Source organism: Podarcis pityusensis, assembly GCF_964106645.2.
Source record: "Podarcis pityusensis genome assembly, chromosome: 1".
NCBI lineage: Eukaryota > Metazoa > Chordata > Lepidosauria > Squamata > Lacertidae > Podarcis > Podarcis pityusensis.
In genome coordinates, this window is record NC_138028.1 from 135,759,191 (window position 1) to 135,881,086 (window position 121,896).

Below are 121,896 nucleotides of genomic sequence, written 5' to 3' on the forward strand. Positions count from 1 at the left end.
AACTATAAAGCATTAAATGGCTTAGTACATTAAAGGACCGCCGCTCTTCATATGAGCTGACCCAGATCCTAAAATCCTCGTCTGAGGCCCTTCTTCATGTGCCTCCTCCATGAGAGGTCCGGAGGGGGGCAACATGAGAACAGGCCTTTTCTGCAGTGGCTCCCTAATTGTGGAATGCTCTCCCCAGGGAGGTTTGTCTGTGCCTTCATTATACATCTTTAGCTGGCAGGCAAAAACATTTCTCTATAACCAGCCTCTGGCTGATTAATATTCTATGGCATTTTAAATGTGTGGGTTTTTTGGGGGGGCGGTTGTTTTGTTTTGATTGGTTTTTGTTCTAACTTTATTTTCTTCTTTTATCCTGTATTTTTATCAAGCAAACTGCCCTGGGATCTTCAGATGAAGGGCAGTATATAAATTGAATGAATGAATAAATAAATAAATAAATAGATTAACTTCTGTGTATCTCCTGCACATAAACGGAAATGTTTTCAGATAGCTACAAGGAACGTAGAAAGCTAATAATGCTTTAGACATTTCTCCTTTTTTGGATTTCATTTTGCTGGGGTTTTTTCCCTCCCTGCTAAATGTTTCATATATATTTTAGGCTGTGTAGTGTTTTGGTACCTTTTCTTGTATTTCATCATTAAAACTTCTTCCTGGATTATTGACTCAGTGTTGCATTTCCGTCTTTTTTAAATGGTTGTCTGGTATCCTCTTTACTTGCTTCCCTGTAGGCTTCAGATGAAGATGAGCGCATGTCTGTGGGTAGCCGCGGAAGCCTAAGGGTTAGTACTAAGTGACTAAACATGCATAACTATACAGTTGCCAGAATTGTCTCCTGCATTTGCTTAAGATGGGTGGTTCTTTTCTTCCATTCCTAGATGTTTGATAATTGCCTTTTTCCCACTGTCTCCCAGCTTTCCTTATTCTAAGCTGTGAATTTTTTGTCTGCTTGAGCCAGTATTAAAGTAAGCATCAGTGAGAGTCACACAGGCCTGCTGGGCTCTCTTAAGTATGGCGGGGAATTATATTTCAATGTGATCTTATGCATGTGTAACAGCCTATATTTTGCACCATTTATATAATAATAATAATAATATTTTATTTATACCCCGCCCTCCCCAGCCAAGCCCGGGCTCAGAGCGGCTTACAAGCAATAATAAAAACAAGAAGAATGATTACAACTTAAAAACAAAAATAAAATACAACATTAAAATAATGGAACATTAAAATATTAAAATGTAGCCTCATTGCAGGAGGAGAAGGAAAAGAAAAAAGAAAGAGAGGGAGGGAGGGAATCAAATTGGCTCCAAGCCAAAGGCCAGGCGGAACAACTCTGTCTTACAGGCCCTGCGGAAAGAAATCAGATCCTGCAGGGCCCTGGTCTCATGAGGCAGAGCGTTCCACCAGGCCGGAGCCAGTGTTGAAAAGGCCCTGCCTCTGGTTGAAGCTAATCTAACTTCCTTAGGGACCGGGACCACTAGGGTGTTGTTATTTATGGACCTTGAGGCTCTCCGTGGGGCAGACCGGGAGAGGCAGTCCCATAGGTACGAGGGTCCTGGGCCGTGAAGGGCTTTAAAGGTCAAAAGCAGCACCTTAAATCTGACCCTGTACTCCACCGGGAGCCAGTGCAGCTGGAAAAGCACTGGGTGAATATGCTCCCATGGCAGAGACCCCGTGAGGAGCCTCGCTGCAGCATTCTGCACCCGCTGGAGTTTCTGGGACAGCTTCAAGGGCAGCCCCGCGTAGAGCGAATTACAGTAGTCAAGCCTGGAGATGACCGTCGCATGGATCACTGTGGCCAGGTCGGGGCGGGAAAGGTAAGGGACCAACTGCTTGATGCGGCGAAGGTGGAAAAATGTCGCCTTGGCCGTTGCTGTAACTTGCGCCTCCATGGAAAGGGAGGCGTCAAGGATTACACCCAAACCCTTAACGGAAGGCAATGGCACTAATTGGGCCCCCGCAAGAGAAGGGAGTTGGTCCCTCATCCCCATGCCATCCCGACCTAGCCATAGGACCTCTGTCTTCGAAGGATTTAGTTTCAATCGGCTCCCACGAAACCATCCAGCCACAGCTTCCAAGCATCTGGTCAGTGTGTTCGGGGCCGAGTCGGTGTGGCCATCCATCAGCAGATAGAGCTGAGTGTCATCAGCATATTGGTGACAACCCAGCCCAAAGCTCCGGATAATCTGGGCAAGGGGGCGCATAAAGATGTTAAAAAGCATCGGGGAGAGAATTGCGCCCTTATATAGCAACTCTTATTGTGCAATCAACCTTTTCCCTGGTTGATTACAGTGGTACCTCGGGTTACTTCCGGGTTTCGCTGCTTGCGCATGTGCAGAAGTGCTAAATTGTGTCACGCGCATGCACAGACACTGTGCTGCAGGTTACGAACACTGCGGGTTGCGGACGTGCCTCCATCATGGATTACGTCCGCAACCCAAGGTTCCGCTGTATAACATTATTAGGAAACCTGACACCTTTTCTATTATTATTTGTATCTGCCTGATGTTACAGTGAATAAAAATGCATAGCTTTTAATTTAAATTTCAAACGTTAGTGTTTATAGGGGGTGATTCCCCACTTGTATTTTAGCCTGGAACTTTTACATAGCAAGAGAGACTGTCAGCATTAAGTTGTTGGACTTTTTCATTTTCCTTACAAAATTATCCAAATAGCATGGCTTGTAATTAAATTAGATGAATGATGTTTCAACCCCCAAGTCTTCTCTGAAATTATTAATCTCAAACAGATGTTTGAATTTGAATCAAAACCTGATTTTGAGAGTCATCAGATGTGATGAGATTCTAATGGCTGGGATAATGACAGATTTCAAATTTTGCATTCAGCTGAGATTGAAGTAGCTCAGATCTTTGGAGCTTAAAGTTGCAATCATGCTGAAGTAGTGATTAGTAACTTGCAGTCAACTTGGCCACATATGTCACTCGGGGGTTCCTTTCCCCCTGTCTCCTGTTGTCAACCCAGACTTGATTCATTGTGCTGCTGCAGCCAGTGGCGGAGCTTCATCCTCCAGCACTGGGGTGGGGTGGGGGGTGGAGAGCAGGCGGGGGCAGGGCTGGCGCGCATCCCAGGGGCATGGTGTGCCGTCCGCAGGGGCATGGTACCCAGCGTGGGCGGGGGGGCAGCCATGATGGCACCCCACTGGGATCGCGCTGCCGGGGGCGGTGCGCTCCCTCTGCACTCCTCTTCCTCTGCCAGTGGTTGCAGCATGAGAACTGTGACATTGTGCTTACTTCCTAGCTGCAGTGGTTTGGTCAGATAGTTTGATTAACCTTGTAGGCAAGTATAATAGAACTCTTATCAGCTGGTTTTTGAGAGCATTCCTGTGTTTTGCAAAAGGGCAGATCTTCTCAGTGACATTGTTCCTGAATCCTTTGAGCATGTACATGCATTCATAAATGCTAAGATTTCACTAAGAGCCAAATTTCTATTTCATTTGTGGATATGAGAGAAGTGGGAATTGAAAGCCTTTTCATTCTGCATTCTTCCTCTTGCTTCAGACTGGATTAGAGACAGAGAGGACCAAAAGGATGAACTTCAAAACAGTATGTATTCAAAGGTTCTATCTTCCCCTGAGAACAGTAACATATGGAAGGTGAAAAGAGAGATTGAAAAACGACTGCATTTTACAAGTGATATTATCAGTATGTTTGTGCTATAGATATGTGAATAACATTGTGTTTCTGGGGAAATGCGTTATTTTCAAAACATGTATTTCCATAATAATCTGAGAGGAAAAATGTGGCGCCATATTGTTAGACGATGGGGAGAGAGAAGAGCAACTCATGTTATAATATATTATTGTCAGCTTGGAGGAAGAATAGGCTGTTGTCATACACCTGGGGGTAAGACCCCTTGAATTTAATAGGACGTATACCTGAGTAGAAGTGGTCGTCTATTGGTATTTTGCTTTGAAAGGTCCCCATGTTTCGCAGAATGGTAACACGAGTAACATGGGTGACTACTTACCCCTTAGTGCAACTGCTAGGGAATGGAGAAGTGAGCATAGCTTTTCACCCACTCCGCTGAGTAGTTTCTTCCCTTCTTGCAGCACAGCAGGGCCCTAGCTAGGTAATGATTATACGATTAGAAGTACTGTCACTTACATTCTTCTCTGATTAGCCACTGGGTGGGGGAGGCCTTGTGTGTTTGTGGTGATGCTCATTTCATCTTCTGATCGAAGGAGCAAGATTTGTAAGGCATTGCTCAAATGCTGGGTTTCCTTTGTGACACAGAGAAGAGTTGATGTGACACATTTTTCCTCTCTGTTCCAGGCCTCTGTAGGTTTTCTGAGTACAGTACTCTGGGTGCAAAGGCAGGTTGCTGTGAAAGGGCAGAAAAATCATTTACAATATTTTAGCCAGTGCAGGCTAACTGCAGAAAGTATTTTTCCATCTCTGCTATAGTTCTGTTCCACCCCCCGGAGCTCTGGGCAGTATACATAGATTTCCTCCCCACTGTATTTTATCATCACAACAGCACTGAGAAGAAGGCAAGGCGGACAGACTAACTGGCTCAAGGTCACCCCATGAATCTAATAGCTCTGTGGGGATTTGCATGTGGCCTTTCCTACTCCAGGAATGACACTTAACGCTTTACCACCCCGTCATGTTGGCTTTAGTTCTGCAAATAAAGCCTGGTCAATTCTCCATTTCATACACCAATTAAACTTATTTCTGTTTTATGCTTATAGCAGATTATCACTGTCTACTTAAAAGTGAATACATTTGCCAGAGTTCTGACATGGATAATCCCAGAAAATGGTCACGGCTCTATATGAAGCTGGTGAAAATAAAACTATACTAATAATCATTTTTTTAATGTCATGGAATTCTACTCAATATTGATCCAGAGCAGATTCCAACGTATAGTTAGCAGAGTAAAAACTTTAACATGTTGCAGGATTCCCAAAGAATAGACCAGAGGCAATTGAATTTCATCCAGCAGAGCGTTACTGCTGCTGAATGCAAATTAACATAATGGTCACAAATCCAATACATTCAGGATTGGCACTGTCCATAAGAAATCCAGTTGCAGCAGACTTAACTGAAACTTACAATAACTTATAATAAGTCTAAACCTTAACACTAAGCATATTGTATACAGAACACCAGAAGGAAGATACAGTAGTGCCTCGCAAGACGAAATTAATCCGTTCCGCGAGTCTCTTCGTCTTGCGGTTTTTTCGTCTTGCAAAGCACGGCTATTAGCGGTTTAGCGGCTATTAACGGCTTAGCGGCTTAGCGGCTTAAAGAAAAAGGAAACAAACTCGCAAGAACTCGCAAGACGTTTCGTCTTGCGAAGCAAGCCCATAGGGAAATTCGTCTTGCGGAATGACTCAAAAGACGCAAAACTCTTTCGTCTCGCGAGTTTTTCGTCTTGCGAGGCATTCGTCTTGCGGGGCACCACTGTAGCTAGAAAGAGAAAGTGAGGCCCAGGCTCCTTCTGGCCTTCCTTTTATAGTCAGCCTGACCTTGACAGAAAGAGATAAAAGACCCAGTTTAAACCAGTAATAACTATGATCAAATAAGAAGGGTTTACTACAATTGTGGTGGGCACATTGAATTATGGTCACACAATTTGTTTATTAAAGGGATACTGAATAGATGATGTCAAAGTCTGTAACAGTGAATAAAGATGCATGTGTTCTTCTTGCTTCAATCTTTCCAGGCAATCTATTCTCCCTAGTAAACAACAACATAAGATTAATAATTTTCTGTATTCTTTGATATTATATTGCCTTTGTTAAAATAGATGCATAACTAAAGAATTACCCAATTTACAGGAATTATGAGAATCTGTTGTTGTTTTTAGCATCTTCCTGTGAGGTGTGACTCTGAATTTCTGGTAGCCTAGGCTGGATCTTTCTTCCTTCTCAAGTTTGCTTTAGTGCTGTTATAGACAAATTCTATCATGCTACTTCTAAATGAATTTCATATGGCTGTTTTAGTTCTTTACTCCCCTTTCTCTCTGTCTCTCCCTCCCCTTCCCTCTTACGACAGACAAATGGTTACGAAGAAGATATGTATGGTTCATCCCAGAGTAGAAAATCTAGTAGGGTTAGTAGATTTTTTAATTCTTACATTTTGTTTGTTATGAAAGCAATAATTAGGCAGGCTTCTTAATGTACCATCCTTATTCTTTGGTGATAACTTGTACTAAGAATATACAAAAACAACGAAGTCTTGTTAGCTTGTAAGATGCAACAGATGTATGGTGGCAAAAGCTTCCATTTGTCAAACCCCACTTTGTCAGTTGCATGAAGCAGTCAACCAAGTTGGGTAGGTCTATATACCCCGAGGACAAAAAAGAATGAAAAAGTAAGATCAAACAAAGCAAAAAAATAGCTATGGGGGAATCATAATACTTCGAAGAGCGCAAATGAATTCAGAATCCAGCCAAACAAATGTAAGATGTGATTAATAGTAAGTAATAATCTTTGATGCTGGTTCAAAGAGGAGACAATTATAAATCTGTTTTACACACAACCAACAATATTTAAGGAAGCACTGAAATTGTTAATGTGATGACTCTGACTGTAAGAAGGTGTATACTTCAGCTGGAATGTGCAGTGTAGTTGGGCTGGTTTTGTAGAAGCAAAACAAGCTTTGACAATCTTGCGTCACTCATTGTTGGCCTGGTACCATGCAATATTGCATAAAAATTATTCTAGTTTAGGAGGAGCAATTCTACAATGTGGAAGAAAAGTACCATACAGAGAAGTCACACGTGAAGACTGGATGCCCCCCCCCCGTCCTTCATGAGAGCCTTCTTGCCAACACAGTATATTAAAAATACTTTAAGTTAGCCACTCATTGGGTGGAGTATAAATAATAAATTATTATTATTATTATTATTATTACTACTACTACTACTGCTGCTACTACTACTTATGGGCGAGAAAGCTGTTGGCATCAAGTGATCAGGTACACGCTCCTGGGGGAAAAGATAACATTTGTTTCATCTTTAAAGTTGAGATAAACGATGGTGGAATGTTTAATACTGTTCTCTGCCATAAAATCATCAAGCCTTTTAAGATGTGTGATGGATCACATCCAGTTTTGTCAACTAGCCCTACTAGAGTTACTGTAATATGATGTGGAAGAAGACTGTTTATTGAAGCTTCTCTAACTAGACCAAGTACACGTATACATGATACAGATAATAATAGTTGTAGCAATCTTAGAATTGCTGTATTTGATTCAAATATGGAATAATAATATAACCAAGAATCAGAAAAGGGAAACCAAGTTGCTATATGAATCACAGAATCAGAGAGTTGGAAGGGACCCTAAGGGCCTTCTAGTTCAAGCCCCTGCAATGCAGGAATCTCAAAATGAAATAGACCTAATTTGGGGGAAAGTTTAGTTTAAATAAATGAATTTTTACCCTTTCCACTCTCGGAAGATTGTTCTGAAGGAATGTATAGGAAATAGTATTTCAGGAAGTTAGTTCTGAACAATGACCCCTTAATTGACTTACACCTCTTGCACCAACCTTCCCCAACCTGGAGGTCTCCCACTCCAGTCATCCTTGACCGCTGGTTATGTTGACTGGGGCTGGTGGGAGCTTTAGTCCAAAACATCTGAAGGGCCCCAGTTTGGGGAAGACTGCCTTATATCAAGCAAGTATAAACTTTTCATATCAATGAATCCACCACTGGGTGTGAGCAGGGTATCCTTTCTATAAAACAGAAAGGGTTAATACCATTGTTTCTATGGAATGATTGGAGAAACAAGAATGCTTTGTAGTGAACATATTCTATCTTTGGAGGTTTACCAATTAATTCAGTGTTCATTCTGACAACTGAACCTTTTGAGATCCATTCTGCCATTGGCATATTGCTTCCCAAAATAAAACTAAGAAAAGATGGATGTGTACTCTTCGAACAAGGCTGGGATGACTTTTCTTCTCTCAGCTGCAATGGGTGTGTCACTCATCCTAATATTCTGGTTTGTCCTACCTACTTAAAGGAGTGTTCAGGTAGTGGAGGCAAGCCTCTTTTCTTACCAGTCTAGTTCTGTTTCATAGCTAGAAAGATAGGAGCGACTCAATGCCTGGAAAAGGCAAGACTATTTTTTAGAGGAAAGTTGGTGAGTACCCATAATGCCTATACTGTATTACTGAACTCATGGTTGCATGGTTTTTGTCTAAATAGAAATAACTTGATAATAAGCAATAGTTTATATATCTTCCTGCATTCTTTATGTTTCAGAATTGCATCTTGAAATGAACTAGATGCTCAAAGAGCTCAAAGAGAGAAGATAATAAAGTAAATTATAGGTGTTCCCTGTACTGAAAACTAGAGTAGATAAAAACTTTTGTTATTCTTTTACATGGAACAGCATTTAAAACACAGGCATCTTTCTTTTCTGAAATAGACACCGCCTTATCCAGCAGAATGATAGTTATTTACTCCACAAGAATATTGTTTTGGGCAACATGGTATTCAAAATGCTTTCTGATCCCACAGTCTGGGTACAGCAGATAGTATATTCACTGAGGACTCTGATTTGGAATAAATGACATCTTCTTCATTCTTGTTTTTAAAACTTTTTATATTTATTCAGGCTTCCTGCTACTCTGACCTTAGTCTTCCTTGCAGTGGTTTTCCTTCCAAATCCCAACCTTCTTCCCAAAATGGAAACCGGGTCTGTCAGTTTTCCTCCCTGCCATTTTTGTTGAACATTTGAGTTACCCCTGGGCAGTATAACCTCAGCCTGTTAATTTAAGAGGCTATAATAAATGAGTGATTCCATATACTTTTGTTTACCTCCAATATTCTCAAGGTTAGTTTTATTATTATTATATTTATACCCTGCCCATCTGGCTGGGTTTCCCTAGTCATTCTGGGTGGCTTACAGCATATCTAAAACATAATTAAAAAATCAAGCATTAAAAAGCTCCTGATACAGGACTGCCTTCGGATGCCTTCTAAAAGTTGTGTAATTCTTTATCTCATTGACATCTGACAAGAGGGCATTTCACAGGGGAGGGTGCCACTACCAATAAGGCCCTCTGCCGTTTTGGTTTTCCTTTTAAATCTTTATTTCCATTTCTGCTTGAAAAAGGTAAAATATAATGCTGGTTTCCAGACAGCATACGACTCTGTCCTCCTACCTCTGTCCTGAATCATTTATTCATTTTTAATCATTTAGTCATCCTTTTGATCTCATCATATTTGCCTTAGCAATTCTGAAAGCTACTGAGGGAAGTAAGAGATAAATGTTTTAATTGTAGAATTAAAAAGAAATCACTGATTTAAAAGCCTTACAGCCTTCACTGGGGTTGAATTTGCCTAATTTGCATGCGGAAACTAACATGTATTTTTCCTGGTCAGAGTTCTGGTTTTTTCCTTCCTGCATGTAGTGTGTGAGAGTGTGTGTGTCCCCGCCTCTACAATTTTGTATGTTCTATGAGATACTTCGACATGTTTGCCTTCTATGAAAATGTCTCCTCCAATTTTCTAATTAAGCTACTTTTGCATGGTGGTTTACAGCTAGTTTTATCAATCTACTTTCTTAATAGTTCAGTGTGTTTTTTGTGTGTTGTTTCCCCCCCAGAAATATAGATTTGCATTACTTACAAATGTTCCATTATTTTTTAAAGCTGCGTCCCAATAATTTGATGTGTTTACCTCTTATGTTTGTTGTCAAGGTAGCTTCCTTTGCCATTACAATATTGTAGCTGAGACGGAAGCCGGAGTATCGTAGCTGTTTTTGTCTCTTGTACCTAGATGTTTAAATTCATGCTCTGTGATTAATGTCTGCATCCCAATTATTGTGTTGTGCTTTTGCAATAGTATCCTCCCTTCCTGTATGTAATATGCATATGTTTGCTCACCTTGCCATCTAACTCTTACTTGGCTTTGACTTTTTGACCATTTAAGCAGAAATGGCAACCTCTGCCATATTCTGATTTACCTTGCACTACAGCATATATACTGTAGTAACTGACAGCAGCACAAGGAATTCCACAGCGAACAAGCAATAGATTTCCCTTCTCCCTTCATTTTCTAAGTGCGTTAAAAACAGATTGTGTTCCTTGTTGTTCTCAGCCCTCCTTGTTGTACAGTGAAGCCAGAAGCTACAGGGTTGGTTCTTGCTCTCCCTTTGTGTAGAATCTGTTTCATATGTCACATATGTTGACCATGTTCTGTTACATCTTAGAAACATCTTCTTGTTGCAGTTCATGTCACTTGTGCTGTGCATTGAGCATGTGATCTCTATGAATGGAATGCACATTTGCCTTTGGTGTGTCTGTCAGCTCTGTTCTGCTCATCTTCCCTTTCCCTCCCTCTAGAATCCTGCGGTTGCTGCTTGTGAAACTGCTAACAATACTTCTGTCTGCTAATTGTGCCTGTTTTCCAGCTGCTGGGTGGTACATTACAATGTAATGTTAAAAAAGAAAAAAGAGACATCATCATAGCTTTTGCATTTAAAGAAAAAAAAAGGCTGAAATTGTTGGGATGGGCGGGGGGTCATTCCATAGGCAAGCTGCAAAACCTTGAAGCACACCCCAGATTAGACCCTCTTCCTCCTGCTATATTTGTCCCTTCCATGCAGTGTCTCTGTGGCAGTTCAAATCATGTTTGACTGTAATGTTTTATGACCAGACCTTTTTTTGCAGTACTACACTCGGTGTAAATCGGTTAAATCCTAATGATAAGGAATCATGATGAGAGATTGGTGAGGCAAAAGTGGAAATAGTTTGGAGAATATTTAAAGAGGTACAACAGCCAGGAAAAAATATCCAAGTAGGGATAGATACGTGAGCAGCAGTAAATAACACTTAGGATAGAATCAAATGGATATGAAGTGTAACAAGGACCAAGCAGAAAGCCATAGAGGGATGGATAGGGAAGTCTGAAGAAATGAGATGAAGAGAGTTGAAAAATGTATGTATTAAATTTTGGAAAATGCATTGGGGAAAAATCCCCTAGTTCCTAACCAGGGGTGCCAAATACTAAAATTATGTAACCAAGCAGTCAAATTTAGCAAAATTTACTACAAACAGGCTGAAATATTCAAGCTATTTTAATAATTAAATGAAGTTGTTCTATTTAAATTACAAGTCACAAAAGAGAAATAATACTTAACTAGTACTATAAGGTCTAATTGATTAGGTTAAGTGACTAACTCCTCTTATTTACTAACAATACCTGCAACTCATGGAGCAGAAGATTGTGGCAGGTGTTATTTTGGGGTCATTCCCACCACACGCGTGCACCCACCCACCCACCCACCCACACACACACACACACCTCTTCTCAGGTAATGCCTGCTAGGACTCTCACACACTTTTTTTTTTAAAAGGCAGCATTCTTTGTTTGCTTCGGAACTATTGTTTTTATCCATATGGAATTGGCTGCCCTGTAACAACTCGCTACTTTCAATACTGCGGTGTCCAAAGTAGTTTAGGTCTTCTGCCCATTTGTGAAATAGAGCAGTCGTGGAAAAACTGTAGGCTGAAAATAGGATAATGGTTCTGAAAGCTGGCATTGAAATCAAACGGCTGCTATCTGTAAACTTTACAGATCTATGAGGCTTCTACAAAGTTTAATGTTTAAGCAGTGGGGGGGGGGGGGTTCAGCTGGAGCACAGTTCTGGCACCTCTCAGGTGTGCACCATTGTGGGTCAGCACTCCCCCGGCCCGCTTCTTGCATACTTCTGAGAAGCCCAAATGAACATTTCAAGTCAAGACAGAAACTGGCCAGCATATGCAAGTCTACACTTTATAAAAGACTATGACTCCACCTCGCTCCTAGCTGCTCCTAGCCGTGCTATGAGCTGGGGCCAGTTTGTATTTCCTTTTCTTCGATATGTCTTCCATGGAGTGGCAGTGGGCTTTAAGCTTTCCAAGCAGGCCTCTACCATTGCCCGTGCGCACACCCGTTTGCACAAGGGCTCTTCCAAGCTGGTCTAGCGGATGCCTGAACCTAAGAGAATGAGGGAGGTGAGGGCACATTTCTTTGACCTGCACCAGAACCAGCTAGGAAAACAGCTTCCCTTAGTTTTTAGCACCTTCGCGGGCAGTGAATGCAGCTGTTGCCAAACCAGCATCTGCCCCAGGTTACCCAGCAACTTACTGTGACAACTTCATGGTGAGTTCCAGCACTTATTTTTCTTTGGGGGGGGGGGAGCACTGTGTTTAAGGTTAATTCAGCGGCCATAACGTTTCTAGTAACTTGCTCCTGATGTTATTAAATAAGTTTGATAGGCACAGAAACTGATCACTGGGCACCCTGCAAGGAAAGCCAAACTCTCTAAGTTGTAGTGCAGTGTTGCTGCTCGTGGTACTGTGTTCATTCATTCATTCATTCATTCATTCCTGCATTATGCTTACCTGTCACTGTTTTTTTTTTAATGGATGGAGTTTGTAATTTCCACACTCTTAATTTATTCTCACCACAATTGGGAGCTGAGAAGGCAGTTACTTGAAGGAGAAGAGAGAGAGAGAGATAGAGAGAGAGAGAGAGTGTGTATGTGTATCCTTAAGTCTTTCGGTACAGAAGCCTATTTAAACATGTTGCTGCCCACACAAAGCCCTCAGGCTTTGAATCAGTAAAAATAAATAATCAACACTGACAATGATCCTGTTTTGAATATATGAGTTGAAAGGAGCCAGTCTGCAAATATTGCGGTAAGGCAACCTTAATAGCTACCACTCAGCTTAGGCTCCTCGGTTCAGGTTGTATTCAAGACCATAGTCCTGCTTCCATCCCCTCATGGCACCTTTCTTTGCTCTACATGCTGCCTCCAGCCTGACTTCTTCTGCCCTCTATTCACTTGTATGCAGGAATCTACCAGTGAGCCAAGCAATCTTTGTTTCTTTCCCTCTGAAACTGTTTCAAACTTGAAATTGTGTAAAAGGATTTCCATTCATTTAGGAATTGTTGTGCGATACCTACAGGGTACTGAGTTTAAAAGAGACGCAGCTGGAGCACAAGGTGCCCAGCAACATTCCTGATGTGAAGAGTGGGATCCCTCACTTTAATTCTGCATGCATTCGGACTAGTTTGCAGGGGGTTTTCCGCATCCTTCCCTTGCATGCAGCTTGCACTACACTGTAGGAGATATTGACATTTATTTTGTTTCTTCCTTTCCATTTCCTTTGTCTCTTTTATTTTGCACCTTGCTGTATTTTGAACCTCCCAAATCTACCAATACTGTTCTGACTCTGTTTTTTAATTGTAGGCATCTCTGTATGATGAGAACTTTAACAGTGGGAATCGTCGGTATAGTGCCTCTAGTTCACGTCCTGTAAGATGGTTTCCACATTTTTGTGCTGGCCTCGTTTGTTTTGTACTAAAACATGTTCTATTGTAGTAGCTTGTGTAGCACTGGTTGCCTGCAATGTTTTCTAAAAAGACCACTTTCTCTAACTACCTGAAATAATAGGTGCCTCCTGTTTAGATCTAAACGCTGTTCCTTGTGTGTCAAATGGTGCTCATAATGGTGCAATGAGCCCTTTCAGATATAACAGATATCAGATATAACACTTATATTCGGGCCAATACGGTACATAAGAACACAAATCATTCCCAAAATATATTGATAGTCCTTAAATCAGTGGGATTACCTAGGGGAGTGCTTAGAGGCAATTGGTTGGCAGGGAAGCACTGGAGGTGCAAATGAAAAGATTTTGAAAAGCTGGCATCAGGTCACATTCAACAGTTTTGTAGAATTAATTGAACTAAATGGTTTTAATTGAATTTTGATGGATTGCCATATTTTGAAAAGCAAAAAAGAGGACACATTTGATGACTTCTACTTTTAACTGGATCGCTATGACAACTCTACCCATGAAAAAGAGGATGTTTCCTGGAAAAAGAGGACATATTGCTCTTTAAAATATGGCAACCATAATTGAAGTGTGCAATTAATTGCTACTGTTTTGAATGCTGTTGTGTCATAACTTTCCTTGTGGATTATGCAAACCACTATTCTGAATAATACTTTTTATACGGTCAGATAGAGGGCACTGGGGTTGAGTTTATGGAACCAAGGGGGCAGTGCCCAAAACCGTTTGGGCACCACTGCTCCAAACTATGGTTTGCAACAAGGCTGTTAAACCTGTTTATTTGTACAGAGGGCTGTTGACCCACAGGAAAAAGAAGTCAGAGTGGTATCAGTCGGCAACGTTCAACAGTGTTCAGTTCCCCTTGGTATTCAGTTAGAAGAGTGCAGGAGAATGTACTGCAGCTTGCAGGTTGTATGAAAGTCGGCTGAACTGCTTTAGACACTCCTTGCTCCCCTCATATGTGGGGCTTTAATCATTGCTTCCTGTTTTACTCCATCTAGAGTGAATGAAGTTACGTTGCTGTTATGCCTAAACTAGAAACTGTGGCTTGAGCAAGTGCTCCAAACTAGAACCGCAAGCCAGGATCAAATTGTAGTTTGCAATATTGGTTTGAGGAACTTGCTTAAACCACAGTTCGCCAGCATGGATAGAACAAACTTTGGTTTAATGGAAGTAGGAATAGTTAACAATTGTGTGAGAGTATGTTTGGCGAATCACAGGAATACAGGCAATGTGAACTATTTTATTTAAATCTGAATTGCAATTTATCATCTTTAAATAAAAACAACAATATTTTAAATGTAGATCAAGGCCAGAGGTGGGATTCACCTAACAAACCCAGTCAGTGGAAACCCTGCACAGGGAATTCCATGTGTGCAGCTGGGCTTTCTTCCTTTCCCCTTCCCCTGTACGCCCCTTGAAATTGGCTCTCTGTGGGCTCAGGAAAACAGTGGGAGAAGAAGGGGGATCATTCCATAGGCAAGATGCAAAACCTTGAATCACACCCCAGATGAGAGCCTCTTCCTTGTACTATACTTCCCTTCCATGCAGTGTCTCTGGAAGTACAAATCATTTTTTATTGAAATACTTAAATGACCAGACGTATTTTGCAGTACTACACTTGGTGGAATGTTCAATCCTATTTTTCTCATGCTTTCTACTAATGATTAGCAGAAGATGTGGATTTTCCATTGCTAATTTTCACTTACCAGTTTGGTTTTTGTTTTAAAAATAATACTAATTAAAAATGAAATACTGTTGAAATTATCTCTCTCATGTTCTGAGTTAATTTGCTCATGGTATGCATAATTGTGGAATATTGTTCAATGAATGTCAGTATGGTCAACCAGCTTCTAGCTGAACGATATTGGACTTGCACCAATCAATGCTTAGGCAGTTTCTGATTGGATTATCATTGATTATCACTGGATCATATTAAATGCTTCTTAAAGATGAGCAAGGTTCTGGATTGGTTTCATCAATATGTCTTCTCTGTGTGTGTCTCATTCTGTGAAATGAAATTCATAGTGGATTTCATAAGGTGAGGGATATTTCACATTAAATGTCCTCTTAAATTACACAAGATACTTAGGGAATGTAATGTGTGTGTAGTGCATTAATGTTTTTGGCAACTGATCTTACGGCAAGTGATATTATGATCCCACAAAGTACCCCACTTTTAAAGTAACCTTGATTACCAATCTCTACTTAATGGAAAAATAGTGTTTTTATGGGAATATTATTTTAAAACTCCCATTTTTCAGTATAGTTTAATCAGCCATTAGACTAAATCCAGTCAGTGCTGCTAATGTTTATGCATTGAATTCAGACAAGCATAAACTTTAAGTGAATCTGCAAAGACCCCCATTCTTATTGTCCAGCTCATAAATTATTTTTGGGGTAGATTTACACAGTTCTGTTCTGCTGCCCACATTGTGGATACCACTTCTGTTGCACTGGTATTCATTATTGTGAATTCAGCCTACCCTACCTCACAGGGGTGCTGAGAGGATAAAGTAGGAGAACACGTATATTTTCCGGAGTTCTTTCAAGCAAGGGCAGGATAAAAATGTTAACAAATAAATATACCCCAGGTAACATTTCACTTACAATGTTAGCACAGATTCTGACTCCCCAGATGCCGGTTAGTAAATTATTTTTGAAAGTAGTTTCAGGAGCAGTTTGTAATAAGGTATGGGAGGGAGACTGTTTAGGTTGAGAAATCCCACTGGGCACATAGAAAGCCTTGAGTTTATGTGAAATAACTCTTGAATTTTGGAGCTAGTGGCAAAAGTGTTGATAAATTTCACACCCTAATTTGTATCATTATTGTCCACCTGAGAGGTAACAAGAGCATAATTTGGTTATTTGAAGCAGATTTAATATGAGCACGCAATCTTAAAGGTAGTTTCTGAAGTTCATGCTTCTCTAGGTAAAATATGCAAAATGTTCCAACGATTCTTGGACTAGACTGGAATCTAATCTTAACTCTGGTGTGAGTGCACCAACTGTCACATATCTACAAACTTACCTGCCACTAGACTACACGGGCAGTGACTCATAGATTTTGGCTGGTAGCATGTAATTCTACAGAAATATTTTGCTTCAATTTTTTTTAAATGAATCTATTTTAGGTTGGTTTATTAACGTCCAGCATGGGGACATCTACTCTGCCTTTCTGTAGCCATATGCTGTCCTGCTCTTAACTTATGAGAAATGCTAGCAAATCTGTCTGATTTCTACTATCCTAATGCTTCTTTTTTCTCATCTCTGTTTGATGCAATCTTTTGGGGTATTTGTGGGCAGCCTTCGGAGTACAGTTGCTACCTCGGCTCAGGATCTCGAGCTTCTTCGAGAGCTAGTTCTGCTCGTGCAAGTCCTGTGGTGAGCATGCTTTTCTGCTTCATCTTTCCCTGATTGAATTGCTTTATTTCTGTCTCTCAAGGCTATTTCTACTGAAGAAAGAACACTGCAATATATGGGCGATTAATGAGTTCTGATTCATTTACTGTTGAAAAGCGACTGGCCATCTTTTGAACTAGTCTAATAACCACCAGGTCATTTGTACTGTAACTGGGGCTCTTATTTCTAATTTCTTCTCCAAATGTTATTAGATGTTATGAAAATTCCGCTAAGATAGGTGTTTGCTGCCCTGTGCTTGTAACTCAGGTTGAAGATGTTTCCTTGATGGTTTTCTGGTTATAAGTAGCTGCTTTTCAGTTTAAGCAAAAGAACATCACAATGTAGGGAAGGACTGGTTTTCAGGTTGCTTAAGACAATAGAGCCACAGTTATGCTTTTGTATATTTTAAAAATGTATGCCCCATTTCCCACTAGCTGGGCTCCTCCTCTTTCCCCTTTTTTCTCCCCAACCTAATACGGCATGCAACACTAGTGTCTCACAACAAAGGAAACTGATCTTTAGAAAACATCTGAAAAGGATTAGGTTTAGCATTGCTTAAACTTAATTAGGTAAAGGTAAAGGGACCCCTGACTGTTAGGTCCAATCACGGACGACTCTGGGGTTGCGACGCTCATCTCGCTTTACTCGCTTTACAGCTTCCGGGTCATGTGGCCAGCATGACTAAGCCGCTTCTGGCGAACCAGAGCAGCGCACGGAAACGCCATTTACCTTCCTGCTGGAGCGGTACCTATTTATCTACTTGCACTTTGACGTGCTTTCGAACTGCTAGGTTGGCAGGAGCAGAGACCAAGCAACGGGAGCTCACCCCGTCGCGGGGATTCGAACCACCGACCTTCTGATTGGCAAGCCCTAGGCTCTGTGGTTTAGACCACAGCCCTATCTTGTAGACTTCAGTTGTCTCAGAAAATATTTTCCATATTCTAATATTATCAACAACAAGCAAATTCATGATTAAAGATACAGTAATGAGCCCTAGGGACGTGGGTGGCACTGTGCGTGCCAGTGTTGAGTCTTGTCTGATACATTAAGTCCATCAGACACTTTAGCCAAAGCCATAGACTGTCATTTGGTACAGTTTCATTTGAAACTATTCTGAGTGTCTTACATGTCACTTGATAAAATACTTCACAGTCCAAGCTTACATATCATAAAACAATGAAAGTTAAAATATACCTAGACAATTGAAATAGCAACAGTGTAGTAGTAAAGGCTTTTAAAAATCACAACTAAATATTTGTTATAAATTGAATATAATGCTGTCTTTATTTTTTGTGTCTGTAATGATGCTGGAATGTGTCTTGAAAACATTTTGCAATTTGCAATTAATATTTTCTGAAAGATCCTGAAATACTGGAATTGTAAAGATGGCCTCAGAGCTGTCTCTTACAGAATCAAGCAGATCCAGATGTTTTAAAAACGAAGCTGCTGCTCCATCCTAGCCTTATATATAACCTTCAGTCGGTGTAGTCACTGTTTTAGCAGTAAAAGTGATCAATACCCAGTGGCACTCTATACTAGGGCTGGGCAATATCTGGTTTTCAGCATTGTGACGTATCAGCAGCTAAACATGGTGATATACCGATTTATCACAATGTCTGAAATCAGAACTATGAAAAGGCAAAGCTACCTAGACAGAGGGACATGGAGAGGAACATGGAAGGCTGATGTTCTTCCCAGAATGGTACTGCCACTATGGTGAAAACCGTATCTGTTAATTTATACCCACTGTAAACTGTTTAGAAAAAGAAACAAATAAGTAATTAAAAGTTAAAATTTCAAAAAACTTTTTTAAAAAAACAACACTATTTTTCTCCCAAGAAGCTCAAGCTGATATACATGGTCCTTTCCCCAATTTTATCATCACAACAACCCTGTAAGGAAGGTGAAGCTGAGAGGAGTTCAAAGTGATGCATCTCATTGGCCCTGTTTTATCCTCACAGCAACCTTGAGATGTAGGTTAGGCTGAGAGTGTCCAGGTCTCTTCTGATCTCTGCTATTATTTCCCCATTGCATCGCACTCTAAATAATAATGATGATGATCATTATAAAAGCTTAAGCGGCCCAGATTCTCCTTGCATAGTTATGCAAGTAGTTCATGTTTATTCTTTGAAGTTTATGATACCCCTGCTATTCTTACTATCTAATTGTACTCTTAAAGGTTAATATAAAACGTCACCTTGCAGTGTAGCAAAGTGGATCATATTCTTTACTACAATGAAATCTAATTTAAAATGAACATTTCCTTTTATTTGTCACATTTACCGTATTTTTTGCACCATAACACTCACTTTTTTCCTCCTAGAAAGTAAGGGGAAATGTCTGTGCGTGTTATGGAGGGAATGCCTACGGGTGGCGGGGGGGGGGTGTCTGCTGCAGTCGTGAGCAGAGGATCCATGGTTCCCCTTGCTTCCCTCCTCCGTGGCTCGCTTTGAAACAGCAAAGCAGGAGAAGAGCCGCTGAGTGGGGAGGAGAGAGGGACAGAGAGCCTGCTTCTTTAAAGGAGCAAAGCGGGAGAGGAGAGGAGCTGCTTACACAAGTGTAAGCGGCTCCTGTCCGGTTGGCTCCTTTAAAGCAAGCAGGCTCTCTGTCCCTCTCTCCTCCCCACTCAGTTCGCTACATAGCAGCAAAGTTTTTCAGCTCGCTAAGCCGGGGATGAGCGGGGAGGAGGGAGAAAAGCAGAGCCTGCTTGCTTTAAAGGAGCAAAGTGGGAGAGGAGAAGAGCCTTCTCCCCTTAAACCCCTCTTCTGCATTATTAGCAGCATCCTTCTCCACACACCCCACACATGCTCCTTGTCCCTTGAGTGCTTTTCCCTCCCTCCCCACTTAAAACGTAGTTACAAAGCATGGATCCACATGGATCCTCAGGATTCTTGCATTGGGCTACTCCAAACTCACTGTCAGATCACATGTCTGTGGCCACAGCATGAACCACAATAATCATACATCCACTGTTTAGAATATTTTTTTTCTTGTTTTCCTCCTCTAAAAACTACGTGCGTGTTATGGTCGGGTGCGTGTTATAGAGCGAAAAATACGGTATATCTCCTTTCCTCCAAGGAGCTCAAGGTGTGCTCCCCATTTTATCCTAACAACCCTGCGTAGGCTGGGTGAGAGTCAGGGACTGGCCTGCGCTCAGCAGGGGAGCTCCATGCCTAAGGGGGGAGGGGTGTTGATTCCTGGACCTAGTCCAGCACTCTAATCATCAGACTGGCTTTTACTCATAAATAACTTCCATTGAGCTCAATGAGATTTCTTTCAAAGTAACGGCACAGGATAGCAGCCTGATTTGACTTAAATGTACCATATAATTCCACTGTTGAGCTGAATTAAATTACAAAGAGCTCCATCTGCTGGAAAGTGCTGTGTAAAACAGCTTCTCAAAAGTAGTATTTGGGTTTTGGGGGGCTCTGAAAAGAAAGAAAGAAAGAAAGAAAGAAAGAAAGAAAGAAAGAAAGAAAGAATAGGAAGCCTGAGGACAACCCATGAGGCAAAGGCAAGGAAGAGCAGAGATTGCCGTTTGTCTTCTTGCAATGCTAAAAATCACACCAAAAGTTATTTGGCTGGGAAAAGCATTGACAGCACAGCAATACACTAACGGAACAAGAAGACAGAAGCCTTCCCACAAGCACTCAGTTTACTCCATTTCAGTTTTATATGTTCAAGAAAATAACATTTCTGAAAGAAAATTTCATTTCCACATCAATTTATTTATTAAGAGTGGTATTCGGCTAAGTTCTCCTCAGAGTAGACTCACTGAAATTAATGAGGCTAAGTTAGTCATGTCCATTAACTTAGAATCATAGAATTCTTCAGCAGGTGTGCTCTGAATAGGACTAGCAGCAAATACCATCCTAAATTTGCATATATTCTGGTGGTGATAATAGGTTGGATGCAGTCTAAAGGATATCAGTGGGACTTGTTAGCTAACTTAAATCTTGTTATTTCAATTAGTCTAATCCAAGTAGCTTTGAATATGCTTTTATGGAAGACGACAGATATTCAGGTGTCTGACTCACAAGCTGCCCAGTAATTTAAAGGTTATCACCAACACTTTGAAGTGTGGCCAGAAGTGGAGAGTCAGCCAGTGCTGCTGTTTGAGAACTGGAGCCATGTGCTTTATTCAACTGGTCCCAATTAGCAGCTAGCACCTATACTGTCAAGTACAGTACAGTTTCTAATGACTCATCAGAGTGAGCCCCAGGTACAAGGGTGCCAACTTGAATAAAACATTGAGGGGGCCCAGGTAAATCCTGCCCCCCCATAATCAGTCACATGATGTGGTGCACACATGCCATTTGAATGGCAATGCCCATCAACTTTGCGGGGATGCAGTCCCCTCAAATATTTCATTGGAGGTGGCAAAGACCCCTCAGCCCCTAAGAGTTGGCTCCTATGCCCAGGTATAACACATTGTGTTAGTCCCATCTAAACAGCAAACAAAACAGCAACTAAAAAATAAGCTGAACATCACAATTACAGTAAAAATCGTATAACATGGTTAACAAATCAATACAGCATTTAGACTCTATAAAACAACATTATCAAAATAGCAAGTAAATAAAGTAAGATAAGTACTGTTAAGTTCACAACACACACCCATGATTCAAAATCTTTTGGTCTGTTCAGTTCATTAAAATACACATAAAAGACTGATCATGCCTGTTGTTAAGCCAGCTCAACCAGGTGCTGAGCCAACTGGGGTCCTCAGGCCATGGTGGTGTCATGGACTGGCTGGATGCAGAGGCGTGGGGGGGGCACCAGCTGGGGAACCCCCAGGGGAAGAAGGCTCAGGGCCAGGGGAGTGGTGGTGGGCGATGAGGAGTGGTCAAAGGGAAAAGAAGGATCAGACCAAGAGGAGGATGTGTCAGAAGCAAAAGAGGTAACAGGGTTTCATGAACAGGAAGAGGCTGTGGCAGAGAGCAGTCCAGCATCAGAGGCAGAATCAGAGGCTGGAGAGGAGGTTGGCCAAGAGGCAGAGTTCAGGTGGGCTGCTGAAGAATCCAGGGAGTCTTCCCCTCCTACTGTGACCAGCTCCTCTCCGCCCTGGCCACGTAGAATATGCCGAGAAATGAACAGAGCAGAGCAGGGATTGGTTGCACAGACACAGTTTGCAGCTGCTTGGGAAAGACCCTGGAGGGGAGGGGCCTGGGGGGAGGCAGGGGCCTTCAGTCTTTGCAGCTGCCTCGTTGGAGCAAGACCTATCGGGAAGAGCTGCTGGGATCACTAGGCCTGTACTGTTGGTTTCTTTGAATAAAGAACTAACTTCACTGACACCCATGTTTTTTGTTGCTGACCTATGCCTGACCCAACTCCGGCTCCTGACAGGTGGAGGGGATGGAGCTCTTGGGCCTACCACCAGCGATAAAGTGAATGTTTACTCCAGGTAGTCTTCCAAGGCACAATTGATAAGGAGCCCTCCCACATCACTCTCAATAGTCCATTCCCACGCGAGGAATTCAGAGGCAAACCTGTCCCTTTAGAGTAGCGAGTCGCAGTGGCCTCTGTGTTGAGGTTGACCAGGAGGTCCAGCAGTGCCTCCATGCTCAGGACATTCTTGATGCACTGAGGTCTGTCCACCAGCAGCTGCTCCAGCTTCTTAAGTCACCCCTTGGCCGACATGGGGGCAGCAGCGGTGGCAGCCGCTTCCACATTGTTTGCAGAAGGAACAATGACTTGCTTAGGAATTCCTTCAGTTATGTCCACAAACCTGCTACACACATGTTGGCTGGATTTGGTGGGTTTGCAGTGCCACACTGGCAACACAGGATATTTCCCGGCTGATAGTTGCAGGATCTTTCATGTATTTCACTTCTGACTTCATGTGTGTCTCCCAAGAGTGAGATGCACACTATTAGTTTCTTTCCCTTCAAAGTCACGTCTCAATCTCGGAGTCAGATGTCTGGGGTGCGTGCAGATTAGACCACACAGATCACTGAAAAGATGCAAAGAGAGCTTTGCAAGGTTTAATATATGCTAAGGAAAAAGAAACACTGTAATCACCTTATTCAGCTAATTAAAGAGACTTATCAGCACCTGCTACACAGCTGCAAAAACTATGTCAGGATATGAACCCTGGCTTTTAAAGTGGTACACATCCTGTGGAACAATAATGAACCCTAACATTTAAACAAGATATTCAGCAGGTGGCTGTGGAGGGAAACTGGCACTTTCATGAAATCTAAAGGAGAACATAGTGGTGTAAACACAGTCTTTTCTGTTCACATGTTAAGCTTTCAATACTTTCGTCACTTAAAGCATTTGAACACTATTCAAGTGCCTGACAGATGCAACAGGGCCTGTTTAAAACCAAATCAAACTTTTAAAAGAGGATGAATTTTAAGGGATATCTTTTAGTCTCTGAAGTAAACAAAACAAAACAAAAGTTCCATGCTTAGTTGCTTAGGAGTAAATAACCACCTTTACTCCAAGACTGTATACAGCCAGTGATGTCATGCTGAAAAGGTTTGAAGACACTCTCATGATGGGAAAATGGGTCCTTGTGGTTCAATTATGGTTTCTTTCTTCTCTCTCCTGTAGGTTGAAGAAAGGCCTGAAAAAGACTTTGAGAAGGTAAGAGTTAATGGGTAGCATGGTTGTGTGTGGGAGGAAAGGTATCTGTGCATAATATTAAATGACAGGCATAAATTGAGAAATGTCTCCTAATCATGAGGAACAGAAATACGATTCACTGGATTTTGGAGTTTCTATTGAAAATGTTTTGATGGTTTTCAGCTCTTAAATTTTCTGCCATTGACTCTTTTTTGACTTCATGTATGTGCCATGATATATTCATAGTTAGTTATTCTTGCTGTATTCAGAAATCCAGGTGTTATTATATTTCAGGATATATACCCACTTTTTGCTGTAAGAATAAGTTTGAATACTATAGTTTGGAGGTTGTGCTTTCAGAGTTAATCTCATTACATGTACTTGTTGCTTAGAGGGGCAGGTGTGATACATGGCCAGGAATAAAGAAGGAAGACATTCATGTGTTTGAAGTCGAACAGAATGGTAAACCAGGAACAGCTTGATTCTGATTTGTAGGAAATGTGTAAGCCACAGATTCTCAGTTAGGACATCCTAGGAAACAGTGATTCAAAAAACCAGGAAGTTTTCTCTCAAGTCAGGTGCTTGAAGGGAGGAAAGGGGAGTGTTGCGCCTCATTGCTTTTCCCCACTCTGATGAACCATGGTTTGCTGAAATGAAGTGTTACTTCTAAACCAGGTCACAGGTGCAATTAAATGAACTCATCAAAGCTTTTCTGTTTGCCTTTAAACATGAAGAACAGTTTTGTGATTAGTAAAATATCACTGAACAGAAGGCGATCAATCACTACAGTTCTTGCCAAAAGGTTGTGTTCAGCTTCCTCTGTCAGAGGCACTATTCACCTGAATACCAGTTGTTGGGAATCAGAGAACTGTAGATTTGGAAAGGGGTCCCAAATCATCCATGAGAGATGACCACCCAACCTCTGCTTAAAAACCTCCAATGAAGGAGAGTTCACCATGTTCCAAGGAAGTCTGTTCCACTCTCTAACAGCTCTTAATGTCAGAAAGTTCTCCCTGATACTTAGTTGGAATCTCCCTTCTTGTAACTTGAAGCCATTGGATCAGGTCCTCCCCTCCAGAGCAGGAGAAAACAAGCTTGCTCCATCCTCCTGGGACAGCCCTTTAGACTCATGAGTGGGTGGAATGTTGTTTTGCTCAGGGCCTGCTGTGGGGCTTCCTAGAGGCATCTGGTCGCTCACTGTGAGAACAGGATGCTCGGCTAGATGGGCCACTGGCCTGATCCAGCAGCAGGCTCTTCTTCTGTTGTTAACAAATTTTCCATAATGAAAGGTGGGAAACATTAAAGAATATCCTGAAATTAAGCAACAGTTTTTAAAATTTATAACTAAGACAGTATTTCCCATCTTCTCCCTTTCATACCCTTCACTTTTTTGATGGGATATTGGGTAATGAAAAAGACTCTAAATACAAATCATAGCCAGCGTGTTCTGAAATTAAAGTTGGAAACTAAAGCAGTTTGGATTATTTTTAATGTGCCGTTGAGTCTGTCTACCTTTTTGAACCAGGAGCGCAACTAGTTCAAGTTGTAAGAAAGGGATTTGAATATTAGGAGGAACACCCTGACAGTATGAGCTGTTTGACAGTGGAACAGACTGCTTCAGAAGCGGTGGGTTCTCCTTTGTGAGCAGAGCTTGAAGGGGTGATAGTGGAGGTCAGGGGGTTGGACTGAATCACCTTTTGGGGAACTTTCCAAATGTTAGATTCTATGACAAGGACTTACACTGCTTTTATTGTAAACACTCCTTGATTGTATTCCAGGGGGTTCGTACTGTGTCAAGCTTGTCAGCAGCTACGCTGGCCTCTCTAGGCGGAACTTCTTCCCGGCGAGGCAGTGGAGATACCTCCATCTCAGTTGATACTGAAGCATCTATTAGAGAAATTAAGGTAAGCTGCTTGTTGGAGGTGAAAGCTGGTAAAGGGACTTGCTTCTGTCCCTCATGTCTAACCATGCAAAAGTAATTGGTATAGGGATATATATTTCATCACAACAAATGACTTGTAAAAAGAATGACTAGGAAATTCTATTTTTGTAATGTCATTGGTTACCCAGTGGTTTTCAGTGATTACTCAGTGGGGGTTTTTGACACCATGCTTTGCGATTTTCTTCAGGATATCAATGAGTTAAAGGACCAGATTCAGGATGTAGAAGGAAAATACATGCAGGGACTGAAGGAAATGAAGGTACAAGTTTATGTTGGAGTGAACTTGTGGGACTAACCTTGGATAAATATCCAGAGAGGGAACAAGAATGGAGTGTAATTTAACAAGCATGTTTTCTTTCAGAGTTGTGAAATTGCATCCTGAACTTACGAAGTTCTAGTTCTAATTATTCAGCTCATAGCAGCGTAGGTACTTAAAGCACATTAACAGACTGAGCAAACAGCACACTCACTTAAAATAGCTTTTGCATGCTTTATACTACTACTTCAAGAGTATACACTTTCACATAAATCATGCATTTCTGAAGAGCTGTACAGTTTGAAGTTGGCCAGTTTCAGTGAAAAGGGGGTCAATATGAACTAGAGAATCATTTTAAAATCAGACCCAAGCATGTATGCTGATGTTGAAATTCTGTGCCACAGAATTTCAAGGGAGCGGTTTTTTAAAAATAGTTTTTATTAAATATTTTATTGGGTTAAAAAAGTACGAGCATTGTCTCGGTTTTCAGGTTGTAGAGTCTTTTCTACAGATCAGTTACATGTGATGTGAGCCATTAATGTTGTATACAGTTTAAGGTTGGGGGAGAAGATAGTGGGGGAGGGGTGTGTAGTAAACTTACATTATTTTACATTCTTAGTAAGGCTGGGTTCTTTTAAGGTTCAGCATAGTCTTTCTGTGGCACAGGCATTCTTTATGAAATGCTGTTCAACTTTCCACTTTTATTTCCCCCACAGTCATTAAAGGACAGCATAAAAATTTGCAACAAGACCCAGAAATCTGAATAATGATACAGTGTAGTGGCTAAGGCAGTGCTTTCCAAACTTTTCATGTTGGTGACATGCTTTTTAGACATGCATCGTTTCACGACACAGTAATTCAGGTTTACTAGCAAACCGGAGACACTCTCCAGCAGCAGAGAGTGTCTGCCAGCTGTCTGGGATGTGCGTGTGTGTGCCCAGGCCCTAGCGCCACGACACCAGCCCTGAGCAGCATTGCTCTTGCGCTCTCCTCGCCCCAGCATCCCAGCATCCCATCCCTTACAAGGCTGCTCGGGGAGGACAGTGTGGGGACGCGACAGCCATGCACCTCGATTGAAGGGTGCATGGTTGCTGCATCCTCACAACACCCTCCCCAAGCGGTCTTGCAAGGCTCGGATCGGGGAGGGTGGCGCGAGAAGGCGTAACCATGTGCCACTCAGTTGCGGCCTGGGATTACATGGCTGCCACATTCCCATACCGCTGCCCCTTGCAACTTGGATTGCAGCCTCAGTGCCTGCTTTTGTGCTGGAAGGATAAAGCACAGGGTTGTGTGTTTTGTTTGGTTTTACTTGCTGCAAACCTAGAAGCAGGTTGTGTCCCCCCCCAGTGAGGCGCTCCAAGGGTTAAACTCTATTGCCTAGAGAGGCCCAGGATTCATTGAGAGAGGTGGGGGGGGGATTTAAATACGACACACACCTTCCTATTCTGTTCTAGCAACCCTGGGGAGAAAGAAAAAATTGGCTTTGGGAGTTTCTAGTACTGTAGTATTTTTAGGGGAGGTTGGTGCATTTGGAGGAAAGGTGAGTAATTAATTGCAAAAAATTGGGAGGATTTGTTGCTGCTTTTCAGAGAGTATGGGGGGGGGATGGACTTTCCCACCTGTTGTAAGGATTCTGAAGCTTCAAAAAAATAAAAAAATAAAAACCTTCAAAGAACCAATCCCAGTCCTTTTGGCAGCTGATTGATTGCAGCCCATTGGCATACAGCATGTCAGTCCAGGAGTGCCTCTTGATTAACGCCAATATTCCAGATTAAGGAGGAACCAACCACAAATCATGCTGGAGACGGAGGCTCCTCCATGGCAGGGACACACTCCCAGGTCGCACCTGCTCCGCCTTTCAAGTTGGCACACATGGGCTTGAGCAGCACAGCAGGGAGCCCCCGAGACTCGACTGGGGAGCATTGCCGGGATTTGTGCCTCATAAATCCTGACTTTCCCCTTCCTGAACTTCCTCGCTGCCCACGGCTGCCATTGACTCGCTGCCATTGACTTGTGACGCAAGCCAGAAACCACAACCAACTAAATCCTCTCCCCTCCATTCTGCCCTCCCCCCGCAGGACCCCCACAAAAGCCCTCATACCACCAACCTCTCCCTTTTTATCAAAGGGAGGTAGGGCAGGCAGGCAAGCAAGCAAGCAAAAATAGTCTTCTTTTAAAAAAAAATATTAAACCCTTCCTTTTAGATATGGAGGAAAGCTATTTAGGGGGAACTAACAATGTAAACTCCACCAGAAAATAAAAATAAGAACTCTTCTCTCTCTTTTTTCCACAGGTGGGGGTGAGTGTGAGGGAAGAAAGAAGTGCTTTCCAGTTCTTTCTGGTTAGCAGACTCTGCATAATTAGCTGAGCTCTAAGTGGAAAGATACCTGGGAAGCCCAGGAGGAGGGAGGAGGGAGAGAGCAAACAAAGGTGCCTGCAAATTATCTGCCAAGTATCTGTAAAGTATCTGTTCAGCTGAGCTAACCTCGGGAAGCTTCATGTCTCCACCTTTTGTTCACTGGTATATTGCCTTGTTGAAACACTTATCATGGGTTATTGTGGCGATTTATCGCACAGCCCTATTTGGGGTGTATGGGAATTCCTGAAACAATAACTCAATAGTTCTTCAATGCGACCTTTCCCAACTGCCACCCTATTCCCTTAGAATGCTTTTTAAACCTCCTAGTATCTTTTTATAGTAGGCTTAGGCAGGAGACTGTGACACCAAGGGAAATGAGTGCTAAACTTAGAATCATTTGAAGAGTTGGAAGGGATCCTGAGGGTCATCTAGTCCAACCCTCTGCAATGTAGGAATCTCAACTAGATCATACATCACAGTTGGCCATCCAACCTCTGCTTAAAAACCTCCAAGGAATGAGAGTCCACCACCATCTGAGGGAATTTACAATAGATGCCCTTAGATTTCCAGAAGTAGTTTTTAAGTTGCATGAAATATCACATAAAGTGCAAAAATTAACAGGTAAGAAAATGTTGGGGAAATAGAATAAAGTGCTTGTCAATGCAGTCATTGACAAGGTCGTCTTCCTAGCATTTTGACTTGGTTGGTAAACTAAAAGTATTTATTAATCACTGTGCTTTTTTCATTTCTTTAGGACTCTCTAGCTGAAGTGGAAGAGAAATATAAGAAGGCTATGGTATCAAATGCTCAGTTAGATAATGAGAAAACCAATTTCATGTATCAAGTAGACACCTTGAAGGATGCATTGTTGGAATTGGAAGAACAGCTTGCAGAATCTAAGAGACAATATGAAGAGAAAAACAAAGTAAGTAGTGATACATCAGCAGTCTTAAGAAGGAGTCTTAGGCTATAAACCTAGCCCTACTTACCTGGAAGAAAGCCCCATTGACTTCACTAGAACTTACTTAATTGTTGTTGGCCTCCGTCTGTCTCAAGAGACAATGGAGTTCAGCTCTGGAGGAAGTAAAATCACTAGAGAATCACAGCGCCTGCTGTGACTGCAGAGACTCCTGGCTGCTGCCTCCCGTGTTGCATTTGCTGCATTGGCAGCATCAAAGTGACCTCCCCAAGGCCCTTACTTCTGAGTCAGCATATTTAGGATTGTGCTGTTTGTCCCTATGATGGCTCTAGTTTTTCTGAGGCGCCTTTTAAAGGTGCCTTTTTCTGAGCAGATACAGTGGTGCCTCGCAAGACGAAATTAATCCGTTCCGTGAGTGTCTTTGTCTAGCGGTTTTTTCGTCTTGCGAAGCAACCCTATTAGCGGCTTAGCGGATTAGCGCTATTAGCGGTTTAGCGGCTATTAAAGGCTTATCGGCTTAGTGCCTTAGCTGCTAAAAGGCTATTAGCGGCTTAGAAAAAAGGGGGGGAGCGGAAAAAAAATCTCAAGACTCACAAGACATTTTCGTCTTGCGAAGCAAGCCCATAGGGAAATTCGTCCTGCGAAGCAACTCAAAAACGGAAAACCCTTTTGTCTAGCGGGTTTTCCGTCTTGCGAGGCATTTGTCTTGCGGGGCACCACTGTACTAAATTAATGATGGGTTTACACATGGCATGTACCGTATTTTTTGCACCATAACACTCACTTTTTTCCTCCTAAAAAGTAAGGGGAAATGTCTGCGTGTTATGGAGGGAATGCCTACGGGTGGCATGCCTACGGATTTTCCTCCTCTAAAAACTACGTGCGTGTTATGGTCGGGTGCGTGTTATAGAGCGAAAAATACGGTATATTAAATATGTGTCATGCTGCGGAAGTGAGCCTTAGCTTTGTATGCAATCCCCCAATTGGCAGCAAATCTTGTGCATATATCAGAGCCAGTGTGAGTAAATGACTGAATTAGTAGATCCCTCTTTTCCCCTCAATAGTGGGTGAGTCACATGGGTGGAGCCTTCTCACATAAGCATTTATGCACATAGGTCTTGGTTAGAATTTATGGGTTTTATGCATGGTGAAAGACAGGCCTTAAGCCCAAAGCTTTCTCCATGATTTACCACTTGCCTAATGTACAGGCTGGGCTAATAGAACTGGTATCTAATTTAGAATTTATATATAATAACTACCAAAGACAGGAAGATGCCCATCAGCAAGCAGGAACATCTGGAATGTTGAGACAGGTATAATGCTGCAATATCCTTTGCAAAAAATAGCTCTCTTTTCCTAAACAGGTTCACATAATAAATATATAATGTGTTTTCGTTGTAGGATTTTGAGAGGGAAAAACACGCCCATACTATATTGCAGTTTCAGTTCATGGAAGTCAAAGAGACTTTGAAACAAAGAGAAGAACTACTTGCAGTAAGTGAATTCTTCGGTTAAACATTACTTTCATTAATATCTTGTATGCTAGCAAATGGACCACAAAATATTCCTTTCTCTAGCTTCAGATTTTCCACAAAAAGTGATTCTTTAGGAATTATCAAGAACATCTCATCACACTGTTCTAGGTTAAATTCTCATTAGATGCTGTCTAGACAAAACACCAACTATGTACAGTTTATCTAAGCAAGTGATCTTGCTTTATATCCCTTTTTAAAACATTGTAAATTACTGTTGGATGAGTAAAGCATCTGAAGGGAAACTTGTAATTGTATTCAAGTGTGAATGGTTTTGAATTAAAGAGCTACTTGCTTACCAAATCACAGGAAACAAGGTGCCTACTGTCTAATATGGCTCACTTCTTCTTGGAATGCTGGTGTTGACTTCCGGGATGTGGGACAGGAGTCAGGGAGGACACTGCTTCCCTGCTACTGGGATGAAAAACATGGCTTGAGGAGATGCCATCTGGAGATACCAGATTCTTTTGTGGGTGAACTGGGAGTGTTTGAAGAGAATTGTGGCAATAGCTATGCAAAGAAAGCATTTGCGCCTGTAATCAAATGGTTGCACACTGGTACCTTCAGTTTGAGAAACTGTATCTGATCTGATTGTATCTTCTGTGCTGGCTTTTCTGGCTCCATGTGGGATTACCACTGCTTAGTGCTTGAAGGCAGGAACTTTAATTGCTTCACGGGAGCTTTTAGCCTATATGGTGTTCCCAGAAGCTGCATCAGTTTAAGTTCCTGCCTTGAACTTCGAAGCATTAGCATCATATATATAGCACTTTTCTGTCCTAAGACCTGTATTGGTAACATTATTTATATTTGTCTTTTACTCAGCTCCTTCTTTATAATGCTCCCAGGACCTCTCACACTCCCTTATGTTACTCATTTATGGCTTGCTGTGAATGAGATTAATCATAGAATGACAGAACTGTAGTGTTGGAGGGGACCTCACAGGTCATCTAGCCCAGCGCCCTGCAATGAAGTGCGTTGCCTCAAGCCTTGCCCTTGCTCCTCTGCTCCTCCCCTTCCTCGTGGAGGAGGTGGTGTCCAGGGGTCCGAGTTGCATCCATCCGCTTAGATCACTGCCCAGGCTGAATCTACCACTTATTGCCTCTTCCTTCCTTCCTTCCGCCTTACTTTTATGTTCAAAGTGGGATGGTGGCGACTAACTTCTTAAGCGACTGTGTCACATACTAAGTCCTAAGAACAATGTGGCCCCTCTCATCAAGTGTTGACATATTTGATGAATGCCAACTAGAATGTGTATACTAATCTCTTCCTCTGCCGACCTGCATGCACACAGCTTGGCTGGGGTGGTTTAGCTTATATGGAGTAAGCAGCTGCACCGTCCTGGTAAGACAAGGAGGAGCGTAGCCCTGGCTCCAGCTCCTGTCCATACTGTGAGGTGGCCACTATTTTCTCTGTTAGAACGTAGCACAAAGAGGTATTTTATCTTAAGGAGAAAAGTTCCTGGGATTTCAAGGCAGAGCCATAAAATTGGTGTAAATGGTAGGTTTCTTGGATTTAGTTGATTTAACTTTTTTTCATGGTACTTTTAAAATGCTGTAGCCTTGGGTTTTTCTTCTGATTAACTCTCTTGTCTGCCTTCTGTCTTCTTGTTTGCTCCTGCCCTTTAGGAAATCCGACAACTACAGCAGAAACAGGAGGGCTATGTCAGGGAAATGTCTGATCTTCAGGAGACAATAGAATGGAAAGAAAAAAAGATAGGGGTAGGAGTCACAACTTTGACCAGATTGTCAGTGCTGTCTTTTAAGCAAGAGTATTAAACTCCACACAGAGTTATAAAATGCTCCTTTCTGCGAAAAAGACTTGTGTCCTTTATAAACAGAGTAGTAGCTACCAAAGCAATTTTGGAGCTGGGGGTTATGTGTGCACCAAGGATAGAATTTGGACAGAACAGAATTCAGAACCCATGACCATTTGAATATTGCAGAAATGGAGCAAATTTATATTAATTAATTAAATTTTAATTCTTAGCCTCATAACATAAAATTCAAAGCCTTATATTTCCGTATACGTTTAGTGATGATTGTTGAATGTGGCCAATATTTAGACACAGTAACGTTTTTCATAACTACTACAGTACATTGCTCTATTTGCTGATCAGCAATTTTGCCTGCATGACACTGTTAATCAAAGAGAAACCTACCATAAAGTCATTAGCATAAAAAAGAGAAGACCAAGGAACTTGGACAAAACCATAATGTGTGGTGATCAGCTAATGACTTAGAGCAAAGCTTTCCAAACTGTGTCTCAACACATTAGTGTGTCGGCTGCAGTGCGTAGGTGTGTTGCGCAAATGCTCCCACACTCCTCCCATGGCTGGAAAGGGGTTAGTTTACCCTCTGGTTTGCTAGTAAAACTGAATTACTGTGTCGTAAAATGATACATGTCTAAAAATTGTGTCACCAACATGAAAAGTTTGGAAAGCTCTGACTTAAAGCATTTATGAAACCAACGTTTGTAAGGGCCAACCTCAATTTTACAAAACAAACATGTTTGCATTAGATATCTTACATCCATCTGCAGTAGTGACATTTTAAAGTACAACTCAGGGTTGTTGAAGCATGGCACATTCTTGCAAATAGGAGCTACTGATATCTATCAAGGAAGTTTTCATAACTCCCACAAATACTAAAATAAAATTCCTTTTTCTGCTTGCATGGAAATTTAATAATTCTCTGCATATCTGAAACTTGCTTATTCTTATTGCTAATTTCCCTTACCTTTTTATTTCTACATTTTCCCTCTTTCCTGTTCTCCTCTTGTCATTTCCTTATCCTCTGCTTGTTCTTTGGCAACTCAGGCATTAGAGAGGCAGAAAGAGTTCTTTGATTCCATAAGAAGTGAGCGAGATGATCTTAGAGAGGAGGTGATTGTGCTGAAGGAACAATTGAAGGTATGCAGAAACAACAAAAGAAGTGTAAAAAGATTAAGTAATCATTTCTGTGTGCCAAGAAAATAAATGGATTGGGCTTTGAAGCAGTGGTGAGCTAACTGTTTAAATAAGGGTTGGCTAAGTGTGTGAATCTTTCTTACTCTGTTTTATACTCATGGCTGTCTTAAGTATATGTGGCACTGGGGTGCAAAGATCCACCTGGTGCACCCCCCCCAGGTTGCCCAGTGTTTTGGGGGGGCAGAACATCAAAGTGGCCACAGAGTTGTCAACCTTTTTTTAGGGAGCTGGCACCACACTTATCTCTGCTCAGGAAAAGAAAACAGGGAACATAAGGAGCCCAGTGCAACAAACCAGCCCGAGGCGTTGGCATCTGCAACTGAGCAAATCCGGGCGCTTCATGCTGTAAGCAGCATGCGCTGGGCGGGCCTCTCCATGGCCTTATACCAATCCCAGGCACGCAGGAGGGCGGAGCCGGATGGCCGCTTCAGCACCTCGCTGGCTCGCTTGCCCCTGAACTCACAGCGCAGAACTGCCCGCAGTAGACGAGCCCGCCACGGCGCTGCAACTGACGGGCAGGCTCTTCCCCAGACTCCAACACTTGGGCCCTGGAGTCTCTGCCTGGCACCCCTGGGAGCCCCACACCCGGGTGCCCCGCACCTCTGGCGCCTATGGTTAAGATGGCCCTGTTTATATGCTAATTCAGAGCAGTCCAACTTTTCATACAAAGTGGGCTGCAAGAGTACTTTGACACAGAACCCATGAACCAAACACTGCCTGGTCATGTGGGGAGCGAGGCTAAAATTTGACAAACGCACACAGCCCTCACACTGCCTTCTCAAAGCCAGCTAAGTGACGCACGAGGTTCTGGCAGTGCCCTACAGCCCTCTCAACCCATTCACAGGGCTGGGAGAGTGCCAACCAGGTTTTGAGAAGGAGGCAGGAAGGCTCTCGGACCCTGTCAAAGTTCAGCGCCTTGCTTAACCCACTTTGGAAAGACAGTGCAGGGGCTGGGGGGTGCCAAATGTTGCTGAGGGCCACCTAAAAAGGCATTGAGGGCCTGTGCACTGTACTATTCTGTCCAATGCTTGCTGTTACATTTTGGCACTTAGTAAACATTAACATTGGATCAAAGCATGTACTTAGTGCTGTTTTGACAGAAGCCAGAGACCATGCTGCCTCTATAAAGCAAAACAGTATTGTAAACTTATATTGGTAGCACAATTTGTTAGGAACATCTCCCACTCGAACCATATTAAACCAGATTAAAGTCGTGAAGAAATAGACATAGTAGGCTGAGTTACAGTTGCCTTTTAAGCTAGTGTGATAGAATTGTTGATGTACTGGGTTTGGAAACAATCTTGACTATTTAAGTACAGTTTGTAGAGAGCTTTGGTCAGCTCTGGCAAATTGTTTTCATGGGATTGCTAGAATGATAAACTGCTGCTCTGAACTTCTTGGAGAAGGATTTATTTTAATTTTTTTATACAAATCAAGACATCGGTTAATCTAAATACCATATAGCTTTGTTTATCAAGACATTTCTTATATGTTCCAGATGTTCATTATACCCTCATACAATGTACACACATGCTTTATACCATGTATGAATTGTGACTTTGTAAGCAAATTTCATGTGCATGGTATTGTAATGTTGTTCTAATGTTTGTTTATTATTTCACTCACAGCGACATGGAATAATACCCAACTCAGAAGTAGCTACCAATGGAGAAACCTCTGGTGATCTAGATAATGATGGACTACAAAGTTCTTCCAATATTGCTCCAGGGTCAACTCATGCCCCGAAGGTAGCTGGGGATGATACATTAGGTAATTTCCTTTTATCAAGATTTTTGATCACCACCTTTGCTAGAATCTTTACAACTAACTAATCACCAGCATGCTGCTTATAAAATCACTTCTATACATTTTATTTTATGCTTAATGCCAACAATCACTTCAACATATTATATTTCTTTTATTTATCTTTAACAGGAGATGTTAAAATAATTCCCCAAGTCCAGGGAAACAAATGCTTTAAAAACATCTAAGCTCTATATGTATGTCTACAAGGTGTGCAGCCACTTTTATTAAGACAGATGTTGAACATGCAATCCGAAGTGTCCTGAGTGACTCTGAAGGTGCTTTGGTTCCCTGCAGTACATGGGGGAAACTTGAAGATTAAAATAGGATTAGGAGCATGTGAAGAGACTGGGGAAGCTACATAGAGTTACTCTTTTTTGCATTGACTTGTGAATGAGAGAGCAAAAAAAAATATTTTTAGTACTGTAGTGACAGTTTTTAAAAGATGATATTTATGAGGGGTGTATTTTGGTCCCTAATATTTCCCAGGGTAATAGAACACAATTTTAGGTCAGAAATAATGGATAGCTGTCAGACAAATCCAAAGGTATTTTCCTTTGTAAACCTTCAGACTTCAATGGCATTTACAAAGGCAGTGCAGTTGATACCAGGGAAGAAGACACTTTCTGCTGATCAGGCCACTAACTAATTCAATTGCTGCTTTGCCTTCACATAATTGGCAAAAGCTGATCTTTCTTAACCAGTTCTTCTGATTCATTCTCTCTTCTGGGTTTTAAGTGGGGAGGTAAGTGTTTAACGTAACACAGTTAAGTAGTCTCCCTATTTTGGTCCCTTCAACTTTCTTAATGATCTTTTAGGCAGAGCCAAGGAAGTGGAGATGAAAAATGAGATTTTGGAGAATGTGGGGAAAAAAGAAATCTTGCAGAATACTGAGCATGAGGAACACACAGAGGAGACTAAGGAACAGGAAATTGTACAGGAATGTTCAGAGATAAAGACGTTGCATGCTGATGAAAAGGCGGAGGCAGAGAAAATCACTGAAGGCAAAGTGGCTTCAACATTGTTATTAAATAGTGGACCTGAGGAACCAGCTAAGAGTCATTCAGAGCATGTTCCAGGAATGGTTTGTTCCCTTGAAAACAGTGGTATAGTTGAATTAAGGGGTGAGGGGGGGTTCCCTGATGATGCCATAGAAGTGAAAGAGTCTGATGGAAATGTTGTAAATAAAATTGATACTGCAGTAGCATGTTCAGGTATGGAGGCTAATGAGCAGATACAGACAGATATAGAAATACTTCCCCAACAGCAAGATAAAGATAAGCAAACACATATTGTAGGTGATGAGGCAGAAGGCGATAATAATGAAGTATTTCAGGAAGCTTTGGATTTTGTGAATAACAGCCATGTGGCAACTTCCAGTCAATCAGAATCGCCAGAATTGGCAGAAGATTTGCTTCTCAAAGTGCCAAGTATTGATCCTTATATTGAACAGCCGGAAAGCAAAGCTGTTGAGGGAGATCTTCTTGAAGGTGGACGCATCAAACTAATTGATAAAGCAGATGGAGATAAAAATGAAACTGGTGGAATTAATGAAGAGAATGAGACGGAACATGCCGTGCAGCGGCAGGCGTGTGAAGTAGCAGCAGAACAAACTGAAATATCTTATGCATCAGATGAGTCTGAAGAACAAAAACAAGTTGGAATGGAAAAATCTCAGCCCTTATCTTCAAAAGATGATACATTTGTTGAAGAGGAACAAACTATGCAAGTGATTGGAGCCAGTGAAAAGAATGAAGAAAACCCTGCTATGGAGACTGATCAGAGAGCAGCTTTAGCAGAAGCACTGGATGTACATTTAGATTTTACCATGAAAGAGGTTCATACAGAAGAAACTGCTGCAGATGGTGTGAGTCACAGTGAATGCCAGATCCCTGAGGAAAGGAACTTAGACCATGAGGATGATTCTAAGAAATGTGGGGACATTAAATCAGAATTCATAGATGATGGCAAAACTCTGGCAGACATCCGGATAGCACCTGAAGAAGTTGCTGGTGACAATAATGAAGAAGACCGTAAGCCAGCACAAGTTACAGGCTGGCCTACAGAAGAGCAAAGTGAAAATATACAAGGTGAAACTTTTCAGGAATCTGCTAGAACTGCATGTGTAAATATGCAGGGCACTGAAGTAAACAAAGGAAACGAAGAGGACAAGAATCACGAAAAAACAGAAGAAAAGATTATTGACATTGTGCCAGATATTGAGAAGGCTCCTTGCCTCACCTCACAGAAGACTGAATTGAGTGATCAAGAGAGAAAACTTGACAATGATGAAGAAGAAGGAGAAGTTGTGGAAGAATATCATGAAGCATTTGATTTTGCAGAGTCTCCATTTGGACAACAGGAAACTACTGAAAGGAATGATAATCTTAATAATGAGCTTGAGACAAATAATCACCAAACGCAAGAGAAAGTTGAGATTACAGAACAGGCAGCACAGAATATAATCAAAAAGGACACTGAAATGGAATATAGAGATGCTGAAGAAAATGAAAAAGGTAAAACCTACGCAGATGAGGTCACAAATGAATCCACTGTGATTGAAAGTGAAAATACCCAGCAGCAGAAAGGGAAAGAATTGGAAGAAGCTGCATTCTTTCAGACAGATTCTTCTGCTTCCGTGGCCTCAAAGGCACAGTGTGAAATTTTGGAAGACCCAAGCAAAAAGATGTCAGATGAAATCAATATAGATCACATTGCTGAATATACTGCAGAGCAGTTGGAAAAACTAAAAAATGATGCGGATGAAAGTGAAGAGGAAGTCCAGGTGGGTAGAAAGGGTAAAGGTAAATCTCGGGAAGATTGTGTCATATCATAACCTCAGAAGCTAGGTCATTATTGCATGTTACAAACCTGCCATCTGGTGATTTCAGAGTAAATATGCTGTTTTAAACAAAAGACGAAAGGAAAAGTTTAAAAGTGAAACTAGATCCACGCTCTAAATACATTTTATACAACTTGTTATCTATATCAATAATGAATGACTATGAACATTTTCTTACCTCTCAGGTTTTAATTACTGTTTATCATAGTAAAACAAAGCTATTAATCATACTAAATCTGAATTAAGTGCTTTTAATATTTTCACCTACAGTATAATATAGCACTTGATTCCCCCCCCCCAATATTTTAATGAAAGCTAAGATTTGAAGGTTCTTAGAAGCTGTCCACCTTTTGAATATATGCTAACAGTTACCATCACCTTTATTTTAGAAGCAAGTTGTTACAAAGCACATCAGCTTCAACATGCTTTCAAATGCTGGTATTTTGCCAGAGGGTAATAAAATGGCACTTCATACAGGCTGCATATTGACACATTCCAAATTAAGGTCACTGCTATTGCCAAAATATAGTTAGGTCAATAACATAGAATTAATGAACAGAAGTTGCAAGTGAAGAATCATTGGTTTGCTAATAGGAATAAGTGTACACTTTAGTCATTTCATATCAAATCAAGCCTTCACTAGACTGGATTCAGAGCAAGTTAGTCACACTTAGATTCCATTAAAATCATTGGTGTTTGAGTTACATTTATTTCAGTAGAACCAAATAAAGTTGACTGATTCTGAATTCAAACCACTTTGTTTAACATGATCTATATATATTATTTTAAAGAAAGTTTTGTTTCTTTTGTGCTTCATTTATATTGTGCTTAGCTTTTTTATCAAGTAACATTTTCTTCAAGTTATATCATATGTTCTATCCTCCCTCCCACCCCAAATTAACATTTTCTTAAATCTAAATCTTAAAGTCTTTCCCCTTCTTCTTTGCTGAAATGTAGGCAAATTTGGATGACTTTGTGAATGCCTTAATAAATGTTATTTAAAACCACAGAACCAAAGGCAACTGTTGTTTTATGCATAAAACTCTATCAAACTGCTTTAGAAAAAAATAAATATTTTTTAAAATGATGGCTAAAATGAAAATGGATAATTTCTAATTTTTCAGTATGTATCTTATTTCCAACTTGGACTATTTTTAATGCAGAAATAAACAAATATTTTTGTATTAGACTGTTACAAATAAGATAGGATCAAAGTCTGAATGTTTGCAGCACTGCAGCGCTCAAAATAGATAATAAATGTATTCAGCTACTAAAGCACAAAAGGAAAAACAAAACATATATCACACACTGAGTTGTATATAGATTGAAATAAACTTTTTATACTCTAAGGTGTTTCTTGTCTCCTGTTTATAAAGTGCTTACAAGTCAACTGATACTGCTCATAATTTTTGTTATATAAATTTATTTTTTTAATTATCTAGATGGTACCTAGCTGCTTTTATCTATTTTGTTGCTTTTATTTTAGATGTGGCAGTTCTTAGCAAAAGCAGTGAGTTGTATCCAACAGCGTTGTGCAGCTGCTGGTAAAGTGGATCAGGGTAATAAGCAATTTTTGGCAGTTCCCCCATTCCCTGTGCGGCCCTCACGCCTGTGCACACCCTGAATCTACTTTGGAAGGTTGGAGACCCTCAAGACCAGTTTTAGGAAGGGGAATAAGGGACATTGTTTCTCTCCCCCTTCTTCTGGCAACACCATTGGCTACAACCATGTAACTTCAAACTTTCAATATTAGATATGTTCCTCTGAGATAAGGCTTCCAATGAAACACTACAGTGGTCCCTCTGGTTATGAACTTAATTCGTTCCGGAGGTCCGTTCTTAACCCGAAACCGTTCTTAGCCTGAGGTGCGCTTTTGCTAATGGGGTTGCCCGCAGGTAATTTCCGTTCTCATCCTGGGGCAAAGTTCTCAACCCCTGAGGTACTACTTCCGGGTTAGCGGAGTTTCTAACCCGAAGTGTTTGTAACCCGAGGTACTACTGTATTAGAAAACATAGTGGACCACAGATTTGGGTGCCTAGGACGAGTTCAAAATCAATATGCACAATGGACACCATTGTGCATTGGTAGCCTCATTTCCAGATGATATCCTTTCCTGCTATGTTTAGCAGTGAAGCTTCTCTGTTCTTCCCATTGCTCCCCAGGGCATGCGCTGAGAAGATGCCTGACTTCCGGGGTAAAGAGTGATGACTACTTGGGCACCAAGCAAAGCCAGAGCTATTAATCAAAGGTGCAAAACTGCTATTAGCCAGTGAGCAAGATCTAACATGTATGGAATCCAAACCACTGCCTCTCCAGAACGACAAATGTCTGTTTGGAGGAAGAGAGTTGAGTCCACTTCCTCCAAACAGAGAAAACCCACAGTTTTCAACAAGGAAGTCCCTAGTTAGCTGATCCCGGTGGGGTTCCCTGTCAGTGCCAGTCAGCTAACTGGTGCTGACAGCGAGCCCCACTCACAAACGAAAGCTCACTTTAGTTTCCCAGTGGTTCCTTTGTAGCTTCATCCATCCCTGACATCACCTATGGGCCTAGTTTGTGAGGTGCATCCTCACTGGACAAATTGGAGATCTGGACTGGGTTTGAATAGGCCTTCAGGCTGAAGGTCCCCCACCGCTCCTGTTCAAGTTTCATATGGACAAATGGCTCTAAAATTGCAATCATTTATTACGTAATTAGAGTTGAGGCATATTGACAATTGAATTGCAACTGTTAATATGAGAATTTGCTTTGGAGTGCCAGTTGATAAGCTCAGTGCTGTTTTATCCCCCAATATACCTCATTCTATACCTCATAGAATCGTAGAGTTGGAAGGGAACCCAAGGGTCATCTAGTCCAACCCCCGCAATGCAGGAATCTCAGCTAAAGCATCCATGGCTGGATCTAGACACATCAAAGAAGCGTTTCAGTTAAATGCAATGTAAATTTAAACATAGAAAACAGGTAGATAAAAGTGGGACTTTGCAGCGCCATCTGGTGACACAATGTTATATCGCATATACAACGCATATAAATTGCTTTTTCTTTACCAATTTAGCTGAGTCCCATGACAGATGGCTTTCCAACCTCTGCTTACAAACCTCCAAGGAAGGAGAGTCCACCACTTCCAAAGGGAGTCCATTCCACTGTCGAACAGCTCTTACTATCATGTTTATTTAGAATCTCCTTTCTTGTAACTTGAAGCCACTGGCACAAGTCCTCTCCTCCAGAGCAGGAGAAAACAAGTCTGTTCCCTCTTCCATGTCACAGTCCTTGAGATATTTGACAGTGGCTATCATATCTTCTATCATTCTCCTCTTTTCCAGGCTAAACATACCCAGCTCCTTCAATTCTTCCTCATAAGGCTTGGTTTCCAGACCCTTGATCATCTTGGTTGCCCTCCCCTGCACACATTCCAGCTTGTCAACATCCTTCTGAGATTGTGGTGCCCAGAATCGGACACCATATTCCAGGTGTAGTCTGACCAAATCAGAATAGAGTTGAGACTATTACTTCCCTTGATCTGGACACTAGACTTCTGTTGATGCAGCCTAGAATAGCATTAGCGTTTTTGTTGCTGCATCACACTGTTGGCTCATGTTACTGCTAGTAAGCCAGGTGTCCCCCATCTTATATTTGTGCATTTGATTCTTCCTGCCTAAGTGCAGAACCTTACATTTGTCCCTATGAACTAAAATGTGCTTATTAACAATATTCAAGAAATTGTTTTGTGAAATATTCTTTATTGCTACTGTTGCTCTGAGATCGTTTTCTGTAAAATAGCCCCCTTATGTCTTGATTTATCTTCTCTAAACAATTGTAAATGGGGTCTATATGGGCAGGAGTAGAGGGAGGTGAAAGGTGGTAGTATTCCTACTGTTTACTTAAGATGTGCCATACAGTAGCATAATGTAGGGTTGCCATATGTCCGGTTTTCCCCAGACATGTATTTAATTCAAAGGGTGAAATCACCATCTGGGGGAATTTTTAAAAAATGAGCAAAATGTCTGAGGTTTTGCAAACAGAACCAGGAAGAGTGTGTGTGTGTGTGTGTGTGTGTGTGTGTGTGTGTATCACTCTTTCCTTTTCCCCATATCTATGGATGCACCTGCTCTGTGCAAAGACTTGCTTTGCAAGCAGAGCCAGGAAGTGTGCATGCAAGGATCCCTCTTCACCCTTTCCTGTCTCTAGGGTGTGCCCCCATGGTGCCTGCTGGGATGGGGCAAATCAGCTGATGAATGGCTCTCCTGCCAGGTTGGGGAAAGCCCCCCCCCCTCCTGGTTTCATTTCACTACTTTTGGCCATTGCATGATTTTAAGGTAGAGGAAAGGCAGGAGGTCTGGCTGGTGACTTGCATCTGGGGCAGGAAAAGATTCTGCAGCTGTTTTGGAAGCGGCGCCTCAGGATGAGTGGTGGGAAATCCTCCCCACCCCCTGTTTAGAACAAGTCTCTCTCTCCCCCCTGAATTAACCCCCCCTACAGTGAAGTTCTGCAGAGTCTGCCTGCTCTTCACCTTTCACCCCTCTTCCCAAGGTGTGAAGGTGGCTTCTACACCCTGTTGCTTCTGCGGGGAGAGCTCATGCCTCCCTCAGCGGCTGGATTTGACAGGTCCTACAGTTTGCAAAAACTCCTCCTGCTGTGATCAGCTCCCCTCCCCCAGCCTCTCAGAACCAAGAAGGTCATGAAAGGGGCGGAGGAGAGACTGGCTGCACACAGGCTCAGTCTCCAATTGCTTGGGGAAAGCCCTAGAGAGGAGGAAACACAGAGACAGCTGTGGGGAGACCTTTAGTCTTGGCAACTGATTTCATGGAGTAAGACCCACAGGGGATGAGCTCCCGTGCTCATTATGCCTGACACTCAGCCAAGTCTGTGGAAATCATGTTTTTGCTAATAAAGAGTTAGCTCCAACTTTGAACTGTGTGATTTACTGACCGGCATGCTCTGTGGCAACCAAGTGGGTGGGACTCGGAACATGCTTGGTACTTAAAAGAGCATCAGCCATGACACAAATTTGAAGGCAATTTAAGTTATCTGAGCAAACTACGATAATCGGTGCCTGGAAACTCACCAGCACTATACTCTGCAGCAAACCCAGCAGCCTTATAAGCAAAGTTTTAAAAAATCTAAAACAAAATAAGAAAGCTGGGGAGAAAGGGCAGGAAACCAGGGGCCTAGTACAAAAGACTCAGGGCTCAGACCTATTGAGGCACCCAAAGCGGCGACAGATTTCATGGGAAAACGCCACACCACTGACCTTGTCCAGGGAGTTCAGACAAAGTGTCCAACTGCAATGGATCACATCACAGAAAAGTGACTCCCACGTGGTTCTAGCTGTGTTGTATTCAATAAATATCTAATTGAAATTATGCTATTGGTTGTGGCTAATCGCTTTTCAGTTCGTATAGATGTTCCACCATTATATGCCTGGGTCAGCAAAGCAGCCTGAAGTCCTACAGCAATGCTTTAGTACTGAAATGACCTTCTTTGCAATGTTTCCCATTTATAAAATTGACATTTACCTGAAGCTACAGTCATTCAAGCTGTAGTTTTCTGTGCTACAAATTTTATTCTATACTCCACACCTACTAATGAAATTTGTCCTGAATGAAAATGATAGGGCTCAGGCCTTCAGTCTTCAAAGCTTGTATACGTAACATAATAAGAATGCTCTGTATTTGTTCAGATGTACAGAGTGAACCACATAAATATGCAGACTGAGTTGCTCTGCTAAAGTGAAATTCCTTGTACTATGGAGCTTTTAACTACATCCCTTTGGTGCTGAGTGTAATCACTGATTTCTAGGAAAATGTATTGGAAGATCTCTGCACCCAGAACCTCTTATTTTATGAAGAGCAACCTTCCCATGCAATGCCCAATAAATTGAAAGTTCTCAAAAGTAACTAGAAGTGTGGTGCAAAGTGGCATGGGAAAGGTAATCTTACATTTTATCTTACTGTATATATTCAGGTTTCAAAGACAGAAAGTATAAAGATTCTTGGAGCACTTCAGTTATTTTTGAGAATGTTACAGTTTTATATGGAGAATAAAACACATGCTTGTGTCAGCATCTTCAACTGTTAATCATTTTTGCAAGAATACACTACATAGCCTTCCCCAACCTGGTGCTCTCTAGATGTTCCCCATGAGCCCCAGCCAGCAGGGCACCAAGAGGGTGAATGTGGCAGAAGCAAAATGTTTGGGGTGAATGGCTCTTCTCCTGGATTTGAGAGATGCGCACGGAAATAGTTCTCAGTCTGGAAACATCCAAAGCCACCCCATTCAACACCCCCACCCCCACACACACCACCAATGACAAATTATAAAGAGGAGTGCTTTAATAAAAGAAAAGATGTATATCTCATTGTGCTAGTGTGTTGCTGTCTTCCTAATGCTGCTGCACTGTAAAGATTTGTGAGATTTTTGTATTCCAGGGTTTGACCCTAGAATCCTTGCATGCTAACCTACAGTAGAAGATTAGCTGCTTTGCATGCACCTGGCTGCTTCTACTGAAGTGACAAGCATGCTTTGTGAGACTGGCATAACCTCCCTTGGCTGAAACCCCTTCCCAGTCCTGTTTGTGACCTCATTTACCGTGGTACGTGCATAACTATCTTTTATCATTAGTTCCACTAACCTTCATCACCATTCTTTCTTTTTCAAATTTAATACATACTTTGCATCTTTCACTTAACAATATCAACAGAGTGCTTCACTTCTCTTTTTTTCTTGTAGACATTAGATTGAAAAAACTTGTTGATGAGCGAGAATATTTACTTGAACAGGTAATCAAAAGTTTAATACTTCCTCTGTATTAGTCTCTTCAGGTGTTGCCAGATGTTTCCCTACAGGTCAGAGCTGATTGACAAGGTCAAAGTTTTCATGTGATAATTTGCATTGCCTGAGCCAAATTAGAACAAGACTTTGGGCCACTTCACAGAAAAGAATTTTGCACTTGAGTGTGATCGAGTGCAAATGCATATACATTAAGTGTGCACGTGTGTGCGTGCGTGCGCGTGTGTGCGTTGAGAGAGAGGGGGTGCTTGTTGATTTTTAAAAGAAATGCAATTGGATATTGAGGAGGGGTTGGGCTCCCTATAAGGGGAAAAACCCTTCAAAACGTGTGTGTGCTTCACATCTCGTATAGTGCTTGGGTATTCTGTGTACTCACACCTGAGCACAAAAATATCTAAATGAACCCGCCCTATCTTACCACTTGGTATTTTCACTTTTCATTGCGTTCTTTAGCTCCAGGGCAGAACAGTACAGTGGTACCTCGGTTTAAGAACAGTCCTGTTTAAGATTGATTCGGTTTATGTACTCCGCAAAACTGGAAGTAGTGTCCTGGTTTGCAAACTTTACCTTGATCTACGAACGGAATCCGAACGGTGGAAGGGCATCAGCGGTGGGAGGCCTCATTAGGGAAAGCACGCCTCGGTTTAAGAACGGTTTTGGTTTAAGAATGGACTTCTGAAACGGATTAAGTTTGTAAACCGAGGTACCACTGTAATGTTAAATAAAAAAAGGTAAAGGCAAAGGACCCCTGACAGTTAAGTCCAGTCCCGGACAACTCTGGGGTTGCGCGCTCATCTTGCTTTACTGGCCGAGGGAGCCAACATTTGTCCGCAGGCAGTTTTTCCAGGTCATGTGGCCAGCATGACTAAGCAGCGCACGGAAACGCCGTTTACCTTCCCGCCAGAGCGGTACCTATTTATCTACTTGCACTTTGACGTGCTTTTGAACTGCTAGGTTGGCAGGAGCAGGGACCGAGCAACAGGAACTCACCCCATCATGGGGATTCGAACCGCCGACCTTCTGATCGGCAAGTCCTAGGCTCTGTGGTTTAGACCACAGCACCACCCGCGTCCCTCGTAATGTTAAGTACATTAGTACAAAGCTGTGTCCTCACTGGCACGCTGTTTGGAAGAAGCGGGGCGGGGGGTGATTTGCAGCTATGCACCCTCCCCTATCTGGCCCCTTGTACAGAGTCGTCTGCCATATCGAGTTGTACATTTTTTTAAAAAGTGTTCTGTGTAATCATAATAATACAATCCAGGTAGCTAATGTGATAATATTTTGGCTTCTCCAAAATTTTCATTTCAATTTTTAAAAAGAGCAAGATTTTTAGTTGTTATGGTTGTTTGAGAAAACGCTGGCAGTGTCTGCAGCTTCTGTTTCCTGCATGACTTCTAAGCCTCTTCTGTCCCTGACTTTGTCTGTAACGTCTCCTCTTTCTGTCACATCATTCCTTACAAAAGTAATTTCAGATGCTACGGAACACAAATATCAGTTCAAATAATGCAATCCGAGTCCACTTGTTGGGAAATGCAGGATATTTGTAATTCTAATTATTCTGTTCACATACTGTTCGTGTGCCAGTAAGTTGATTAAATTATTTGTGGTTTTCAGGTTAAAAAATTAAAAGTACAACTGGAAGAAAAGCAGAACAGTAACGTGGAGAATTTACATTTAGAAGATGGAGTCATAGAAAATGGCACAGAGATGCATGCGATTGAGCTCCAAAGTAAGATTTATTCCCACATTGTAGATTCTGTATTCAGCTCTTCAGTGACAAAACTAATTTTATCCATTTACATCATACAAAATATAATTGAATAGGTTTCATTATTAAGGTTGGTGGTCGCTTGCCCACCTCCTTTCTGTTAAGTTGTGGGCGAACATATCAGACGACACAGCGATTCTTCCAAGCAGCTCTTTATTTGTAAGCTGGAACAGAACTGAACTGAGGAGCTCAGTCAGCCTGCTTATATAGAGCTCCAGAACAATGTAACTGTTGCAACTTTCTAAAACTATCCAATCACTGAACGTCACTTTCGATCCTTCATTTGCATACAAACTATCCAATCACTGAACGTCACTTTTCGATCCTTCATTTGCATAACTATCTACAGTATCCCCCTGCTGGCCCAGGGTGAGAACTTCAGTACATAACACTTTCCCTGCATGTTTACCCACTTTGCTTCATGCAGAGGTGCAGCTGCTTCTCCCCTGAATGCTTATTTCCTGAGAAAACCAGTTGGAAGCTGTGCCAAGTGATGGGGCCCCGACTGTAGTGTGGAACTGAATGCATTCAACAGATGTGGGCAAGAGTAGGTTCTGTAGACTAATAGGTTCACACATTGTATGGTCAAAGGTGGTCAATATGTGCTTTCCAACTTGGAAGGATCATAGAAATTAGGAAGGAGTTTTTGTTTAGTTGCCAGCAATGAGTAGTCACTGTACTGCACTGAACTGCAACCCCATCCCCCCCCAAAAAACTTTTGGGGTGGCTTACAGATGTCATTAGGAAGTGGCGAGGAACAAAACCTAGCCACTGTTTCTTAGTTAAGGAGTTCTTCTAATGGCCAGCTGAGATTTAAAGGAATAAAAAATGTATTGCCTGCTAACAGAGCTGGCAGAGATGCCCTACAGTCCATTTCTCTCCCCTATTGCTTGATCAAATGGTTGCTGTAGATGACAGTTGAGAGGTTTTTGCTTCTAGGATAATGAGTGGACATTACCAGAGATCCCGTGGACATAAAGGTAGTTTGGTGCATTTTTCATGAGGTTATCATTGTAAAAGTGGCATCTGAACAGCCCTATACAACACTCTAAATAAATTGCAGTATATTTTAATGCCCCTAGATACTGTGGGAATATTTTTCAGAGTTGTTTTAATGGGTGACACATTTTTTAAAAATGTCTTTAGGAGATGCAAATAGACAAATCAGTGACCTCAAATTTAAGCTTGCAAAGTCTGAACAAGAGATTACAGCACTGGAACAAAATGTAAGTTTGTGATATGTTTATATCTCTCTTGAGGTGTACTTTCTTATCTAAAAATGTTGGGAAGGGATACCCAGGCAGTGATGCCAAGTGTATGTGCTTCAATGCAAATTCCTGTGAAATAAGTGGAAGTTGTTTATATTTCAGTTCTAAACATATTGGAATGTAAATGAGTAATTGTTTGTGGGGGGTTGCCATGTTGCTGGCGATGACTATGTGGAGCATAAAGAACTAAGAGGGCAAGAAGGCATTTGAGTCAGAAGGCTTTTCGATAGCATAATGGTCTTGAGTTGCTTACAAAAATAGCACTGTAGAAATAATTGGTTCAGAGTATCAGTCATGCAGATACATAGCTGGTATTGAACAGTTTGTTTTAAGTAGCGCTGTCATGTAATTTTCTTTTCAGAAATTTCCATCCCCAGCCAGTTTATAAGCTAATGCATACATATCCAGTTCTGTAAAGAAGTCGCAATCTGTGAGCCTTCTTAGTCAATTCCTCTAAACAGCTTGTACCTGGGGCACCTGCCTCTGTGCCTGTGTGTACTTCGAGATAATCATCTGATGCTCTTCGCTGGGTTCCCACACCATCTGAAATAGAGCAGATGGTGACTGGGGAATGGGCCTTTTCCGTGGCAGTGCTCCCCTTCCCCCCAAAGTACTTGGGGCATACTCCGATTTGTTTTTCTGGCCACAGGCAAATGCTATCTTATTTTAGTGATTATTTATATTCGTTTATCAAAATATTTATATACCACTGTATCAGAAAAATGCATCACAGTTGTTTTCAACAGTATAAGACATAAAGCCAAACAGTAAAATCATAAAAAGTTAAAAGCAAGTAGAAATTAAAAACAAACACCAATACAGTGGTACCTCGGGTTACATACGCTTCATGTTACAGACTCTGCTAACCCAGAAATAGTGCTTCAGGTTAGGAACTTTGCTTCAGGATGAGAACAGAAATCATGCAGCGGCGGCGCAGCGGCAGCAGGAGGCCCAATTAGCTAAAGTGGTGCTTCAGGTTAAGAACAGTTTCACGTTAAGAACAGACCTCCAGACTGAATTAAGTTCTTAACCCGAGGTACCACCGTAGACTGTTGTGGGGGTGTCCTGTTAATTACCTGCATCAGCCTGGTGGAATAAAAAAGTTTTCAGTAGGCGTTTAAAAGTTAGCACTGAAGGCACCCACTGAATTGGTAGGGTGTGTCAAGGACATTAAAGGCTTGGTTTCCCGTTGTTGCCAAATGAGCCACACCCAACTCCCTTTTAACTTTTAAACTTAAAAAGAAACCCAACATGGCTTGAATACAGGGGCGCTGACTTGCCCCCCATATTAGGGGGGGCACATCATATCCTGCCCTGTCCGGGTGGCACAAGCCACTGGCATGGAGGGCGATCTTTGCTCTTGCTCGTCCCAGCCGCCTCCCGGCTCCCGGGTGGGGTCTGGGGTATGTGGAGGGCACCCGGCGATGCCGGCCCCCTCAATAGTGGGAGGGCTGGGCCCCCTGATTCAATATATTCAGGGGACTGGAGCCCCTTGCGCCCCCCATTCCCACCACTGGTGCTGAAATACATTTATGCTTTTCCTATACATTTGCTGCTTTCAGCTTATTTTTATTTACTTTATTGTGGTTCTTAATATTATAGTGCCAGAAAACCCTGCATTTTGGAAGAGTGGGATATAAATCTTAACAGTGAATAAAAATGAAGACATTATGAACAAGCTGTGGAGCCAATATTTAATCTAATTGCTATAAATAAAAAAATATTTCCAGGCAAGCTAGACGGAACAACTGTAGTCGTTATGGCTGAGGAGCAGGTGGAATCCGTTTTTACCCATTCAGTCCCTGCTTGTTTAGGGCTTTCATTTTCATCACGGCTGTAATCTTAGTTACCATCTTGCTGCACTGCACTTTGATTGACAGAAATATTTTGTTTGACATATATCTTAATAGTGGGATTCTGTCATATTAGGTAATACGGCTGGAAGGTCAAGTTGTTCGCTATAAAACAGCTGCAGAAAATGCTGAAAAAACAGAGGACGAATTGAAAGCGGAGAAACGTAAACTCCAAAGAGAGGTAATCCATGCTACTAAATCACTTCAAGTAAGATATTCGGCACCAAAAGTTTGTAATGGGAATTTTTATTGAAGTGTCCCTGACTAGAATGAAAGCAAGTTTATAAATTTTAAAGGTAGGGATAAAATCTCCAAACTTCATGTATTCTAAGCTAAAAAATAAATGCAAATAATCTTCAGTAATCAAATGCTTAAGACTGATTTGAGTTGTGCAGCACTATGCGATGGTACTGCTCTACTCAAATCATTCTTAACCATTTGATTACTGAAGATTATTTGCACCTGCAGGGCGAATTTTAAAGCAGTGATAAACTTATAAAAGACCTCTCCCTTACAGCAGGTGCTTCTAATCTAAGCTCATTACATACAGTGAAGATACCAGGTAGCCTGACATCTGGCTGGTTGATAGGGGATCAAATACTTATTTCACTCATTATAATGCACATCAATCTCTGACTTTTGTCTTCTGGGTTTCTGGGGGTTTTCCTGTTGTTATTCTGTCTCTCACAGCTACAATAAACCTACCATTAAAATTATGGACTGGTCATTTCTTTGTCAGAGGGCAAACGGGCAAATTTAGCAGGGGATCAAATACTTCCCCCCCTTATTGTATATGGGGGGGAATCATAGGTCAGTGTCAGAGCCCCTGTTTTACATGAAGGTAGTCCCAAATGCAATCCCTGGCATCTCCAGTTTAAAAGCAAGGGTCAAGTTGTAGTTGATGGGAAAGCTGCTGGCTGCCAGAGTAGGGAATGCTGAGCAAGTTGCATCCATGGTAACCAAAGAAGGGAGCTTCATGTGTTCATGTATGTTCAGTTATTGTTTACTTCCTGTTTCTTTTTGTGATGAGATTAGCGTAGGTCACTAGACAACCCATTGAACTAGGATCTAGAATACATTGGCTTCACCATGGATTTACCAAAGAGGCTGAGTAAATCCACTGTGTCTTCAGCCTTAGTGGTTGTTTCTCGTCTCTGTGGTCACACATACAGGATCTGTGCCTGTGCAAAGCAAGCTGTCAAAAAGTAAGAGCTTTAAAAGACATCTCCAGAAGTTTCCAAGATGTTCCTCTTGCAGGCATAGATCCCATGTGTGTGACGGCAGAGAAGACCCCATGAAGCACATCAGTTTACAGGCAAGGAATCTGTCTTTACTGATCTTTAAAATCTGAATAAATAATGGTTAGTGAATGATTGAGAGAAAGATACTACTTCTTGTTACCTGGCTTTCAGTCTGGTTTCTTTTTTATTTCAGCTTCGTTCAGCATTAGACAAAATGGAAGAACTTGAAGTAAGCAATGGTCATCTAGTTAAACGGTTAGAGAAGATGAAAGCCAATCGAAGTGCTTTACTTTCCCAGCAATAGATGCCAGCTTTTGTTGGAGACTCCTTGACTGACGACAGTGCTGCAAAGGCTTGTGTCTATAACTGTTTGGGATGCTTTGTTTCATGCCTTCTGAAAGCAACAAAAATCCAAACACATGAACCCATTTGCTATGTGCCACCATACTGAGGTTCCGCCTACGCAGATTCAAACCTGATGCATTATATGCATAAAATTAGCTGCTCCAAATGCCTGTCTTTGTAGGTGCCCTTCTACACTATATTCTTGAAGTGCATGCAGTACAGTACCTGTATGCCATCCAACAAGCACACTGGGCATCCTGCCAGCAGTTCAGCCTGAAAGGCATAGCAGCTGGCTGTTGGCATCTTGAAAATGATATGGAACGTGAGAAAGATTAAGTGGCAACTTGAATTTTCTTTATTTCTGAAAATCAATGGGGAAGATGACAGACTTTCGCACAGACGATCACACTTCCCTTTGTGGCAGTGTCTGCAACTACAGCAACAGCGATAGTGTTTTCATAGCAGTCTTCATTTACAAAACACTGTGGAACCACAAGCCATTACAAAGCAAAACTCCTTCAATGGAAATCATGAAAGAAGATGGTCTTGGAAGCAAAAGTGACCTTAAATGACTTTGCCAATAAAAATAGAGGTTATGGAGGGATTTTTGCACCTGTTCAAATCATAAGACTATTTTATTTCAGGGTCAATAGGCAATAGCTTCACTTTAAAAAAGCTACAGCTTTTATTTGTATTTAATCTCAGTATTTGGAATCTAAGTGAATTACTTCTTTTAAAGGATGTAATCTTGCAAAAAAAATAAAACTGCAAACCCGTGTTTTAAAAAGCAGCATCTCCTTTTGTTGTATGCACTAGTCACTCAATACTAAATATAAATCAACTGTGTGTTACGCATTGTCAGCCTGTCTGCAAAGGCCTGAACTGTCGGCCATTTTCTGAACAGAATTTCATTCTCCTTGGAAGTAGAATAGCAAAAGCTATGTATTTCAGGGTCTAATAATCAGCAGCTAATGAGGCAAGGAAATGGCTCCAGTAACAGGCTGAGACTCCAAAAAAAGTAACATCCATAAGCGGTTCCAGAAACTTCCTCTCACACTGCTGTTTTTTTCTTAACTTCTTAACTTAACTAGAACCTGTCTAAATTCAGAGATAGGTTGTGGAATCTTTCTTTTCAATATTATTGATTGACTACTGCTGGTTAGGGGGCAGGAGGAAGTTTTAAGGAGAGGTTAATGTATTCAGTTAGGTAATAAATACAGTACAGGTTCTGTATACAAGAATTTGATTCCACATCAGTGAAGAAAGTGTAAGAAATCTAGGCTTTTTGAAGGAAATTACTCCCCTGGTATAAAAGAATTTCGTGAATTGCATTTTTGTCCATCACCAAATAGGGAGCCTGTGGGTTTTTTCTTTTAATGATTTCGAGACTTTAAAACCTTGTTTTTAATTCAAATGTTAAATGACTTTTGTGCTAAAATATATAAGCCTGAATTGTATAGATGTGTTTCCTGAAAGATTATTTTTATATACACACTTGAGATTGACTGAATTGGTAGAACTGGCTACAGAATTGTCCTTGCAGAACATTCAGCTGCGTGGCGAGTGAGCTGATCTGCATGTATGTCGGTGTATTAATCACACTCCACTTTATTTGGCCTTGACATTCCATTCTCTGGCTACAGTAGACAATACAAGCTATAAATGGACCCAGTATCTGGAATGAGGTAATTTTCTATGTTGGAGCAAGAATCTACGTTAGACAATGTATTCCCCAGAACGGGTAATATGGGAGGAGGCGGGAGACCGATTTTCTGTTCATAAACAACAGACCAAATTCAGTAACATTTCCCCCCAATTTTATTGAAATAAACTTTAAAACAGTTTTCAGCACTACGTATGTTTAATACACTATGTAGTGTATTAAATTTTAAGGAGCAAATGACATGATAAGTGCAAATGAGGTAGCATGAACCCAGGGCAGCTGTTTACCAGCTCCATCTGGTACGCAGGCTGAGAGCCTATCTGCCTGCAGACTGCCTCGCCAGAGTGGCGCATGCTCTAGTTATCTCCCGCTTGGACTACTGCAATGCGCTTTATGTGGGGCTACTTTTGAAGGTGACCCAGAAACTACAACTAATCCAGAACACGGCAGCCAGACTGGTGACTGGGAGCAGCCGCCGAAACCATATAACACCAGTCTTGAAAGACCCACATTGGCTCCCAGTATGTTTCTGAGCACAATTCAAAGTGTTGGTGCTGACAATTAAAGCCCTAAACGGCCTTGGTCCAGTATACCTGAAGGAGCGTCTCCACCACCATCGTTCTACCCGGACACTGAGGTCCAACGCTGAGGGCCTTCTGGCGGTTCCCTCATTGCGAGAAGCAAAGCTACAGGGAACCAGGCAGAGGGCCTTTTCGGTGGTGGCTCCCGCCCTGTGGAACACCCTCACACCAGATGTCAAAGAGAACAACAACTACCAGACTTTTAGAAGACATCTGAAGGCAGCCCTGTTTAGGGAAGCTTTTAATGTTTGATGTATTACAGTATTTTAATATTTTTTTGGAAGCCGCCCAGAGTGGCTGGGGAGGCCCAGCCAGATGGGCAGGGTATAAATTATTATTATTATTATTATTATTATTATTATTATTATTATTATTATTATCTCACTTCTGGTGAGACCAGCAGAGATGGAGGAGCACCATGGGATAGCGATTAACTTGTTAATTGCACACCCATTTCCCTGCTCCCAATTCCCACAGTGCCTTCCCTTTCCTTACAGTATTTCAAATGCATTCCCAACCTGATGCCCTCTAGATTTTTTGGACAACAACTAACTCCCATCAGTCCTAACCAGCATAAAAGAAAACCAAGCTGGGGAAGGTATGAATCACAGAATTGTAGAATCGTAGAGTTGGAAGGGAACCCAAAAGTCATTTAGACCAACCGCTTGCAATGTAGGAATCTCAACTAAAGCATCCCTGACAGATGGCCATCCAACTTCTCCTTAAAAACCCCCAAGGAAGCAAAGTCCAGCACCTCTTGTGGGAGTCTGTTCCACTGTCAAACAGCTCTTCCCATCAGAAAGTTATTACTAATGTTTAGCTGGAATCTCCTTTCTTGCAACTTGAAGCCATTGGCACAAGTCCTACCCTCTGGAGCAGGAGAAAGCAAGCTTGCTCCCTCTTCCATGTGACAGCCCTTTAGATATTTGAAGATGGCTATGAAATACACCTTCAATAAAAAAGCAGGAAATGAGCAAAATTCTTGTAATAGTGGAATCAACAACAGAAAACTTGTAAGTATACTGGTTTGTTTTAAATATGAAAAAGATCGATGGTATAAGTTTGTGGAATCTATAATCTCCAGGGGCAAAATCCAGTGTCATGAACCTATGTAGGTTATTGCACCGGTGCATAGCTTCTCCCATAATTATGGTTATTTCTTAAATCTGAACTTAAATGCAGTATCCTGATTTCTCACCATATTATGCCCCAAACTAAAGTTGATACAAAAGAGACTCGTCAGTATTTTTATTGCAGAACCATCGTTATAGAGCTGGAATAATATATAATAGCAATAGATTCAGTGTTTGCTACCGTTCATTCCGCATCTATTGGAGCCACCTTTGAGCTGGAGACTCTGAGGCCCAGTATTTATTGCATTTTAAATCACAGCTGGGTATCTGGTTATCTGCCTGATGTCCACTAGATTAACATTTTTGTGTCTTCAAAGTTTAATTTCACTTTTGAATTTGCATATCGCCTTTCTATATCGCTATGCACAAGGTTTACAAGCTGAAGAAACAACAAAATATGCAACAAAAATCCAGCACCTCTTACAACAATCTGTGCCAATAAATTACGTTAAAATAGGCTTCTCTAAATGGGAATATTTTTAGTAGGCAAACAAAAGGGTGCCTTAAACGTGTTTTATTATTTCATAAAAACAGAATTAGTTTCCCCCCTCATTCTTTATTGTAAACTATTTGTACAGATTAGATAGGCAGACAAATGGGTGCGTGTTTCAATTCTACTGTTCCTTTTTAAACGATCCCTTCTATTTTCCTTTCTATCTCGCGCGTGTTTTTAGCCGTTTTTCCGTCCTGTCAGGAGGAAAAGGCCGGGTAAGGAGAAATGTCCTAATACCGCTTCGAATATAGGGAGAAGCGGAGTCGGGCTGGGACAGAGCTCAAGGATAGCTCAGAGCTCAAAGCGCTTTTGGCACACTCCGCGGACCGCGCGGCGCCTGCGCAGCCAGAATCGCGACTGAGGCGAAGAAGAAGACCGGGGCGGAGGGGGCGGGGCCAGGGGGCGCGAGGCCCCGACCCGCGCACGAGCCCCGCCTCTGCGCCAATCCGCTGGCCACCAGCGTCCCGCGATCAGCCAATGGCGGTTTGCGGTTTGCGGAGGGGCGGGCGGGCGCGCGGGAGGAACGGGCGCTTCAGTTGGCCGAGGGGGCGGCACCGGGCGGCGGCGGCGGCGGCGGCGGCGGGGCTTCTGCTGCTGCTGCTGCTGCTGCTGCTTCAGCTTCTTCTTCCTCCTCCCGGTTCGTGAGTCCCGCGCCTTCTCCCCGCAGGCCGGGCCGGGGCGCGGAGGGCGGGGGGGTCTTCCCGGGGGTTGCGTGCCGCCCTCCAACCCAGCAGCGCCGGGGGCTTCCGCTAGAGAAGGACGTGGAGGGCGGGGAAGCGAAATGCGGAAAGGCGGGCGGGGGGAGAACAGCCGAACTGCCTTCCTCTTGGGGCTGGGAGCTCGGAAACGGGGGGCCGGTCCAGCGTCCCTCAGACCTTGTGGGGGGCCGCACTATATTGGGGGGGGGGGAATAATGAGCGAATTCCTCTGCCCCACAAGTAACCCAGAGGTGCATTTTCAATAGAAGCACACATTCTACTCATGTGAAAACACCAGAAGGCGATTGGGCTGGATCCGGCCCCCGCTCTTAAGGCTGCAGAACTGAACTGCTGCCTGAGGTCTTAGTCGACCCTGTCATGAATTCCCCATCAGTTGCAGCAGTTGTAATACCCTGCAAGTGTAAACATCAGGAAGAACTTTCTCCCTCGGGAAATGGAGGGCTCTCCTCCTCTGGAGGTTTTTAAGCAGAGGCTGGTCGGTCATCGGCCATGGATGCTTTGGCTGAGATTCCTGCATTGCAGGGGGTTGGACTAGATGACCCTAAGGGTCCCTTCCACTCTATGCTGTATACTTTTTAATGGCACATTTATTGCTTCTTTTCTTACCTAGTGCTTCACTGTATTACAACACGAGTCCCATAGAAGGCAAATTGAAATTCAATGAAAGGCAATATGATAAATAAAAAAGTAATAAAAAACAGTTAATCATCAATATGAATATTTAACGTGGGCATACCAAGGGCCCACCTGATTGACACTTGTAGACCTGCTGGTGATCCAGGGTCCATAGGTTGGGAACGGCTGCCCTAAGATGTAGTAGGAACTTTTAAGATACTAGTGTATGAAAGCAACCATGTTCCAGGTTGTACTGCAAAGGCCTGGACTTACACACTGCCTGTAGCATGGCAGGCACCTCTTAAGATTGAACTTTACAACCCAAGGTTTAAAGCCATACTATTTAAAGCCAACAAAATTACTAGTCTGTCTAATTGGCCACTACAGTTGAGCAAGCCCTCCTCTTTCTCTCTACAGTGGTACCTCAGGTTACAGACGCTTTGGGTTACAAACTCCGCTAACCAGGAAGTGGTTGCTCCAGGTTAAGAAGTTTGCTCCAGGATAAGAACGGAAATCGCGGCAGCAGGAGCCCCATTAGCGAAGGAGCACCTCAGGTTAAGAACCGTTTCAGATTAAGAACGAACCTCTGGAACGAATTAAGTTCTTAACCCAAGGTACCACTGTACAGTGGTACCTCAGGTTACATACGCTTCAGGTTACATATGCTTCAGGTTACAGACTCCGCTAACCCAGAAACAGTGCTTCAGTTTAAGAACTTTGCTTCAGGATGAGAACAGATATCGTGCTCTGGCGGCGCGATATATGGCGGCGTGGTGGCAGCTGGAGGCCCCATTAGCTAAAGTGGTTCTTCAGGTTAAGAACAGTTTCAGGTTAAGTATGGACCACCAGAACGAATTAAGTACTTAACCTGAGGTACCACTGTATAGCAGATGTGGGGAAGCTTTGGTATTCCACAACTATAACTATAACTCACACCAGTGAGCATGCCTAAAGGCCAAAGATGATGGGAGTTGTAGTGCAGCAATATCTGGAGAGCTAAAGGGTCCCCACATTTGCCCCAAAATGTGCAGCCACACCAATGTTGGTTGCATGCTAAGTTTGTACAGGCCAGTGGGCCTGAATGAATTCTTATGTGAAATGGTAATGCTCATTGCTTCTGCAGCACACCATTTCAGTGGCAGATGTGCAGGAGTTTCTTAACAGAAAGGATGGGATATGTATGGAGTATGCTGAAATTGCTTGAGAACGTAGCTACAAAGCCTTCAGTATAACTATCTCTGGCAGAGAATGCAACTTGCACAATTATGTTGAGTTCCCATGGAAAATCTATGATGATAGTAATAATAATAATAATAATAATAATGAAATTGTTACAGAATTAACTTTATAGGGTTGTGATATATGAAAATGCTCACTAAAAATAGGTCTCAGTGATGTCTGGTTTTCAGCATTGTGATATATCACCAGCTATTACAGATATATCATGATGTCTGAAATAAGGATGAAACTCTGTAGAGGTGAATGGGGTAATGTCCTAGCAACTGCTGTTACTTAGGGATGTAAAACATCTTGTAAATGTTTTTTTTACATATCTTTAACATACTGTTACAACTTATTTTCTAGTACAGATAATATTCAAGTTAGCACATTTTCTAAGCTATTTAGGGGGAACACAACAATGTAAACACCATAAAATAAACAGGAAGCGGAGGATTGCTGAGGTGGCAGAGCAAGCAATGGTGTGGCAGAAATCATGAGAGAAGCGAGGGGCTTCGCGGTTTTTCCCACATAGTGATTTTTTTTTTTTTACATAGCACACATACACATCGTGATTTGTGATACATATTGCCCCATCAAATGTTATGAAACCATTGCTGTGCTGTCGTCTTCAAACGGGTTTTGGAAGATGTATCAATACATCAAGGGACGCGGGTGGCGCTGGGGGTTTAACCACAGAGCCTAAGACTTGCCGATCAGAAGGTTGGCAGTTCAAATCCCCTCGACGGGGTGAGCTCCCGTTGCTCGGTCCCTGCTCCTGCCAATCTAGCAGTTCAAAAGCACGTCAAAGTTCAAGTAGATAAATAGGTACCTCTCAGTGTGGTGTAGTGGTTAAGAGCGATAGACTCGTAATCTGGGGAACCGGGTTTGTGTCTCCGCTCCTCCACATGCAGCTGCTGGGTGACCTTGGGCCAGTCACACTTCTCTGAAGTCTCTCAGCCCCACTCACCTCACAGAGTGTTTGTTGTGGGGGAGGAAGGGAAAGGAGAATGTTAGCCGCTTTGAGACTCCTTAAAGGGAGTGAAAGTCTTAGAAGATTAGCTGCTGGCTTCTTTTTTAGGACTGCCCAAAGAAGAACAAAGGGACGCAGGTGGCGCTGTGTCTAAACCACAGAGCCTAGGGCTTGCCGATCAGAAGGTCGGTGGTTCGAATCCCCGCGACGGGGTAAGCTCCCGTTGCTCGGTCCCTGCTCCTGCCAACCTAGCAGTTCGAAAGCACGTCAAGTGCAAGTAGATAAATAGGTACCGCTCTGGCGGGAAGGAAAACGGTGTTTCTGTGCGCTGCTCTGCTTCGCCAGAAGCGGCTTAGTCATGCTGGCCACATGACCCAGAAGCTGTACACCGGCTCCCTCGGCCAATAAAGCGAGATGAGCGCCACAACCCCAGAGTCGGTCACGACTGGACCTAATGGTCAGGGGTCCCTTTACCTTTATCAATACGTCACCCGGCCCTGCTAAAGAACTGCGAGCATTCTCTGCTACCAAGAATTAAAAGAAATTTGCCTTAGACATTAAAGTATTTTTATGTTGATTGACAGTAGTCAAGACCTAAATAGCTGCCCACCATCTACCTGCCCAAGAGAATTTTAGGTGGGATTTCCCAAAGAGCCACTTCACATGTCATTAGCAAGCCAGTTCTGGAACTGAGGCTTGCTGTTTAAAGAGGGGAAACTCAACATTCTGCTAGGGAGTTAGTCCCATTGAACTGAGTAGATATGCATCCCTTTCACTGTTGTTGCTTTAGTTAAGAGGTTCAGTTGACTGACCACCAGGATTTAGTTAACCCATGAGGACGTAGTTGGAATGTGTAAGAGATGTCTTGTACTACTTTGGATTATTTAACCATTCCTTTTTATATTCATGTCTATTTTGCTTGCTTTCCAGGAATTATACGCTCGCCCTGTCATACACATGTCTAAAATATGTCATGGCACCCTCCTTTTAATGAAAAAGCATACATTCAACCTCTGTTTGGTACAAGGCCATGCTTCCCAAGAGATTGTTCACTTTATGGTCAAGTCCCATATTCAGTGGCGCCTTTCTGGTTTCACCCAAGAGTGTATGTGCCTATGCCTGTGGCTGTAGATGCACCATATCCACATATGGTAGTGCCTTCTTCCGCATCTGTCACCTTTAAATATGGACAATTGGAAAACAGTTACTACAGATATGCTACTGCTGAAATGAATGGCTGGGGAATTCAGGTTTTAGAAAAGCCAAATACTATTCATAGCTTTTCTGGTGAGTTAATTTTACTTTTCAATAGTTAGTGACTTTTTTCTTAGGGTTTTGCGACTATACCATAATTTGTACTGTGAGCAATCTTAATAAGAAAATAGAGCTTACAGTGAGCGAAAAAAGTATTGGTATTTGATCCCCTGCTAAATTTGCCTGTTTGCCCTCTGATGAAGAAATGACCAGTCCATAATTTTAATGGTAGGTTTATTGTAGCTGTGAGAGACAGAATAACAACGGGAAAACCCCCAGAAACCCAGAAGACAAAAGTCAGAGATGGATGTGCATTATAATGAGTGAAATAAGTATTTGATCCCCTATCAACCAGCCAGATGTCAGGCTACCTGGTATCGTCACTGTATGTAACAAGCTGAGATTAGAAGCACCTGCTTTAAGGGAGAGGTTTTACCTGTAATCGCAGCTCGTTACAGTACCTGTACAAAAGACACCTGTCGATGGAAGCGATCAATCCAGCAGATTCTGAAGTAGCCAATAGTAGACAAAGGATGAATGGTAAGAGCTTTTTGACAGTGGAATGGTCTCCCTCGGAAGGTGGTGGACTCCTTCCTTGGAGGTTTTAAAGTAGAGGTTGGGTGGTCATCTGCCATGGATACTTTAGCTGAGATTCTTGCATTGCAGAGGATTGGATGAGATGACCCTCAGATCCCTTCCAACTCTACAATTATATGATTCTAATTTGTTTGCACACAAGTTTTAAAAACCCATTTTGTTACATTTGTGTCACTTAGTTGACTTACGAAGAGAAGTAGTTTTGGATTTTGGGAAGATCCACTGGAATTCATTTTTGCTGTGCTTAACATATTTACCATGCTTATTGGGTGTTGATAGGGTAGGACAACTTTGATTTGTCTGTGATATTGGTTAACCAAATGCAGTTTTTTAGCGAATTTCTGGGATGTGTGTTACATGATGATTTTATATTTCTGTGGTTCACCAACTGGGTATGGTACTACTTTTTTGAGACAGGCAGGGCCTTCTTCCTCTTTTCTTATATGATATAAACATGGGGTAAGTGCTCTTTAAAGGTGTTGAGTATCATCTGACTCCTCCCCCACTTCCCCAGCATTCCAGTTTAATTTGGGTAGAAATGCTGCTTGCTCCCGTAGTATTTTTCTGTGTGTGCCTTTAGAAAGTGACTTACTCAGTTTCCATTCCTGGTATCAAGCTGTGTGGGATGATTCATGTATACAGTTGTGAATTGGTAGATGCCAGGCTTGGAGTTAAGCAGAAGGTGGAAAACATTAAGAAATGGAGTGGGTGGGACGAGCAAGAAAGATGCAGTATTTCAGCTTCAGTTTTATATGATAAGAGCATATGATAAATTTGCTTACTACAGTGTAGGTAGCCTGTATTTGCTTTGTTAGTGCAAAAAAAAATGCTTCACCACATCAGAGGCCCTGCAGCTTCAGGTCTGGCAAATCAGAGAGGGACTGGGCCCTGCAAGGGATCCAGGGTGCTCTGGATCCCATGAAGACAAACAGTGTTCAAAATTTCCTGGGTACCAGGTGCATTTTGCCACTGGCAAAATTATCTTTATCTGGTACACTGTCTAATAACAAATAGTCTGGTGGATTTTAACATTTTGCTAAAAAAATTCTAAAAGTAGAAGCGATAACTATTAAAAGCTAACAATTTTTTCCTAATCAGTACCAATCAATGTACCCTTTGTCCTAGTTCACTGCCTTTCTTCTGTTTCCTATGTACCTGTTTCTTCTTTCCAAATTGAGCAGTCACTGCCAGCACTCCTTTTTTTCACTATGTAGGATAAATTTCGGTTAGAGAAAGAATATTGAAATATGCATTTGGTATTTTGTCCAAACAGGTGAAAAAGCTGTTAAACCCCATCAGCTACCATCAGATGGTTCTGAGAAAAGTAAGCTCCGTGAAGCAATGCTTGTTGCTTCTGGAAACCATTCTGACGTGGGAGCCATGGAGCAGAGAGAGAGTGACTTTGAGAACAATTCTCATAAATCAACAGTCCTGAGTGCACTCCATGGATCAGAACATTCTGAAAAAAATACAGTTAATGCTATCTCTGACTTTTGCTTGAATCTTGCTAATTGCTCCTCTCCATGCCAGTCATGTTACATAAGTGCCTCAGAATTAAGCGTATCAAAAGGAAGCTTGCCTTATTTTAGTGCATTGCCTGATGAGGAACTGGAATCTGCACATAAGGAAGGTGAGGGAATGTCCATTGCACTGCCTAATGTAAGTGAGACAGATATGAACTTGGATACTGCTGCAGACTCTTCCTACTTAAGTAGCAATCAAAATGAGGAGTACAGATGCAGAGGCTTAGATGATTCCACACTAGACTGCATTGGACTACAAGATTGCATTGGTCATCGGCCAGAAGCTTTTCAGGACAAGGAACTGTCAAATGAAAATCAGCTTGCAGATGCCCAGTGTCCCATGAACAAACAAAAAGATGAGTCTCCTACTTCAGGTTGTAGTATTGATTGTGACTGCTACAAATACAGCAAAATACCAGAATTCCCCCAGACTTCGCAAGATAGCAAATGTGACACTCAAGGCAAAGGTTTGAATTTTGATGATCAACCAGGAGATGAGACTATTAGTTTGCTCAGTAGTATTGTCAATAAACATTCAGTTAGTGCTAAGGCTAATAATCCAAAATTATTCTCAGGGAGCAACTCTAAAATTGATAAAAATATGAAAACAGATTATCTTTCAGGTAGAACCCTGAAAACTGGAAATACACATGTATTGCAGCAGGAAAGAAAATGTTCCCATGCACACACCTCTAGCGGTGATACAGAAATTTCAAATTTCTCTGATTATGAAGCTGTAGTTGATTCTAAGAAGCCAAATCACACCTATAAAGCATTTAATAATCAGAGTACAATTAACCAAGCTGTTGATGCAAGTTCTGATTTTAGAGCTTGTTTTACAACAAGCAGAGCAACTAATGTCAAGGCTTCAGTAGTGTCCAGAGGACAAAATACAGTTATAACAATGATGAACAAAGAAAGGCCCAAGCAGTGGCTGAGGGATTCCGTCAGAAGTGTTGCCTGCAATACAGATTGGTCATGCATATCTGACAACGTGGAGATGACTACCGCACAAGCAGCAATGGATGATATGTTGGAAAACTGTATCACTAGTGACAAGGTAAAACATGGATTCAAATCAAAAGGAGGTAACTTTGAAAAACATGGGGAAGCTTGTGGAATTAGTTATTATTTGAGGCAGACCATAATTGTATCTGCTTCCTACTTCAAGGCCATGCGCCCACCATTATCAAGTTAGGGGGCATAGGTATGCGGAAACATGTTGCCAGGCATGTGTTGTCTTCCTATCTGGGTAGGCAGTTGCATGTACAAGTGGACAGCCAAAGCTCTGAATCCTTAGGCTTTGAGTTTAACTCACGTTTTCTGAGAAACCTGTTGGCTAGAGCCCCAGAAATCTTTACCAGTCAGGCACACTCTTAATCATGCTTCTAGACTCTGAGACAGACAAAATGTGAATAGCTGGTTCACAACATTGGTAGCATTGGATGTTCATAAGGTGCAGTCATAAGGCACCTTTGGAATTTCTCCATAAGGATTAGTGTGCAGCCCACATCTGTTACCTATTTGTTTACAGCATTTGTAATGCCAAAAAAGCAGCTTACAAAAATAGTCCCTGCCCTCAGGCTCACAGTGTAAAGAGATAATGAGGCAGAAGGGAAAGGGAGGCAAAGAAATTAGGCAAAAGTGAGCTGAAGCACAAGTTCTTACTGGTTCCAGTTCTTAAAGCGGTTCTGGCTGCCTTGCCCTTGATAAAGATCAGCACTCTTTCCTTCCCAGATCAGATCCAGGAGCATCGTATGCAGGGCATACATGCTGGTGTTCAGAGTGCAAATGCTGAAGAGCTGCAGCCCAAGTACAGCTCGTATATGTTTCTGATTCCTGCAGGACAGTCGTCCTTGTATTTGTATTCGTAACTTAGGAAGCCCATATAATATGGCTAGACATGCAAAATTCTGGATTCTCTTGTTGAAACAAGGAGCGTTCTCAGTGTGTGTTACGTAAGGTTTAGGGACTTGCTAGTTAAATCTGATTTACAACTTTAGTTTGTCAATAAAACTTACTAAAATTGCTATTTCTAGGATCTTTTGGAATGGAAAAATAGCACTAGCAGAGACTTAAATGAAATTCCAAACAGGTATGATACACCTTTTAAGTGATTTTTACTACTTCTTAAAACTTAATTTCCTTTGAGGTTCTTAAAGCTCCACCCCAGCTGGAATCTGTGGTTACACGAGGGAGGAGGGAGGCAATGTTGCCAACTCCCCTTCAAAATATTTTTTATTAATTTTCAAAGAATGGTGATTCAAGATTCTACAAATAACAGTGTTAACAAACAGGAACTGATGACAAGATACATACCGTATTTTTCGCTCCATAAGATGCACTTTTTTCCTCCTAAAAAGTAAGGGAGAATGTGAGTGCATCTTATGGCGCGAATGGCGCTTCGCAGGAGAGGCGCTGTGCAGAGAGGGAGAGCTGCGCAGCGCCCCTTCAGCGAAGCACCCCTCCTGCGAAGCGAGAGGAGGAACGGAGCCCCTTCTGTTCCTGCTCCCGCTTCGCTGAAGGGGTGGCGCTGCGCAGAGACAGTGGCCAGCTTGATGCCTGTGGGAAGCCCACAAGCAGTACATGAGCATCATCGCACCTCTATAAACTAGGTGCGTCTTATAGAGCGAAAAAGTCCATATACAATTACAGATCAGTGTCAAACAAATAAAAACAAATAAAAATGGTCCTTGGCCATTTTTCTCCTCGCTTACAAATGAAGTAAGTCAAACCAAACAGGTCCAAAGTTGTCATTTTATCTTTGATCCCTAAGGACTCTCAGCTTAGTCAGTTTTTCCAGCAGGGCAGTTTCCCACCACCACCTATTCTGCTCCAGCAAACCCATGAAAATTGTCCTCCCCTCTTTCCATTGCAGTTTCTGGTTCGAATTGCCAGCCCTTCTAAGAAGGAGCACCCTGAATCCAGGCTGGTGAGAATTAGTATGACTAGAACTGGGCCATGAAAACAGAAGGCTAGCTGAGTAAGAATGTTACTCACATTGCTGGCTTATAAATCCCTTATGGGGGTGCAGGTGGCGCTGTGGTCTAAACCGCCAACCCTCTTGGGCTTGCCAATTGGAAGGTTGGCAGTTTAAATCTGCATGATGGGGTGAGCTTCCATCGCTTTGTCCCAGCTTCTGCCAACCTAGCAGTCCAAAAACATACCGGTGCAAGTAGCTCTGCAGTGGAAAGGTAAATGGTGTTTCCGTGCATTCTGGCTTCGGTCACAGTATCCTATTGTGCCAGAAGCGGTTTAGTCATTCTGGCCAGGTGACCCGGAAAGCTGTCAGCCTGAAAGCGGAGATGAGCACTGTACCCCAGAGTCGAATTCGACTGGACTTAACCGTCCAGGGGTCCTTTAACTTTACCTTTATAAATTCCTTATTTTTCTGGTTGGGAATGACTTTTCAATTGTTCTTTTTTGTTTTCTAAATGTACACTTAAGTAGAATCCCTTAATCACTTTTGTTTGTATTCAAACTTAATATTTCTTTTAAAAGGATAATGCAGCTTTCTCAAGAAATAAACAACCATTTACCAAGCTGCTGTAAGGAAATACTGGAGAGAGCTATAAAAGCGGAAGTGCAGCTTTTAAAAATTCGCTATCAGATGTATCAACAGCACTGCTGGCAGACTTGCATTAATTCCATGGACAAAAAGAAATCTGTAAATGGGTATGTATGAAATAGTTTCTGGTGTGGAAGGTGGACTGTTAACTGGTTTGGGCAGAACACCAAATATGATTACTAATACAAACATTTTCAGTATAATCCATGCATATTTACTCGTTGTATTCATAGCATTGTATTGTAAGGCTAAGAGCTGCTGTGTCTGTGGGACCTAGCTGAAAGTCAGGTAGGAGGGAAGAGTTGACTTAAAGGCATAAATATTCTGTCCAATGACTCCAAAGAAAGCAAACTACTCAAGGAAGTTAGCCTTTGTACAACAGTTTCAGAAAAGTATTTGGAATAACTGTTTAGTGAGTCAGTAAGTTTAGCCTGGAGATTTAGGCATGAGGCTGAATGCATCTATATTCCTGTTAGTATTTCCTTAGTTTTTTCTTTCAAATGCAACTCCTGCCATGTTAGAGTTTTCTCAAAAGCTCCCTACATTTTGGCAAAAAACTTCCTATTCCAGAGAAACAAAAGGATTCTGAGATGTCACTTTATAAGAGAAGTCACTAACTAAACAGCCCCTTCCCCTTATGTGGTTACCTGGAAAGAGAAAATGTGATGTGCAGTGCCTAGGCATCACCAAATAAAGGTTGCATCCCTTCTTTTGAACTGTAGGTGGGCACAAATGACAAGAGGAATTCCCTTGTCATCTAGGAGGTCTCTAGGCAACAAATAGGTGGCCTTGAACAAGTGGGGACATAGGACTAAGCTATTCAGACCGTTCATGGAGCTCCTCTTTTCCCTACCTCACCTAAGGCACATTTTGCCTGGGAGAAGTTACAGGAGTGTCCACAAACCTTTTGGATCTGAAACACGTCAAGCCTTTTATATGTTGCACATTCAATATGAAAATGTTGACTTCAGTAACAAAGGCAATGTGCATCAGTGACTATCTCTCATTCCTTGGTCTCACCAGTGTACATCTGCACAGCCCTTTAGCACCTCTACATGGAAGGTTTTTGAGATTTGCCGCTCACTTGATCTTTCAGAAATGGTCATAACTCATTATCGTACCTAAAGTATTTCCAAATTATATTAAAGGCAAGATTCTTTCTTCTGACACATGGAGAATTGAGGCTGTTTTGATAAAAATAGAAAGTGGCTAAAAGGTGCTTTCTATACCTCAGCAAATGCCAAATCAATGGATATACGTTTGATTATTTTTTCAGTTCTACCCTTGGGACAGGAAAATCTGTGTTTCAGGTGCCATTGCCACAGAATATGGAAGTTTCTTCACTCCCTTTAGTAAGTCTTCTGTATACTTCATTACAACACTACCTTAAGAATTCTTTGTGAACTTTCAAAATGGTTTATTTTGAAGGCTGATTCTACATTACAACTTCTCTATTAAACATAAATATAAACCTGTGCTAGCAATGGGGTATAATATAGTCAATATAAAGCAGAACCATTATATCAGCCTCAAAAATAAATACCACAGGGCAGATTGCTCATTGAAGTATCTTTTAAGTGAGTGTGTACCCTTTCACTGTTTTGGTTAAATTTCTGTTTCAAAAAGTGTAACTTTTGTATTTGGAAATTACAAGCTCTTGTTGCATCTCAGAGAAACCCTAAGAGAAAGGGGTATTCCAAGATGGTGCTTCTCTGAATTGTGAAGCAGGAAATAACTTGTTCTAAAACTGGCCTGTGTTTGAAGAAGTTGGCACTGAAAAGCTGTCTGTTGAGCAAAAATTAAAATCTGTTCTTGTTTTTTAACTTTAGGTTACATGTCAAAAGAAGGATGGTGAAAAGAGTAGCCCTGATTTGTCCCTTTCCAACAAAACCTCTGAAGAAGAGAAATATGAACTTATTGAAAATAGTAAGTTAAACATTTTTAAATGCTGGATGAAATTATTACATTGTAACTGGTTTGTCCTCTATACCAAGCATTAAATATGATATGCAAGTAGTTAAATATTCACAATTTTAAGTTCCAATCAGAATGTTCCTAATTGGGGAGTGGATTTGATTTCAGGCAAAGGGACACAAGGAAGGGGCACCACTAGTAGTGTGCCAAAGTAACATAATGTATATCAGGGTGGATATGATTTAAATCATTTTTTTTCAGACTCATTCTTGCTGGTATAATCTTAATATTTACAACCAGATGAAGGTTTCATTTTTGGAATAATAATTTTTCAGAGTAGTTTTCACAGTTATATTAAAAATTACTGATTTGGTTATACTATTAGAAATACACAGATAATTATGAAATTATTGTGAGGTTTAACAAGTTAACTGTTTATATTTGGACAACCTTTCTGCTGTTCTTTATTGGAAGGAGAAAAATAATCATTTCCTTAATAACAATTTAAACAATTTATTTAACTAAAACAATAATATTATAGTATATGTATCCATGTTTGTTAACCAATGTGGTTAAACAATTAAAAATAATAATAACTTAAACTGAGTTTTAACTCACATGAAAAACTTAAAACAAATCCTTATTTCTTGATGAATAGCCTTTGGACTATGATGTAACTTGAATAGAAAACTATCTTTAGAAAGATTTCCCCTCCAAAAGCATTTTATTTTAAAAATCCAATTTACTGTATTTTTCCGTGTATAAGATGCACCCACGTATAGGGTGCCCCCTATTTTGGGGGGTAAATTGCCCTGACTTGTTGAGCTATTTGTGGCGGGGGGGGATTGCCCAGAGGCTAACAGCCGCACGTGTCTAACATGCCGCGTATCAGCTGTTCCCTCACCGGCAATTGCTGAGCTTTTTTGGGGGGGGGGGGCAGAGTGATGAAGCTTTTTAAAAAATTTACTTTTAGCTCTTTTTGCCTTTCCTGCAGGGCATTCTTAGTCTGCTTGCCTCCTCCCACTCTGCCTGCCCTACAGCTGGGAGGGAGGCTGAAGGCAGTCTGTTTCTGGGCCTGGCTACTCATGAGCGGCGCTGCAGTTGTAGGGCGGGCTGAGGGGAGAGATATCTTTGATCGCCACGGACAACATCGCCAATTGCGTGGCAGAAATCAGCCCGCCCAGCCCGCCCTACAACTGCAGCGCCGCTCACGAGTATCCGGGCGCAGATGCCTCGCGGCACAAACGGACCAGCAGCAGCCTCACCCCTAGCTGTAGGGCGGGCAGAGGGGGAGGAGGACAGCAGACGAAGGAGGAGCTGTGGGAAAGCCACGGAGGGGTGAGATATCTTCAATCGCTACGGCAACTGGAGCGGCAGCGCCACATGCACCTCATCCCAATTATCTAAGCAGGCAGTCACATACAAGCATCATACAGAACAAAGACTGGTAATTACTGAGTAGAACAGTGCTTTTCCTTGCAATTTGGTTCATAGTCATAGTTTGCCACAATAATACATGGCTTATTGAGCCATATTTGTAGTGCTTATTTTAAATGTCAGATGTTCTTCTTTATCTTAAAAAAAACAACAACCCAAGCTTTAACTCACCGTGTTTGGATCTCACAGATTTAGTCTGTAGATGTTGTAAATGTAGGCACTTGCATTAAGTTCAGATTTAATTTTAAGCTGTTTTTTTTTAGAGAGAGAGACACCTGACATAATTAAAATCTTAATTAAAAAAAATTATTTTTATCGGCCCTTCAGTTGGTGTAGATATGCTCTCCTGAACCCTGTTCAGCAAATTTTCTGTGTGTTTGGCAAATTTTAAAGACAAGGCTCTGGGGATGAGCCCAGGACTACTTACCTTTTTTCTACCTGTTCTGAGCTTACCTCTGTGTTGTGTGTTTAATATTTACATCTGTTTCAAGGTTCTTCAAATACTCAAGAAATCAGTGAAGGCTGGTTTGACGCTACAGAGAACCTGACAGTAACTGATTCTTCACTGCCACTTACAGATCAGTTAAGGCCAAGTGATACATCAGGTGCATGTTGAGTGTATTAGTTTGGGAATAGCCCTGATACGACTTCTGAGCTTTGGTTACCTTTGTTCCCACATGAATATCCACCCCTGCACAGATTCAGTTTTAGAAATGTTCTAAAGGTTTAGCTAGGTAGCTGGTGCTCACATCTCTTCTTCAAGGTAGGGGACGTCATCTCTAGTGTATGCAGATACCCTAAGAAACTGGGTGATCTCCCCCGTGATACTCTTGCGGAGAAGCTGGTAAAACGTGGGCTGGACATGGTAACTGTTAGGTGGATTTGTAGTTTCTCCCCAGCCTTCCTAGGGGCCAGTTTGGGCTCGGCATTTTGAATCTTCCTGGTCCTTTTTGTTTCCTCTGCGTGTTCCTCTCAGCCTCCAGTGTCTCTCATTCTTCTACCTGCCCAAGGATTCTTCAGCACCTCTGCCACAGGATGGAACTCAGGCTCTAGTAGGAATTACATCAGCTGCCTTTTAAAGTTTGTTGCTTCTTGCCTTTGGAGCAGCAGGATGATTATAACCTACTTGGATTTCTCCTTGCACTCTAAAAAAAACCCCAAAAACTTTTGCAGTAAATATTACTGTTTTGTTCTGGTGTATCACGTTGGTGTTTCATGGCTGTGGAAAATGACAGGGCAAACAAACTGAAGTCATATTTTTTTCAGGGACACACATAGCATGAAAAGGACATGCTTTCCTGGTCCTTTGAAATTTCTGAAACAGTGATGCTAAACAGAGGTTTTTTAAATACTTTTCATTTTTATGTTGGAGATGAAAAAAAAATCTCAATTGCTAATTTTATTGTAATCATAAGTATACCTTGTAACGAGGAGCCCCCAATTACTGATTCCTGTAATAAATTTTGAGTTGGCTACTTCTTTTGCTAACTGGTTCTAGTGCCCAAATTTACATCTTTGCAGGACATGCACCGTTTTTTTTTAAAAAAAGAAAAAAATGGCTTGTATGAGAGCTCTGTTTAACTATTCTTTTACATTCTGATCCTGAGCTGAACTTGTGAGTTTTTATTGCAAGAGCTCAGACACAAACTGTAAAAATAGAGCAAATGGAGATTTTTATAGTTCTAATCAAAGTCTTGGTAATAAGTCCTTTGCATTCCAGGGAACTGTGATCTAATGTATGACCATAAAAAGAATTCTAGAAGGGATTTTCTTCTTCTTAACCATTTCTGAATGCCTTTTCTGTCTTCAGTATTGGTGCTTTATTTATGCAGTTAAATTTCTTTTTCTTTTCAAAATACACATGCTGAGTTATGCATTATTGTTGTAATCTACCCTTCTAGAAACACAGACTATAAAAGACACAAAAAAGGAGCTAAAGAACATATATAGTGTTCATGTTGCAGATTTAGGTCCCTTAGTATCAGAGGTAAGTCAACATATATTTAAATATAATAGTTTATTTCACCGAATGCTATTTCTTAACCTGTGTCAGTGAAAGTCTTTTTGTCTATTTCAGGTTGATCTGTGGCTTCATTTCCAGAAGTATAATGTTTCTGAGATTTCCATTTGTGAATATTCTGCCAATTGCAGGTACTCTATAATATACTATAATTTTTTGCTTGCATGATTTCATAACTGAAGTACATTCAGTGAAAGACAGTAGGCCAGCACATACTTACTTACGCGATCACAATCTTACATGGGGGGCGGGGGGGGGGAGATAAATAAATAAATGCAGAGTTGGGGAGACCCTCTGCTCTCCATTTATTTGTTTTTTGTGCACCCAGCATGTTTTCCTTGGTTTCTGGGCTTTGGGTCGGGAGTGAGCTGTGGCAGCATCCCCAAGCCCTTGCACTGTCTTCCGAAACCAGGTAAGCATGGCGGTGCCTTTTGGGAAGGGGGGGGGGCTATGGGAGCATCCCAGAGGCCAGCAAGAAAGGTGCTGCTTCGCTTCCTGGGGTCTGGGAAGCTCTTGGGGGCCTCACGCAACCTTCCCAGGCCCTGGTAAGCAGCCTTCTGCCTCTTAGAAGGGCAGTTTGTGTTATTTTGCCTTTGCTTGCAAATCCCCGGAACGAAACCCTCACGTAAGTGGCAGGCCCACTGAACTTTCGTTATTAATGGATGATTTGCAGGATCCTAGGGATCTGTCACCATATGGCTCTTTGAAGCCTTTCCCCCGTTCCCTCGTTTCCCGCTTGCCTTTGGTCTGTTGTGGGCACGCAGCAGACATAGCCATTACCTGGTCTTGTGGGCTGCTGGATGCTTTGCATTTGTCACTCCAAAGCAAACAAAAGTAGAAGCAAATCCTCAGATGGGCGACTAAAAGCTATTTCTAATGTATAAAAGTAATCCTAATGAAACAATAACATTCCCAGTGAATTTTGGTTGGTTGCAGCCTTTCTCAGGGACACTCTGAGAATCGGATCTAAATAAATAAATAATGCTGGTAATTATAAATGTGGGCATTAATTGCAATAGGACAGTTCATGAAATAAACCATGCATAGAATGAACCTTAAAACCTCAACTAATCAGATTTAATGTAACACAAATTACATTAAATGTACTTGCTATATGCTGCAAGACATAGAACCATAGAATTGTAGAGTTGGGAGGGACCCTGAGGGTCATCTAGTCCAACCCCCTGCAATGCAGGAATATGCAGCCATCCCATACGGGGATCAAACCTGCAGCCTGGCGTTATCAGCGCCACGTCCTAACCAAGTGAGCTATCCAAGCCATAATAAAGCTCTGTAAATTTCTCATTGAAACAGAGACTGTGTAAATCCCTTCATGTGCACACCTCATGAAAATGAACCTGGTTATAAAATTTATGGAGCCTTTTGGGTATGAAATCCAGCCATCCTGTTCCACGGCAGGGCCATGAGCACAGGCTGCTCCTGCTCAGAGCATAAGTTGTGTGCGCGCACGTGGCGCGTGTGTGCCTGGCCTTGAGAAGGGAAGGTGTGGCATAGTTCTGTCACTGCAGGCAGTGTTGTCTGTCTATGTTGCCAAAGGCCTGTTGAGAGGGGCAAGAAAGTAAATGGGCTTAGTTGATTCTTTTGCATAGGAGAAAGGATTATACCTCTTAATGTTTTGGTTTACAGTTGAAGAGGCATATTGGATAGGTCTTAAATTTTCCATTTTTCTTAATTTTGGCACGTCTTTTTCATTCTAGATACGCTTTCCTTAGTTTTAAAACAGCCTGTGATGCAAAGCTGGCAGTGAAAGAAATGAACGAGAGAGAAATAAAGGGCCAAGCAGTAAAGGTTCATCTTGTAAAGACTGCAAAAGAAAATGGGCTCCCGGATTATCAGAGTTATGTGAAACCAGAGTATGGAAACAAAGGACCACATTATAGCTGTGAAAAGAATAACGAAAATAGAAATAACTGTAATCTTATGTTTAATGCACCCACTTCTGCCTCCGCTGCTTGCAAAATGCCTGCCATCTCTTCAAAAGGGCCCAGTATCTCCAAAAGTCCTTTAAAGTTGCCTTTGCCTTCAGCAAGTGCTCCCAGGCCTCTCTTGGACTCTTCAAAAGGGTCTCTTTGTGCTTCAGCCCCTTACAAAGTACCGAAGCCTGATCTCAAATCTTCTAAACTTTCATCAGAAAATACACATCTTGAAATTGATCAAGAGGTAACTTTTTCTCCCTATTGGAATGTATGTCAGAACATCTTTTAAATCACAGTGCATGCATTCTTCTTTTGTAAGGATAATACTGACTGCTTAACACATTGTTTCAGTGATTGGGTGCAGGCCATAGGATTGGGTGCTCCATTGTGGAGCAAACTGCCCCACCCCCACTGAATCTAAGCCACGGTTAACTTAGTCTAGCACCACCATTGATCACACTTTGGGGTAAAAGCAGGAAACTTGTTAAGGTTGGAGTTGGGGGGATGCAGGGGCTGCTGCTGCTTTGTCACTTTTCTCCCAGCCTAACCAGATAAAGGTGTGGGCAGGTGAGAAAGATGAGACAGCAAGTATGTTGGAGGACCCCCAGGGTCTGCATAAAAGGCAAGATGCAGCAACAGCAGAGAGAGGTCCTAGGGGGAATGTGAAGGATTTACAGACCACAGGCAGGCTGCAGAGCAAGGAAAGTGAAGCAGAAAACCTGAACCAGAGTTGGATTGCAAGGAATGGGAAAGCTCCAATTGCAGGTTACATTTAAACAGTTACTGTGTTTAGACCTGGCGAGAGATAATTTGCTCATCACGTGGCATGGAATTGGGATGGGACAGCTGCCTCCCCTCCACCTAACCATGATGAAGTGGTTGACACAGTTGCTTTTGAACAGCACGCACTCAGGCAAATCCACACAAGGTGTTCTGTGGGTAGAGACTCCCACTTCTTTTTGCAAATGTAGTGGGAAGCATTTTCTAACATTTTACTGAATATTTGTTTCAATTTTAGCTTTCCTTAGTTCTTCAGTACAAATGCAGTTTTTCCTTATTTTGTCCATTAAGTAGCTCATGTAATATTTGCCTAGGATCTTGCAGGGGGCCTCTTACCGTTGGGTTCAGTACAGTTTGTTCCAAATCCATCTGCTACCTTTATACCACCAAACGCATTAAACTTAAGAAGCTTCCGTAAAGTGGTGAAGAAGCTGGAAGATCTGTATCCAGAGCTTCATAGGCAAGTATACTTTTTAATGGTGGGATTCAGAAAATTTTTTTTACTGAAATTCTCTGGAGGCTCTCATCTCCTTTTCTCCTTCTCTTTTAGAGACAAAATTTTGGATGCTTTGGTAGAGATAAAAGAAAATAAGGGTTTGCTTAGTGGCTTATCGCTTAGCTCTATTGTGCAAATGACTTCATCACTTCTGGAAAAGAGATTTGGATGTAAATCTGACGGAAAGCAAAAGAAATAAGCAGGTGAGTACCCAAACTACCTTCAAATTCTAATATTGCATACATCTTAGCTTGGTGGATATCTACTGGCCATTTTCTTTTATCATAAATAGAATGTGGCCCTCCAGACCTCTGTTTTACCCCCAGAGCTCTCTCATGGCCACACCTCTCTTCAAGTGCCTCTGTTTGGTTAATGTGTATTCCTGAACTGTGACCAGGATCTCTTGCTTGACCGGATGAGGAGATTTGCATGTAGAAAACTGATTTTTGCATGGCTGGAATGTAGCCTATTGTAAAAAAAAACAACAGTTGCTTATGTTGCTCAATTGTCTCTTCCACTGGCTGTAGCTCCCAGAAAGTTGCTCATGATGGAATTCAGCCATTGGGCTTATCAGGAACTTGAAAACTTGAACAACCTCTTTATATTCTGCCTTGAATTTTTCTGTTCCATTTCTACTGCTGAGCCATTGCCTTTATTAATTGCTTAGCTATGTCAACCTAAACAGTTTGGTGTAGCACTTCTCACTTTGTAGAAGATTATCGTCATAGAATTGTAGAGTTGGAAGGAACCTTGAGGGTGATCTAGTCCCACCTCCTGCAATGCAGGAATCTCAACTAGATCACACATGACAGATGACCATGTTTAGCTTGTGGTCTGCTAAGACCCCTAGATGGCATACCAGGTGTCTCCCGTCTTATATTTGTGCATCTAGTTCTTCCTGCTTAAGTGTGTAACTGCACATTTGTCCCTATTGAAATTCATTTTGTTTGTTTTGGCCCAGTACCTTCACTTCAGATGGAAAAATATTTAATCTGGCTTTAGAAAACAAAACGGCAATAGTTTGATATGGTCAGACTCTTAAGGTAGGGAGATAACAAGAAACCCTGCAGATATTGGATTCCTAACACAGACAGGGCACATATATGTGAGACTGTAAGTCACTGAAGGCACCATCCCATAACCTCTGTTTCACAGTTTTGAGGGTAGCATCATACCCCAGGTGGATAAGAAAAGATGGTGAAAGACCTATGGAAGAGGGCTTACACACCATGGTTTTTGACCAGGAACTGATATACTCATTTATCAAATGAGTAGACCATTTCCAAGACCATATACAGAGTAGACCATTTCCAGGACTATATACACAGACTCTTAGCCAATATTTCAGTTCACTCCACCAGGCCTTAATTGAAAGTGGGCATTCACCGGTTTCCAAAAGAAGTTATTGAATTTGGTACCTGAAGTAGGGACCTCAGAAACTTTGATTGAAATCTATCAAGTTTAGGGAAAGAACTATTATACCAAATATTTGAGGCATAAAGGAATTGTATTACAGATTTTGCACTGAACACTTTTAAAGCTTAGGGAATATACTGACCTTCCTGTGTACGACTGTAAGGTGGACAGTAAGCCCTAAATACTGAAAGCTGTTAGTCGGTTCAAGTGCATAACCATTGAGGATCCATCTTTATGGGGAAAATCTATTTCCAAAAACCATGATTTTTATTTATTTATCACAATTGATTATAAGGTCGCTTTCAAGACATTAATCTGAAAACTTCCTTAGTTGATGTTTTAAGCCAGATTTGGCGCAGGAGAGGATAAGCAGTGTCGTCTGTATACAGTGGAAGCGGGGTGCTTCTTGCCCCCATCTTGGGACACTGTCCATCTGGGCCCATTAGGACTTTCTCTAAGTCATTAAAAAGAGATTAAGCAAACTGGATTCTATCCAAACGCGATTCCTTAGAGCCATCCTTAGGATTCCCCCCTCGGTAGCGGGTGCGGTTATGAGATTAGAGGTCGGCTGGCAAGTTCTACGGTATGTGGCCTTGAAGACGAAGCTCTGGCTATGGCTCAAGCTTTGTTTTAAACCAGTGGGTATTGCCCCCTTGATATTGAGGGGCGATTTCCAATCATCGTGGGAAAGGGAGGTCATTAATGAGGTTCAATCCTGCGGATTGTCTCTCCTTTACTTCGAGTCTATGACGTACAATCAAGCTAGAGCTGTGATCTCCCGGAGACTGAGTGACATTGCCAGACAAGAGGACATAGCCCAGGTAAAACCAGGGATGTTCCTAGGGGACCAGATTTATCGGACCATACCAGCCCCCTACCTTGCAGAAATCCACTATGTGGAATACCGTAGACTACTTACAGCGGCTAGATTAAATGTCCTTGACTCTGCAATATTGTGGGGAAGGTACAGGGGAGTACCATACGCCCAGAGAACCTGTCATTGTGCCATGGGTGTGGTTGAGTCCACCGAATACATTCTCTTGACTTGCCCTTCCTATGCAGAGCTTAGACAAAATTTTATAGACCCACTCTTATGTCAATTCAGCTTCCTACCCAGAGAAAACCAGGTTTTACACTTGCTGAATAACACCACTAGAGCTATACCTTCCTTGGTGGCCAAATTTCTCTTCTTAGCTTTTAAGCGTCGCAAGACTATAATTGACTGTATTGATATGGGGCTATCTGTTTAGCCCATTTTAGTGTTGGCTAAGTTTTAAAATCTTCCTGGATGTTTTTAACTGTGTATTGACAAAATGTACTTTTTTCTGACTGACGGTCGAATAAAAATGATGATGATGATGATTAAGCAATAGGGAGACTCCTCTTGACATCATAATTTAGTTAGCCCCAACAGACCATCTCTTACCTGCATATTACTATCAATATATAAAGCTTTATAAGATAGAGGAGACTTTTGTCCTCCATCATGAAATGCAACTTTGACCATAATTTGGATCTAGGGATGGGTTCAATGGCAGATTTTAGGTCCACAAAGGCCACATATAGATGGCCTTGGAGTGGTCTAATATATTTGTCTGCTAGGTGTAACAGCGCAAGAATAGTGATCGGATGTTGAGTACAGTCATACCTCGGGTTGAATATGCTTCATGTTGAGCGCGTTCGAGTTGCGCTCCGTGGCAACCTGGAAGTAATGGAGCGCGTTACTTCCGGGTTTCGCTGCTTGCGCAGACGCTCAAAATGATGTCACGTGCATGTGCAGAAGTGGCGAAAAGCGACGTGTGCGCAGACGTGCCATCACTAGTTACGTTTGCTTCTGGATGCGAACGGGGCTCTGGAACGGATCCTGTTCGCATCCCGAGGTACCACTGTAGTTTGCCTGGAAAGCAGCCTGGGCTTCATAGATTACTGTCCTCCAGAAAAGTTGAGAATTTAATGTAAAGAAAACGGGCCTATAATTTCCCATTATGGGACTGTTATTGTTGAACCAGTTATGCCCTGTGAAATTTGCAGTTTGGCCACCTGCATTTACGTTGTTTTATGTCATTTTTACTAACATGGCCAATTAGTAATGTGCTGCTTAAAGCAAAATTGGCCATATGTTTTTCAGCAAAACATATATTTTACTTTTGCCCCAGCTGGTGGCAGTGTTAAGCAGTGTCTCTTCTACTACGAGTTGGGCTAACTGAATGAGAACAGTCTCATTCTGTAGCCCTAATCCTGCTCCTGACATCCTTCCTTAGCTAGGACTGTGTAAACAAGGGACAAGACTAGAATCTGCTGGTCTGCTCCCAGCAAATGTTGACAGGAGGCTGTATTGTGCAAGGCTGCTCAGTGACCTGCCAGACCCCCTGCTTTACTCAGCCCCCTCAGATCAGAATAGAGGTCCTAGCAACAAAGGCTTGTTCGTATTTCCATTGAACAATTGCTTCTTCACAGTAGAATGCAGATTTCCTTTAAAAAAAATAGCATGTTTAAATTCATCTTCAATTTTTCAAGTGACAAAAACTTGCTAGTTTTACAATCTTTTTTCTATATATAGTTTCTCTGCAGCTGTCTGTGAACCTGAACGTATTTTTTCTGGGTGTGTCTGTCACTGGCATGGATGAAAAGAAAAGCCATCATTGCAGGCCTGAAAAGAGAATGCACACTCAGTTGAGGAGCTCCAAGTGAATTTAAAGAGGAACAAAATGTTAGTTTATGGAAAACTGAGTTGTTTGGGAAATGTTCCAGCTTTCAAAGATATGCACGTTTGCAAGGAACTGGTGGTCTTCTGCTCTTTTACTCTGCAATGAACAAAAATCTTTTCCTTAGGTAAAAAAAGTTTCATCTTTTGTTTTGATAACCATATTTTGTGTTTGTCAGCTACTGTAATGTGAAACAACTTTAGAAAATAATATGTAATTAAGAATCTGATGTGGCTGAAGTTTGTAGCTGCAGTTTCAATAAACTTGTTTGGTTGTAGTAAGGTGTAAGATGTTTGTATTTTAATTGACAAGGCTCATACTGTATTTATTTGACGGGGGGGGGGGGAAATAAGTGCTTCCCCTTTAAAAAAACAATGTTCATACAAAATCAAATATATTTCACAGATATATCACTTTTTGTAGTTCTACACACTGGGAACAATCCAGCAAAAATAGAATATTTTAAACTACCATGATTTCCAGTGGGAGAGATAACCGTGCATTCTAACGTCCATTGAAATCAATGAGATTTTAAAGTGACTTTTCTCAGGGCTTCCTTCATGTATGGCTCGCATGCTGTTCAACTGGGAGATCTTGCCAACCAGCATGTCAAAGGTGGCATTCAGCTAACTTCTACTCAGAGTGGACCCACTGGAATTAGTGGGCCTGACTGAATTAGGCTCATTCCAGTGGGTCTGCGCTGAGTTCAGTTTTGCTGACTACACCCAAACGTTCCAGCCTTGGTCATCTTCAGTAAGGAGGCAATCACACTCTGGGAATGCACAATCCAGCCATAAGCACAAAGCAGCCATGTCACTTTACCCTTCCGGCTCTAGCACTTGAAGTACCTTCATGGAATATTCAGCAGCAATAGGCAGACTGCTGTGGGAACAGGAGTTTGAAAGGTGCATTCATGCAGCAGGAGCAACTCCCAGCATCCCTGCCATGGACTGTGCTAGCTGAGGTTGGTGGAGTTGGCTGGAGAGCACTGCATGGGCTACCCCAAGGCCTTTCTCCATTCAAATGTTAGGTGGTTTTCCACACAAAGCAACATCTTTTAATTCCTTTTAAAGAAAAAGGTGAAGGAAACTTGGGCGACTCCTTGCCTTCTAAATTCTTCTGCTGCTAGGTTTGAGTTAACCCTTTTTCTCCCAGAAGTCAGTAGTAGGATATGAAAACTGGGCGGAAAACCATCAGTACACTTCAGATTGCACTCTAAGCAACCATCAATTAAACTTTTATTTTTGAGCTTTAAGCTTCAGATATGATAATGCAGTTTTCTGCCAGGTACTCTTGACCTGTGGGACTGGCTTATGACAGAAAAAGAAATTTATTGGGTAATAATAGCAACTGGCACAAATGTAAACATACCAGGTTTGGGACAGAAACCTTATTACCAATAAATTTAAAGTTTCTAAGGATTTGGTCAAGGGACATTCATTTGGTACATGGGAGCAACACACACCTTTTTCAATTTTTTAAAGCTGGTGTTTTATATATAGTATATTGAGGAAACTTGTATTTCAAATCTTTTTTAAAAAAAATAGGTGTAAAAAAATAAATAGAAGGTGTTTGAACACAAATAAATGCACACTTAAATGCATGCCTATCATATACCCCAGGTTTCTGGAACTTGCAGTGAGTGACGAAGTACTGCTTTAGATGACAACACTGCAAACACATCCCATAGAGCACCATCCACTAGGATGGACAGGAGAAAGTTTTTGGAAGCATAAAGTCAAAAGTGTTAATATACGGATGAAGACAAACACACAGAAACAGCAACCCATATATGCACAAACTCCCCAGTATGGATCCCCTTCTTCTAGGTCTCAGGAAGTGCTTAGTAGAATAATGTATTTGTAATTATGAGCTGTTATTGTATGGCTAAATACACACTTCTGTTTACAGTGCATCCAGTGTACTGCCGCTGGGAATGGGTTGCTAACCGTTGGCAAAAATGATGTTTGGCTATATTAGAAAGTCACTCAGGTTAACCATTTGTTCCTTTGAACTGGGGAATGAGCGTTTCTGTCTCGGTGGCAGGTGCTCAGTTGCTGAAATGCTCTGCACATCGTCATTCCTCTTAGTGTCATGTATTTGAACTTCAGAGGAATAAAACAGGTACTCTGGAAGAAAAGCTCAGTATCGGCAGAAAACATTAGAAATGGCTGTCAGCCACAAAGGCATACATTCATGCATGCACAGAAGTGTCTTTTCAATATTCAGAACTTTTTGGGTTCGACGTTTGAGAGGGGGCGGGGAAGGTCATCTTCTCGACGCAGGGCGACATTTGTTGCAACCTTCAGGCTTCACTCCCCTTGAAACATCCAGCCTGCCGAGGAGTTCTGCAGAACTCAACACCTTGCTCACTGCTTCCTGACAATTAAACCACCTTCCTGCAGTTTTGGATTTCTTTGCTCGTCCCTTTCCCGAGGTTTCTTTCCCAAGCAACAACTTCAGCTCCTCCTCCTCCTCCTCCTCTGCGCTCCCTTTGCGCGCGGGGCTTGCGCCGGGCTCTGCGCCCGCCTTAGCAACCAGGACCTTGCCGGCGGGGGGGGGGGGGCGCGGAAGGCGGAGAGGATTTCTTTCAGCTGAGCGATCCACGGGGCGATCCAATCAGAGCTCCCGCTCCCACGTGGCCCCTTCAGCAGCCGATCGCGTTCCGAAGAGAGAGCTCTGCCTCGGGAGAAGGGGAAGGGGCTCTGGCCAGACGCGGCTCCGGACGCGCGAGAGACCTTCTGGCAGGGCTCCTCGGCATGGATCGCGTCGCCCCGTTGCAGTGAGGTCCGCGGGCGCCGGCGAGGCTCCCTCGCTCTCGGCCAGCCATGGCTTTGGGGATGGTCGTCCGGCTGAAGCGCTTCGTGTGGCTCCTCCTGGGTGAGTGCTGCTTTGTGCCGATGCGTTTGGAGACAAGGACTTTGCGTAATGGAGGCGCGAGACACCGTAGTAATATGGGGAGACCTGGGAAGACTTCCTGCCATAATGTCAGTCGGTCTCCATCTAACAATTAACAGGACCTGCAATACCCTGAGGGCAAATGACGGTGCCTGTAATGCGGTCCAGGAGATTTCCCACCAAGCGAGCCGGGAGTGGGCGAGGGAGGGTGGGGTGGCTTTGAGACATTTGACTTCCTCAAACCCTTTGGCTGTGATGTGAGCGCGTTGCTTCTTTTGTCCCCTTTAAGTGGTTTGATTGTACAAAATTTACTCTCTTCTATTGAATTTGCACCCAGCTTCTACTTTATTTCCCCACAGTGAACAGATGTGAGACTTCTGTTAGCCCCTGAAGTCAGTAAATCTCCTCAAGCCAGCAGAGTTGAGGCAGGCTGCATCCCAAGGCAAGCTGGCTAGAAGAGTAACCTTGAGTAGTCAGGAAGAGGATGTTGGAAACAAGCTTGAGGCAGCCACAGGGAGGGATTTGAACAGATCACCAACACTGCAGACCCTTTCACACATTACACACAACAAATCCAGGCTGGCCACCAGCTGCAGACCTGACAGCCAATCTTTGATGTGTACCCATATATGTGTTTTCCCCCAGGACTTTAAATTTTTCAGATGAATGCAACCCTTCAATGCCAGTACAAGAATCTGAACATGTATAGAATGCATTCCCTTCCCTAAAGTGCACCTGGGAATAAGGGACACGGCTTTTGCCTACACTGAGTGTGGTGGCTGCTTTGCATCCTTGAGCCACTTGCTTCCTGGAATTGGCTGCATGTAACAGACCATGTTCTATAAATTATAAAACTTGTTTGTGCCACCCATGTAAATCCCTCTTCCTCTGCTCAAACCATTTGCCTGCAGACCTTTGTTGTTGTTTTATGTCCATCTTTTTCCTTTCCGGGATTTGATTGTATTACAGATCCTCTCTTCCAGCATTTAGAAATCAACAGTGAAGGGAAGGTGCCTTGTGCTGTCAAGAAGCTAAGCATTCAGAAACATTGCTAGTATGTTTACACGCATCGTTAGTCTGGGGTGGGGGATCTGCATCTGGCTGGCAGCTAGATCCTTATCTCCCCTCACCCTGTCTGCCCACCTGTCAATCACCTGACATCAAAATGACATCATATAATTTCTCCTGTACATTTTTATTCCTCAGCTTAAACTTTGTGCGGATGTGTCACTGCTCAAGTTTCCAGCTTTCCAGGGAGTTGCTTAAAATGGACAAATATTTAGCCATGACAAATTGTATCAAAAGCAAGCAAAGGTCTTAACAGAAATGGCCACTTAAATTATAAGGGATGTACAGAAAAGGAAGGTGGGTGTTGCCTAGTAGGGCTAGTAGGTTAATAGCCATCTTCTTACATGCTCATGGCTTGCTTTGTACTTGCTTTGTCCCACAGTGTCACTGAGCATGTTTACTGCACAGGTTATCTTCAGTGTATTGCTCAGGTGTCCTGAGAAGGCTATGCTGTGAGGCAAGGATTTGCACCACTGTGTTTGCCTGTTGGCACTGCAGTCAAGCGTGGTCACCTTTGGTATCACAATCTGCTATTGCAATAATGTTATACCAGTGGAATAGATGACCCTGCCTTGCAGTGGAGGGTAAAAGTAAGTGACCTTTCTGCTCCCTTGCAGCGCTATAAGTTTATGTGTTGCCTTATTGGTGACAGTAATGCAAATTATGTTTGGTGAATATGAAGTTGAAACTCTTTCCTTGGATTGGAAATGAAGCAAAGTAAAACAGCTGGATCACTGCAGTCATGCACAGGTCTTCAGCCTGTGGGTCAAAAGCCACAAATGGATAGCAAGCAAGGCCATCTCAGGTGGGTTGTAGCAAAGCTGTTGCTGCCCTGCTGGACTCTAGCTAAGGTTGACCAGACCAAAGGATCACAAAATGCAGTGTCTGGGCTAGAACACATTGTTTTGATGAGACACTCATTTCAACAATTTCCATGAATGCTGGCTGCAAAGAGGCAGGAGAAAGGCAATTTTCAGTATTTTTCAGTAAGAAAGACTTTTCTGGCCAGCTGTATACCCCATCTTCCTATAGCTCTTTATGGAGTAAGAACGCTCTGTTCACTTTCTGGTCTGTTTCTCTGGCTTTCTAGACTTCTTCTACAACTGGTAGTATGCTGGGACTATAATGCAGACGTATGCTTTGTAGTGGGTGGAAGGAGGAACGGTCTTCTGTTCTTCGGAAGAGAAGCAGCAACCATTCCCTCCTCCACGCGCTAAAATCTACCCCACCACTTAGAACTCAGCAGAACATTCTTCCCTTGTAGCTCACCAGAACACAAGCTAAAAAACAAATTTGTGGGAGGGTATCTAGTGAAGATAAGCATCCACTGGGGACACAGAGCCGCCAGGAATTGAGACAAGGAGTTGCAGAAAAGAATCCTTGATCTCTGTTGTGGCACAACCTTAAAAGTGCAATTTCAGCAACTAATATTACCAAAGTTTTGGATATCAGTTAGTGAAGTGCACTTAGAATTGGCAAGTGAAGCAATCATTCACCCGTTGCCATTTGGTAGCACCTGTCTTTGTGAGCAGGCTTCTCAACAATGGTGATCCTCAAAACAAAAACAAAACCCCAATTTGGTTGTACAAGGTGAGCTGTGGGTTAGGTTTTCACTTATCACCCCCCACTGGAATTAAATCTGAAATGACATTTGCTCAGCTGTCTCATTGAAATGGTGAGTCTTTAAATCAATCAGTCAATCACTGATTTTCAATAGCTTCACGGCCTTTTGGCTAAGAAAAAGTGTAAAAATCACTGGTTTTCATTTCACACTAATGCCAAAATAGCACTATGTATGTTGCTTTGTGAATTACCATTTCAATAGAAGTGAAGTGTCTTGGTAGTGCTATGAAGTATAAATCAAATGTGAATCTGTGAAAGCGGATAGTGTGGAGGTCAGAGGTGGGTCCCGGGCCGGGGCACTTAAACCTATAGAATCTGAGCAGAGTTGGGCTCATCTAGTCGCCTGGAATGCAGGAGAGACTCATCGAATCATAGAGTGATTCTGTGTATGGGCATATTGTGACAGCCTCTTTGAAATAGACACTTCAGAAAATAAAATGGCTTCTAAACATAATAACAAGATGCAATGTGAATTGAACGATAACAACAAATGATCAAGGGGCTTGTTATAAATAAACAACACTCATTTCCCCATCACATTTTGACTGTAGAACCATCTGGCACTGACACATATTAATAAGTAAATTCACCGTTTCAGAGCAGATCTTGAGCACACAGATTCTCAGGCTTGATATACCAGGCAGTGGTACAACTGCATGAATTGCAGCCTTTGGGCTCAGTGGTCTTACCACTGAGGACCACTTTAGGGGAGGACATCTTTAGATGGCTGCAGGTGTCACTTTAGAAGCACATCTTCACGTGATTCTCTTTGGTTAAGCTAAGATGCTTTACGTTGCTTTTATGCTTTTATTCAGTTGCTTTACGCTGGTTCCAAGCAGGACATAATACAGAATTTAGTTTGTGGGAGAAACTGTGGAAAACTGATTTAAAATTTACAGCTTGTTGTGTGCTGAAAGAGAATTATGAAAATGATATATAGGTGGTACCTGACACCAAGTAAGCTAGCAAAGATGTACAAATCAGAACCACGTAACTGCTGTTAATGTCAAGAAACAGAAGGTATGTTTTACCATATGCAGAGCTAGCAAGCCTAACCATCAGAATAAGAGATCCAGAAGACTGGAAAATGTTTGTAGAATACCGTATTTACTCAAATGTAATGCACACCCCTTTGGGCCAAATTACGTCGTGATAATTAGGGTGTGCATTAGATTGATGGCGCATTTACATTCAAGTAAATATGGTATGTGAAGAATCATTGTAAACAAATTAAAACATTAGCAGAATTAGAGTAAAATGAGCAGTATAAATTATGTTGAGATAAAATGAGAAAGAGAGGTTATGGAGTGATTAAATTATGCAGCAGAAATGGATAGAAAGTGCCATGGAAGTCGATGTTTTTGGTGAATGTGGAAAACTAACAATGAAAATCATCAATATGTGTTGTTTTTGTTTTTAAAAATACATTGGTTCCAATTTGGTTTGTTTTTTACGTTAAAAACTTCCAAGGCTCTTGTTACTCCGGGGGTTTCCCTGTCAGCCCATTCCTTTTCCTTTTAAAATTTGAGGAAAGTATTGAAAACAATATCAAATATTTTTGTACACTTGCAGGCTTCTTGAGGCAATGCTTGAGTTACAATGCTGAAAAATGAAATTGTCATACAGATTGTGGGATTATTTTTGAGGTCAGGTCCACTGCTTTGCTTCTTGCTTCTTTCTGTCCTTTGCGGAAAGACTAGTGAATAATGCATTGGGCTGTGCTATATATAATGGACTTATCTGTACAACATAATTAACTATTTACTACTGTTTAGCTTGTAACTCTTCACTAGGAAACAGAAGACGCTACAAGTCAGACCCTCTTTGGTTTTAAAGTTATTTTTATTGTCTAGGAAATAGCAAATTGATCATATTATGGTTTGGGGGAAAATGTTTCTTTTGTATAAGATTTTTTATTACAATTTTATCATAATACAGTAAAATTACAACTACAAAAAAAGAAAAAAGAAACAGAGAATTGAAAGAAAGGGCCAATAGAAATAAAGAAAAAATAGGAAGAAAGAAAATTTGATTATTTAAAACCTTCAGTCCATGTGAACATCCATCTTCTCCACTTTCTGTAAAACAATATTTCGTGTAAGTCAAGGTGTCTCAGAATCATTCATTTTTTTTCCTACAAAAAGTTCAAGATAGGTTCCTTAATTGTTATTATTATTAATAAATGTTAACCATACTCTTTCTTTTAATTTTACCTCTATTATTGTTGTTGTTCTTGTTATTAGTTATTGAATTTATATACTGCCCTATACTTGGGGGTCTCAGTGCAGTTCACAGAATAAAATTGATTCCCACCACCATTACTCCATATTGAATAATAATAAATTCTTTCATCCATGTCCGTATTAAAGTCTGCACACACACACATTGGGTCAATATTCCAGTTTTGTTTCTCATTATCACTAGTTCATATCCAGTTCCATATGTTTAGTTCCATTTCCTGTTGTGTTTACGATAGCATCCCAATCTCCTCCTCTAGCACATTCCATTTTCATACCATAACTTTAATAGCACGATTCCCTGAATTTGATCCAGGTTGTAGGCAGAGTACTCCCTCTCTGCTAGAACTATAGGAAAACCAGGACTGAAGTCTCAAAGCTTTCCCCCCTCTCCACTCCATCAGTGCTATATCCAGATAATTCCCCAAATCAGCATTTTTGATTTTATCTTCTACTTTACCTCCAAATCATTGTATGGAAGTCATTCCATTTCTACATGACCACCTGCATCTTTCAATTTAATTATTTCTTGATCCAGTCCTGCCAGCTTTTCCTCAATTTCGTCTGAAGCCTCTGCATATACCCATTTCCATTTTCCATCTCATATTCCTCTGGCTTATTTTTCCTTATCTTTTGACTGATTTTCTTCTTCATCATCAAACATCGATCAATCATTTTTAATTGTTCAGCCATCAACTGTTTAACAATACCACGGTCATTGATTAATCCAAAAGTACCTTTGTCATACTGGAGGCTTTTAATGTCCTAGATACTAGTAGCCATTCAGTCCACCTTAATGTTTCCCCCTTAAATCAGTCTTGGACTTCCACAGCTGTGACTGCATTATCTCCAAGTAGATTCCATTCTGACAGCTAATTATAGTTACAGTCGTACCTTGGTTCTTGAGTGCTTTGGTACTTGTACTTTTTGGCTCCCAAACACCGGTTTTTGAATGTTCTTTGGAAGCTGAACGTCCAACGCGGCTGCAGGAGTTTCCTGCAGCCAATCGAAAACCTTGATTTTCAAACAGTTCCGGGAGTCAGCCGGACTTCCGGAACGGATTAAGTTTGACAACCAAGGTACCATTGTACTTCACTTTCAATTTCCCCACTTCTTTAGTGGCAGGAAACAAACAAACAATAATAGTTAAGGATTTTTAATACGCTCCATAGGGAACTTTGCCCTCTGTTATCAGGAGTGGAAGGTGTTTCTTGGTGTCACAGTGCCAAGGTAGAGCAAATAACAGTAGTTCTGAAGTAAATTAGAGCAGTCTTCTAGGAGACTGTGTACACACTGTCCCTGTAAAGCACATCCAAAGCACACACACCCCCTCAAAGAATTCAGTTTGTTAAAGGTTGCTAAGAATTGTAACTCGCTGTTGTGTAAAGCTCAGTGTTCAGAATACTCTGAAGGCAAGAAGGTGCTTTAAAGATATGAGGTGTGCATAGCCAGAGAAGTTGTACTGGGGATTTCAGAGAAACTTAGAGCAGCTGTGAATAAATTTGGAGGCTTTGTGAGGAGATGAGGCCTTTGCTTCCTCAGTGATTAGAAAAAGTCAGTCTGTCTGTCTTATGGTCAAAGACTTAGACCAGACAACAGAAATAATAATGATAACATGCATAACTACATCAGCACCAAGGGGCAGAAGTAGTAGATAAAATTCCAGCTGATATCAAACTATTTGCTGCAAAACCACCAGCACATTTACTGTACAGGCTAGACAAAGTCAAAGCTGACCCAGAAGCCCATGTTCAGGGGTAGCTGAAGAGGCCCATGAGGTAGATGAGCAGCAGATAGCTGAGAATGTAAGAAAAGCCCATCTTGGATTACCATCTGATCAAGCATCCAATTTCCCATAGTTGCTAACCAGATGTCTTCAGAAAGCCCAAGGGCGGGGCTTGAAGGCAACTGTGTAGGGCTGGGTATGGCTGGCACCAACCTCCACAGGTAAAGATTGATGGATCCAATGTGTTGTTGCATGGCTGCTGGCCATCCAGTGCTGTCTCACCCTTCCTGCAGGTGGAGGCAGAGAAGCAGTAGATTTCTGTGCCCTTTGCATACTCATTCTCAGGACCCAGCAACTGGCGTACCCTAGAGACAGGCCAAAAAATGGGAGAAATCCAAATGTCTTGTGAGTGGGACCTACCTGCCATGTAGAAGAGCCTGGGATCATGGACAGAAAATGGACATTCAGGACACTGGCTTGAGCGAAGCTGATCTAGCCAAAGGCTAGCAAGCGGACCTTAGACCCGCAGCTTGGACTAAGGCATGAGTCAGTTGGCCAGGGAACCAGTTTAGGAAGAAACTAGCAAGACAGAGAAAGAGGGGCTCTCCTCCTCCTCTACTTCACCATTTGTCACTGATAGACTTTCTTCCGACACTTTTCTTTCATCTCCATGGAAATGGGCCTTGAGATTCCTTGCCAAGAAACCGGAATCCCTACAGACATGGAATTCTGCTCAGTCCCAGAACAAAGGAAAACTACAGCTCACCATGGGAAATGTGCGCACTGCAGGAGGAGGGAGTCTTGCTGCAATTGAATGTTTTGAACATTCTGCTGCAACAGGGTGTCTCTTCTGCAAAGGAAACAAGTTGTTCAGCAAAGGGCTTAGCTGCTTAGGTTTTGTGTTTAAGTACAGAGGGTGCAGTAGGGGAAAATGCAGGCATGTTTTAGTTGCCTTCACGGAAATAAGCATGTACTTTGTGGGACCATGCCTTCAGCTGAAGAGCTAAACATTACTTGGTTGTGTTGTCTTTTTTGTTTTACAGGTTTTTTATTCCTGTATGCTGTCCTGTGGGCCACATAGAGACCCATGGTATTCACTTCTGATACCCACAGGCATACGCAATACCCTTCCAAATACTGGAATGTTTATGCAAGCCAGTTCAAAATGGAAAGGGTTAAAAAAGTATTTTCATAGTTCTCTAATATCATAAAGCCATGAGTGCAATCCAAGCAAATCCACTGGAGCATATTGAATGCTACTTGAGATGGTGATGAACAGTTTGATCAAATGTTTTAATTCTGGTAGGCAGAAAAGACCAAGGAGAAAAGCTAATCAGTGGGTCCCTGAGAGGCCTAGTCATTGCCTGCCTCTCCACAGAAATGGACAGCAGCTGCAGCCCCAGCCACCTGCCCAGCTGTTAGCTTTGGGCTCACTCCCAGCTGAGAGCTGGGAAGCTCTTGACATTGATAGACGATCGGTCAAACTCCATCAAGGCTTTGGAGAATCATTAATCACCTCTAGGACATGCAATAAAGTAGAAAAACTGGGGAGCAGCTCTCGGTTTTAGATTTCATCACAAGCATTTCATGCAATCCTATGATTGCTGAGGGAGAAGCCCCTGAGGGCTAATATGTCATCAGCCTGAAGCTGTGAATGCTTTTAATTCAGGGAATGCATTGCCTTTGTACTGGGGGGAGGGGGGGTTGGCAACGCTGGGAAGTTATAAGGAGCTGAAGTGTATAAAATGATATGTTATCCTGATTTGGTTTGTTACTGTGTTGGATCCATGTTTATACAGAGTGGCTGGGGAAATCCAGCCAGATGGGCGGGGAATAATAATAATAATAATAATAATAATAATAATTACAGTTTCTAAAAACAAACATTTTTTGCTGAACATTTCCTTAGCCCCTTGCTTTGCTCGTGGAGTCCCAGACACCTTGGAAGCAGGGCCAGACTCCAACATGGGGGTAGGATCCAAAAACATGGGTGTTGTTGTTTTTAATCCTTACATGAGCTGAACGTGTAATGAAATATTTTACTTAACCAAATATTTGGATTTTAACTCTTTTCTGCGAATGAAATGGACTTCACAGTCGCAGAATGGGACTGCCCCACATTCTTCTTTCTCTGTGAACCCCTCCCCGCCCCCCACAAAAGGTCTGCCATTGGTGGCTAGAAGACTCTTGGGAATGGTGTGGAACAGGGTGCCTGGAGCTGAGAGAGTAATTTGAAGGAAGTGATGCCTTCCTTATGTGAACAGAAGAGCAGCATCCGATCATTTCTGTCACCTGCGCTGCACTTGGGGTGTGCCCGTCACAAGGTTCATTGTCACAAGAATGACAATGGTGACTCTCTGAGAATCTGGCTGTAGTACTGCAGTATTTAGTGGAGATGTCTGCATTGCAGGAGGTTGGATTAGATGACCCTCGGGGTCCCTTACCAACTATTTAGTTGTATGATTCTGGTAAGTAAGGATGGATCTGTGATACTTATGTGTCTACCCTTCCACCCACTGCTACTAGTCAGGTTGAAGTCTTAGAAGATTAGCTGCTGGCTTCTTTTTTAGGACTGCCCAAAGAAGAACAAAGGGACGCAGGTGGCGCTGTGTCTAAACCACAGAGCCTAGGGCTTGCCGATCAGAAGGTCGGCGGTTCGAATCCCCGCGACAGGGTAAGCTCCTGTTGCTCGGTCCCTGCTCCTGCCAACCTAGCAGTTCGAAAGCATGCCCAAAGTGCAAGTAGATAAATAGGTACCGCTCCGGCGGGAAGGAAAACGGCGTTTCTGTGCGCTGCTCTGGTTCACCAGAAGCAGCTTAGACATGCTGGCCACATGACCCGGAAGCTGTACGCCGGCTCCCTCGGCCAGTAAAGCGAGATGAGCGCTGCAACCCCAGAGTCATCTGCAACTGGACCTTTACCTTTTTAAAGAAGAACAGGATGCCACAGTGATTGGTTTACTCAGACGTTTGCTTTATTTTGACAGTATTTTATAAAAATCCACATTAAATTGATGTTTCTGAGCACATTATTTCTCAAAATAGGAATGCATTTTGGTACATTTTTAATCAAAAACTGTAGCACATTATGTATGTAAGGATGTATGTATTTATGAACATTTATAAGGCATATAATTTTTAAAACAAATGTAAAAGCCAGGATAAGTGGTGGATAGCTTCATTTTGATCTACACATTAGTCCAGTTAGTGTAGATCAGCTCAGTGTGTATCAGAACTGGCAAATATCAAATTTCTCATGTGCCGCTACTAATAAGCAACTTAAAATATTTCTTAATGAACTCAAGTACCAGACATGTAAATTACATTAAGCGTGATAGTGGAAAATCTCTGAGCTATTGAAAAAATTAGTCTTATGGAGAGTGCAGCACTTCTTATTTTGATCCCTGGGGGAAAATATTAGCTGGGCCTGGCCTCAGCAGGATTTATCCATTCTGAAGGAAATCAGCCCTGAGTGCTCACTGGAAGGACAGATTGTGAAGCTGAGGCTCCAATACTTTGGCCACCTCATGAGAAGAGAAGACTCCCTGGAAAAGACCCTGATGTTGGGAAAGAGGAGAAGGGAACGACAGAGGATGAGATGGTTGGATAGTGTTCTCGAAGCTACGAACATGAGTTTGACCAAACTGCGGGAGGCAGTGGAGGACAGAAGTGCCTGATGTGCTCTGGTCCATGGGGTCACGAAGAGTCGGACACGACTAAACAACTAAACAACAACAAAGCATATTTAAATTCAAATTCAAACTGTTGGATGCCCCGAGTTCTGTTGCTTTACCTTAGTTATAATCAATACAGTAGTTTGGGAATTCTGACTGGATTTGGAAAGAAATATGTACTATTGCTGTAAATTTGCAGACCTTGATGGAGGAGTGGATTATATATGGGTTGCATTTGTAAAAGCTGTTAGTTAGTGTATTTTACCATCATAGAGAGAGTGTTGGTCTATTTTGGTCAAAGGACTATCGTGTGTCTTCATGGACTTCACAGGCTCTTTTTATATCCAGGAGGGCCCTGGAGGAAGCGCAGGGCTGCCAACATTCTGGGCTGTTAATGCCTAGCAAATAGCATTGCCTGTACATGCGGAACTTAGTCATGAATGTCAGGCTCAAATCCCCCAACGGAAATGATTGAGATAGCCAAGAACTATATTGAGTCTCTTTGCTTTCTGTGGACCAAATGAGATGTGATGTTATTCATGTCTTAGCCTTTGCACAACTGATTATTTTTTTTAAGGCAAGCAGTGAACAATAGGAAAGGGCTGTCTTTAATGGCATCAATCATTATCCTGAGTCTAGTAAGGCAATTTCTGTTCCACACAGAAGTTTGATACAGGCTTTCTAGCTCCCATTTTATTCCTGTAATTGTTGACAAAATAGCTAAACAGAGGGAAAAACAATTCTAAATCTGAATTATACTGTCATGGAATATCTCTGTATAAGCAAGCAGAGGTTTATCTTTTATTGATTTATTTATTGATTTATTATCTAATCAATAAAATAGTTTGTCAACTATTTACACCTGTTTTCTAGAATATATTTTTTTGGAAAAACATCGATGTTCTCCTTTCCTGTTCCATGGAATTGGAGGGTGATTGTAAAATTATGGAAGCACAGTCCCACGATGGTGTCTTGACACTTCAGGTTGATCTCAGTAATGGCATTTCTTTATTTGTATTAATGTTTATATCCCATCTACAGAGGAGAAAGCCTGAAAAAACCCGGAAAAAATGGGGGGAAACCCAAGTTTTTTCTGTTTTTTCTCCAAATGGGGGAAAATGGCTTTGGGGGGAAATGGGGGGGGGGGGCTAGTTTGTTTTTTCTCTGGGTTTTTTCCAGGCCTTCCCATCTCTAATCTCATCAGAGACTTCTTTACATCTTCTCAAGATGTGTGGGCATTCCCAGAGACTGTTTGGGGGGCAACTGATTTTCTATCAGGGAATTCTCATATTGTCATGGGAGGTGATCGAAATGCTTGGTCAGGACAAACAAATTTGTAAATATGTAGGCACCTTTTCAACAGATATTTCCTAAGCAAAAAGTTTAATAAGAGTCAGCAGAATCTTACAACACTAGCTTATAGGGGGTTTTTTCTTCCTAATTTTGAATGACAGGCCTTTGGATGAACCAGCAGGCCACAGTACATACCTTTCATTGGGGGAGGGGGCAGTATAGTAGTTTTTTCTTAATTCCCCCTTCTTTACTTCCTGAGGTAAAAACCTCCTCAGCAGAGGATCAGCTGGAAGGTGGCCATTATCCCATCCAATTGCTTATTCAACTGCCAGTCCAACTTATTAGATCTACCTGAAATTGGGATGCAGAGGAATCACTGCCCATTAGTGCTCTTTTCCTGCTAATGGTTGTTTATCCCAGGAGTAGGAGAGACACATGGAGATGTTTCTGAGGGAAGGAACTCTAGCCGCTCTCTTGCACTGGTAACTTTGAAATGTGTTAGAATGAATCAATCAACTCAGTCCTGGCCTTTACCTTTCTTCCCCCTTTTTGTCTCTCTCTCCCCTTTCCGCCTTTCCATTTCAGCCCATCACTTTATGGTGGTCAGGGCATGCCATGAAGTCACCTATGGGCAGTACATCCAGGAATATTGTCTCAGCAAGTTTCAATCTGACATGGAAACTCTCAGGAAGACTCTGTGGTGTGACTGGGATATGACTTTGGGGTGAGTTGAAATTGTTTTGTCCAGTGGGAAGAAAAGAGCTATGTAAACATCTAAGAAATGGCATGCTGGGATTCTGGAGTGTATCTCATAGCCTCCTGCATTGGTGTAAAGAACTGTTTTCTGCTCGCTAGACAAAAGGCTGTGCATCCCCCCTTGTTCCAACTGGTCATATGCAATCTTCATAGTTGACCAACTAGGCTACTTTCAAGGTAATGACAGATAATTTGGGCAACCTTATAGCAAATGATGATTTGGTACATCCCCTGCCCCTGTTTTTCTTCTCATTCTGCTTCATAATCTAGCACAGTGTCCAACATTTGACAGAGTAAAATACAGAGACTTATTTTTAGAACATATTATTACAATGATTTCATCTGATCTAGTGGATGCAAGCCAAAAAATTGAAAATCCTTACATGAGCTGAACATGAAACGAAATGAAATATTTTACTTAAACAAATATTTGGATTTTAACTCTTTAGCCAAAACCCTGAAAATTGAAAAAAGATAAAAATGGCAGCATGCGTTTGCAGAGAATAAAAGACCAAAACCAACTAAATGGGATGCAATACAAACCATTACATAGCCTCCCAGTATAGTTATGTTGTAAGATTAGGAGTTTGAACAAGAGAGGGCTAATGAGGACAGGTTGACAGGAAGGGTTTCTTAGTCATCCACAGACCAGGTTATTATGAAAACAACAGGTAAAACCAGAAACTGAGAGACATATTGGCAAAAGGACCCACCTAATACAGTCCTGGCTGGGAATGTTGCCACCAAGGTGCCAGCTCAAAACAATGGAGGGCTCTTCGCCTCAGCGACTGGCTAGAACAAGACAGAGAGACTCATCTGAGTCCTGAAAAATAACAGTAAAAAAAAGAAGCCTGAGAGATGCAACATAAAAGCCCCCACTTTGGAATTCCAGGTGGTGAGAACAAACACATAGGGCAATTTATTTCTTTATTTAGTTTGAGGAATTTATACCCTGCCTACTGGCTGAGGTTCTAAAGAGCCCTGAGACTGACCAAATGGAGCAGCCAGAGGTTTCTCCCTCACAAGCCAAGAATTCATCACTGACATAACGTGGCTCTACTGACAGATGCAGGAAGCACTGCAAAGTGAGGAAGAGAAGGACTACTTAAAGGAGCCACTATGCTGCCTTTCCTTGAGAATATCGCCAAGCCCTGCCAGATCCTGAGAACAGCCTTTCCCCATTCATGGCGGCAACCGCTCCTCCTCACAAACTGGCTCTGGCTTCAAGCCCCCACCAGCTTGGCAGTTGCCTAAAGCCACCAACATCCTGGTTCACCACCGGAAAGGTGTGTGGCAGTGGCTTCCGGCAAGATCTCTCACACAAGCTCTGCAAGGTCTTGCCAGAAGCCCCCTGCCCTGTGCCACCCCAGCAGCTGGGAGGGGCTGGGGGATTCCCCTGTGCAAGGCGGCTGCTTCATTCTGCCTCGTGGGAGGGCTGGCCCTGGCCACCAAAAAGATACAGGGTAAAACTCTGTGCCAAACCACTCTGTGCATCACCCCAAAACAGAATACACACTACCTTTCACCTGCTTGCCCTGAAACAAATAATTTAGTTCATTTGCATCCTACTAAGTTCACCCAAATCAGTTCCTCTTCAGTTAATTTACACTCCCAGTTAATTTCCCAGCGAGAATCAATCCTTTTCTTTTAGTCACTCCAGTCATCAGTCTTTACACACCCAAATTAATTTAAACTAAACTAAACTAAACTAAACTAAACTAAACACTAAACTAGGTTCAAAAGTAATTCTGGTATCCAGGCAAGATTGCCCCCTGCACCTGTTACTAAAAAGGGGGATAAAACTCAGGAAAGACTGGCAGGCAGAGTATTTTATGTGAGGAGGGGACTGCACAGAACTTGCTTCTCTGCAGTTACTGCTTCTCTGCTCTTTGCTTGAAATTAGCCTACCAATCTAGGCAACCAGCAAGTCCAAATCTTGAATGCACCGAGGAGCTCTAATTGTTTCATGTCGGACAAAAGCACCTGCTCCCTGATAATACACTTTATTTCTTCCTTTTAAGATTCCTTGCCATTGCTCCTTTCAGGTTATAGCAACAAACCTCTGCCATAGGGAATCCTAAATTAGTAGCAAAGATATAGAAAGATGAAAAGAAAATGATAGTCAGAAAAGGCTTTGGGGGATTTCAGAAGATTTTTCTTTTCTTTTCTTTGCTGATTCTGACTTTGCTTTCCAAATAACCAGCAAAGACAGCTTCACAGATTCCCCACCGCTGCATCTCCACGAACTATACCTTCCAGGGTTTACCCTTTTCATTCACAAGGTCATGAAGAAAACTGCTGGTGACTCCTGAATTCCTCCTTTGTGTGCTCTTCCACTGTGTGCCTCCCAGTTTTGAAAAAGGAGAGAAGTGAACAAGGAATACTAAAGCCAAGCCAAGCTCAGTGTTTTTCATCTCCTCAATCGCCCTCTTTCCACACACCCTCTCTCCTTTCGGGGATGAGTGATCCACACAAAATGACCTGGGCTTGTTTCCTCAAATATGATTTACATGACAACAAACAAATGCACACGGAAAAAGAACCACCCTAAAGGCAAACAATCTATGGTCAGATGCCACAGCAAATGACAGGCACTCGCCTCCATAGTCTTATCAACAGCTCCCTTATTCCTAGAGTAGCGATGGCGCTGTTACTACAAGAGAGCCAGCTGTCTCTCCTTGGCCCTTGGTTTTTTCCAAGTGACTAGGGGTGGCTGCTGCCTTCTTTTCCAGTTGTTATTATTTCCACCTGTGTCTGGGTGTTTCTTTTCAGGGCAGGGCAGAATTTTTCCTATGGGACAATGCTATTGGTGTGTTTTTCTTTCTTCTCCTTCAGCTTATTGGTTGAGCTGTGCCAAGCTATGTCGTGCACAATGGGGGGGGGGGGAAGCCCCCTAGGAAAATTTGTTGTCTCAGCCATCAGGCACAGACCTGATTGTACGGCCAACACCCATGGCCTGCCTCTCCCCCTGCCCGTCCCAGGCCTGCATTCTTGGCTGTGGTTTCAGCAGGAAGCTATGGGACACGCGCCAATCAGAAATGAAGCAGCAGGTCCAACCCAAAGCTGGTGCAGGAGGTGCAAGTAGGTTTGAAGGCAGAGTTGTATGCAGTCTAACCACTTTGGTCCCATCATGAGCACAAATAATCCTGAATGCACATTAAAAAAAAAAAAGTTGTCTGGAAGAGCCCTTAGATTCCTTACAACAAAATTTGCTGAGAGAGAGAGCGCGCACCCCATTTACACCAGGCAGAGGGAAATATTTAAAGCTGAGCTCTGCGTGCCACAGATTGTACTTTTTCATGAAGTGGGGCGTCCTCTTTAGTAATGATAAATCTTTTGGAGGTGTAGATTAATACATCCAACGCCTGTTATTTCTGGCTCTTTTTAGACAATTATCAGTGTGCCTGGCAAACAGTCACTGTGCATATTAATATGGATATAATGAAAGACCCAACACCATGTGACTATTCTGCCAAGGAACAGTGAAATGACAGGTCTTCCTACGCCTGCTTTCAGGCAACCTACGCTGGCAGTCAGCCTGCCTTCGCACCCGGTAATCAACATTCTTTTAGAACTTGGCATGGCTTTCTGGGTACACGGCTGTTTGTTGCAGTAAATACACAATGTGTGAAAAGGAGCCAACTGGGAAGCGGACACTCTTGGCCAAGGCTGCCCACCCATGAAGCAGGGTGAAGCAGCTGCCTTGGGCAGTGAAAGGCCCCGAGACAGTGCCACGGAGGTGCCCCTCCCCTGCCACTGCCTCCACCACAAACAGAGAAGTGGCCCCGGCAGCAGCGGGATCTCACTGAAATCTCCTGAACGCTCATGGAGCGTGAGAGATCTCGTGAGATTTCAGAGACATCTTGCCATAAATCAGCACCACTGCCAGCACAGCTTCTCCGCCAGTGGCGGCGGCAGCAGCCCAGATGTGATGCGGGCAGAGGTGGGGGCAGCATGGTAGTGGGGGCAGAGCGGGCAGGACAGCACTTTCCCCTCAAGTGGTGTGATGGGAGGCGCCACCCCTGGTGTGGTGCCAGTGTCATGAGTTCAGGATCTGTTTCAGCTCTCCCAAGCAGCTCACTGGTAGGCGTCCGATTCAGTAGCTCATAAGTCCCTGATTCAGCCTCTGGCATCGCCATGGCGATAACCAGGAGAGCCTGATGGCATAAATGGAGTCAGCATAAGGCAGCTTTCGATATTCACATATCCTGGTTCCCAGCACCGCGATGCCCCTTTGTGATAAGCAGCAGTAATTTACATTCACATGCCGTAAAAGTAGAGAGCAGGCAGCATGTTCTGCAGCTCTGTTTTCCCAGTGCCGTGCATGTCTCAGTTTAGTATACTTTATAATAACGAGACAATCCAACGTGCAGTCAGATAGACTGTTTTATATGTGCATTGGGTCGAATTATTTAAAGTCTTTCTACAAATGCCAACTCAGAAGTGGGGCTTATTTTCACATAAGAGGGTACTGGATTTCAGCCAATGACATATTTCATCAGCCAGGCTTTTAATGCATGTTAATATTGCGGGATATGGACTTTTTTTTAACTTGCTTTGACTGCTGCTTAATGTTTTTTAGCTTTTATATTTTTAACGTTTTGCTGCTGTAAGCTGCCTTGTTGGCCCCCTTTTTAAAAAGATGTTGTAGAAATTATTTTGTAAATAAAGAACAGGATGATACTCTGCAGTTTTAGCTGTGAATTCCGTAGTGGCAGCTGGAAGCAAAGTGAGAAAATAGGTGCTTTGATAAATAGATGCAGTTGCAGGGCATGGGATAAGCATAGGAATGATCCAGGATGAAAAAGGGTCAGGATCTGAAAAAAAGTTTCAGGGTTTTAGCCTCTTTCTAAGAATCTCCGGAGGAAGGAGTAAATCTATGAACCCCCCACCCCACCCCCACATTTCATGATAGCCCTTTTCCTCTTTTCTAGGACAAAAAGCTACTGTACCTCAGTAGCTTTTTCTGAGGAAAAAGCAAAACTGAGAGGCAGACACTTAAGTCAGGCATCAGAAATACATTTTGAAAACATGTGGGCAAAGTTCCACCATGCCTTCAACTCCAATAGACTTGACCCCGGGCAAATCTAAAGGGAAATTGTGAATAATTTCATTGCAAGATTGTCCTCAGATGCAACATAGTCAGCTTCCAGGCCCTTCTCTAGTTGGGCCTTCCTGATGCATCATCAAGTAAGAGGATGGCAGTTATAGGAACCTATGAAGAGATTGCAGCTTGAGTTCTGAAGAAAGTTTGCAAAAATCTGAACTTTCTGAACTAATTGTGAAATGCTTATGTTCTTCCACAGCATACATTGAATTACCTGGCAGGATCAGGGTGTTTTTTAATGCTTACTGAAACACTGGCGGAGGAAGGTGTGTGTGGGGGGGGGTGCGGTGCGCACCGGGTGTCAGGTGTGAGGGTGGGTAACATCACCGTTCCACACACACCCACTCGCTGCACAGGCAGCACCCTGGATACTCACTAGGGACGATGCTGCCGCAGGCGGCTAGCAGCGCACCCCAATGCTTGTTGCACGGGCCACTAGCAGCGCCCCTCCCAATGCTCGCCGTGCGGGCGGCAGGTGGCTAGGGAAGCTCGCTGCGAGGGCAGTAAGCGATGCCCCCCTTACGCTTGCTGCGTGGGCGGTGGGTGGCTAAGGACGCTCGCCATGCAGGCCGCTAGCCCTGCCCCTGCGGGCCGGCTAGCCCCGCCTCCACACTGCTCCAGGTGCCGGGCCAGGTAGCTCCGCCCCTGCTTCTGAACCCAGTTCCTGGATCTTTTAGTTAAGGCTCCCTTCTGAAGTTCAGGTCAGCAATTCATTGTCCATGCCATTTCAGTCACTAAGCTAGAATCTATTCAGGGCCCAGCAATGATTTATTTCTCATATATTCCTTGGCACCACAAAGGATCTCTTGTGGTCCAGGGAACCCACTTAAGGACTCTATACAGGGAAAAGGAGCAGTTTTTTCTTATAACAGCCCGTAATGGTTGTCTTTTTGCCCTGTCCAAAGTGTGCTCATCAGCCCTAGATCAGCAGGGTTGGGGGACCTGGGGCCCTCCAAATGTTTTTGGACTTGAATTCCCACCAGCCCCAGCCACGTGGCACTAGTCAAGGAATGGGATATTGGTAGCCCAGCTACAGGTTTCCCATCCTTTGCCTACAGCTAAGACTTGCCTTAATCTAAAGTAATCGTTGTTGATTTTTGGTCTCTTGTGACAGATGCACTTCTGAGCTCTTTGAGTAACAACTGGTTTACTGCAGATCCAACAGTGAATATGCAAAAACTGTAGCACTTTCAAATTGCTACTCTGATCAGGAAATAGAGCACCAAGACAAAAGTTTATGCGATAGCATCCTTTGGCTGAGGGAAATATTTAGGCTGATATTTGTTGGGATTGTGCTAATTTTGGCAGATGACAGGCACCATTCAAACATTTTCGATGACAATTTTCCTTCTTTTTCCACTGTGACTAATCCTTTGTGGTTTGGTTCTCCATGAGAAGCTGAAATCTGCCTCACTCTCTTTAGAGATGAAGCAGATGACAACTGAGCTATTTTAATTGGATTCCAGATTACATGGAGTGGCGCATTGGTCCAAGTGGCCTGCGCTGGAATAGCCTTGGGTGACAGCATCACGCTTCTCAACCCACAATACTCTAACATGGTGTGCAGCTGTTTCAGTTGGGCAAGAGTAAAAATATCCACTGTGTGCCTAGGAAGACGGTGCATAAGCACATATATATCCATTATTGTAATTAAGCAGAGGCTCTTGTTCATGTTTGTTTCTTCTCAGTACTGATGGGCAGAAAAGCAAGTAGATCTTGCCTGGCACACAGTGCAAGCAATTAAGAACAACATATATTTCTGGCAGGAACATATGAAGTGGAGAACTCTCCCCTTACAGCTGAAAATAACAACATCTGGTTAAAAAGAAAACAACTGCCTCACAGTATCAGATAGGATACCAAATCCAGGAAAATTAAAAGTACTAGCAGAAGAGAAATGTTTCTATTGCATTTCCCTCCTCACTTCGTTTTTTTTTAAAGTTGCCCCTTAGAAGTTTTTTGTGTAGCTGGGTTTTCTCATACAGATACAGTGGTACCTCGGTTTAAAAACAGCCCTGTTTACGAGCTATTCGGTTTACGAACTCCACAAAACCAGAAGTGGTGTCCTAGTTTGCAAACTTTACCTCGGTCTAAGAAAGGAATCCGAACTGTGGAAGGGCACTGGTGGTGGGAGGCCTCATTAGGAAAAGCACACCTTGGTTTAAGAACGGACTTCCAGAACGGATTAGTTCATAAACCGAGGTACTGCTGTGCAGCTGCAACAAGGAGGCTTCCAGAGAGATATGACAACACAAAATGACTATGGCGCTTAAGGTGGGAAGTGCACATCCCTAAGGAGGTTCAAGGCCTCTTGCTTCTCTCCCCACCCCCAGGATGCTTCAAACATTTCTTGGTCCCTTCAGTTCTCCTTCTCCTCCCCCAAACATCAGACAGTCTCATCCCCAAGGGAAAGAAAGCCCTCTAAGCATTCGTTCCACAATAACAGACTGATTCCACCTATTTGAACCCAGCATGCTTTTTCTCTCATGGATTCAAGCAGATGCCGTTTGTTTGTGGAACAGCAAGATCAGCAGTGGCAAAGAAACAGCTGCAAAGTATTTGCAAATGGTAATCAGGATGCAACCAGAAAATAAACTGGATTTTTTTTTTTTTATGTTGAAGAAAGATTTATATCATAAATATCCAATGTACTGATCAATAATCCCATATCCATTTTGTATCATGGCCTGCAAGAATTATCTTTCAGCCAAATAACCAATAAATATCTTGTCCTTTGCCTTGGGCAGAAAAAAGCCTTTGGGTCAGCCGCACGTGGGCACAATCTTCACAGCCACCCAGAGGAAAAGCAAAAAGCAGCAGGAGCATGTTATTCCATCTCCTCATTCTTGCTGTGTGCCCAGAGGGGCAAGTGAACAGGCAGCAACAGCTTAATGGAGCAGGACCAGTGGGCCGCAGGAGTCAGCCCTTCAGGAGTGTGGGCCTCAGGCAGGTGCCCAGCAATGCCAGCCCTTGATTGCAGCTTCTGGAAGCTCCCGACCGAGAGCTCACAGGCCGTGCAAACAGGGACGTTTGCAAGGGCGTTTAGTGGGGGGGGGGTTAAGGGGGAGGCCCAGAGTACTGTCTCATGGTATGCATAGGACCAAGAGACATGGAGGGCGAAGAAGCTAGTGCAGTGACCTGTAACACCTGTGGTATATTTGTCTTCCTGCTGGGGGAAATGCAACAGTACAGTTGTAGCAAGTGGCAGCTGGATGTCTTGCTGGAAGAGAAGGTACAGCAACCTGAGACCCGTCTAGTCACACTTTGAGCTACAGGACAACGTTCAGAGCTTCTTGACAGAGCTGAGTTGATTGTGACTGAACAGCAAGATGGATGGGGTGCCCATTGCAAGAGACTAACCTCTGGAGGAATGTGATGCACAGAAGTAGGACAGCCACAAGCCATGCAGTGTCCTTGGAGCTGCAAAATCACTTCCACTCTCTCACCTCGGACACTGATTCTGGGCCAGAGGAGCAGTTACAGACCTCAGAAAACACCAAGGGGGCAGTGAAAGGTACAGCAGAGCACAGAATGATTCCTGCCACCCCTCAGAGACAGGAGGAGTTCGACTTGCAGGAGTCCTTTTCCATTATTGACCCAACCCCTTCAGATCTAAGGATGAGCATGCCGATAACCCACTTTCTACGTTCCAAGGAGATGATATTGTAGAAAGGGAACTGCAGTCTGGAGAAGGCAAACTGAGAGGAAGGAGCAGGAAGTACTCAAACCAAAAGGTTCCTGTCTCTGTAATCTATCCCAGCAAAATCCAGATAAGCTCCAATAGACAAGAGGGGAAGACTCAAGAAGAGCAGTTGCAGACCTTCGAACACTCCAAGCAGGCTATGGAAGGCAGTGTTTAGAATGAGGAGGAAGAGATGAGTGGTGGTGATTGGTGACTCCCTGCTGAGGGGGACAGAGGCAGGAGGGTGTGGAGGAAACAGGGTGCCATGGGAGGTGTGCAAGAGATGGGCTGCAGCTTACAGTGGGTGGCAAGAATATGTTTGCCAAGAGTCTCGCAAACCTGATCAGGGGAGCTTTATTTTTTTTTATAAATATTTTTATTAATTTCCAGTTATTAAAATCCAATATAAACCACATTTTATCAATGTCAAATTACAATTTAAATTCAAATATACAGTGGTACCTCGGTTTACGAACTTAATCCATTCCAGAAGTCCGTTCTTAAACCAAAGTGTTCTTAAACCAAGGTGTGCTTTCCCATAGAAAGTAATGGAAAATGGATTAATCCATTCCAGACTTTTAAAAACAACCCCTAAAACAGCAATTCAACATGAATTTTACTATCTAACGAGACCATTGATCCATAAAATGAAAGCAATAATAAATGTATGTACTATAAAATAAATAAAACAGTATTGTAAATGATAAAAATTAGAATTAAATTATTTTCTTACCTGCACTGATGATAGTCATTGTTTGGAAGGGGGGCTTTTATCCATTTCCACAGTCACACAATCAATCAATCAATCAGTAGCGGAACTGGGATCCACATAGACCCTTCCCCCGTGCTGCTGTGGGAAATGCTTCCTGCCTTCCGCAGCTGCGTGGGGGGGAGTTGCGCGCCTGTCAACCTGGGGGTACTCAAGGGTTTGCAGTGCCAGCACCTTTCCCCCTCAAAGGTTAAAAGTGTGGCACTTGCTCTAACTTCATGGTGAGTACTATGAGGGGAGAAGGACTTTCTGTTGGTCATCAGGCATTGGCTTTTCCACCTTCCAGCCCTGGGAGCTTCCCAGACCAGGACTTTGAGAAAAGCAGAAGCAGTTGGGAATAGAGGAGTTTAGGGATATTTAGAAAAAAATAATTTTATACTTTCTGTGTCCTTGTTTCTCAGTTTGATCCTTTTATATGGTTTTGTATGTTTTGTGGTATTTTATGCATTGTGATTTGCTATTATTTTTATTGATTGTAGATTAGTAATTCTTTATTGTAATTGATACATGTAACCTGTAAACCGTTTAATTCTTATTTGATGTTTAATTTTACTGTTTACTATCAGATTATAATGAATTATTAAATATTGCTTTATTTGTTATAAGTTGTTTATTTTAAAGTTATTCTGACTTTTTATATTGGATCAGCTTGTTGCTATTAATGTTTGATGTTTTATTATGTTTTTATATGTGTTGGAAGCAGTCCAGAGTGGCTGGGGCAACCCAGCCTGATGGACAGGGTATAAATTAAAAAATATTATTTTTATATTATAGTACCAGCACCATTTTTCTTTTTAAAAAGCCCTGGCACAATCCATGTTGAATTATTCACTGTCTTGAGTTTGCAAGCCAAGGGGGCTTTTGGTTATTCGGGAGACAGCATTTGCAAATGTACTTCTTCATATGTACATGTTCACTTGCAGCATAAGCCTTTTAAATGAGCTGATTCATTATGCTATTCGTTGTTGTGGTAGCCTGACTGCTGTTTCTAAAGGGAACTTATCTGAGTAGTTATTATAGCACAGCTGTTTAGATGGCTTGGAGTGGATCAATATGATTGATATGGAAGAGTAAGTGCGGTGGTTCTGGGGAGGCTGAGAAATCTGGCACTTAAATGGATGCAGTTAGTAGAAAGTGGTTGCGTCAATGGAGATGTGAGCCATTCTCTTCCATTACTGAAAGTTCCCCCCCTCTGCAGGCCTGGTTTGGTCACTGATGACAATTAGGCTGCCCTTTCTCCTGAAGCAAATCCTATTGAGTTCAATGAGACTTCCTTCCAGATAAGCAAGCAGAGAATTGCTGCCCAAGGCAAGTTTTTGACTTAGAGGCAGTGCTATAGAGTCATAATTTCCTGCTCTTAATGCATTTGTTGCTTGTATCACACTTGAATATTTAGTCAAACTGGATCTTCCAACGAAGGATCACTACAAGTTTCTCTGCAGCTGCTCAGTTTCTTGCAGTGGCCTTGACTTTAATCTATTGACTTAAATAGTAAAAGTCACTGTCCTAGTTCTGTACTGCGTCCTCTACTCACTTATTGCCCAACTCAGGAAAAGTCTGGCATGCTGGTTTCCCGTCGGGCCGGTGGGCATCTGCAGCCATGATGAGCAATTTCTATTTGCGTTGTTATGTTGGGCACAAGGGCAAGTTCAGCCACGAGTTTCTCAAGTTCCGCCCTGATGGGAAACCGAGATATGCAAACAACAGCAATTATAAAAATGTCATGATCAGAAAAGAAGCCTACGTACACGAAAGTGTGATGGAAGAGCTAGAGTGAAATCACAAAAGAATATGATGCATTATCAGTTCCTCCTGACAGAGTTGGTTGGCAGGAATTTGAAATTGTAACTGGTGATGAACACATCTCTTTCACCACATCAAAAATTGGTTCTCTTATTGATGTAAATCAGTCCAAGGATCCAGGTGGTCTAAAAGTATTTTACTCAGTGGTTTTTTATATATAAAAAATGTTTATAGGTACTCTTATTTTCCTACTCATATTGAAATACTGCCCCTCATGAACCTGATGCTTAAGTTAAAACAATTCTTTAAAAAGACAGTTAAAAAGACTCTTCTTAAAAACTTATAAACTCCCTTAAAAGAATCGAGTCTTTTTAAAAAATTGTTTTAATTTATTTTGACTACGGCAGACCAACACGGCTACCTACTAGAATCTGGTGCTTGAGTTTATGGCTAATGCAGCTGCATCTAGAGTCAACCTCACCTCCTGGGGCAGAGGAACCACTCACAAATAGTACTTCCATCTTATCAGAATTATCCCTCCTACAGGTTCTTATTGCTCCAGATTGTTATTCCCCTCCCCCAATATAGAAGCTCAGCACATTCTATGCCGATGCCATCATGCTAAATATGGAAACCACAGTGCTGTTTCTAAAGCAAAGCCACATTTTGATTTGTTACTGCCAAACATTTGTTTTTCTGAGTTGGATACATAGGGAAAATAAGCAATATCACCGCTTAGCTATGTTTATAAATAGAAATTTATCTTAATAACATTTTACTTTTGGCACAGACCTTTCTGAAAGTCCAAAAGCGGCTTGCAAAGTATTTGCACAAATGCATTTTTTCCCTTTGGGACTTCAGTGTTACAATTTCCAGAGCAGCAGCAGCAGCAACAATTGATCTGTTAAAAACTGTTAGTTAAAAGGGTGCCCGTGGGGTGGGCCCTGCTGGCCATAGAGTAAGCAGCAGAAATTGAGAGCTCCCAGAGAAAATACTTTAAAAGATGGATTTCTCACTCTGAAGTACAAGTATTATGAAGCAAATAAACTTTTCAAGCAGGAAATGTAGAAAATAAAGATATGTAAAAAGTGCAAAGAGAATTGATATTCTTGAAAAGAGAATTTTTTGAGCATAGTAATAAAAATTCCAAATTGCTGGCCAAAGCTGTACAGTCAAAAAAGCAAAGATTACCCTAATAAAAGATAAAATGGGTAGCATTCACAACTTGATGAAAGATAAGTTGAGAGTATTTCAGGAGTTTTACCAAGAGTTAGCATCTTTGGGGAAGATGAAAGAATATATTGAGACACACTGCAAGATGAAGCTAGAAAGGAGGGAACAGAAATAGGATCACGGGAAATTTCTCTTTGGGAAAGGGTGAAAGTAACAAACCCTTTAAGCTCACACCAGAACGTGTGAAAGTCTGACTGAGGTCCCTGGAGTTGCCCCTCAGTCAGCTGTTTAGGCTGGCAGCGCAATCTTAACCATGTGGAGGACTTCCTTCCTAATAAGTCTGTTTAGAATTAAAGCCTCACCCGCTGGTCTGAGAGCTGGCAAACAAAACGTGCTTTTCTTGGACATGCCAAATGTGATTCTTTTTGGTGCTGTTGTTTTGTAACTTCGGTCCAAAAGTAAATTGATCAGAATGCTTGGACTAGTTCCCCCCCGAATTGGCTTATGTTAAAAGAATGATAACAAACGAAACAAAAAAGCCAAAACATTTTTGAGGAAAGAGTAGAATTTATACTGTGGGAAAAGTTTTTCATGTGCCCATCTAAGGTGTCTGTATGGGACGGCTCCATGTGAAACTGGTAAAGCAAAAGGAGCTCCATGTTAGTATAAATCACTCAGCTGTCATTGCACTCAGGGAATTTTTCTTGGGGCTGCTATTTAATAATCTAATGGGAACCGAAATCAGCTGTCACTCGTTTAAGGGAAAGGGTTGTTTAAAAAAAACACAAAAAAACAAAACCCTAAAAGCCCAGTTCCATAGTGCGACCTTTAAAAACAGAACAACTTTAAAGCAGGAGTAGCATGCCAGGTGGGACGCGGGTGGCGCTGTGGGTTAAACCACAGAGCCTAGGACTTGCTGATCAGAAGGTCCGTGGTTCAAATCCCCGTGATGGAGTCAGCTCCCGTTGCTCAGTCCCTGCTCCTGCCAACCTAGCAGTTTGAAAGCACGTCAAAGTGAAAGTAGATAAATAGGTACCACTCCAACGGGAAGGTAAACGGCGTTTCAGTGCGCTGCTCTGGTTCGCCAGAAGTGGCTTAGTCATGCTTGCCACATGACCCGGAAGCTGTACGTGAGATGAGCGCTTCAACCCCAGAGTCAGCCACGACTGGACCTAATGGTCAGGGGTCCCTTGACCTTGACCTTTAGCATGCCAGGTGTTGTTGGACTCCAACTCCCATAACTCCCAGCCAGAATAGCCCAGTGGTCAAAGATGATGGGAGTTGCAGTGCAGTCCAAGGACATCTGGAGAGCTGCCCATTAGCCACCCAATTTTTTTATTTTAAATCAAGCCAGATTTCCAAATGTAGCCGCGATGATGACATTCTAATCTCCTGAAGGAGGAAGGTGGCAATGTTTGAGTAAGACTCAGTTCAGATGTCATGGAGCTGAACATTGTGGGTTTGTAAACTCTGCCCCCCTCCCACCTTGGAGCTGTGCACCCTTTTCCTTCTTTGGGTGTGAGATAACCCTAGTATTCTCTTAATAATTGAATCAGATAAATTGGTTACAGTTGAACTGCTTCCAAATTAGGAATTGAAACCCACTTAAAATTGTGATTTCAGTTCCAGGTTTAGGGGCAGACTATGGCCAGTGCAAACTACAGTTTTTCTGATTCAGATGTCTTGGTAAACTATGGTTATTTCCAACATGGAAAGGGGAGGGGAAGGGGCACATGGAGGGAGGTAGAGGAGGAGTATGTGAGCCAACATACTCAGGATTTATATTCCTGTGCCACATTTCCATATTAACTTTGATATTAAAAGACTTGTGATGCCTCAATCAGTCTGATATAAAGCCCAAAATTAGTAGTCTTGCTTGATTATATCTTTAGGCACTAGGCCATTCCTCTTCTCCCAGGCCTTTGGCTAATCTATGGCCTTTTAAATTGTGTGGCAGTTATTGTTTTTGTTTGTTACTATGGTGTGTATTTTTGTATGTTTATATTGTAAACCAACCGATCTTTGAATGAAGGGTAGTAGAGAAATTTTAAGGCTTGCAAACTATTTTTTTCTGCCAAGAATCCAGTGCCTGCTGTCTTCAAGTGCCTGTAGTTCAACAGGGAGGGGCCTGTCTGTTTCCCTTAAACAGAAAAAATGCTTGTGCATGTGATTTCTGAAGGTATTTGGAGTGAAAGCAGGTGTGTGTGCGCGTGCAGAAAATGACATTCAATCTGAAATGTGCCTGCTCATAAATCTTCTTTTCAACAAAGTATCATGTCTCAGTTAGAGCAAATGTGAAGAGCTCTTTGCTAGCATGAGTGAGACAAATAGAAAAAGGTCAACTCTGGGTAAAAAGAGCATTTTGGAAATCATTGTTTATACTTTGGCACCACATAATCCTGCCAGAACCCACATGGCTTCTGAGAAGCAACTTTTTGAAATATGTGTGCAGCAGAAGATAAAAGCTCGAAAAATGGATCTGCCTGGAGAATCTAGCGCTCAGGTGGTGAAGCACCTCCCCTCAAAACACCTTCCTTCCCCAGTGACCATGTCTTCTCTTTCTGTCTCTGTCCTTGCATTAAGTGGCGAGGAAAATAAAAACAGCCTTGTAGTTTGGGTTTTAGCTTAGTATCTTATTTTGGTTGCGTAGGCAATCGATATGTAATTCCTTTGCAGAGCCAAACTCTTAGGAAGTGATTCTGGCTCAGATGAAGGCCAAATGGCTGTAGTGCTTCCTTGGTGCAGACCCGAATTCTTCATCCTTCTTTTATAGGAAGTACTCTGAAGATAATGCTATTTTGAGCACCTACTGATTATAAAAGACTTTACTAGATAAGGAAAAAAAGAAAGAGTGATAAACAAATGCAAAGAGAATGGTTTCATGGCGCCTCCAAAGAGATAAAGCTGTCTAGATGGCAGTGCTAACTGGGCCAACTGTGTTACAGGAGACATACACAGCAATGTCTTTTTAATTGCTCCTCACCCAAACTAATTTATTAGTTGAACTCATACACAGATGTTCCACACCCATTTTTTAAAGTTTAGACTGGAATGTTTTGTCACTTTGGTTTTTAGCAACAGCAGTTGACACTTGTTTCCATTATAAGATCCAGCACCAATTTTTTTGCCTGCTTCTGGAGTGATACCTCAGGGATAGTTGACAAAAGTGCCAGGTGAGTGATTTCAAGATTATTCTTTCTAGAAGTGAGTCAGAAGTGCAGTAAAATACAGTTCCGAAGACTGTAACAAATTAGTAAAGCAACATAAATATGAATTCTTCATTTAGTATTTATCTTCAGAACATGCCTTTTCACAGTCCATTTATTATAACTCCACTTTGTCAGCCTTGTCAGTAACTTCCTCTGGAAACATAAGAGCCAAAGGATAACACAAAGTTATCCCAAAATGCTGCAGCGACTCTGCGTTACTCAATAAACTGGAAGAACAAAATTACCATTTTATTGTTATACTTGTTTAGTCAAAAGCCACACTAAAAGTGTTAACTAAAGAGAGATAATTTTAAATTACAAATATTATTTGTGAGGAGCCACCCCACTCTGTACAAGAAGTGTAGGCAGAAAAACCCCAAACACTTCTCTTTTCATTTTCTAATTTTCATTTTCTAGGCAAATCAGTGGTCTTGGTTTTCCTCATTACCGCATCTAGGTCTTCAGAGTCCATCAGGAACTCTGTGACTTCACTTGTGTGAAATGCTGAAGGCAGGAAGCCAAAGGTTGTCGTCCTTGAAGGCCACTCATAATAGTTGGGCAGGTGCTTCTTAGCCTACGGAAGTTGGATCAAATGCTCTTGGTTATTTGTAGCATTTGTTAGAAGGGGCACATTTTAAAAATATGAGTATAATATAACAGCTTTTATGGATCCTCTAATGTGAAACATCTTTAGGATTCCTTCAGACAGATTCTGAAGCAATTTCCTTGTGTCATAATAAGCTCCCTCCACGGAGTATTTTATTTGCGGCTTGCATTGAATATTTCATTTTCTGAGACTGTGGGGAAGGCTGGAGTTGCCTCTGTTTCCTCTTTAATATCTCTGTGGCACAATGCAGTTATCTGCATGAAAATCTTGTTCTGTACGAAATATTATTCTCTGCCAAGTGTTATTCTGAAGTGATTTCCCCAAGGAGAAACACTCAGCCACCTTCCTCACTTCCTACTTTTAAGAGTGTCAGAAAGCTTCTGTCTGCCATTTGGTTTCTTTCTAACTTGTGTTCATAGAAATAGCAAAGTTGTTGGGAAATGTACGGTATCTTTTAGGGCAAATCATGTAACAGAATGAAAATATAAAAATGCATTGCTTAACATGTAAAGAACACTTGTCATAACAAAATAGAACGTTATGAACTCCAGAACAATAGTGAGTGGGAATGACCGAAGCGTCACGTTTGTTTTTCTGCAATTCTACATAATATGATGAGCTATGTTTAGGCCGACCACTTACGGCGTAGAGCTTTCTCTGGGGTGTATCTCTTTTTTCTGGGGTTGGGGTTTTTTTGGGGGGGGGCATTGTGTCTTGTGCTGAACAGCAGGTAGACGATAAAGGTGGGAGTCTCTGGGGTGGAAGGATCTGTCAGTTTTGGCCGTCTTGGTTTTGCACTTTTCCAAAGTTAAATTCAGTTCTCAACATTTTGCAGCAATTTACTATTTGTTTAAATTCATCATTTTCATGCATATTTCTCCTAATAAACACATTTTTATATGCAGTTCCCCTTCATATTTCTCTGTTATTGTGATTGATTGGTAAACTGCACAGCAAAATTTGGATAAGTGCAAATTTGAAGGACAGCTGTGTTTCATTTGCATGTTGTTTCAGAAAGGGCAGATTTGATAGATTTGCTCTGAATGAGACCTGAATTTCTCTCTGTTCCTGGGGGTGCTTGACTTACCAGGGTACAATTTGTGAAAGTGTAATGGCTCCCTCCTCTCCCCTAGATTGTACATGAGCTGTGATAGATGCTTCCCACTGTGCGATATTTCACTGAGTGCTCCCATTGCCAGTGCTTCTTGCTCATGATTATTTTGGATTTGCTTTAATTGCTATGTAAATTGAGTCCCTGCTGGCACATTCACTTTTCCCCTTGCTTCTTTTGATACTGTGAACTTGCTTTTAAATGATGAAGAACATCGTGGTTCATGGGAGGACTCAAATGCTCTTGTTTATTTATGCAAGAATACTAGGATGTGCTAACTGTGGTTGCCAAATCTTGAAGACAATTAATCAATCACCAAAGTTAAATAATTATCAATTACGTAACTAACTAACTAATAATTATCAGCCCAGAGTTGCCACTCGTTTACTGCATCATTCTGCATCCAATGCTTATGGGATGGCCATAAACACACATTTGATCCCTGAAACAGCAGGGTTTTTATTTGTTTTGTCACATTGAAACACTTCTGGCCCAGCATCCTTAATCCAAGTGATATGTCTCCTGAATAACATGTGAACATACCTGGCGGCGGTATGTGCCACCCCCCCCAGGCCCGCCCGCCTCTTTCCCTGGCTGGGGCTGGCCGTGGCCACAGAGCTCAGAGCACCTCTCCGCCGCAGCTACAGCCAGCCTGAGCCAGGGAAAGAGGCACGCAGGCCTGGCAGCGGCACTGATGATGGCAGGCTGGGGGCAGAGACAGGACCCAGCTCCCACCTCATCTTCCAATGGCTCTCCTCTGCACACTCTCCTCCGGCCAAAGCGACCGCTCCACACAGCGCTTCCGGGGCACAGCAGTTCAACGCCATCACCCTCCCAAGTGTGCATGTGCCAAAAAGAAAGAAAGAAACTGGACATTTCCTGTAAAATGTTGGTCCCAAAATGTTAGTCCCCAAAGAAGAAATGATTGGGAAAACACAGATATATGGCAACCCTATTTAACCATATCCTCTTGCTTTTGGATCACTCTGAAGTCATGGGGCATTGTAAATTAACAGCCACTTCTGGGTATAAAAATATTAGTTGTGCCACTGGCATTTATTTTCAGATAAAATGACCCACTTGTTCCATACACGTCCCAGCCAAAGCAATGCACACAGCAGGTAGTTGATTATTGTCAAAAGCAATCACTTACAGTAGCTTCTCTGCAGGACTCTATGAGAACACTTGCATTCAGGTTCTAACATTGAGGCAACTGTTCCCAGTCTGCTTTTCAGCAACAGGGCACCACACATGGCAGCTGCTGCTGCTGCCCTTCCCTCTTCAGTCTTCTCCTGGTTCTAGGAGACGGTGGGGCAGATGGTGGGGGTCCACTCATCCCTCCACTTACGAGATCAGCCTCTCCATTTCACTCCCCCAAGCCCGTTGTTCTGCCCTCCATCCCTGAGAGCTCTGACTATTCTTCTGACCCTGGTTCCTGCCTCCTGGGGAGTCACTGCACCCCTAAATTGATGGGTCCCTCTTCCCAAGTCAGTTTCCAGCCCCCCAGCATCCAACACACATGCGTCCAAGTTCTGCCAGTCCCCAACAATGCTTGACCTTTGAACCATCCGTTTTTGTCTTGCTGTGCTTTAGAAATGTATGGAGAGTGAATATGTGATTTGGTATGTGCTTTGGAATCCACAGGTGGGTCATAATATCTGCATAGGAAACTATGTGCATACAGACCATGCGGTAGGAATTTATGCACACATTAATTTCATATGCCTATGAACGTATGAAGAAATGGGCATGTGAAGAAATGGAGCTCCTGCCCCCAAACATTCATTGAAAACCTGAACAGGGCTTTTGTCTTTCCGATCAAAAATTAAAAATAAAAATGCTCAGTTATATGTACTCATTACAATCAATTAGAAATACTAAAGACAAACTGCTCTGGTTGTCATTTAGCTTGGAGCTCTGAATGTTGACACCTGAAAGAATATTGAATTCTGCAGGTTTTGTTGCTGATTTACTCTTGTTGATTTTCTAACTTGCCATAATTTTAGGAGCATACCCAATGCATTTTAAATGTAGTGTGGCACAGAGCAATTATGCATCATGCAGGTAGACTAATAAAGAAGCTGTAGCTGCAACTTTGGGCAGACAAACACCATACATTGAAAGCACACACCTTTACCAAAGAATCCTGGGAACTGTAGTTTTTTAAGGGTGCTCAAAATTGTAGCTCTTTGAGGGTGAAACAGTTCTCGTGATTCCTGGGTGGGGGGAGCCACATGCTTTAACTGTGTGTTGAATGTGCCTTATATATACTGTGTGGCTCTGCCCACAGCTGAGTGTACACTTTGGTGGCAATTCCTGCTTTGCCGCTCTGTAATGTGCGAAATGGGCCCTAATTGCGGCTGCCTACTAACAAGTGTCCTTTTCTCTTTTTCAGCTGGTATGGGGAGCTGACCAATTGTACCTACCAGATTGCTGGGAGAATGCATTGCTTCTGGCCAAACCAGCTGGTGGATGAATTCTTCATAGCGATTCACAAGCACTACTTCAAAAACTGCCCTGTCTCGGGAAGGGCTTTGAGAGACCCCCCGAACACCATATTGTGCCCGTTCATATTGGTACCCATTTTTGTCACGCTGCTCATGACAGCACTGGTTGTGTGGCGGAGCAAACGCAGTGAAGGCATTGTCTGAAGTTCTTCACAACCCCAAAGTCTCCGACCCTTAGAAGCGACTGAAGCAGAACCCCAAGCCAGCTGTGCTGAGGAACAGCTTTGTTACTCCTCTTGTGAACACCCAAAAAAGAGTATTTCTAGGCAATGCTACCCAGAGAAAAATGTTGTAACTCCACATTCTCTAGCTAACAAGAATTTTGCTGAAGCCAAGAAAAAGCATCAAGGACTGAACCACTTTTTTCAACAGCCAAATTCTTTTCCTGTATTCATGATTTGATCATGCTAAGGGCATGCCTGCACCAACGTCACCTTCAGACTCCCTTTGCCTTTGGGTTATTTCTGGTTTTCAATTGATGCCCTTCAGCCACACATACTTACATCGACCCTCGGGTTACGTTACCTTTGGGTAACATAACTTTCAGGTTGCAAACGCGGCAAACCCAGAAGTGTATAGTTGCGGGTTTCGCCACGAGTGCATGTGCAGAAGCGCTCTATCGCGCCGTGCGCAGAACTGGTGCCTCATGTTGCGGACTTTTCGGGGTACAGAAGGACCCCCTGAATGAATTAAGTTCGTATCCGGAGGGTCCACTGTATTTAGGACTGTGGGCTGTTCTTTGGGTTAGGTAACTTGCAGCTGGGAACCATCTTGGAAAGGCACCCTCCATCTTTGTGGAACTGAGAAGTGACCGGGGCTATGCAATATCGGAATAGAACAAAAGAAAGCAAAGTTCCAGCTCTAGGAGAACAGCAGAGCAGTGGCCAGAATGAGAGCAGGAGATTTGTACAAACAAGTATAAGGTGTATAATATGAAGAGCAAGACCAAATTAAAGAAGCCTAAACTTTCAAATTTTGTGGTGTGTACCAATTAGGACACTGTCAGGATGCCTTGTAAAGCGCAGATGTTAATTGTAGTGCATTCAGGAGTAAATGACACACAAAAGCAGCTGGTGCAGGCATGCCCTCAATTCATTTTGACTGCTGATAGTGGAGGAGATGAAGCTCTAGCAAATTATTATTTATATGTTTTGCCAATAATCAGCCACATAATGTATTCTGTGAGGAACCATTCTGTAGCAATTAAAATGTATCCTAGGTCTTTGAAAAGTTGGATTTGAATTGTGATGAACTTCTGTCATTAATTAGTAAATAAATTATTGCTAACATTGTTTGCAAACAGCAGCAGCAAAACCCTAACAGTTTATTAACATTGGAGGAATTCCCTACCAAGTAATTACCATTTGCAGGGCTTTCATGTCATTGATGTGACATGAATGTGCGAGAGAGAGAATGGAATCCAATGTCAAGTATCCATTGTAATTTTAAATAACAGGATTCTGTTTTGGTATCTGAGGAAGACTTGCTGCTGTAGCAACACAGATCACTTATTCTTTTAAAGTAAGTGAATAAAATGCAACCAAAATGTAGAAGTTTGCTGAAAAAAGCCAAGTTGCTTCAATTACTGCTTTTACTTTACATTTCATATAATAGCACACCCCACACACCCCTTCACTCAAGAAGTCTCAAGCTTTCCAGACAGTGGACTCTCCTGGGGAAATGTAATATGTGAACCAGATTAACAGATACTGTCAACAGAAATTCATGTGCTCTCAGCAAACCAGAGGAATTTGTGACTTCAGGGCTGATTGGAGCAGTGCTGAACTCCCATTCAAAAGCTCTGCCCAACCCCCGTCCATCCCTGAAGAGTCTATGGTGCCCTGGTGGGTAGCCGGGACAGAGGGTAGGTCAGTAACATCTAGAGGGCCACAGGTTTCCCATTCCTGCCGAGGACATAAGGTGGGAACAGAGCCTGGGAACTAAGAAGGAAGTACTAGCACAAGGACACGGGGGGGGGGGTGTAACTTGCAACATGGGAACAGGCGTTTGTGGTGGTGATTGCGTTGGCAGTTGAAGTAGAAGCATCAAGGGAGGTGCCCGTACTATGTCTCCATGTTGTGATTTGGCATTAAAACAAATTTGATTAATGTGGGAACTTCCACTAGTACTTCCAAAGGGTGGGAGGGGTGGGAAGTGGGGAAAGATCCTGTGCCTTTAACAGCAGGATTGGATATGATCCATGCTATTAAAAGCCCAAAAGCAAGCCAGGAGGCTCGCCACGGCCCCACCACCATTGCCTGTGATTGGCAGCCCTTCAAAACAATCCCATTGACAGTGTTTTTCTTAAAGCAATATGATTGTTATAGATTCTGACCAATAAAACTTGCTAATGAGAAGTAAGCTGAATCTCTACACAACACTGACTATAGATGTACTCAACAAACATAGGTCAACTTTATTTTCAAAGCAATTAAGAATCTGTGCAATTCACAGACACTAAATACCTACCTATGAAAATTCATTTGCTTCCAGGGTAACCTGGAATGAACCTATCTATGCCTTCATACTTAAAAGGACCCCTGACCATTAGGTCCAGTCGTGACCGACTCTGGGGTTGCGGTGCTCATCTCACTTTATTGGCCGAGGGAGCCGGCGTACAGCTTCCGGGTCATGTGGCCAGCATGACTAAGCCGCTTCTGGCGAACCAGAGCAGTGCACGGAAACGCCGTTTACCTTCCCGCCGGAGTGGTACCTATTTATCTACTTGCACTTGACGTGCTTTCGAACTGCTAGGTTGGCAGGAGCAGGGACCGAGCAACAGGAGCTCACCCCATCGCAGGGATTCGAATCGCCGGCCTTCTGATCGGCAAGTCCTAGGCTCTGTGGTTTAACCCACAGCGCCACCCGCGTCCCAGTGTTAATCAGGGACAAATGAATCCAACTGCAACATTGTTTGCCACCATTATGAAAGCAAAGCTGATGCACTAGAATGACCATGAGAACCATTATGCCCATTAACTTACTTTTTCTACGTTTCAGACTATTTCTTCCAGAAAGATGCCAGAATTTCCCTTTCCCTGTCCTTTTCTCTAGGGAATTTCTCCAACATGCTTTTGAATTTTCAGTAGTGCAGGGCAACAACAAAAAAGTCATTCTTTTTAGCATTAGGGCAATGCAGACAGGGCTTTTTTTCAGCCCAAACTTGCCAGAACTCAGTTCTGGCACCTCTCAGGTGGGCACCATTGCCAATATAAGAGAACAAGGGAGGAGGCATTCATGGTGAGCCCCAGCACCTCTTTTTCTAGAAAAATAGCACTGTGCTATGTGATTCTGAGTAGTTGAAACAGTAAGCACTTGCACTAGTGGCAACATCCAAACTGTCTTCAAGTGTGGCCCCATGCAGAGCACATTACAGTAATCTAACCAGGAGGAACAATGGGAAAGGAATAAACTATGCCAGATCTGGTGTAGTGTGCTCCCTGGTTTGGAGAAATGTCAGGGAAGAGGGAAGGAATTGTTTGGCCCTGCGGACATTGCAGCTCTGACTAAAGTGCAATGGTCCTAGACATATCCATGGCAGCAGGAAGGGGAAGTCAGATTTCCCTCTCCAGTTTCAGCACTTCATATAAAACTGTAGAGAGTGAGGTTGGATATCGCTTATTATCCTGGGTTGCCCTCAGGACCCCAAAAAATGAGCCCCTGCAAAAATTGCAAGTGATCTATTGTGTTATGGAGAAACCACAGAAACTCAACACTGAAACTGGGCGTTGCTTATTAATTTTATGTGACACCAACTGCTATGGTATCAAAGATGTAAAGCCTGCTTTCAATTAGCCTGATTTATGCTATCATCATCTGTAGAAGAAATAAAGTAACATAGCAAAAAACAAAACAGGATAAGACCAAAACAGTATCTGCCTCTTCTAAACGACACTGGCTTTCTTGCCTCCAAAGAATGACATGGGACAGAGCAACTGCCTTGCCTTCATCTTCCACTCCATTGGGCTGTGTGTCAAGGAGCACCTTCTTGGGAATCACAGTTCGCTCCCCTCCAGAGGAAAGGTGTGGTTGGCTTCCTGGACTGGTGGCTCCCTGCACCACTGCTGCCATCACTGCAGGGAGGGCGGGAGTCTCAGCTCTCACCCTCAGGGGGTTGGTATTCTGCATGCTGCTAGCAGTGGGAGGGGATGGTGTGCTGGACAGAGGCTCCTGGGGATGTAGAAGAGCAAACTCTGGACCTGAAAAGATGAAAAGCGCTCATAAGAACGTAAGAGCCCAATCTAGTCCAGCAGCATGTTTCACACAACAGTGGACAACCAGATGTCCCCAGGACACAAGAAACACAAGCTCTCTCCCTGGGATCATTCACATTCAGAGGCATACTACTTCTGAACCGGGAGGGAGATCAGAGCCACCATGAGTAGTGGCCATTTGATAGCCGGACCCATTGTGAATTTGCTGAATCCCTTTAAAGACCAGTGAAGCCATCCCCACATCTTGGAGCAGCCAATTCATGGCTTAACTAGGCACCATCTAGGCTCTCCCACCAATCAGCTTCATGACGGCCTCCATATGATCAGCATAAGACTGGCTGATCCTGTCACTTGCACTGCACAGTCATCTGGGGCAGGATCTCACAGCTGCTTCTGCACTGGTCAGCTCAACACGCAGAAGCCCTCTTCACCTTGAGTGGCTGGATTTAAGAGAATCCACAGACCCCAAAGCAGGAGGAAGCAAAATATCTGGTTACTCACAGCTCCATGTCTCCAGGCTCTCCTGCTCTTGTGTCCTGGAGGAAAGTGCCTGACAGACAAAATTAAAAAGAGGAAGGCATTGAGGGGCAGGGGGAGATACAGAATCTCTTTCTAGTGACCAGATGTCAGGGCCCCCCCGGGCTCTTGTGTGGGTAGGAGATAAACTGATATACCAGCTAAGTGAAACCTTCCTTGTTAAGGGTGTCTCAGAGCTCTAATCAGAATTTTGGAATATATGCCATCAAAATTCAAGAAGGGAACTGTCATAACAGGAACTTTTTGTGGAAGTAAAATAATTTGGTAAAGACCAAATGACTTCCCTGACTTCTGCATCTCTTGATATGAAGAAAACTACTCAGTTTTCTAATGTCCACAGATACCTTCCCCAAAATGTATTTCCATACAAAGATGCTAAAAGTATTAATTCTCCCTGGTGTCCTACCTGGTAAATGGCTTTGCCAGTGTATTGAACTAGCAGAGTGGAATGTAGCATACCCTACCTAAATGACTAGTATTAACTGTTAACAACCACTGATCTCCATAAGCTACCAGTTTTTCTGACCTCACCAAATGGGCAAATCCAATCAGTAGCAAAGAGGTGTGTGTAAGGCTGTATCTCATAGACAGCACTGTTAAGTGTGCATCATTCTGACCTCATTGGCTTTCTCCTTAATGAAGTCAGAAGGATGCATGCTTAACAATGCTGCCTATGAGATAAAGACCACATCTACAACATGCATTTAAAGCACATCTAACACACATCTAAAGCCCATGGCTTCATCTGAGTGATCCTGGGGACAGTCTTTTACCCCTAACAGAGCCAGCATTCCCAGCGTCCTAATCAAACTGCAGTACCCGGAGTTCTTATGAGGAAGCCACATGCTTTTAATGTAGTCGTACCTTGGAGGTTGAACAGCTTAGTTCCCAAACGTTTTGGCTCCCGAACGTCGCTAACCTGGAAGTGACTGTTCCGGTTTTTGAACTATTTTTGGAAGCCGAATGTCCTACGGGGCTTCCGCAACTTCCGATTGGCTGCAGGAGCTTCCTGCAGCCTATCAGAACTTCCGGAACAGATTCTGTTCGACTTCCAAGGTACGACTGTACTGGTGTATGTGCCCAAAGCCACCCTTACTGCTGAGCCTTTGGTGAGGTTAGGGAGATTGGTAGCTTCAGAGTTCTGCACAGGCATTGCTTGAGCTGATGCTATTGTCAAGAAGCGGCTGAAAGGTAGTCTTATATGACCACATCTAAACACCTGCCTCCCAGGAAGAGAGGGACCAGCAGCTAGTTGTTTTTTATATGCTTGAAGATGTTTCCACTGTCCAGCCCCACCAAATCTGAAATCAGTTATTTCACAAAACAAATACACATAGAGAACACAACTGAAAGGGACACACAATAGAAACTGAGTAATAAAATAAACCATATCCTGATGATTAACAGCTGAAAAGTGTCATCAATTGTCATGTTCTGTCTTCCAATACAGTATGAAAAACGTTTATTCAAAATAATTGTGAAGCACATATTATGAAACACATACTGCACCAAAGTCAATTTACTTAATGTTGCTTTATATCCCATACTTTAATATTCTGTGATAATTAAATGTGGCTGCTCCGTTGCTTAGAGCATGGTGCTTATAACCCCAAGGATGCAGGTTTGGTCCCCCTAAGGGACGGCTGCATATTCCTGCACTGCAGGGGGTGGGATGAGCCTCAGGTTCCCTTCCCACTCGATGAATCTCCATCCAGCTGGTCCTTGCTCTTCTCCCCAAGTCTGATACTCAGGAAGTTTGACATAATAAGGCTTGGGCGTTCTTGTTCTTCCTCCAGTTTTAAGGAGGGAAATTAACTACAGCCATAGTTTATGCAAATGATTTCAAGCATATTAGGTTAATGTTATTATTATATACTTATCGTTACAAGCTTTATAAAAGGTTTTACAAAACAGATTTGCAATTTTAAATAATACTACAAAAGCCCAGCGCCTGCCCCGCTCTCTGCCAAGCAGCGGCCAGAGCGCATGGGGTCACAGCCACGCATCCAGGGTCTGTGTCCCTTTGGAGAACAGAAAACACATGGAGACCCTCATGCTTGAAGAAATAGGGTTTGGAGGCATCTCACAGCATGGCCCGAAACATTGCAGGCAGGCCTTCCTTCTCCCTCACCAAGATGGAGGCAGATGTTGGTCCTCACCATGGTAAGTCCCTTCTCTGTAGGGAGAACTAGGATCCATGATGTTGGTTTGTCTTTGCCCAAGAAGAGGAGTCTCCCGAGGGAGAAGGAGAGGGGCAGCTCTCCTCCCCCCCCCTGCCATCCTGCTGGTCTCCAGCCCGGCCTGAACCAGGGGGGCTTTCCTGAAGGCCCCCCCCCACTGCTGCCCTTGGCTGAAGGGGCCCTGGTGGGTCCTAGCCAGGCATTTCCGTCCAGGGGTCACTGTGGGCATCCCAGGGGAGGGCGAGGCAGGGGCCACCCCCCTTTCCCGGCCTCCCAGCACTTTCTGAAGGGCTGGAGCCGCAGGATCAGGCCCCTCGGCAGGTCGCCCCAAACCTCCTCAGCCTGGACTGCTGCTAAATTCAGGGGGATTCCAGGCCCCCCAGGAGTCAGGAGAAAGCTCCATCTCCCCAAAGGAGAACCCCTTTCCTAGGCTTCCCTCTCAAGTCCAGAGGCGCCCCAAGGGCTGCAGGCCAGAAAAGAGGCCTGGGGGGAAAGCAGAGCCGAGAGGAGGGAGGGAAAGACAGAGCGAGAGAGCGAGCAAAAGCCTCTTATGGAAACAGAAGGGAGCTGAAAAGGGGGATCCAAGAAACAAAGACAAAGGAAGAACAAAGGAAAGAAAACTCCCTTCCAAGATGGCGTCCCTGCCTTTCCCTGTGCCCAGAGCAGGCAAGTGGCAGGAACTGGAAGAGGAGCAAAGGGCTCATCTCCCCCCTCCTGCCAGGGGTGAGATGGGCAGAGGGCAAGCCCACAGCATGGACCCCCATTTTCCCCTCCAGGAGAACTGCCCTCCTCCCTCCTTCTTCTTCCCAGAAGCCCCTTGCCCCCCCCCCCAGCTACCCTGGCAACATCCCCAGTGTCTGCTCACACCTGGGGGGGGGGGTCTTGTTGAGGACCCTCCATGGCTTTCTATGGTAATACTGTACTAACAGGCCTGCCTTTCCCTCAGCCAGCCAGACTGGTTTGCATAAGGCAGCTCAGGAATCCCATCTGGAACAGCCCCAAAGTTTATGCTTTTTAATCCACATGCAAATCAAAATCCTAAGTCTTTATTTGTTCCTAGTGTTTAGGCGTACCCCCCCCCCCCAATTTCTATAACACCTACAAAACGGATTTGTGGAGGGTTAGCTCAAAAAGCAAAGTATAAATCCCTGAATTGAAATTAAGATCTTGTGCTCAATTCATTCCTACCTGACCATTCAAATCCACTTTGTAGCAAAGTAGCTACACATAATCCAGTTGACACCACACTATCTTATCATCTGAAAGACAATGTCATTATTAGATGCAATATTATCCTTCCTCTTTTTAAAAACAACAGGGAAGCTACTTCAGCCACCTCCAAAGAGGGGAGCGACAAACCTAAGTAAAGTCACTGGAGAACAAAATTAAGACATTCCCAGGTTGAGCTCAGTTACATTGAAGGCAACCAATGAATGTCCCATCCGCTCTTGTGGAGCAGATAACACCCTTAAATATGGCCACACCACTAGTGCCACATCTATTTTCCATTTCCTTACTGCTGAAATGATAAAGTTCATTCATGGTCACCAAGTTATTTTCTAAA

General features: G+C 42.6%; 3 protein-coding genes and 3 long non-coding RNA genes across 24 annotated transcripts in view; 4 read left to right on the forward strand and 2 right to left on the reverse strand.

Annotated features, from left to right (window-relative positions):
• LRRFIP1 (LRR binding FLII interacting protein 1) overlaps positions 1–51,964 on the forward strand; it is a 102,338-nt gene extending 50,374 nt beyond the window's left edge. For 2 of the 19 annotated variants that reach the window (XM_081015820.1, XM_081015831.1), the window contains 15 exons: positions 738–788; positions 3,525–3,569; positions 6,027–6,083; positions 8,595–8,675; positions 13,221–13,286; positions 16,633–16,710; positions 23,287–23,319; positions 25,077–25,202; positions 25,428–25,499; positions 28,610–28,780; positions 30,176–30,268; positions 31,932–32,024; positions 33,122–33,214; positions 34,900–35,041; positions 35,893–39,265. In XM_081015820.1, coding sequence (XP_080871946.1) covers positions 738–788; positions 3,525–3,569; positions 6,027–6,083; positions 8,595–8,675; positions 13,221–13,286; positions 16,633–16,710; positions 23,287–23,319; positions 25,077–25,202; positions 25,428–25,499; positions 28,610–28,780; positions 30,176–30,268; positions 31,932–32,024; positions 33,122–33,214; positions 34,900–35,041; positions 35,893–37,910 — 3,219 coding nt within the window. In that variant the 3' untranslated portion in view covers positions 37,911–39,265. Of the gene's footprint in view, positions 1–737; positions 789–3,524; positions 3,570–6,026; positions 6,084–8,594; positions 8,676–13,220; positions 13,287–16,632; positions 16,711–23,286; positions 23,320–25,076; positions 25,203–25,427; positions 25,500–28,609; positions 28,781–30,175; positions 30,269–31,931; positions 32,025–33,121; positions 33,215–34,899; positions 35,042–35,892; positions 39,266–44,642; positions 44,693–46,316; positions 46,432–47,616; positions 47,697–49,667; positions 49,773–51,025 lie in introns of those variants that run through there. The other 17 variants (XM_081015830.1, XM_081015835.1, XM_081015834.1 and 14 more) reach the window with 17 other exon arrangements.
• Positions 33,210–34,699, forward strand: LOC308484924. The gene is made up of 2 exons (XR_013990170.1): positions 33,210–33,335; positions 34,009–34,699. It is a non-coding gene; the product is annotated as an uncharacterized lncRNA (long non-coding RNA).
• A 4,818-nt stretch (positions 51,965–56,782) lies between the features above and the next one.
• Positions 56,783–78,496, forward strand: RBM44 (RNA binding motif protein 44). Its single transcript, XM_081016347.1, has 14 exons — positions 56,783–56,935; positions 59,503–59,859; positions 61,697–63,006; positions 63,986–64,041; positions 65,448–65,621; positions 66,791–66,866; positions 67,344–67,440; positions 69,357–69,470; positions 70,767–70,852; positions 70,943–71,016; positions 72,604–73,066; positions 73,917–74,062; positions 74,153–74,301; positions 78,075–78,496. The coding sequence occupies exons 2-13, from the start codon at positions 59,541–59,543 to the stop codon at positions 74,295–74,297; spliced, it is 3,060 nt and encodes a 1,019-aa protein (XP_080872473.1). The 5' UTR covers positions 56,783–56,935; positions 59,503–59,540; the 3' UTR covers positions 74,298–74,301; positions 78,075–78,496.
• A 2,415-nt stretch (positions 78,497–80,911) lies between these two features.
• On the forward strand, positions 80,912–114,631 carry RAMP1 (receptor activity modifying protein 1). The gene is made up of 3 exons (XM_081019664.1): positions 80,912–81,099; positions 93,323–93,461; positions 113,290–114,631. Exons 1-3 carry the CDS (start codon positions 81,048–81,050, stop codon positions 113,543–113,545), a joined length of 447 nt encoding a protein of 148 aa, XP_080875790.1. The 5' UTR covers positions 80,912–81,047; the 3' UTR covers positions 113,546–114,631.
• On the reverse strand, positions 85,194–96,867 carry LOC308484818. Its single transcript, XR_013990131.1, has 4 exons — positions 96,093–96,867; positions 94,207–94,316; positions 87,985–88,621; positions 85,194–86,609 (listed from the first exon to the last, which is right to left on the reverse strand). It is a non-coding gene; the product is annotated as an uncharacterized lncRNA (long non-coding RNA).
• Positions 114,632–117,123: 2,492 nt separating the features above from the next.
• LOC308484751 lies at positions 117,124–118,727 on the reverse strand. Its single transcript, XR_013990102.1, has 3 exons — positions 118,559–118,727; positions 118,117–118,165; positions 117,124–117,600 (listed from the first exon to the last, which is right to left on the reverse strand). It is a non-coding gene; the product is annotated as an uncharacterized lncRNA (long non-coding RNA).
• Positions 118,728–121,896: the final 3,169 nt, after the last annotated feature.

Excerpts from the sequence above, each read along its gene's own strand:
- RBM44 (XM_081016347.1), top strand. The coding sequence starts at position 59,541 with ATGTCATGGCACCCTCCTTTTAATGAAAAAGCATACATTCAACCTCTG. Across the intron at positions 64,042-65,447 it reads TTAAATGAAATTCCAAACAG|GATAATGCAGCTTTCTCAAG; the intron begins GTATGATACACC and ends TTCTTTTAAAAG. Across the intron at positions 69,471-70,766 it reads AAGGCCAAGTGATACATCAG|AAACACAGACTATAAAAGAC; the intron begins GTGCATGTTGAG and ends CTACCCTTCTAG.
- RAMP1 (XM_081019664.1), top strand. The coding sequence starts at position 81,048 with ATGGCTTTGGGGATGGTCGTCCGGCTGAAGCGCTTCGTGTGGCTCCTC. Across the intron at positions 81,100-93,322 it reads CTTCGTGTGGCTCCTCCTGG|CCCATCACTTTATGGTGGTC; the intron begins GTGAGTGCTGCT and ends TTTCCATTTCAG. Across the intron at positions 93,462-113,289 it reads GACTGGGATATGACTTTGGG|CTGGTATGGGGAGCTGACCA; the intron begins GTGAGTTGAAAT and ends TCTCTTTTTCAG.